This window comes from Callionymus lyra, chromosome 7, assembly GCF_982586985.1.
Source record: "Callionymus lyra chromosome 7, fCalLyr1.hap1.1, whole genome shotgun sequence".
Taxonomy (NCBI): Eukaryota; Metazoa; Chordata; class Actinopteri; order Syngnathiformes; family Callionymidae; genus Callionymus; species Callionymus lyra.
Genome location: NC_141824.1, coordinates 16715570 through 16855330, shown reverse-complemented (window position 1 = coordinate 16855330; position 139761 = coordinate 16715570). Strand labels below are relative to the sequence as shown.

At 41.9% G+C, this 139761-nt stretch overlaps 11 protein-coding genes across 14 annotated transcripts; 2 read left to right on the top strand and 9 right to left on the bottom strand.

The window, feature by feature from the left end:
- Nucleotides 1-29890: 29890 nt before the first annotated feature.
- fam181b (family with sequence similarity 181 member B) lies at nt 29891-31001 on the bottom strand. Its single transcript, XM_087795846.1, has one exon. The coding sequence runs from the start codon at nt 30954-30956 to the stop codon at nt 30042-30044; it is 915 nt and encodes a 304-aa protein (XP_087651972.1). The 5' UTR covers nt 30957-31001; the 3' UTR covers nt 29891-30041.
- A 6186-nt stretch (nt 31002-37187) lies between these two features.
- prcp (prolylcarboxypeptidase (angiotensinase C)) lies at nt 37188-45116 on the bottom strand. The gene is made up of 9 exons (XM_087796232.1): nt 44751-45116; nt 42235-42375; nt 42074-42175; nt 41813-41994; nt 41586-41743; nt 41305-41477; nt 38759-38926; nt 38159-38346; nt 37188-37832 (listed from the first exon to the last, which is right to left on the bottom strand). Exons 1-9 carry the CDS (start codon nt 44913-44915, stop codon nt 37625-37627), a joined length of 1485 nt encoding a protein of 494 aa, XP_087652358.1. The 5' UTR covers nt 44916-45116; the 3' UTR covers nt 37188-37624.
- A 298-nt stretch (nt 45117-45414) lies between these two features.
- Nucleotides 45415-49061, bottom strand: rab30 (RAB30, member RAS oncogene family). The gene is made up of 5 exons (XM_087794870.1): nt 48951-49061; nt 47052-47150; nt 46899-46982; nt 46641-46824; nt 45415-46483 (listed from the first exon to the last, which is right to left on the bottom strand). The coding sequence occupies exons 2-5, from the start codon at nt 47142-47144 to the stop codon at nt 46233-46235; spliced, it is 612 nt and encodes a 203-aa protein (XP_087650996.1). The 5' UTR covers nt 47145-47150; nt 48951-49061; the 3' UTR covers nt 45415-46232.
- A 2086-nt stretch (nt 49062-51147) lies between these two features.
- On the top strand, nt 51148-52355 carry ndufc2 (NADH:ubiquinone oxidoreductase subunit C2). Its single transcript, XM_087795634.1, has 3 exons — nt 51148-51379; nt 51592-51735; nt 52240-52355. The coding sequence occupies exons 1-3, from the start codon at nt 51241-51243 to the stop codon at nt 52287-52289; spliced, it is 333 nt and encodes a 110-aa protein (XP_087651760.1). The 5' UTR covers nt 51148-51240; the 3' UTR covers nt 52290-52355.
- A 58-nt stretch (nt 52356-52413) lies between these two features.
- Nucleotides 52414-52917, bottom strand: thrsp (thyroid hormone responsive). The gene has a single exon (XM_087795908.1). The coding sequence runs from the start codon at nt 52881-52883 to the stop codon at nt 52491-52493; it is 393 nt and encodes a 130-aa protein (XP_087652034.1). The 5' UTR covers nt 52884-52917; the 3' UTR covers nt 52414-52490.
- Nucleotides 52918-55482: 2565 nt separating this feature from the next.
- Nucleotides 55483-57980, bottom strand: guca1c (guanylate cyclase activator 1C). The gene is made up of 4 exons (XM_087794871.1): nt 57689-57980; nt 57474-57623; nt 57133-57220; nt 55483-55616 (listed from the first exon to the last, which is right to left on the bottom strand). The coding sequence occupies exons 1-4, from the start codon at nt 57881-57883 to the stop codon at nt 55483-55485; spliced, it is 567 nt and encodes a 188-aa protein (XP_087650997.1). The 5' UTR covers nt 57884-57980.
- A 319-nt stretch (nt 57981-58299) lies between these two features.
- On the bottom strand, nt 58300-66191 carry c15h3orf52 (chromosome 15 C3orf52 homolog). Its single transcript, XM_087794869.1, has 8 exons — nt 66094-66191; nt 65957-66029; nt 64893-64952; nt 64734-64805; nt 61604-61736; nt 61349-61503; nt 60789-60859; nt 58300-60731 (listed from the first exon to the last, which is right to left on the bottom strand). The coding sequence occupies exons 2-8, from the start codon at nt 66014-66016 to the stop codon at nt 60551-60553; spliced, it is 732 nt and encodes a 243-aa protein (XP_087650995.1). The 5' UTR covers nt 66017-66029; nt 66094-66191; the 3' UTR covers nt 58300-60550.
- Nucleotides 66192-67143: 952 nt separating this feature from the next.
- LOC148075240 (capZ-interacting protein) lies at nt 67144-77776 on the bottom strand. 2 transcript variants are annotated; one of them, XM_087795788.1, is made up of 6 exons: nt 77638-77776; nt 69763-69846; nt 69633-69698; nt 69498-69566; nt 68988-69173; nt 67144-67923 (listed from the first exon to the last, which is right to left on the bottom strand). In XM_087795788.1, the coding sequence occupies exons 1-6, from the start codon at nt 77641-77643 to the stop codon at nt 67510-67512; spliced, it is 825 nt and encodes a 274-aa protein (XP_087651914.1). In that variant the 5' UTR covers nt 77644-77776; the 3' UTR covers nt 67144-67509. The 2 variants fall into 2 exon arrangements, with proteins under 2 accessions (XP_087651914.1, XP_087651913.1); XM_087795787.1 differs by lacking the exon at nt 77638-77776 and adding an exon at nt 73523-73655.
- An 867-nt stretch (nt 77777-78643) lies between these two features.
- Nucleotides 78644-80953, bottom strand: mlnr (motilin receptor). The gene is made up of 2 exons (XM_087795786.1): nt 80176-80953; nt 78644-79067 (listed from the first exon to the last, which is right to left on the bottom strand). The coding sequence occupies exons 1-2, from the start codon at nt 80951-80953 to the stop codon at nt 78778-78780; spliced, it is 1068 nt and encodes a 355-aa protein (XP_087651912.1). The 3' UTR covers nt 78644-78777.
- Nucleotides 80954-85337: 4384 nt separating this feature from the next.
- On the bottom strand, nt 85338-127374 carry fndc3a (fibronectin type III domain containing 3A). Of its 2 annotated transcripts, XM_087795171.1 has the most exons (26): nt 126950-127374; nt 120776-120919; nt 105874-105949; nt 98510-98586; nt 98001-98247; nt 97568-97855; nt 96488-96546; nt 95749-95912; nt 95364-95423; nt 95160-95298; nt 94239-94292; nt 94058-94182; nt 93703-93877; nt 93016-93102; nt 91818-91956; nt 91412-91480; nt 91229-91347; nt 90711-90816; nt 90463-90638; nt 90285-90398; nt 90068-90217; nt 88863-89224; nt 88585-88797; nt 87918-88084; nt 87680-87804; nt 85338-86893 (listed from the first exon to the last, which is right to left on the bottom strand). In XM_087795171.1, exons 2-26 carry the CDS (start codon nt 120884-120886, stop codon nt 86576-86578), a joined length of 3720 nt encoding a protein of 1239 aa, XP_087651297.1. In that variant the 5' UTR covers nt 120887-120919; nt 126950-127374; the 3' UTR covers nt 85338-86575. The 2 variants fall into 2 exon arrangements, with proteins under 2 accessions (XP_087651297.1, XP_087651298.1); XM_087795172.1 differs by lacking the exons at nt 105874-105949; nt 126950-127374 and having other exon boundaries at nt 120776-120914.
- Nucleotides 127375-128572: 1198 nt separating this feature from the next.
- rcbtb2 (regulator of chromosome condensation (RCC1) and BTB (POZ) domain containing protein 2) lies at nt 128573-137671 on the top strand. 2 transcript variants are annotated; one of them, XM_087795728.1, is made up of 12 exons: nt 128573-128873; nt 129508-129637; nt 130081-130231; nt 131913-132079; nt 132145-132303; nt 132371-132478; nt 132533-132675; nt 132734-132924; nt 133975-134101; nt 135226-135365; nt 135421-135551; nt 136310-137671. In XM_087795728.1, exons 2-12 carry the CDS (start codon nt 129512-129514, stop codon nt 136448-136450), a joined length of 1584 nt encoding a protein of 527 aa, XP_087651854.1. In that variant the 5' UTR covers nt 128573-128873; nt 129508-129511; the 3' UTR covers nt 136451-137671. The 2 variants fall into 2 exon arrangements, with proteins under 2 accessions (XP_087651854.1, XP_087651853.1); XM_087795727.1 differs by having other exon boundaries at nt 129470-129637.
- Nucleotides 137672-139761: the final 2090 nt, after the last annotated feature.

Genomic DNA, 139761 nt, shown 5'->3' with positions numbered 1-139761 from the left:
TGAAGATGATGACTGGGACAATGATGATTGTGATGAAGATGATGAGTTTAATGAAGATGGTTGTAATGAAGATGATTGTGAGTGTGATGAAGATTGTTCACCGGAACGCAAAAAACCCACAAGATGATGATGATTGTAATGAAGATGATGATGATGATGATTGTGATAAAGATGATGATTGTGATGAAGATTATTGTAATGAAGCTTGTAATGAAGATGATTGTGATGATGATGATGATGATTGTGATAAAGATGATGATTGTGATGAAGATGATTGTAATGAAGCTTGTAATGAAGATGATTGTGATGATGATGATGATGATTGTGATGATGATGATGATGATTGTGATGATGATGATGATGATTGTGATGAAGATGATGAAGATGATGATTGTAATGAAGATGATTGTGATGAAGATGATTGTGAAGAAGACGATGAAGATGATTGTGAAGAAGACGATGAAGATGATTGTGATGAAGATGATGATTGTGATGAAGATGATTGTGATGAAGATGATGATTGTGATGAAGATGATTGTGATGAAGATGATGATGATGATGATTTTGATGAAGATGATGATTGTAATGAAGATGATGATTGTAATGAAGATGATTGTGATGAAGATGATTGTGATGAAGATGATTGTGATGAAGATGATTATGATGATGATTTTGATGAAGATGATGATGATGATGATTGTAATGAAGATGATTGTGATGAAGACGATGATTGTGATTATGATGATTATGATGATGATTTTGATGAAGATGATGAAGATGATGATTGTGATGAAGATGATTATGATGATGATTTTGATGAAGATGATGAAGATGATGATTGTAATGAAGATGATTGTAATGAAGATGATTGTGATGAAGATGATGATGATGATTGTGATGAAGATGAAGATGACGTGGAGCAGACATGGACTCTCTGGTCAGCGCAGCACCAACAGGAAAGTAGGAATGAAGAACGCTGCTGTGATGCTAGAGTCCGGTCAGGACTGCGAGGAGATCCGAGAGCAGATGTGACAGAAATAAAAAGCTTCTGTGCTGCCGTCGGCTCAGGAGCGTCTGACAAATGATGAAGCCTGTGAACAACAAATCAACATCTCAACACACCTGAAGCTGAATGACAACCAATCACTGCGACAGAATGAAGACACCAGTGGATCTGCATGGATCACCTGCGACACACAAAGTCTCACCGATGCTGTGTCTCAAATCGCATACTACTCTTAGTATGCTAGAAGTTAGTATGCATCAGTTTAGTGTACGTACTAACTAGTACGCAAATTCTCCACAGATAGTATGTCTCAAATTGTATACTAGAAGTTAGTATGCATCAGTTTAGTGTACATACTAACTAGTACGCAAATTCTCCACAGATAGTATGTCTCAAATTGTATACTAGAAGTTAGTATGCATCAGGATAGTGTACATACTAACTAGTACGCAAATTCTCCACAGATAGTATGTCTCAAATTGTATACTAGAAGTTAGTATGCATCAGGATAGTGTACATACTAACTAGTACGCAAATTCTCGACAGATGGTATGTCTCAAATTGTATACTAGAAGTTAGTATGCATCAGGATAGTGTACATACTAACTAGTACGCAAATTCTCGACAGATGGTATGTCTCAAATTGTATACTAGAAGTTAGTATGCATCAGGATAGTGTACATACTAACTAGTACGCAAATTTTCCGCAGATAGTATGTCTCAAATCAAACCCTGAAGCTACACACTAACCGGAAATCACATGACAGCTTCTTCTTCTACTTCTATTTAACGATGTTTCAACCAGCTGTTTGAACGCTATCGCCGACACCTGCTGGCAGCACGTTTTGCAACTTTGGAAAAAGAAATAAAGAAAAAATATGAGAATCTAAATAATCGCGAGATATTTAAGCTGGTATCAGCAGCGAAGACGTGTTTATCCTCCTACTGCTGCGGAAAATGCACCTGTTAGTATATGAATATATATGCATTTACAGTATATATGACGTAACTTCCGTTTAAAACGTCACTAAGATGGCGGCTGTTTAGTGTGGTTAGTGTCCATCGAACCATGCTCAGTTTTGTGGGCGTGTTAGTACGCCAATTTAGTGTGCATGGCGCACTAAATTTCGCATACTAAGAATTGAGACGCACTAACGCACTAAAAATACTAACTTTTAGTACGCAAGTATGCGATTTGAGACACAGCACGACCTACACAACGTCCTGTGATCACAAACTTCCACTCTGTGACCTCTGACCCTCCGTGATGACTCCAAAAAAACAGTGATGGACCTCCTGCCGCGTACAGTCGCCTCCACCACGACAACCCACAACTAATCCTGCGCCGGCGTTAATGCGGGGCCATTACCCGCTGAAACCCGAGCCCGATATCCCGTCCGGCAGGAGGAAGGAGTCCATTAGGCTGCAGCAGATGTATTTCAGCACCTTGAAACCCCGACACACACGTCTTCATCAACACATTTCTGCACCGTGTGCTTTCTAGAAAACGACCTGCGGGGTCCGGCTCTTTACAGTCACATTCCCGAGTCGAAATGTTTTTCCTTTGATGCACTTCAGGGGGAAAAGAGGGAAGCGTCTGATCCCATCTCTGTATGCAGCAGGTGAGGAAGTGGCTGATTGAACTTCCTGTACGACAAGCGTGAAGTCATCTGTCTGAGCTTCACCTCTGTGGTGAAAGATTACCCTGTATGTACACACACACACACACACACACACAGTAAAATAGTCCACTCTCCTGCTGCTGATAAGGCGAGACCCCCACCTTTAACAACATCTCTTGAGGAAACTTGTAGTACATATGCCAGGCCTGTAGGGGGGGGCTCTTTGAGCTCATCACAAACACTGTTGTTTTTTAAGGCAGCTGTCTGTTACCCTTCTGTACTGTGCACATTAAAACTATTTGATATCTACAATTGCTAAAGGCAAAAACAAAAGTCAAATGTTGCGATGGAATTCATCATTTTGTTTGTAGAACAAAAACAGTTCAACAGAATATCAATATCAGTATCAGAGTAAGAATAATTTCAATTTAGAACAAATATGACATTCAAGATAGAGTTCGTAAACTATCATGTCAACAATGTAAACAATATATTTTTTCACTTTGTGTAAAATATCATCAAATCCAATGACCTTTTGTTACTTTGAAATAGAGTTTGCAGCGTCCACAATGAATTTTGTTCATTAAAAATACTATTTATTTGAATAATTTTGAGGTTTACTCACCTTTTTAAACACATTGCTATTATTATGAACATAACTGTATATACCAAAAATAAATATGTGAAGGGAAAAGAATCCCGTACCAATAATAAATAATAATCTTTTAGTACCAAGTCAAACACAAAACTCTGCAGCAAGAATTCTGACCCGTTCTAGTAGAAGAACTCACATTTCTCCGATCCTTAAATCTCTTCACTAGCTTCCAGTTTCTTTCAGGATCAACTTTAAAATTCTGGTTCTTACTTTCAGATCTATTGATGGTCAGGCTCCTCCTTACATCAGTGATCTGATCCAGCCTTACACCCCTTCCGGGCTCTGAGGTCTGTGGATCAGAATCTACTGATGGTTCCTGAACACGGTTCAGGACCAGAAGAGATCTTTCCATACTGTTGCTCCTAAGCTTTGGAACGATCTTCCTCTCTCTCTGTGTTTGATGATCTACTGACTCCTTCAAGAAACATCTTAAGACATTTTTATTTGTGCTTTTTCCCTGATTTTCTTGGACTCCTGTGTTTGTCTTATGTGTCTTGATCTTTTAAAGTATATATTTTAACTCAGTATTGTTTTTGATTGTTCAAGCGCTTTGTGACCCTGGTCTAGAAACATCTTTACAAATAACCGTTACTTTACTTACTGTACATTTCCTGTTGTTGTACATGTATTATTAAGATGACATAATCTGAATATTTCCAGGCTTATTTCAATAAATAAAAGTAATATTAAATTTCAAATGAAAAATAAAGTTTTTCTTATCTTATCAACTATGAAAAAATGTAAGTCTTAAAGTCTTATTTTAAGAATAACAAAATATTTGTCAATTATTAATTATCAAATAGATCAAAAGACAGTTAAATTAACCAAAACTAAAGTTTGATTTATTTCCAATCTACTGGACGAACTACTAGAAAGGACGTATTCAAATACTTCTGTCGGTAACTTTGCCGCAGTGATTTTTCAGCGACATCTAAAGACTTCATATTTCGCCGGCGAAACCAAGAACACACTTGGCTAACGTGACCTTTCATCACAGTTTGTAAAGTCTTGTCGGGCGCGTGTTGCTAACGCGAGCGCGGCGGATGATGGATGGCGGCGGAGGGGGAGGTGCTGGACGGGGCAGACCCTCACACCTGAGCGGCCAGGAGGAGTCGGGCCACATGCTGCTCGCATCATTACGCCGCTCCGGCCCTCGGAACCTCTGGAGCCGCCCTGATTGATGGACTCCGCCGGGCCGAACGGCCCCGATGGAGGCGTCCCGTCCGGGCTGCGGCCAGGACCATCAATCTTTGGTCCCGGGCGGAGTCACGGGTACCCGTCCTCTCTTCTGAAACCTTCTGCCGGAATCGCTGCCCAGTTTCCTGCGGCAAGTGTGAGAACATGAAGCTGCTCCCGTCGTCACGAGCGCTGAACCAGAACCATGACTGGTGAAGAGGTTCTGAGTTGTATTGATCGGACCGAGAGCTTCCTTCTCGATCAATTCTCATTCCTGGTTGACCTTTGGCTGCGTTGGGAGTAATGTTTGTATTGATGTATCGATAATCAACAACTGTGTAGCTGTTGAATATATATATACACAACTGTTTTCGTTTTTTATATTTTGTTTTATTATAGTTATTTTATTGTAAAGTTAGATTTTTTTATTCACAATTAAATGGTAAAGTTTTGTGTTGCAATAAGAAATCTCGCCACTAGATGGCATTACAGTCATTACGTCCCCGGCAACCAAAGTAAGCAAGTAATTTTTATTTATATAGCGCTTTTCCAGACCAGGGTCACAAAGCGCTTAAACAATATTCAATAACGTATATACTTTAAAGGGCAAGTTCAACTGATAACAGAACAGGAAGGAACAATGGAATCCTGTGAGATCCCGGCGATGACTGAGGATGAGAGGATACGGTCAACTCAAAACAGTTACGACTTCTTCAAGAGTCACGTGGTCTGTCAATTCAGCAACACCAGAGTCAAGTATCGCACATTTTTAGGGTGTTTTTTTGTGTCTTACTTCGAAGTAACATTCAGTGGTCCAGGTGGTGGTGGTTGCCATAGCAACCGTATCGTTACTCCCAGTGAGTCCTTGAGCATCGCATGAAGCTGAATCGCTTCCTTCTTCCACCGCTAACAAACGTGTTTCGGCGCAGCCCGGTTCAGGAAAGGCTGTGCCCTCGTATCCAGATGCGGCGACCAGCTGCACACAGCTGGTCTTTTGCCTCGCGCTTCAATAACTCTCATTACCGTAATTGTTGCTTAATGTTTTCATAATCTGCTGCTTACCAGAAAAAAAAAAAAAAAATGTTTTCTCTGCCTCGCCGCCGCCGCATCCCCATGGTCCCGTTTCAAACGACTCTTCTCCGCCGATAAATTCAGATAATGAACCGGGAACTGTCCCAGCTGGCCCCGGTTTTTTTTTTCCTCGAGCGCGAGGGGGAACGTCCGGAAGCGTCGCCCGGGTTTGACTGAGCGACGCGTCGGCGGGAGGACGGCGAGTCTTCCTCCATTAATGACGTGCCACGCTGGCACCGACTCGCGGCAGCTGGCCGGCACACTCGGAGTTTACTTACAGCTCACCGTCACTCTAGATGAGTGATCACCTGATCAACAGTCGGCAGAGAGCGTCGGGGTTTTTTTTGAACGTCAGGAAACAGAGTCGGAAGAAGTTTCAACGAGTAGCGATTAAAGAAGAAGGAAGGAAATGTATTTTTTGTTGTTTGGGGTTTTTCACAAACTAACGTCAAAACGTTGTGATTGCGGCGTTTGGTTGACGTAAGTGGGTCAGTAATGGAAGTTAATGAGTGGCGTCAGGATTTAAGGGCCTCTTTTTCGGAGGAAGATGAAGCTTCGATGAAGATGCAGGCTGAGCATCGAAATGAACAAACATTTTTTGTCTATAACTCTAAAAAAAAAAAGACACTCCGAAAATAATCCCAACTCTTAAATCGACATGAGGCTAGAGTAGAAAACGGGTGAAGTTTGTATTTACTTTAAAATAAGTAAATCACTTTAACCCAAAAACATTTATATTAAAAAATTCAAAGTCAACAAATGCCACATTCAGTATTCTGATCACACTGATATACTTCCATAGTCCAACGCTGGCGCCATTTTGTGACTAAAAAAAGAGTTGTAAAAAAAAACAAAAAAAACAGTCGAGTACATGAGGATAAATTGGGGTTTTGAATCAAGATTCAACCTTTGTGTTGTCTCTGGGTCAAGGCGACCTGAAAAAACAAATGTGTTTGTTGTATCCCTTGTGTCATCTAAGGGTCAAAGTGAACGACCTCGACCACTGCAAATGTATTTCTGGAAGCCAATTGGCCTTCCGGCCCCCTTGACGCTGAGATAACACAAAGGATACCACAAACACATTTGTTTTCGGGCCTTTGGGTCACCTTGACCCAGAGACAACACAAGGGTTAAAACAGTTTTTGAGGAGCCAGTTAAGCATTACATTCAGGAAGCTATGATGACTTACATTAGACAAACAACAAAACGGGAGAATTAAAATAGATAAACTTTTAAGATTAACAAAAGAAAAATCCAGGGTGTCCAGGGTATCTCATGCCCTGAGCAGCTGGGATAGGCTCCTCCCCCACGGAAGTGAGATCACCGATATAAATTAAAACATCCACTTTTAAACAACATTAAATGAGTCCAACTACAACCCCAATGATCACAAACCAGTTACACAATAAGACCCGAATGGCTCAGTGAGCGCCCCCTACTGGAGGCGCAGCATAGCCCCAAGTTTAGACGTCTGCTATAACCGACCCTTCGTGGATCCCACCGTCCTGCTAATTATCCACACGTGCCCGTCCTGACATTTCACAAGGGCTTTTTTCTCGCCGTCGCAGGGAGCCCGGATCCATCAGGTGATAAGGTCGGGTGATTGTAGCGCCCTCATCAGCACATTTCCCGCCTTAAGGCACAGAATAGAATCCACACTGATTAGCATCAGCGCCATATCAGGAGAAACATAATCGCGGCGCTCTGAAGGTGAAGGCTGGAGGTCGCCGCTCGCCACACGCACTTCTATTTCAGGATCTCCGTCGCTTTGTTTCCCCACAGTGTCGCTCGCCGCTCCATGTTCACACGTCGCCGAGAATCTCCGTAATTAGATTGTTGAGCCGCCGCACGTCCTTCATACTTATGGTTTTTACCTTGATTCGACGCCGCTGTCAGGGTTCATTAATTGAACTGAAGACAAATTAGAAGCGAGCCACTGTGTTTCGACGGCTAATTAAAAAAAACGACCCAAGTCCGCGACTCGTCCTTCAGCAGAAACACCTGAAGTTTGTCTGGACCGACACGCTCGCTGCTCCTTGAATAACTCTGTTCCAGAAGCTTCACTGTTGATGTTGGACTGTTCTGAGCTCAGGGATGTTTCTTTGTCCCTCGATTCGTGTCATTTAAAAACCACCTTGTCTTAGGGACTCCTCTGCTCATGATTGGTCGACACGCTGACATCCTGCCGTCTCTCAAGATCACCTTTAAAATGTAGGTCAACCTTCTAGTGGGTCTAAAGTTATAGGAGAGTCTAAATGGTAAACCAGAGAGTCAGAATTCTACCTTTTCTTAACGTCAGTACACACGTGTGTGTGTGTGATAGAAAGAGTTGGTGTATGTGCTTGTCTGTGTGTGCATGTGAGTGAGTATGTTTTTGTGTAGGTGTGAGAGAGCGTGGATGCACACAGTGAGTGTGTTTGCATGTGAGTGAGTGAGTCATTGTGTTTGTGCATGTGAGTGAGTGAGTCACTCCGTTTGTGTGTGTGCATGTCAGTGAGTGTTGTTGTGTGTGTGCATGTCAGTGAGTCAGTGTGTTCGTGTGTGCATGACAATGAGTGTGTTTGTGTGTGTGTGTGTGTGTGCATATCGATGAGTGTGTGCATAAGTGTGTTTGCATGTGAGTGAGTGAGTGAGTCATTGTGTTTGTGCGAGTAAGTGAGTGAGTCACTGTGTGTGTTTGTGCATATAAGTAAATGTGTTTGCGTGTGTACGTGCACATGTGTGTGACCGACTGTTTTTGCATGTGAGTGAGTGAGTCACTCCATTTGTGTGTGTGCATATGAGTGAGTGTGGTTGTGTGTGTGCAGGACAATGAGTGTGTTTGTTTGTGTGCATGTCAGTGTGTTTGTATGTGTAACTGTGTGTGTTTGTGCATATAAGTAAATGTGTGTGTGCACATGCGTGTGTGTTTGTGTGTGACCGACTGTTTGTGCATGTGAGTGAGTGAGTCACTCCATTTGTGTGTGTGTGCATACGAGTGAGTGTGTTTGTGTGTGAGTTTGGTTGTGTGTGTGCATGACAATGAGTGTGTTTGTTTGTGTGCATGTCAGTGAGTCAGTATGTTTGTGTGTGTGCGCATATGAGTGTGTTTGCAAGTGAGTGAGTCAGGTTGTGTGAATGAGTAAGTGTTTGTTTGTTTGCATGTGAGTGAGTGACTCAGTGTTTGTGTGTGTGCATTTGTTTGTGACTGCCTGTGTTTGTGTGTGGATGTGCCTCTAAGTGTGTGAATTAGCGAGTACGTGTGTGCATGCGAGCGCGTGAGTGAGTGTGTTTGTACGTGGGTGAGACTGTGTTATGTGTGTGTGGATGTGAGATACTGGGTGTATTTGTGTGTGGGTGTGCATGTGGTTTTGTGTGCGATTGTGGTTGTGTGGTTGTGTGTTTGGGTGTGTGCGTGATTAGTGTGAATGTGTGCGTTTTGTCTGCATGCGTTTGAGTGAGTTTGTACATGTGTTTGTGTGTGTATAGTTGCCAGTCTTAATGTGTTTTTTACCCCAGGTAGCTGGGACAGGTCAGCCACGGACAGGGATCAGGTGTGTGTGGTCCTGACAGGCCGACGTCAAACCAGTGTTGTTGGAGGCTGGAGCAGCGAGAGCTTATTATCCGGCTGGTCGTGATTCACAGTTTCCTCGATCACGCCTTCTCTCAGCTAAACCCAACCATCCGTGTGCAGACAATCCCGTTTAATTATCGGCACCGATCGTGACACAAATGTCAGCCGCACCAGGCGCCGGAAGAAACAAGATCGTCACGTATGCGGCGGAGATTATTCCGATAATAGAGTTGTAATTACAGCCGTCAGAGTGTTGGGCTTCGACTCGTGTGCGGTTACGCAAGACAGTCTCCTGCTGCAGACCAGATGAAAACTAGCGTGTTGTTGTCACAACCAGACTTAAATAGACGACCTGATTTTTCTGCTGCCGGAGCTTCAGACTCCCATCACAGACGGAGGAGCAAATACACAATTCCAGGACTGTAATTACTGAAGAATCCGCACAGAGACTGATCATACCTCTGCCAAGGAGCTCATGTCGCAATAAAGAGAATATAGTTGTTTAAAATAGTTCTGGAGGCGAGCTATTGTGACACACAAGTGACTGAAGAAACCTTCAAAATCTCCCGGGACCAGATGAAGTAGACAGAGGTTCAGATATAATTCATTTACCAGACACTTTCAGAACCCTGGAGAGCTCCTATAATCCCCGTCTGACATTCAAGCGCCGTGTTTGTGAATAAAGTCAACAATTGCAGAAGTATCTTTTTGCTCCTGCGGGTGATGAAACTTTGCTAGCTCGCGGCGGAAAGCTACAGCAGAGGTCACAAAGTCGAGTCCGAAGATTCGTTGAAATGCAGCAGAACGAGAAGAAGACGCTTTCTCATAAATCTGCTCCGTGACGATTACTCACGTCCGCCCGCAGAAGCAGGATGTTTGACAAGTAATGAGATTCACTTAAGACCAATAAACACGACTCTGCCCTGCCTGAGCTTCATCTGATCTCTCCCGTCCTCGTGTTTCGCTCGACGCCGCTTTTATCATGATGGATAGAAATTATACACTTGTAACGGCCGGAGAACAATCCAGCTGCATATTCGCGGGAAAGGGTAATAACAGGGAAGGTGCTTTTGTCACACGGACTTAAATCAAAGTAACGGACCATTAGTGTTCTCGCCCAGCCTCTGCAGCAGGAGGTGCTGACAGCCTCACTTTAGAAAATTCCCCCAAAAACATATGACATTACTATTTAATGAGGCTCATGTCTCTGGATGTAATTTCCGCGACACTCAAGGCCGCCCCGGATTAGATGGAGAAACACCGCCGCGGCTTTCGGCAGAAGAAGAAGAAGTGTAATATCGTCTCAATGTCACCTCGAGATTTCAGCCGAGCGCCGCCGACGAGACCGACGCGTGGACTAATAATAGCGTGGACAAATAATGCTTCATCAACTCGCCGGATGAGGGAATGATCAAGGGAACGGAGGTTCAAATTGAAGATGAACAAGAATCCGTCCTCAGATGTAGATCTGGTCCCGGCGCAGCATTTATCTTATTATTGGTAATGGAGCTCCGGTCTTATCGCTGCAGCTGGATTCCTCAAAGGGAGCGTTGAAAAGTTGTGAACACTAGTGGAAGTGTCTAACTTCATGAAGGAAGGAGGAACTAACGTAGTCGCCGTCAGACTTTATCAAGGTTCTGGTACAAAATAGATTCAGTTTCACTTTGAAACTCGAAAAAAACGAAAGATATCTTTTTCAGAACAAGTCTTTTTTAAATAGCAATTACCTTAATGACTGGGCGGACAGCTTTGTAGTAGTTTTTGCTGGCTCTCATGTTCCTTTACGTGATTAGGTAGAATCGATTATTAGCATGATTTAAACTTGCTAGCATCTTCCAAAATTGTTTGTATCTAAGATACTCTTGTGAGCAACTTTCTAACTAGCTAGCAACCTTCAGACTTAGTCTAATAGGGTTGCCAACCTTCCCTTGAAAAACGGAATCGTCCTGTATTTGGAAATATAAGTATGTGTTCCGTATCGAGTTTAAAAGGGACGCACTTTGTCCTGTATTACCGTCAGAGTCAAATAGTCGATGGAATTCATGAACAACATTGCCCTTTATATGAAAATGTACGGTAATGTTCATTGGACCTCTCCTGCTCTGTGACCAATGAGCTGACAGCGCATTCATACACAAGTATGACACTACAGTATCCGCTCATCTCATTGGTCGAGGTACTGTTTCTTGCTAAAGTCGATCGCGGCACAACAAAGCAGCATGGACAACAGAGACGCAACTTCGAGCAGCAATGCGACTGACAGCAGTAATAGTCCGAAAAACTTCCACCGGGTTTGTTGAGAGGATTTTCTCGATCATGAAGAGTAAGTGGACAGATGTGCGGAATAAATGTTCCACTGAACTGCTCATCGTGAGCCTAAACTATGACTTGTCTTGCTCAGAGCAGAGGAAATATAAATGGAAAAAAATTGAAATTGCTCCACGTAATGGCATTGAGCTGTTCATAAGTTACAGGATGCATTAAAGCACCGTTTTTTAACTTGTTTTTCATGCGTTTATCATTAAAAAATATGCATCTAATTGAACTCAGGTTTAAATAGTTGAAAAATTGTTTCACCTGCAAAAAAAGAGGTAAAAGAAATCCCGGCCAGAAATCTATCAAACTTTCTAGCATCTTTTAAAAATGTTAGCATACTTCAACCTGCTAGCGTTTAAAAACATTTTTTTGCATCTTTTATCATTATAAGCAGCTTAAAAACTTGTTAGCATGTTTCAAACTTCCTAGCATCTTTTAATCTTGCTAGCATTCTCTTTTTATGTTTGCATCTTTTATAATTATTAGCATCTTAAAAACTTTTAAACTTGCCAGCTTAAAAAAAAAAAGTTGCTGAGCATTTTCAAACTCTAAATTTTTTGCATGTGTTAAATGTGCTAGCATCTCTAATGCCTGGTAGCGCTTTCAAACTGCTAGAATTTTCAAACCTGCCAGCATCTTTTTGGACCTGTTGTCATCATGATACATCAACTTCAGTCGTCAGAAGTTGACCATGAACTGACCTTCATTAGCAGAGCAGCTTCTGTCTTCTCCTGTTAACCAGCTATATTGTCACACATTTGATTCCATGTTCCTGCTGAGGTGTGATGTGTTGCTGCTCGACAAGTGATGACACGTGTGCGTTCATGTGTGAGTGTGTTGAGATGCTCTGGTCCGGTCTGAGGTGCCCTTGTAGGACTCTCACTCTGCTGGGCTGCAGGACTGATGATTGTATCCGCGACTGTAAGGAAACACCTCCCGCTCTAACAAACACTCACAGCTGCCTCCATCACTTATGAAGCGCTGCAGGCGAGGAAGAAGCAATTAAAGCCAGATAACGACGAGGTGTATTATTCTTATCAAACTAATCAATTTAGTGCGGAGGATTAACCTGCTGGCCAAGTCCAAACACAATCTCCTTCTCTTTAATCCTCACGCTGCTGATGACTGTCGTGCTCTGAAGTGAACACACAAATCAGGATGAGTGTTTTGGTCCAAGAGTTTTTTGGTTCACGAGTGTTTCGGTCCATAATTGTTTTGGTCTATGGGCGTTTTGGTCAACGAATGTTTTGGTCTACGGGCATTTTGGTCCACAAGTGTTTTGGTCCACGAGTGTTTTTGGTACCACACGTTTTTTGGCCCACGAATGCTTTGGTCCACTAGTATTTTGGTCTATGGGTGTTTTGGTCCACACATCTTTTGGTCTATGGCCGTTTTGGTCAACGAATGTTTTGGTCTATGGCTGTTTTGGTCCACGAGTATTTTAGTCCATGAATGTTTTGGTACCACAAATGTTTTGGTCTATGGGCGTTTTTGTCCACGAATGTTTTGGTCTATGGGTGTTTTGGTCCACGAGTGTTTTCAGTACCACAAGTTTTTTGGTCCACGAATGCTTTGGTCCACTAGTATTTTGGTCTATGGGTGTTTTGGTCCACAAGTGTTTTGGTCCAAGAATGTTTTGATTCACGTGTGTTTTGGTCCAAGAGAGTTTCCGTCTATAAATGTTTTGGTGTAAGGTGTGTTGGTCGTTATGAGCATCTGTCTAAAAGTGTCTGTATGTTTGTATTGGTCTACGAGTGTCTCTGTCCAAGAGTGTCTTCATATCTATTGGTCTACGAGTGTCTCTGTCCAAGAGTGTCTTCATATCTATTGGTCTACGAGTGTCTCTGTCCAAGAGTGTCTTCATATCTATTGGTCTACGAGTGTCTCTGTCCAAGAGTGTCTTCATATCTATTGGTCTACGAGTGTCTCTGTCCAAGAGTGTCTTCATATCTATTGGTCTACGAGTGTCTCTGTCCAAGAGTGTCTACATATCTATTGGTCTACGAGTGTCTCTGTCCAAGAGGGTCTTCATATCTATTGGTCTACGAGTGTCTCTGTCCAAGAGTGTCTTCATATCTATTGGTCTACGAGTGTCTCTGTCCAAGAGTGTCTACATATATATTGGTCTACGAGTGTCTCTGTCCAAGAGTGTCTTCATATCTATTGGTCTACGAGTGTCTCTGTCCAAGAGTGTCTTCATATCTATTGGTCTACGAGTGTCTCTGTCCAAGAGTGTCTACATATCTATTGGTCTACGAGTGTCTCTGTCCAAGAGTGTCTACATATCTATTGGTCTACGAGTGTCTCTGTCCAAGAGTGTCTACATATCTATTGGTCTACGAGTGTCTCTGTCCAAGAGTGTCTACATATCTATTGGTCTACGAGTGTCTCTGTCCAAGAGTGTCTACATATCTATTGGTCTACGAGTGTCTCTGTCCAAGAGTGTCTACATATCTATTGGTCTACGAGTGTCTCTGTCCAAGAGTGTCTACATATCTATTGGTCTACGAGTGTCTCTGTCCAAGAGTGTCTACATATCTATTGGTCTACAGGTGTCTCTGTCCAAGAGTGTCTTCATATCTATTGGTCTACGAGTGTCTCTGTCCAAGAGTGTCTACATATATATTGGTCTACGAGTGTCTCTGTCCAAGAGTGTCTTCATATCTATTGGTCTACGAGTGTCTCTGTCCAAGAGTGTCTTCATATCTATTGGTCTACGAGTGTCTCTGTCCAAGAGTGTCTACATATCTATTGGTCTACGAGTGTCTCTGTCCAAGAGTGTCTACATATCTATTGGTCTACGAGTGTCTCTGTCCAAGAGTGTCTACATATCTATTGGTCTACGAGTGTCTCTGTCCAAGAGTGTCTACATATCTATTGGTCTACGAGTGTCTCTGTCCAAGAGTGTCTACATATCTATTGGTCTACGAGTGTCTCTGTCCAAGAGTGTCTACATATCTATTGGTCTACGAGTGTCTCTGTCCAAGAGTGTCTACATATCTATTGGTCTACGAGTGTCTCTGTCCAAGAGTGTCTTCATATCTATTGGTCTACGAGTGTCTCTGTCCAAGAGTGTCTACATATCTATTGGTCTACGAGTGTCTCTGTCCAAGAGGGTCTTCATATCTATTGGTCTACGAGTGTCTCTGTCCAAGAGTGTCTTCATATCTATTGGTCTACGAGTGTCTCTGTCCAAGAGTGTCTACATATATATTGGTCTACGAGTGTCTCTGTCCAAGAGTGTCTTCATATCTATTGGTCTACGAGTGTCTCTGTCCAAGAGTGTCTTCATATCTATTGGTCTACGAGTGTCTCTGTCCAAGAGTGTCTACATATCTATTGGTCTACGAGTGTCTCTGTCCAAGAGTGTCTACATATCTATTGGTCTACGAGTGTCTCTGTCCAAGAGTGTCTACATATCTATTGGTCTACGAGTGTCTCTGTCCAAGAGTGTCTACATATCTATTGGTCTACGAGTGTCTCTGTCCAAGAGTGTCTACATATCTATTGGTCTACGAGTGTCTCTGTCCAAGAGTGTCTACATATCTATTGGTCTACGAGTGTCTCTGTCCAAGAGTGTCTACATATCTATTGGTCTACGAGTGTCTCTGTCCAAGAGTGTCTACATATCTATTGGTCTACAGGTGTCTCTGTCCAAGAGTGTCTTCATATCTATTGGTCTACGAGTGTCTCTGTCCAAGAGTGTCTACATATATATTGGTCTACGAGTGTCTCTGTCCAAGAGTGTCTTCATATCTATTGGTCTACGAGTGTCTCTGTCCAAGAGTGTCTTCATATCTATTGGTCTACGAGTGTCTCTGTCCAAGAGTGTCTTCATATCTATTGGTCTACGAGTGTCTCTGTCCAAGAGTGTCTACATATATATTGGTCTACGAGTGTCTCTGTCCAAGAGTGTCTTCATATCTATTGGTCTACGAGTGTCTCTGTCCAAGAGTGTCTTCATATCTATTGGTCTACGAGTGTCTCTGTCCAAGAGTGTCTACATATCTATTGGTCTACGAGTGTCTCTGTCCAAGAGTGTCTACATATCTATTGGTCTACGAGTGTCTCTGTCCAAGAGTGTCTACATATCTATTGGTCTACGAGTGTCTCTGTCCAAGAGTGTCTACATATCTATTGGTCTACGAGTGTCTCTGTCCAAGAGTGTCTACATATCTATTGGTCTACGAGTGTCTCTGTCCAAGAGTGTCTTCATATCTATTGGTCTACGAGTGTCTCTGTCCAAGAGTGTCTACATATCTATTGGTCTACGAGTATCTCTGTCCAAGAGTGTCTACATATCTATTGGTCTACGAGTGTCTCTGTCAAAGAGTGTCTTCATATCTATTGGTCTATGAGTGTCTCTGTCCAAGAGTGTCTACATATCTATTGGTCTACGAGTGTCTCTGTCCAAGAGTGTCTTCATATCTATTGGTCTACGAGTGTCTCTGTCCAAGAGTGTCTACATATCTATTGGTCTACGAGTGTCTCTGTCCAAGAGTGTCTACATATCTATTGGTCTACGAGTGTCTCTGTCCAAGAGTGTCTACATATCTATTGGTCTACGAGTGTCTCTGTCCAAGAGTGTCTTCATATCTATTGGTCTACGAGTGTCTCTGTCCAAGAGTGTCTACATATCTATTGGTCTACGAGTATCTCTGTCCAAGAGTGTCTACATATCTATTGGTCTACGAGTGTCTCTGTCAAAGAGTGTCTTCATATCTATTGGTCTACAGGTGTCTCTGTCCAAGAGTATCTACGAATGTCTCCGTCTACGAGTGTCTACTAGCGTCTTCGTTAACAAATGTCTCTGTACTTCGGAGAATATTTGAATCCATTTATTTCTCAGTCTATTTACATCAGGCTCTCTGCACTGTAAAGAGCCCTCTAGTGGACATCATCATTAACACGATCAGTCAAGAGCTGTGAAACCCAGAGTCGGTGAGACTGACGGATTCACACAAACGTCACATAAACTCTTTTTTCAGACGTTTTGAAGACACGTATTTACCGGCTGACTAAAGTCTCACCACAAACACCTTCTGCACGAGGAATCTAGCCGGCAACCCTTCAGTGTAGAAAAAGACTGTAGTCAAATCTCCCAGGATTTCCTCTGAGCTTGGCCCCTTGATTGACACAAGGAAAGCAGACGTATTGACGTTTGCCTCTCAAATCTGTGTCCGACTCTCCCAAACAAACAACAACAAACGCCCACACACGTCCAGGACTTGTTTACCGATCAATGAACGTCCAGAGAAATTAATTAATCCATTGAAGCAAGTCTGTCTGGACTTCTGAGCAGAATGAAGACCCGCTACGACTATCTCCACAGATGGACGCCGAGTGGATCCTGTGACTAAATACAAAAACAAAAAAACAGAGTCCAAAACAAACTACAAGTGCATATATGTTAGCATCTTTAAAACGCGACAACATCTGCTAACATTTTTTAATTCTTCAATATGATGTTTACTTGTTTTTAACATCCTCAGACTCAAAAGGACACAGAAAATAAAATCACTTTTATTATTATCATTGGGTTTTTGTAACCGCTAGCATGTTTTGAGATGCTAGCATCACGCTAAATTAAGACACGGACAAGGAAGATCTTGTTTTTTTTTACGGATCAATACAAGTCAGTGCAGCTATACTGCTGGTGGATAGTCGTAGCATTTCCCCCTTTTCATAACCACCTCCTCTGACTTTCTGTGGTTCACCTCTGAAGGTCTCGTATCTCCAGCTCTACACGCTCCTCGGCTCCGACGCGCTCCGGTGACCTTCTCACTGGCCGCGCTATCATAACATGATCTGAAAAGGCCACGGAGACTCGATGTTGATGTCTTTGCTGGTTAATGTTTAATCACATGACCAGGGCGACTCCGGGCGCTTCAGCCTGGAGCGACGGAGCAGAGGGAGCTAAGTTTTTTTATCCGTTAATGTACGGAGATGTTCGATTTGTTCCAAGCTTGAGCAGGAGACGGAGGTCGTCATGACCATGTGCTCGTGACAGGCCGAATGACCCTTGATACCACCAGAACACCACCAACTTCACAGAAGTAGCAGCTGATTTTGAGTCAAACTAATGTTCTGTACAATGTCAGGCACTTAATAACTTGAGATTTGTTATGAATAATACTCCAATTTAAATGTAATTAGTTACCTTACATCATTACCATCTTTAAATTGTAATGTCTTACACTACTTTTATATCACAAAATATTATTTTGGGGTCTCAATCCAGCAATATTTGATGCTGTATTTATGGCTCACGGCACAATAGTATTTTGTCATATAAACACATTAAATCAAAAAGAGCTACAGTTTATTAGTAAAGTTTATTGCACGCTTCATTCTGACTCGAATACGAGGAAAGGTGTGGATGTGCACAAGGGGGGATAAACAAGCTTGAAATAATGACCTAATAAGATTCACAATCCTTTTTTGACATCTTCCAGCTTCATAGAGAATTACGAGCGACACGAGAATAAGTCGTTCGAGATTAGACGTTCAGAAGAAAAGTTGGACTACAGACCGAACAAAGATTAGCCGTATGCCAGTAAAGTAATCTTTTAATGAGACAAACACGGACATGAAAGGCTTTCAATTAAACCAAAGTTGTACTGGCAGACTTCAAACACATGTATCTTTGTAAACAACTGATGTAGCGAGCTGCTAACAAGGTCGTTCACCTCGACCCAGAGGCGACACAAGGGTTAAATACTTTTGCCATTTATGTACTAAATATGTTACTATGTAGGCTTTTCTGTAATGTCTTATACGCGTTACAGCAAAAAGTAATGCTTTATTTCAAGTTACCTGCTGTTAGATTAAAATTATTATGTACTATGCGTATACGCCATACTTAAATAAATGCTAAAAGGTAATCAAAATATAAAGTATTAATCACTAGCTTGTTCTAAGAGCGGGAACGTTTGACATTCACAATCAACATTCCACTCCGACTGATTCACACTGGTTCGAGGCAAGCTTGAATCAGAATTAGAGATAAGACACCGGTAATTTAAAACATTTGTTTATCTGCAAATACACCTTAAATTGTAGATCAAAGAACGAAGCAAGACACACCCGGGAAAGGGGGGCTAAAATACGGAAGAGAAGATAACCCCCACCCGAGAACAGTTGAATGATTAGATTACAAGAAAACAAATTAGGATGTCTCTCTGCGGGTGATCGTGAAAGAACCATTTGGCCGGAAAGAGATGACCTCCCGGACGGGAAATTTGCCTTAAATATAGCGAAGGTTCTACAGCTCGGGACCTTTTCTGCCCGGGACTATTGACCTGTACAGTCGCCCGGAGAAAGTGCTCTCGGTCGATCGTAATTGAAAGCTTGTATTTGTTTGACTTGAAGCGGCGAATAAACGACCCGTTACACATTCTGGATTGTTCATCTTTCTCCACGACACAAAGTATAAGACCCAGGACGGAAGCAACTCTGTGTTTTGATCGTTTTACTGCCCAACACGGGTTGTGTAGTTGAGTGTATGGTGTCGTTCTACTTTACAAACATTCTACACTAGGTTTAATGACACACGTATAAAAGGCCACTAGATGGCGCTCTGTGGCTCCACAATATTTGTAAGTAAGTAAGTAAGTAATATTTATTTATATATCGCTTTTCGAGACCAGGGTCACAAAGCGCTTAGACAATCAAAACAATACTCAAAAAAAGTACATACTTCAAAGATCAAGATAATACTGAGAACAACACAGGAGTTCGAGAAATTCAAGGAAAAGCCTGAACAAATAGAAACGTCTTAAGATGTTTCTTAAAGGAGTCAGTAGATCCATCAAGCGCAAAGAGAGAGGAAGATCGTTCCAAAGCTTAGGAGCAACAGCCTGAAAAGATTTGTCCCATTAACATTATTTAACCGAAAGCGCCACCTGTTTAGCTGTAGCAACCATTACACCTCATCCCCACAACACTAGTGTGAATTGTTGTGTAGAGTCTTGAGCGTGAGCTCGTCTGGCGTCTGGTCCTGAAAGACTCATTTGTATGCAGATGGCTGCCATGATGTCGACAGGAGGCATTAATGCAGCCTCATGTCGAGGATCAGCTGAAATTGGTTTGAGATTTGGTTTGATGAACATTTCAAAGATTTACTGGTTTGAATGAAGCTTTATTGATAAGTCAATAACTGTGTCGCCGTGAATGTTAACGAGTCTCTAAAACTCATCTGCATCGTCGCCGACGTTTCTTCCTCCCTCGACAGGAAACTTCTGCTCAAATCGTTCAACCTGGAAGACGTCATGTGGAGGTGGATCGGCTCCGTGTTCGTGTGGTTATTTACATATTTATACGTTTGTGAATACTTTGATATCCACCCATGTAGCTGTGTGTGTGTGTGTGAATTTTAATGAATGTTATTGTATCATCAGTGTCTGTTTGTACAAAACTATCTTTTCATTGAAGTATTTACATTAGAAAGTGATCTTAAGCCCCGCCCACTGGAGATTAAATCTTAACATAACCACGCCCACTCTGCTGTGATTGGTCAAACATCAAGGTTTGTCACCACATGTCATCAATCCTGGAGTCTTTGGCCACTAGACCAGTTTATCTGGAGGACACTCTTCTAGCTACATCAGGTGTGAAGCATGAAATAAACATAAAACGGATACAAGTGTGTGTTTGCATGTGTGTCTATGCAAGTATGTGTGTGTTCGTCTCAGAGTGTGCGTGCATGCATAAGTGTCTGAGAGTGAGTGTGTGTCTGCATGTGTGTCCGACTGAATATTAGTGTGTCTACGCCAGTATGCGTTTGTCCGACTGAATATTAGTGTGTCTACGCCAGTATGTGTGTGTCTGCCTGACCATTTGTGTGTGTCCGTGTGAGTCTATGCAAGCATGTCTGTGTGTGAGTCTATGGGAGTATGTGTGTGGGAGTGTATGCAAGTATATGTGAGTATGCGTTTGCATGTGTGTGAATGCAAGTATGTGCATGTGATCACGAGATACGTGTGTGCGTCTATGTGAGAAAGTGCGTTCAAAGGCGTGTCCATGTGTGCGTGTGGAAGATGGAGATCAGGCGGTGAAGAGGAAGTGTCGGCATGTCAGGAAGTGACTGCTCGGGCAGGTGTGAGTCATTTATCGGAGCTCGATCAATGATCCACGATGACTACAGCTGCTGTTCACATCTGCTCCCGACTCCTCCACCTCCAACATCTCACCTTCCTCACGAGTCTTCTTAAGTGCGTCGACAAGAGATAAAACTAAAAAACAGTAAGTGTTAGTGCAACATGTCGTCATCACAGAAGTATCTGAAGAACAATATCCGTCTCTGGAAAAGCTACAATTACTCTCCCACAGCAAGTTAATAGGACATTAACTACATGAGGTGAAAATCTTCGGCTGCTCTTTTTAAGATTTCCGGCTCCATAAATACTCGGCAGCGTCTCCGCGCTAACAAGTCTTCATCTACATACATTAACATATCACAACAACACAGGACATGAAAAGAAGGAGGGAAGTCTTTATTGATCCTGAGAAATGAAGCTGAGCTCAGCGAGAACTGTGTGAACAGATTTTCAGACCTTTTTTCAGACCCAGACCTGGATTTGTTCGGTCCAGAAGGTCCAACCAACATGACGTGTTTTAAAAAGACTGGAGCAAAATCTAGCTTCACTTAATCAGAACCTACTTCACTGTGAGTGTTTCATTTGTACTCGAACAAAAGTGCAACTTTCTCATATAATAAATATTAAAATCAATCATTGTAAGTGTTTTTAAAACAAGTGGTTTCTATTTTTCACCAAATGCTACCATAAAATGAATTTTCTCTAATTATTGAAGAGTCTGAATTGACATCAATAATCTCTAACTTATTTTAAACATCTTTATAGATCAAAAACGTAAATATGAAGATTATTTTCCTTTAGTTTTGAGCCAACCATTCAACAGAGTTTGACACAATCTAAAGCAGTGTCACCTGTCCAGAATATGGCCAAACATCTGCTTTTGAGGCTGCTGGAGTCAACTGTATCCTCTCGTCCTCAGTGGTCGCTGGGATCTCATCGTCACGAGGACGTGATGACTGATGCTATATAGTTACATTAAGTTTTATTGCTACAAAAATGAACAAATGTCATGAATATTGGCTTTAAATGTAGATACATTTAATTATTTTTCATTTATATACACTTTATTAAAATATAAACCATGTTAAAACTGGTTTAAAAGCTAATTAAAAATTTTAAAAGTAAATACTGCAGATGAATATTGATACTTCGATCTACAAGTGTATCAATATTTTCTCGCACCACTAGTCCAGCTCTTCAAACACTCTGATGGCAGCCGATGAAAACCTCTCATTTCACCGCGACTGGGGGACGAGGACTCTCGAGTCAAACATATTACCAAAGGTCATGTTCCTCCACTGCAGCGCTGACCTTTATCTTCATCATCTTCCTCCTCCAGATCCGTCACCGTGAGAGAGAGACGGCCAGCTTTACAGCCACAAACACAACAGATCCTCGATTCATCACGACTACTATCCACCGTCCTTGTGAGCCTCCCTTCAGCCGCCGGCGGAGATAAGAGAGCGAGCGAGAGGACGCGAGGCGAACACTTGATTAAAGATCCTTCAAGGCGTACAGGAGCTCGGATCAGAAGAATCTTCACACGAACGATATAATCCAGAGACAAACACTGACGGATGATATTAGCGTCGACTACGTCGATAAACATTTTTACTTTCAAGTCTTCAACCTCAGTTTCTCTAACGTTGACTCACTTGTGTAACAACAGGAAGTGGACCAGGATATGTTTAGCGGTGTTATTCATAGTGTCGGTGGCGGTAATGAGCAGAATTACGTGTGAATGAAGTAAATAAGTATAATTATAATGTAATTAAAAAACCTTGGGAAAGTGAACCCCCGCCTTCCCACACACTTGTATCTTTACACAACTTAAGACTTCGCCACTAACACTCAGTGAGTAAGTAAGTAAGTAATTTTTATTTGTATAGCACTTTTCCAGACCAGGGTCACAAAGCGCTTAAACAATCAAAACAATATTCAATAAAGTATATACTTTAAAGATCAAGATAAAACTGATAACACAACAGGAGTTCCAGAAAAATCAAGGAAAAGCCTGAACAATTAAAAACGTCTTAAGATGTTTACCGGTGTTAGTCACAGTGTCGGTGGCGGTAATGAGCAGAATTACAGTGTAAATGAATTAAATAATTATAATTATAATGTAATTAAAAAACCTTGGGAAAGTTAACAGACTTGTATCTTTACACAACTTAAGTCTTTGCCACTAACACTCAGTGAGTAAGTAAGTAAGTAATTTTTATTTGTATAGCGCTTTTCTAGACCAGGGTCACAAAGCACCTAAACAATCAAAACAATATTCAATAAAGTATATACTTTAAAGATCAAGATAAAACTGATAACACAACAGGAGTTCCAGAAAATCAAGGAAAAGCCTGAACAAATAAAAACGTCTTAAGATGTTTACCGGTGTTATTCACAGTGTCGGTGGCGGTAATGAGCAGAATTACAGTGTAAATGAATTAAATAATTATAATTATAATGTAATTAAAAAAACCTTGGGAAAGTTAACAGACTTGTATCTTAACACAACTTAAGTCTCCGCCACTAACCCTCAGTAGACCTTAGTTTCATGACAAGAAACCAATCACTTCAGAAGAACAATTGTGTAGTTCACCACTTAAACTACTCACCTGCGGTTTAATAGCAGTTACAATTAAACTCGCTTCAGAAAAATAAAAAGTGAAACTATATATTTGATCAAATACAGAAGGTTAAACTCTATATAAAAAAGGCTGCTTCATAAATGGTCAGATTTGTAGAATCATTTCCATGATGGTTGTGATATTTAAATGCAGACACCAGCAACACAGGCGGCGGGGGGACGCTCACTCACATGACCTTTCGGTTTAAAAACACTCTTGACTTGTGTAGCTGCTGCTCTCAGCACGGCAGCGACACAACTTTGTGGGTCGGCATCAGCAACTTTTTGTGTCAACAGGCTTTTACGGAGAAAGAAAAAAAACAAAAAAAACAATCGATGCCAGTGAATAAATCTTTTTAATTTAACTGAATTATTCAAACGGAGACGAAACAGAAACACTCCAGTGGTGTGTTGATGTTGAAACCTTTGTGGATCCCTTTTTATTCAAATGAGCGCAGACAGACTCACACTGCTGCAGTGCGACAACAGCAGCAGGTGAAACACCTTTGATGATCAAGTTCGTCCAATGAAAGGAGCATTAGACACATTTTATGCAAGACACGAATGAAGTGAACCAAACCATTAGTTGAAAATTAAACAGGTTAAGCACTTTATTTGCATTTGTTTTGATGAAAATAAAAGGGCAAAACAATGCAACATGTTGGCAAAGCTGTTTGCGCCACAGTATTTACATTTTAAATTGCAGTAAATCCGCTTTTTCTTTTTAAAAAATCGTGTCAGTCATATAGAAATAAAATGCTCGCAGTCACCAACAGGGTTCTTTCCTTCATGCCACAAGTACTTCCTTGATAATAAAAGTAACAAAGTGCTTATCCAATGACCGGACACGGCAGTAACTCATCAATTCACTGTGAGTGAGGCTTATCCAATCAGACGACATGTCAGTTTAGCTACGCTACCGATCACAGACCCAGGAGCTGATTGGCTGACGCACTTGTCTGTCTCCATGATGGACAGCAATCTAGATTCTGCCGGCCTTACACGTCGTGTCCGTGACATCCCTGGCTAGCTGAAACATGTCCATCCTATTTGACGCTGAAAACTAGAGGCACGTATTGGCAACAATGTGGCTGTAAAATATATCTTATTTATATACCAATCAATATACAAAAAAATACAGGGACAACGATACGATATATTGCAAAACTTGAAAAACTCCTGATGTAAATTCTGCCGCCATCTAGTGGCCAGAAGTTTAATTGCTACACCGAAATGAACAAACGCTGTGAATATTTGCATGTGAATTGTAAATTAATTAAAAAAATATACATCAAATTATTTTTATTTTACACTACTACTCGTCTGTGAACACAAATCTGTAGGTTCAACACAATCACACAGACTCGAGGACAACCGTGACCTATTGTTACACTGTATTTAAAGTATTTAAAAATATTTTGATTTTTTTTTTTTACTTCAGGTCTGCGAGCGCTGCAGCAGCTAAGTCAGGATCAGATTACTGGAGCTAATGGCTACACAAAGCTAAGTAAGTAAGTAATTTTTATTTGTATAGCACTTTTCCAGACCAGGGTCACAAAGCGCTTAAACAATCGAAACAATATTCAATAAAGTATATACTTTAAAGATCAAGATAAAACTGATAACACAACAGTAGTTCCAGAAAATAAAGGAAAAGCCTGAACAAATAGAAACGTCTTAAGATGTTTCTTAAAGGAGTCAGTAGATCCATCAAGCCCAAAGAGAGAGAAAGATCGTTCAACAGCCTGGAAGGATTTCTCTCCTCTGGTCCTGAAGCGTGTTCAGGAACCATCAGTAGATTCTGATCCACAGACCTCAGAGCCCGAGCTGGGGTCTAAGGCTGGATCAGATCAGTGATGTAAGGAGGAGCCTGACCATGAATAAGATAATCCAGTTAACGGAATGATCAGTTCAGTCTGATGTAGATGTCATTTATTGACCTTCTAAGATGTATCCAATTCATTCACGTTCACATTGATTGAAACAGACTGAGGCAAACCTGTCATGTGACCAGAGTCCTCGGGAAAAGGTGCGAACGAGTCGCTCGACTCAAATGTCTTTGAAACTCTGGTTAAAAAAAAAAAAGGCCAAACCTTCACAGGGAGCACCAACACCAGAATAGACGTCCTCTAGATTTTTGTGGAAGATAAGTCGGATATCAGCTCGTCTGGCGCCCTTCACCTCGAACCCCTCCCTCCAGGGACCGCTCAGCAATTATGAAGAGGGGTTGTGACAGGAAATGGGATTTTCTGCGCATTCAAAGATGATTCTACGTCTCCGGGGGACGTGCAGGTGCGATGATACGACTTCATCCGGAGCCGGGACATCGCTCGCGTGGTCTGGCCTCGCTGTGATACCGGAGACACACGACACCGCCTCAAATCCTTCACCTGACGCCGGCGTCTCCTCTCGGCTCTCATTAGTCAAGACGAGCGTGAACTCTCGGCTTTTAGAGCTTTATCTATTAAAAGCCCACTCTTGTTATCGCGCCGAGCGCAGTGACAGACTCGCAACATTTCGATTTGCTGCGGACAGACACGCAAAAAAAAGTTTCGATTAAGAAAAAAATAAATAAAAAAAGCTACACAACAAGCTGGTGTTGTGAGTCTGCCGCCTGCAGTCTGACACGGGAACAACACGTGTGAGAGAAGAACCGTTTGCTCACAGATAGGGAACATTTAAGTCAATAAAATCAATATACATGGAAATATAGAGGGAAGAGACCTTGACATGCATATTTACTTTTTGATGGCTTTTGAATTATTTATTTATGTTTTGACATACGTTTTGTATGCATTTTTGAATGTATTTTATTATTATTTATATGATTGTTTTTACATGTATTTATTTATGGGGGGTTATATGTATGGATGTGTTATTGATGTTGGACAAGAGAATTTCTACTCCCGGGATCAATAATAGTATCTGTTATGAGCAAATTCAGAGTGTGGTTTACAAACGACAAAACAGGAAAATTACAAAATAAGCAATAGAAAAACAAGAGGAAAATAAATATATGCGTGATGTATTATTCAATCATTTTATTCAGTACTGACATCACAAAAAAATCCTATTTTGTGTATTGTGATGTTATTTACGTGCTTTGCTAAAAATCTGTATTAGAAAAACTGTGTTTTCCCTTAAAAACATGTTTCAATAAAATATAGAAACGTCATCAAACTTTCCATGTAAATAAAACATATTTGCGTGTATTTACTTATTATTTTTCTTTAATTTTATTCAATTGTTTAAAAAACAAATATCAACCTTTCAATGTGCAAAATATTGAATAAATTTACTTAGTGATGGTCTGATGAAGCATCATGAAGCAGTGTCATTATTTTCCACTAGATGGCAGTCTCTGCACTATTTTCCTTTGTGTTGAACAACTGTTCTAATGAAACATATCATTTTTAAACTCACGGCGCCACCTACTGACCTCTGAACAACATGACACTACTTCATGAAGCTTCAGACCGTCAGTACAAATATTAAATACATTTAAAAAAGGACCTTTAAATACACAAAATATAGAATAATAATAATATAGAATCCTATAAAATAGGATTCTAGTATTCAATAAATACTCATTTAAATGTTAAACTCAACCATTCAATATTCTGTTATATACTTCCACAGAAGACTCGTTCACAGTCTAGCACCACCTGGTGTCTTAAACTTGCCAGAACCTGGGAGAGTTTTGAACACGGGAACTTCGGCCTCACGTGGATAATCGGGGTGATTTCGGGAAACGTTCAAATCCTCCGTGTGAACGCGTGAGGATTTGGACCCGACAGCCGAGCTCCCCGGAGGGACGCGTTTGTTCTGCGGGAGTCGGTCGTGCTGAGATCAATGGCAGTGGAAGCCTCGCGGAGAATCTCTCAGCAGGACGTATCCCGGGAAAATAAACAACGTTTTTGCTTCGAGATTTTCAAACGAGACCCGAGGAGTCTTGGCTCGGATCTGTGGTCTCAGAAGTTTGTTTTAGTGGAAAGAATCGACGAAGATTGTTTACTCCGCTGATGAACAACATGGGGTCCGCGGACACTCGGCTGGACCCGAATGTTCTGGTGTTTATTCAGTTTTGTTTCTGCAGAGGGTGTGACTGAGCAGTAGGTGGCGCCGGCAGCTCGTGTTTTACCTGGATCGTCATGATGTTCCGTCATCGTTTAGTGAGCAGAAAGTCTTAAAAACACATATTTCAATGATCGATCAAAACAACATGCGCGTTAATACACACCCCGTAATTTTTTTTAATAGTTTTTCTTATTTGATTTGAACCAATGATCTTAGATGTGGTCCACTCCTGGTACAGTTCCACCCCCAGAACCAAGAAAACTTATGAAGTCATTCGAGATGAAAACTGTAAACAAACAACGCTTACCAAGTTTATTCAAACCTGGATTCTAACCCATGAACTTTAAAACAAAGTTATAGACTCACAAACCTGTTTGTCATGACTTGAGCGCGACTAAACTGACCACTAGAGGGCGGCAGAGAAACTAAAGTACACAACTATAAAGTTGAGCTGAGCCCGAGGGCTAATACAAATGTCACGTGACTGAGGATCGTAAAAAGTACCTCTGCTCCTCTTGTGACCGAACCGGCGTGACGTCATCAGGTACCGCCGTGATGTCATCATGTTTTCAAAGTGTGGAAACGTCATCCTGCGCTGTGTTTGAGTGGTGGTCCACACGTGAGGTCTCCATTAGAAGACCTCGAGCTCCAAGGTTCGAAGTTCTGTGTTCAAAGATGGCGGCTGATGGGCTTGACTGCAGCAGGTGTGTCACGTGATCTTCACGTAAATACAAACTACACTATATTATAATGAGTGGTAAAAATAGATCTAGTAAAACGAGATTGAAGAGCACAAATGAAACCATATAAATTATTTAAAATAAAAAGTACATAAAGACTCCAAACAAAGTGTATTTTTTTTGTATTTAATACAAATATTACGATTTTTTAAAGGAGGATTGGAGATTATAAAAAGATAGAATCCGTCCAATAAACGAGATACACTTTGGGAAAAAATATCTATGTACGTGATACATCAATAAGAGATTTAGAAACAATAGTGTCTCCAACCCCTCCCCTCTGCTTAACTTTGTTTTTTGTTTATATTATGTTTATTAGTTGATTATTTAAGTTTGTTGATTATTTATTTATTTTTGTTGGTTATTTATTAGTATTTATTATTTAATGACTTAATTAATGCTGTTTAAGTCTTTAATTGTTAAGTCTTTATCGGTGATCTCGTCCAGAGTCTCAGGTGTGACTCTAATCTCACCGTTTCAGGTGAGACTCGCGCGTGCAGGTGAGTTGATGGACAGTCAGGGTCTTCTCTTGGACAGTCAGGTGAACGACAAGAGTTCATGTCTGACCAGAACAATAAGATCTGAATCCTTAATGGGGAGATTGAGAACTCGTGATCAGGATTCAGTTCATCTTGCAGCTCAAATGGTTCCCTTTTTCTGGGAGTGGTCGACAAAGACCATTCCATGGTACTATACTGACATCTGGTGGCAACAAGAGGCAAGCGCAGAGGTGAGGTTTGAGAAGCCCCGGGCTTCAAACAATAAATAAACAGAATAAACCTTTAAATGGTTTATATTTTGTTTCATTTGATATATTCGAGTATAGCTTTTGGAGGAGTAAAAAAAAGGTTATTTTTAATTTTTAAATACAATAATGATGATACAAATAAAGATAATTTATTCTCTTTGAGACAGTGAATTATTATGGTACTTTTGTCTTCTATCAAAACTTTTCCTGCTTTAAAAATCAACGGCACAAAAACACACTTCAACAAAAAAAACATAAGAACACTTAATAAATATTATTCATTTATGACGGATTCATTTTGCTGCTGTATTGTTTTATTTTTTATGTTCTTTCCCGGTAGGACTTTTACTTCCTACACGAGTGAACAGTTGAAACATCTTCCTCCGGCTCGCGGGGGCAGCAGCTCACGTACAGAGGTCAAAACTTTTTCCGCTGTTGACATCGTGGTGTTTGACTGAGAGACACTGGGTCTACCCCGTGGCCTCCTCCCATGCTTTTACGAGCAAAGTTCTGATGTTCAATGACTTGTTTGAGTTGACATCTGACCAAGATGACGAAGGTAAACCTTTTGTCAACGTAACCGGTATCATGAGAGTTCTTGATGCTAGAAATCATCAGGAAAACTGTGACCGGATGAAGCTGAAATAAACACGGTCTGACTTTGTCAGCTGGTTTCACACTACAGACTCTGTCCAGGGTCAGAATCCAGTCGGCTCAAGAATCTGTGATGTGAATACAAAAGATCTAGAAAGTTGGCACAAGACTTGCGTCCGCTGGGTGAGGTTGACCTTGTGATCGTTTTCTCTCCAGACACGAGAGGGTGTGATATTTTGCCAGAGGCAACTTAAGGCGAAGGAAATGATGTCATCAGCATAAAAAAAAGTAAAATAAGTTGTTCGTCAGTAGAACATATACTGGATTAAACACCGAAATATAGATCTTCAGATTTATTTGCAAGTGCTTAATTGGCGTTTTACTGCTTTGCGCCCCCACCTGGCCGGAGTGAGTACTGAAAAATGTTACCACTGGAGCTTGTCAGGTTACAGCTACTTAAGCGGCAGCATCACTTGTTGTTCTGTGGAACATCAACATACCTTCTGGATGTCTGTGAGATTTTATGTCGCATGTGAAGAGAAAACTCGTCATGATAATAAAGACCAGCTTTATTTCTACAACTTTGTAAAGACTCTCTTTCAGAACAAAAACGTTCCATCAGCTGTTCACGTTTGAACAAATGTACATTATTGATCCAGGTCCGGGCTTGAATCGAAACCACGGGACGTATAAATATGGCTTCACGTCGGCGCCACTACACGATACGTTAGGGAAGAGAATAGTTAGATCTACACACAGAGCTCAGACAGACGAGTAGCTGCTTCTGCTGAACCCTCCGCTCGGGTCGTAGGTCACCTGCGGCACCGAGCATTCCGTGAACAGGTTGGAGAAGGTCAAAGTGCACATTGGGTTGTCCTCCGGTGGTCCTGGTCCCGCCTCTGTGGGACAGTAGATCGGCACCGGACCCGAGCGCGAACTCTCCGACAGTTTCTTAGAGGTCCCGGAATAGCCGGTCCAGGGCTCCGGGTACAGGAGGCCGCCGATGACCGGATGACCTTCGTAAGAGGTGTGATCCAGACCCACCATATCGGCCTGGACCCTTTGATAGAGGTCCTGCTCCGTCACCATGTTGCTGTAGTCCGGTCCCAGCAGCTCGAAGAACTCGGCCGCCTCCGGGTTCCCGCGTTCCAGGTCCTTGAGGGTCATCCCTGACGTGGAGCTGACCCTGGAGCAGTGCGCCGGCTCTGTGAAGAAGGAAGGCGGGAGGTTCCGGTGCCTCAGCGGGGGCTTCTTGGTTCCTCTCACTTCGCTCACCGGGCTGAACAGAGCTGCCAGGCTCTTGGTCTGAAGGTTCTGGATCCCATCTCGCTTCAGGGTGGTCTTGCACTGCGAGGGACTCGGCTGGGACACCGGGGACCCGAGTCGTTTGGCCGGAGCGTCGGACTGAGCGATGATCCCCGTGCACCTCTTGATCTGCTTCTGGAGATACTTTCGGTGGTTGACTTTCCTCTTGGACTTGACCGGCTTGTCCAGGGCCAGCTTGATGTTGCTGGAGGCCGAGTCGATGAAGCTCAGCAGGTCTCTGGTGGTCTCTCTGAAGTCCTGGTCGACCAACGGGCCGCCGTCCAGAGCCTTGTCCACCTCGTAGTCCGTCACGGCGGCTGGGAAGCAGAAGCTCATGAACTGGGGGTTCATGACTGCAGCCTGAACAGCCATCACGGTCTCCAGCCCCCCCTCCTCACCCCCCCGGGCTAGAATCACGACTTCAGTCCCGGATCGTCCCCGCGGCGAGTCCACCCTCCTCCTGCACCGGAGCACTTGTTGCTCCGAACATGCCTCAGCAGCAGTGAGGCTGTCACAGCAGTGGCAGATCTTTCAGGGGGCCGGCTCCTGACGTCACAGGGAGGAGGCGGGGGGTGGACTGGGGCCGGACCACCTGCATCCAAGAAGGATTTGTCCGACAATCCCCGTCGACCGGAGCAACAAAGCCTCCGTCTCCTCGTCGTTTAACTCTTTGAGAGTCTGCTGCAGCCATCAGAGGAAACCCTTGAATGTTTGGAACCTTCCTCTGATGTCGTCCCTCAACTCTACCTGTGACAGTGAAGACAACATGTCGACTGTCGGCTTATCAGTCTGTTGTGTTTTCACTTCACACAAATGACTTTTCTCGGTCTGTATGATCCCTCAGAGATTAGGTGAAGCTCAGTCATTCAGGAGAGACTCAAAGTAACTGCTCCTCTAGTTTGGGTGAATTATGGATGCCACCCTTGAACTCTTGGAGGCACACCCGGGTCACGTTAGAGGGACTATGTCTCCCGCTTGACCTGGGAACACCTCATTTTTCTCAGGTTTTTAAGAACTTTTTGGACCCCTTTGCATCGACTGCTGCCTCCACGATCCAACATTCAATTAGTGGAAGTTAATTCGTCTCTGAGCTCAATGTTATTTCTAAAATTCAGTTCAGTTCCACAAGAGAAACGTTGAGGGACGACACAGCTAATGGCTACAGTGTAAATCAAGTATAACTAAGCTGCTGACTCAACTCTTTTTAGAGTTTAAACCCAGAGTTTGGAGCAGTTGCTCTGTGATAGTGCGACTGCCAAGATTCCTCTTTCTGGAAAGTGTTGTCAAAAAGTATGTGAAACAAAACTAATCAAATCAGGTTCGGAACACCAGGATTCTCTCGACACCAACAGATTCTCTTTGGTGGGAAAACACTCGTGTCCCAACAGATGCCACGAAGTTGTGGAATCTTTCCGAACGGCTTTGCCTGCGTCTTAATCTGCTCATGGCATAAGTTGATTTGGGGTGCATTCCCAGGCCAGTGGGAATTTCTGCCCCGGCCTGACAACTATTATGGGCTGGCTTTGACATAAAGCCCTACAGCGTCTAAATAGCCCCCATTCTTCGCCCGGCACTGAAAGGGAGCTTTGTGCCGGGATTCATTAAAGTGCACCTCACAGCCTGCTTCGTAAAAATGGCTCTCAATAACCAACAGTCCATTTAACTGGAAAAGCGTCCGGAGCTGTTAAATTAAAGCGGAATAAAGTGAACGTTTGTTTCAGGGGCGGGGGGTTTGGGGGGGGGTGGTGGTATGGGTTGGCGTGCCAGGAGGGAGCCGGTATGAAAGTTGACGATATTTCCTTGGCCCGCAGGACGAGAGGAACAAAACGAGAGTTCCTCACGCTGTTGAAATGTTTAGATTTGTTAAGAAAAGTGAAGTTAGAGAAGGAGAAGAAAAAAGTCTCGGGCAGTGAACGGGTGACAAGGTCGTTAAAAAGTCTTTCTTATGCTAATAGGACGAGGGGTGGGGGGCGATAGTGCTGATCTAATTAGCTGGAGACCAACAACAGATGCAGAGATGACTGTTCAGTCAAGAAGAAAATCCTGGAGAAACTTTTTTTAAACACATTTTAAGCACAATGTGTCAACATATTATACTTATATAATTTTGTCTTTCAAAGAGAATATAAATTGTGAATAAAAACATTTAAAAAAAAACAAAACAAACAAAATATTATTTTCTTACTTTGAATTAGTTATTGTACTTATTTTATATTCAATCAATATCTGTGTTCAAGAATCATATCACGATGATAAAAATAATAGAATATTATACATAAGAATCAAAATTTTGACTAATTTTTGAATGCCATTATTAGTGGAGGGGATCCAATGATTAGGAAATTGTTTTGGTACAATATCCATCATCAAACATTAAACATAAATACAAGTAAAGTTAATCTATTTACATAGTACAGATTACAATAAAAAAGTATGGATGGTTACAGCAAGTTTGTGTTACTGAGTCTGATGGTCATATGATGGTAACATTGTAAAGTTTAAAACTTTTTCTGTCAAGCGAAAAAACCAATCTAACAACAAATGAATGAATTCAGAAATGTAACGTTCTGTTTGCTAAGTAAGCTAGCAAGGCTAATGGTTAGCGTGTTTCTGTGAGGCCTCTTCCCATAGGTGGCGCTAGCATCTTTTGTCTCATGTGTTAAACAAGTCTCTCCTCAAGTCACTAAACCTGCGTTGCTGTTGTGGCGACGTTCGCTGCCGCTGCTCTGACCTTTGCACAGAACTCGCTTCCTTCCGTTCAGCAGCCGCCATCGCCACAGTCAAGCGCCCCCTCCATGCTGTATTCAGACGAGGGTCTTTTGTGCCGGTCGTCCATTCACGTCAGGCGGACGCAAAGATTCCGGAAACAAGATTCTATTGTTGAGCTGCGGGACCAGAGTTCAGTGCAAAGCGACATTTGGTTTGTGAGGATCCATGAGTCAGAAGAACGTTTTGATCGGTCACTCAAGACTTAGTTACACTTTTAACTTGGTTCACGATGTTAAATATTGTTGGACAGTTGATGTGCAGAACTCAACTGGAGAAAACTGAAGATTAAATATGCAACCTTCTCACTTTAATTTCCTTAATTTACACAAAAGAGTTTGTACAGTCAAACAAATCTGAAGAATTATTCACTCCCAAAACGATATCAACCCTTTATAAGGCAGGGGTCCCCAACCACTGTCGAGTGGTTTGATGTTGACGTTATATTCACGAACTCACCTTCAGATAAAACATTTTTAAAGTATTTAAATACTATAATCAAATGACCGGATCATGATACAAGATGGTTTCATATAGAGTTTGTGTTACTTATTTTAACTAGTCTAAATGGTTATTTTCCCATAAACATTTCTGACGTCAAAAGTGTTATACACTTAAGATATTTTAGAATTAATCTGATCTTTTTTCAAAACAAAAAGAAACTAAATATATATATTTATATAGTGGTATGCAAAAGTTTGGGCAACCCTCTAAGATTTCATGATTTTATAAGAGAAGATCACAGCAACAAGATTTCATTTCCAAAAAGTTTCCAAAAGTTTGGGCACCTTTTATTCACAATAATTTCAAGACCTGTAGTGATTTATAGCCGACAGCTCGCAGCACAAAAGTGCTTCTATTAGCTTTTGAGACCTTCAATTACAAAGGCAGTTGAAAATAATCACGAAAAAAGGCTGTTTAACAGAGGTCATTGCTGGCTGTGCTTGTCCTCGGTTCATTTTTAGAGAGTGGCAACATGAGGGCGTCTAAACAACTCTCCACTGATATAAAAACTATGATAATTCATTATCATGAATTAGTAGAAGGGTACAAGAAATTATCAATAAGGTTTGGACTGTCTCTACTGACTCCTTTAAGAAACATCTTAAGACGTTTTTATTTGTTCAGGCTTTTCCTTGATTTTCTGGAACTCCTGTTGTGTTATCAGTTTTATCTTGATCTTTAAAATATATACTTTATTGAATATTGTTTTTGATTGTTTAAGCGCTTTGTGACCCTGGTCTGGAAAAGCGTTATACAAATAAAAATTACTTACTTACTTACTTACAGTCAGAAATGTATTGCAGGCATGGAAGGCCACAAGAACAATCCTTGAAGGAAAGATGTGGTAGATCAAAAAAAAATACATGAAAGCCACAGGCGAAGGATGGTTAGAATGGTCACAGACAAGCCACAGACCACCTCCAGAGAACTACAAGAACATCTGTCTACTGGTGGTGTAGTTGTTCCACAATCCAGCTCATTGGACTGAGTGATGCACAAAAAGCCTTTCTTGAGTGTTCGTCACAAGAAGAGTCACATGAGGTATGCCAAAGTACATCAGGACAAGCCGGAAGCATTTTGGGAAAAAATACTGTGGTTAGATGAGACTAAGAGTGAGTTATTTGGTCAGGAGAAGAGGAGGTATGCATGGTGAAAAAAACCCCACTGAATTCCATGAGAAGAACGTATTGCTTACTGTGAAATTTGGGGAGGTTATGGGGCTGTGTGGCCAGCACAGGGACTGGATACCTTGTTAAAGTTGAGGGCCACATGAATTCCTCTCAGTATCAGCAGATTCTTGACAAGAATCGGTCACAAAGTTGAAGCTACGCCGGGGTTGGATTTTTCAGCAGGATAATGATCCTAAGCACCGTTCAATATCCACCAAGGAATTCACGCAGAATCACAAGTACAATCGTCTGGAATGGCCATCCCAGTCCCCAGACCTTCACATCATTGAAAATGTAAGAATTCATCTGAGGCAGGCTGTCTGCGCACGGAAGCCAAGAAACCTGACTGAACTGGAGGCGTTTTGTATGGAGGAATGGGCCAAAATACCACCTGCCACACTTCAGGGACTCGTCTGTGGCTATATGAAGCATCTACAGGCTGTTCTTGAAGCAAAAGGAGGCTCTTCTAAATTTCGTTGGGGTGCCAAAATTCATCCACATGCCTATTTTTGCTTAAATGCACATAAAAATGTTTCTGTTGGACCAATACAAATGATTTCACTGCTGAGATGTTTCCGTTTCCATAAGGTATAACATGATTTTGAAATAAATTGCTGCTTTAAAAGCTCACTATGTGACAAACTGGTGCAGTAATTTTCCCAATGGGTGCCCAAACTTTTCCATTTCATTGTATATATATATATATATAAAATTTGACGCAAAAAAAAACCAAAAATATATATACAGTATTTGTGAAAATAAATGTTTCAATATATCGCAGAATCAATATTTTCTGACACCCTTTAAATATATATTCAATATTTTTAATCTCCACTGACGTTAGACCAGTTACCTCTGAGGTACTGTCGACAAATGTAACAGCGTTGGTTCAGCCAACAGTCAGAAAACTCACAACAGACACTTTAGCCCTATTCGCACTGGATTAGTTTTACGGAGAATGTCTGAGATTTTATCCTGTGTTCGAAAAGGCCATGTCTGTGATTTGTAATGTAATAATTCCACCGCAAATGACCTACCCGGTTTTTATTATTGCAATTGGGAACTTTTCCATTTTGCCGCGTACACGCTACCTTTCTCTTTCAGTAATTGCGCGCCTTTTCAGATCTGTATCTCTAGGTAATGTCAGTAATACAGACTATTTTACAGACATCATCCTGTGCGAATGCACTTAAACTATCACAGAGGTGGGGGTAATTTACAAATCACCACAGGTCCACAGGTAAAACTAATTAACCAATAGGGGGCTAAAGTGTCTGCGATTGTTGATAAGAACTTTGACTGGGATTGTTGAAAACAATCGCGTTTTCTTTTTGTGCCGAATGTGAGACATCATGACAGCAGATTGAAAACATAACGAATGATAATGTTAACCTAAGCAATGACGTCGACGTGCTCATTTAACTGTACGAACATTGGACTCTTGAATTTCCTACCCTTTCTAAACGCATCATCTCTGACCTGCCGATACATGCAGAGGAAGCAATCGGTAAAAAGCTTGTTAAAGATTCACCTGACCTTTGACCTCTGTAATTCTGGAGGTGGGAGGGGTGATGGCGCAACCTTCTGTTATCGTGAGGTCTCTATCGGGACATTGAATACTGATAACAGCTTTGATTGATGGCTTATGTCAGAAGGATCAACAACAACATCCCCTCCTCCGACAAAACGTGGGAGGTTTCGTGTCAAGCAGTCGTGTTCGGGGAGGAGGCAACAGATCAGAACTCGTCAGCATTGTTGCTCGTCTGCAACTCATCAGCGGAGATTTAAAAAAACGTCTCGCCGAACGACAAAAGACCGCGTCCTGACTCTTTGACCTTCACCCGGCCCGGAGGAGGTGTGTTAATAACGTGGAGCAGCAGGTGGCGGCGGCCTTGATGCAGCAGCTCAGAGCGTTAACAACGACCTGGGAACGAGTGCGGTGCAGACGGCAGGGGAGAGGTCAGCAGGCGTTGACCTCCCGCCACTCGCTTTATTGGCCTCCTCCGATTTTTTTATTAAAACTCCAGAGACCGGTCCTGCTCGGGCGGACCCCGTGACCGAAGAGCCCCTGAAAGTCCCTCACAGTGAAGCCACGACTGTGTTGTTGTAGTTACCTCGCGCTTTCAACTCTTACTTTATTATTATAACGGGTCAGACGATGACATCGCTGCTGCAAAATATTTATTCAAGGGTTCTTTGGTGTCGCTGCAGAGACCAGATGATTCGCACAAGAACATTCAAGAACAGTCATGGGCCCTTGTGTTGTGTGCCGAGGGCTCGAATTAGAAGAATCATTTTTTAAAATAAGGACAATTAACATGTAGGACGTTAAAAAAGGGTGGAAATGGAACCAGAATGAACCAAATTTAAAAAATGAAAACGAAAAATAAGACAAAAACAAAACAAAAAATCACAATAAAAAGCAGGAAGCTACCTAGAAGTAGAGACACTGGAGTGAATCAAAGATGAAGAAGGAAGTGAGCGCCGGCTTCTAACGAAGCTCAGGAGACTCCCAGCTTTAATTAACAAGACCTTAATTCTTCATCGCAGTTAAGTAAAGTTCTGACCTCACGTCTCCTCCCGGACCTGTACCGGGGGTCTCTACGAGGACGTTCTCCTCGCCTGTTTGATCCACCGCTGGAAGATCTCCAGCTCCTGCGCTCGGGCGGCTCGCACCGACGGAGGGTCCTGCACGTTGGCGAAGCGGAGGTCCAGGTGATGAGCCCCGTCACGGATCAAGATGGAAACCAAAGAGTCGGAGACGTTCAGGGACACGCCCCCGGCTGACCAGGGGTCCAGATCGCCGTTACTGAAACACAAGACCCCGGGGGGATGTGTGAAGGTCAGACCCCAGCGGAGAGTCCAACTGTCCGAGGACGTTAAACCCGGTCAACTGACTGAGGGACTCAGGTCCGCTCACGAGGTTTTCAATTCACATTCAAATGGAAAAGATTCAATAAATCTACTTCCTGTCACAATGATTTGCTCGGACATGTGGGACTCAAGAGATGGACTTGCTGAGAGTGACGTAAAAAGATCGTAAAGGTTTTAACACGACTCACAAACGAGTCGTCGGAGAGGCAGACTTGTGACTCAAGGGTAGACGACAGACGAGGATGCGGCTCATGGACTCACCTGAAGATGATGTTGCTGTGAGCGCCGATGTTCTTCCCTCCGTACACGGTGTTGGCCCACTCGGGTCGGGGTCGGACCCCGAAGATGTTCTTGCACATGTCGGAGAATCCCTGGAAACTCCACTCCTGCGGCTCGAACATGTCCTGGACGCCGTCGGCGCACATGGGCATCACCATCTCTGTGCAGGCCTGTTGACCAGCAGAGGGCGCTGTGAGCTGCACGAGTCTACTGAAGAGCCACAACGAAAAGTCCCACTTTCTCCGCAATTTCTGATTTTTTACAAAACGAGTCACCATTTCGTTATTAAAGTTATGCTCTTGATACTAAACCGTATGTTTTTCAAAATAAAGTTAAATAATAATTAAAACAATTTTAAACGGAATGCTATTTCTGCTAGCTTAGCTTAACCGTATTAGCTAAAGTGAGGTGAAATATTGAATGTTAGAATGTCAAATTGATTAAATCTATAATGAAAAAAACATAATGCAACTTCTAACATCAGGCATTTTTAAGACAAAAATATTGGCTGTGGGGAAATAAAAAGAGAATGTATCGATAAAACGCGAAGCAACAAACAGCCGCCATTCGTTTCGATGATACCTGGTAGAACCAGCCGAGAGTCCCGAGGTTCCCCGTGGCCGTCTCCGAGGTGTTGAGACACGAAGAACTCCCGGTGTAGTTGTAGTAAACCTCGGCCACCTGGGCGACGCCCTGCATCAGTCGTTGGTCGGAGACGTTGGGCTGGAAGGCCAGAAACTTGCACGCCACCTGTGGATAGACGTGTGGTCACGACCGGAACTACACCTTCAGTTGTTCAAACGCTACCACCATCTAGTGGTTTAACATCCCTTCTGAGAGCTATAACACCTTCTGAGCATAAACTCTAAATAGATTATGACCAGGGAGAAGTTATATGCGGTTTCCATCGTTTATTATAAGGTCGATTTTAAATCACGTTGAAATTTCATCAGTTACGGTTAATTTCTTTGGATTTAGGAGAACAAGAAGTTTATCTCCTGGTTTTCTGTTGTCATTAGGCAAAACTTTTAATTCATGGAAGTTATTTAATTGGTTTATCGTTGCCGTTTTTTTCTCATAAATGTCCTTTAGCAGAGGTATGTTCCAGTTTCACTTGAATGATAAAAACATGTGTTGTTCTTTTAATTCACATGTCATCAGTTGAAAACTTGGTCTCACCGAAGACATTTTTTGTTTCCCTCTTGATATTTGCTCAACTCAGCGTCACCTGATTTCTGGTTTCGGGGAGAACATCCAACAAAAGCAGCTAAAAATAAATCAGTGGTCCAGCTACACTTGTACAGAGCTTCACCCTCATCAAGTGTTTCCAGATAAAACGTTCTGGCGCCTGATTTGCATATGAAATTCCTGCGCTGGAAGCAGAATTTACGGCTCCGGGTTTGGCAGCGGCGCCGGCTAAATTATAGAAGCAGCGCAGATTTAAAGCTGCCATCTCCGTTTTTTTGTTCCAGCCGTGTTTTTCCCGATTTTAAATATTTGGTCTTTTGTTTGATCCGAGTGTTGTTATGGTTGCAGGAGCTGGCTCGGCTTGTTGTCGGTGCCTTTTCTGTTTTTGTGGAGTGGAACGGAGGAGGGCGGAGGTATCGGGGTTCAGGGGGTGAGGGGGGGGGCAGTGTGGAGTCTGTTACCAAGGCTTTTGTGTGGGGCCGGGGCGGAGTGGAAGTGGATGGATGAGGAGGACCCACAGACATGTCCAAGCAAAGATTTATACTGAGCAGAAGAAACAAAAACAAAGGCTCTAAAGCATCTTCTGCTACTTTTCAGGAGGGATTAGCTTCAAACATTCATCTCTGCCAGCAGAGCTCCCTCCTCTGAGCCCTGAATGGCCCGTTCTCACACTGGCTGGATAATCACATTAGCTCTGTCATTAAAGAGCCCCCGAACCACCCACAGGGGTCGACCACGTTACACCCTCTGAGGCCGTGAGCAGGGTCACGTGACGCACTGACACGCCAGACGAGTGCTTCTCAACTGTGGGTCACGGCTCAAGAGTGGCTCGTACAGCAGCTTTCAGTGGGTCTCATGTCTTTGTGGGAAATATTTACTTTTATTCTGACAGTTCTTGAAGCAGAGTGCAGTCTAGTTCCATGAAAGTTTGGGGTTTAAAGAAAAAAAAGAGCAAGAACACTAAATATTTAACCATTAGCATGGCTGTGAAAAAAATCTAAATACAAGATACAAGTAAGATACATGATGGGACGTGACTTGTTCCCAAAACGACCAGTTAAATCTTATGAATAGCTGCTTAAATGAGCAAAAAAACAATTAGCTCCAAAGTGTCAGAATAAAAATGTGTAATAATGGTCCAGGACTGAAGGTTTGTTGCTGTAAATATGTCCAATAATTCAAGTTCATCGTCTCAGTTTGATTTTTTGTCTCTGTTTACAGTTCATACCATGTTTTGAAGTAGAAAAATGGGTTTTAAAAATGATTATTAAGTAAGTAAACAAGTTGTCCGAGTCTACTTAGGACCCACAACCAACAATGAAAAGACCCCATTATTAAGTATTTCTTTGTCCAAAATGGTCATCATTTTACTGATACTAACCAACATGTTTTTAGAAATAATAGTTGATTTTATTCAATGGTTCTAAGAAGAACGTTGTTAAGATAAGATAGATAGGAAGTATTAGAGTAAACTAGTTGTCTGAGCTGACAGGTGCCATCGTTGGTGACAACGTTTTCATTATTTAATTGTCAAAATGACGTTCTTGAAACTAACAAACATGTTTTTCCAGAATAAAACTTTATTTGAAAGTTTTATGACCTGCAAGATAAATAGGAAGTATTAGAGTAAAGTTGATTTGTTTTTTTCAACTGTTATATATAGTTAATGTCATCCTCGTTAGCTTAGCTATTGGCTAACTGTACTAGCTGAAGTGGTTGCTCCCAAGTGTCAGAAGGAAATTTAATGATAAAGTTTGTTGTTGTTAATCGGTCAAATTGTTCAAGTCAATCATCTTGATTCCATTATTCATGTCTATTTACAGTTCTTACCATGTTATTTTTAAACTGTTATAACAGTCAAACAGTAGGATTTTGTGAACTGCATATATTAAAAACTTAAGACCTGTAGCGTGGCTTGTGAGGGGGACCCAGAGACGTACCTGGATCGGCCACCCCGGGAGCGGCTGCAAGAAGTTGGACGGGTACGGGTAGTCCACCATGGCCAGGTTGACCCAGGTCTCCTGGAGCCAGCTTTTAAAGAGGACCAGATCCAACTTGTCCTTGAGAGGAGAGCAAAGACTGAACTCTTCCGACAGCCATCGAAGACCCACGTCTGTGGAGGGCAATAGAAGATCGTTACCACCTGCTGTGAACACGTCGTGCCCGTCTGGAGGGTACAATCCAACTTCTGACACCATGTGATTGAGTAGTCTGGACTCACCAGTCGAGGCAAGGTTGTCTATCGCCCCCCACGACCGTCTGATGTTTGCATCACAGTTCACGCCGCTCCTAGAAAAGTCCTGGGTCACCACTTTGTAGAAGTCGCCGCATGGTACCAGACCCGGGAACTGCCATATCGGTGCAGACGAGGCCAGAGCACTGCAGGAGTCCAACAACACAAGAGTTGGTCATCTTCTGCTGTTCGGACCCAACATGCACGAGTCTCACCCGACCACGACACTCGGGTACTTCATCCGGAACCAGGCCGCCAACATCCCTCCGTAGGACCCGCCCACGGCGATGACCGGACTGTCCGCGGCTCCTGGTGTCTTAGCTTTCAGGCTTCGAATTAGCACCGCGAAGTCAGCCAGAGCCTGTTCTGAGGTGAGGTAGTTGAGGTGTTTGCTGTCCTGGATCACAAAAACACCACATGGTTGAGAAAGAAAGTCATGACCCGAACCTAACACGGTTCCACAAGTCTTCACTCACGCTATAGGACTCCGGCCCGAACGGCAGCGACTCTCCGTAGTAACGATGTTCCGCAAAGACCAACATGGCCCCCAGTTCCTTCTGGACGTCCCACATGAAGCCCTGAGCAGGAAGAACGACGTCAGCCGACCACCCGAGGACGAGTCAAATGACCGGTCTACCGTGTTGTTGCAGAACCAGGTGATGTCGCCCTCATTGCCGGTGTAGAACAGAATGGGTCCTCCGGGGTTCTCCCAGTGCTGGTCCGACACCAGGTAACGCTGCTTGAAGGTTCCGTCCTCCAGGAAGCCAAAATGATCGATCTGACGACCACACAAGGACAAACTGAGTAACAGATATTATATTGTTCTTCCTAGACTCATGAGACGTTCTCAAGCCAGAGCACCACACAATCTGGTGATTCCCAGGTGGGACAAGGTCGTTTTGTAAAAGTTAATATATTAAATCACATTTTTACATTTCTTACTTTAATGTTTTATGAATTATTGTGATGTTTCCATGTGCTTTTTTCCCCTCAAACATCCTTCATCATCTTTTCCAACGTCATCATCATCATTAGTGACTAGTCTGGCAGCTGTTTTCTGGCGCCCCCACGTGGTTATAGAAGGAGTTGCACTCGTGGTTAACCAGCTCTGTGGTTCTAGATTCTAGAATCTAGTACTTCAGTTCCTCTTCTCACTAAAACGAACCAGGAAGCAGGTCTGACCGGAGCTCATCACCGGGTGTCGGTTGCGTGTTTCATTGTGGCACTAATCAGGAAGTGTGTTTCTCCAGGTGATTGGAAGAAGATGGAGGCCGAGACAATGGAGAAGACAGGAAGTTGAGCTTATCTTCAAGGCGACTGCTGATGAGGAAGGATACGTAGGTGGAGCAGGTGAGACACTTGGAACCCCGGGAACATTATGACCCCTTGGATCATGCTGTTGTTGTGGGCGTTCAGTGGAAGTCAACAGATCCAACCGTCTCAAATAAACTGATCCTGGTACCCATAAAAAAAGATGGTAATAATAAGAACATAAACAACCTCACAGAGTTGGAAAAGTTGGATGACTGTGAGTGTATCTCGGTTGTCACATGACACAAGTGTTCAACAACAGAGGGTGACATCACTTCCTGTTTCTGTGGTTTACAATTTAACTCAATCCTTAATGGAACTTTTTTTTTGTTACTATAATTTTATTGGACAGTTAGAGACAGTACAACAGCAGGTACATCTCAAATAAAAGTATATTTTTAAGATATACTCAAAATAAAAAATTAAAATCTGCATCCTCACCCATACTTTGAACATAAAATAATTTATATAAACTACATTTAGGAATACATAAATAATAATAATACAAAAACAGGAATTTTATTTTAATTTTATTTTTTAAATAAACATAACATCGTAACAACAACGTGGAAGCATTGTAACTCAGTGAATTTACTCTTTTAATAAACCTTTTAATTCAAGGAACCTATTTTTTTTGATGTTCCTCAAAAACATTTTTTTTAATTTTTTTGTCCAGTTTCAAGATGAGTCTTTTGCCTCGTTTTAACTGGACTTTTCATTGAGAGAAACAATGTGGTTCTGGATTTAAGTCATTTTTGCTGTAGTACCAAAAAGCTTCAGCTGAACTGCCCGGACCCGCACGGCGTCACACTCGGTGAACTCTAATAAGCGTTTCCTCGGCTGAGGGCCAAAAGGATGTGAGAAGACAATGGTGGAGCGTCTTCCCTCCACTACAGGAAGGATAAAGGGGTCTTCTGTAGACAAAACACATAAACTGCACACTCAGCTGTACGGAGTCACAGTTAACATGGTATATAACACACGATGACAATATAAACATCTTTGGTCTTTATGAAAAGTGTATATGTGTGATAATATATAGAAATTTTTAACTTATACGTCTATAATATTAAAACCAAAAACTGCATTTACAAATTTGTTTTTCTAGAAATGTACTTTTTAAAATCAGTATTTGAGACATTTGTATGTGTTTTTTATACAATAACCATCCTATTATGTTTGATTTTGTGATTTCTGTCTTGTCGCCCCACTGGTAAATATTGAATAAGTAATATAGTGTTTATTTTATTATTTGTTTGGTCCATAACAAAATTGATTAAGTTACTTCAGAAGTCTGTAATAAACTGTAATAAATAAGTGTGTTTCCCCTCTGGCGATGAATAAACATTTTCAATTCTATATTCTATTCTAAACTAAAAATTATCTTAAAGGTTGGTGACAACTGATCTAGTAGATGTTTATTTTCCTTAGATCACATACAACAAACGTTCAAAAGCAAAAGAGCTTCCGGGAAGATGGACACAATAAAACCCCCTTAAAACACAACAGATGTTATTTTCTATAAAGAACGAACTAAAAACAATATATTTATTATTTATTTATATATACCTGTATAATAAAAAAGTTAAAAAATAAATAAACAACGCTTAAAATAATGAATGCATTTTTTACGCTCATGTAAAAGAAAAACACATTAATAGTAATAAAATAATCATTATAAATAATGATAAACGCTAATGTAATTTTGAAAAATAAACTACACTAACAAACGCCCCAAAACCAATGCATTTATTTAATAAATGAAAACAAATAGTATAACTTTGTAACACGTTGTTTACAGAACTTTGACAGCCCAGTCGAGTCGAGTCAGCAGATTCTTACCCTCTGGTCGATGAAGAAGGTTCGGTAGGAGACTGGACTCTGGCTGGACGACTCGGTCCGGGCGGGTCTGCTGAGCAGCTGAGGCCTCAGAGCCACGACGTGAAGCCAGCAGAGACACAAGACGAAGGTTCGGTCCAGAAGCGTTCGGAGTCGTGGAGTCTCCATGTCTCTGCTGCTGACTGTCAGAACACGTCACTCACGACTGCTAACTTGAACGCAACATGGTGAGTTCACGTGTCCTGTTTGGACGTGACTTTGGGGAAGTGGATCCTTCCCGTCGGAACCGCTGAATCAGAACCGAACATGTGGACACGTGAGCGCAGGCTTCCGGTGTTTTGACAACTTTGATTTTAGCATTAGCATTGTGAGCTAACGGAGCAGCGCAGGCTCGAAATGGATTCTGGGAATTTGGGTACTTTATGTATCTTTTTTTTTCTTTTTTTAAACAACTTTATCAAAGTGTATGTAACAATTTTAGTTCACCACATTCGCCTTTTTCAATTTATTTAATCAGCTCATAAAAAGATAGAAAATAATTATCACAAATGTATTTATTTATTTTACTAGGCGTTTTTATGGGTGTGTGTTAAGTGTAACAAATATTCACGACATGCCAAAAATCGATTTTTGCTTTTCATGAAATCCACAACAGGAGAAACGAAAGTTTTGTGTTATTATTTAATATTACATGGTTAAAGTCATTTTCCGGACACGACAGAGAAGAGAGCGTCCTGTAGTGTTTCCCGTTGACCATTAGCTGTGACAATAAGTTAATTAAACAATAACATGATTAAAAAGAAAGTGCTGAGATGAACTAGTTTGTACAAAAACAAAAAGGTGAGTGCAGTAACATGGCATTGTAAAGTACAGTACAATAAGTATGAGTTAAGACAATAAATGGCAAAACACGCTGTAGCGGACAAATACATCGAGTCCTTCATTACGTTGAAAGTACCTCAAAAAGAGGCGATACAATTTCCCAGTTAGGCAGCAACAACGGCGGCAGAAAGATTCACGTCTACGGATCCATACATTTGGTAGTCAGACCAAAAAACTAAAACTACTCTTCAATGCGTCATAATTATCAAACACTTCATAAAATAGGTTAAAATATGACAAAAATACTAAAAGGTATGTTTTAGAAAACAAAGTAACAGCAGGTAAAAGTCTATTAGGAGCCAACGGTTCACAGTCACGAGAGGTGCAAATTACGGAAGGACTTGATTGTGCAACTCAACTTGTTTGCAAAACCTTGACGGACATACGTGTATGTAAACATTTTGTTGTTGGAGCCGACGAGCTCGACCATCTTCGGACTCTACCTGGCCGGCGTCTGAGTCACTGCTGGTGGATGAAGATGATGGGTGAAGTCGCAGTCCAGCAGCGTCCTGGAACAAAAAATGCTAGTTCAAGACTCCAAGTGGAGAGAAGGCAGGGACGGGAGTAAAGAGATCTGGACCGGGTCCGCCCTCCTCAGTCCGCTCAGTTGATGCTGCAGCAGCTCAAGTAGTTGATGGCTTTTCCCTCGCCAGGCATCGGGGCAGTGTCACTGTTGTCCAGCTTGTTCTGCTTGGCCCCGCGGATAAGCTCGCAGGCCAGGTGCAGAAAGAGTTTCTCAACGTTGTCGGACTCTTTGGCCGAGGTCTCCAGGTACAGCATGTTCTGAGACTCTGCGAAGTCTTCAGCCCGCTGTCGGAGAACCTCCCGCTTCTCTGCCAGATCGATTTTGTTACCTGGAGAAGGGTTTGTAAGCTGGTCAACAGACAACCACAAACTTGGGCCAATTCGCATATCAATCAAATCATCCTTCCTCCATCAATTTGTAAATAAATACATCAGCAACTGGTTTCCTTTCTTTTCCCAACACACAATGAAATGAACCAAACTTACCGACTAATATAGTCACCACCTGGTTGTTGGCATACTGCTCGATCTCCCTCAGCCACTCAGGAAGGCACCTGAACGAGTCCTCACAGGTGATGTCGTAAGTAAGAATCAGGGCGTTGGCACTGCGGTAGTAACTCTGAGTGATGGAGCGGAACCTCTCCTGGCCGGCCGTGTCCCAGATCTGCAGCTGGAGTAGCACCACAACATTGGTCACGCCGGAAAAACCCACTGTGACCTTTAAAAAAAAAAAGATGCTGCTACCTTGACCTTCTGCCCCTTGATCTCCACGGTCTTGATCATGAAGTCCACGCCGATGGTCGCCCCCTGTCCGGGAGGAAACAGCCCCTGCATCCAGAGAAGACATGGTCAGGGAACTGCTGCTCAACCGGTGGACTTGTCAACACCTCCACTTGCCTGAGTGAAGCGGCGGACGAGACATGTCTTCCCGACTCCGGCGTTCCCGATCAGAACGATCTTGAACAAGTAGTCATAGTCCTCCATACTCATGCTCAACTAGGACACAACGACAACAGGTTAGATTAGATTTTCTGAACCATGGGGAAATTACTTTGGGAAATAAACAGACTTGGGTCATCTTCCCTTGCACCCCCGCTCCCTCATCCTGCCCCACATGCAGCTAGAGTTATACAGCTCAAGCTTCAAGGAATGAAGGAGACCTCCAGTCTATATATTGTATAAATTATTGATGTGTCAACAACATATACACACAGCTCTAAGAGTATTACATCCTGATCCTGTGATTGATGAAGCAGTAAGAAACTTCTACCCTTTGAAAAACTGCTTGATGATTCTTCAATAACAAAACTCTCATAACTTGTTTTTTGTATCAGATTCAACAGATTGACAAACAAGACACATTCTGAGTCCGACCATCATTCGATGAAGACAGTCCTGACTACACAGGAGAAAACCCAGAGATTTAAAGGCCCACAATGCATCATTACAAATAATAATTGAATAGTATGTAAGTAAGTAAGTAATTTTTATTTATATAGCGCTTTTACAGACCAGGGTCACAAATCGCTTAAACAATCAAAACAATACTCAATAAAGTATATACTTTAAGGTCAAGATAAAACTGATAACACAACAGGAGTTCCAGAAAATCAAGGAGAAGCCTGAATAAATAAAATCATCTTAAGATGTTTCTTGAAGGAGTCAGTAGACTCCATCAAGCGCAAAGAGAGAGGAAGATCGGTCCAAAGCTTAGGAGCAACAGCTTGGAAGGATTTCTCTCCTCTGGTCCTGAACCGTGTGCGTGGAACCATAAGTAGATTCTGATCCACAGACCTCAGAGCCCGAGCTGGGGTGTAAGGTTGAATCAGATCAGTGATGTAAGGAGGAGCCTGACCATGAATACATCTGAAAGTAAGAACTAGGATTTTAAAATTGATCCTGAAAGAAACTAGATGCCAGTGAAGAGTTTTAAGGATCGGAGAAATGTGAGTTCTCCTACTTGAGCGGGTCAGAATTCTCGCTGCAGAGTTCTGAATCAACTGCAGGCGAGACAGCTCCTTCTTGTTAAGACATGAAAACAATAGTCCAGGCGAGAAGACACAAACGCATGGATTACAAGCTCCAGATCATGTCGTGACAACATTTTCCTAAATTTAGAGATTTTTCTCAGTTGAAGGAAACAGTTGCTGGTCAGTTTCCTGCAGTGTCAAATACGAAATCAAATACAACACCCAGGTTTCTCAATATATATAGTTTGAATCATTGTTTAGTGTAGGTTGATAGCAAACTACGATATTTACCATTTAGATATAACTTCCATTCTGAAGGCCGATGAAAAAAAAAAAAAATCTGCAGCCCGTTCTTGACTGTGGCAGATGCATCACATTACCACACGGTGATGCCAGAGATAAGAACTGTGTGGGAGCTGCTGGACTCAGCATCATGAGTGTCATAACTGTTCCTTCCTATAAGTGTCTCACCACCTCAGTAATGAACATGTTATTATCATCGTGACGGTACATCTCTGGTACCGTTAGTTACCGAAACACCGTCGGTTTTGTGATGACGTCGTTGTCTTGGTCTCAAATATCTGCCCCCGCCTGGCTTCAATACAACTAACGGTATCGTGTTTACAGAATGATGTTTGACGACGAAAAATGTGAATTTAAAGATCTAGTGATTCCATCTGTCGCCATCTGAGGCGGCTGCAGGGATGCTAACGTTAGCAGCTAGCTGCTGCTGCTGCTGCTGCTGCTGCAGCGCTCTGGCCATCTTGAAACAAACACAACAAGAACCAGCGCAGGAGGATGAAGAAGTCAAAGAGTCTGTACTCACCACAGAACCCGGGGATGTCCCGGGAATCGCCACTACTTAGGACGCATAGGTCTGCGCATCAGACGAGCACCAGGAGCTGCGGGGCTGGGCAGGGCGCGCTGTGTGCGTGTGCGCGAGAGCCAGCCTGCGTGCGTGCGCGAGCGTTGGCCAAACAAGATGCGATTAATCGAATCGAAATTGAGATTTTTTTTTATTTTATTAAATAGTGATCTTCATTTAATGACACACAGGCCAACATGGAAATACCACGTGATACAGGGTTTTTAGTGACGAATAGTATTGATCAGCAGCTGAGATTGGTGTTTATTATGACGTATATATGAGTGATGTTGAGAAAAAAACATGACTTTGTCTGCTTTGCTCGACTGAAGGAAAATATTTTTTTTTACGACGAGATTCCAGTTGTTTAAAATACATCAATTATGAATTATAAAAAACGAACTAACAACAACTAATGTGAAACCCCAACCTTCCTGACTCACTGTTTCAAATGTTAATTTCTTCCTCTCCAAGATAAAGTAAGTCCCCCCAAGATAAATTTCTCCCCCGTCTGAAATCTCGGCGAACTAGACGTTACGAGAGCTTATTTCGATTCAGTTTATTTTAAAAGGACAATGTGCAGTTACATTAAAAAGATGGCTTTTTAATTAATTTAATTTTTTTTAGCACAATGTTACTTTCCATCTGTAGTCCTCAACAAAGATGCAGACAGTTTACATAATACATCACATACAAATAAAGCAAAAACACAATAATATACAAAAACACAGTACAATCTAATAAGGTCATCTGATGGCCAAGTACCTGTCTGGTACTATTAGTGCGAGCAGGACTGGTGGTCTAAAAGCCAGTCTATGACAGCCCGTGAGAAGCGATGAAAATCTGCTTTGTTCCTTAGATTGTCAGGGAGCCTGTTCTGGGAGCAGAGTCCATTATGACGTAATAATGGCTTCACTCCTCCTGCAGACAGCTGTAATCACGCCCCGCTTTGTTTATACAACGAGTCCCTTGGAGGTGGAGACTTAAGGGATTGATTAAGACAAACATTGATGCTTTGACAAATCAAAGCAGAATAGGTGTGGTTATGCTAAACACATTTTTTTCTCTCTATGAACAGTGTTTTCTTTTATTTAGTTGCCCTATAAGGCTGTTCATATGTTGACAATCGTACTGTTGACGTAGAAAACAGGACTTTATGAATAAATAACAATAAACAAAAGAACAGATATTTATATTGCCATAAATGTCCTGCGCTAGAAAGTAAACTTTTAAATTTTCTGTTCTTGCTGTAACTAATTTATAAACATTGATTGTGACAGCAGTGGTCAGTGTCGATTAATGGATAGTTGGGCGTAGACTGAGGGATCAATAAAGTTTTACCTTACCTTACTATCAGGGCTCTGGTGTTTGGTGCTCAAACCCTAGCTTGTTGGGTTGGACGAGAGCGTCAACCCAGATCCAAATTACTGCAGCAATCCAGAGTATTGGACTGAGAAAAACTGAAAATGTGAGCTGTAGTTCTTTTTTCAAACCAATAACGTCATCTGGTCGAGAAAAAAATACATGACAACAAACTTCTGATCATAGACCAAAGCATCAAAACAAATAAACATCTGTTGGATCTTAACTTTTAAGTGCTCAAAGGAATAGACATTCGTGTCTTTCTTTTTTTGAAAGGAATGGAGCTAAATGTGTTACCAAGGCCCACTAGGACAACAAGACACCAACATTGACAAAAACAATTTCAAATATATTGTGTCATCACTGTGAACAAGTTTTATATTTACAGTTCTCTGATCATGAGACAACAATTGAAGAGCAAAGTTAAACCGACCAAATTTTAACTTTTAAATAAATGACTAGTAATCAGTGGAAGAGCAACTGTCCGATTTTCTTTTCTACATTTGATAGGGGAAAATATTTATTGAAGTAAATTACAAACGAATGAATGAATCTCCTTTTATTGTATTTAATTTTAATATAATTTAAATGTCATCAAATTAGAACCCTCACTTTTCACTTTGGCCCACTGTACTTTACCGGTCGAATTGCTTGTTTTTTTTAAATTGTGTTATATTTATTTATCTCGTTTTTTTGTTTTTTTTTCATTCATTTTGTTTAACGAGGTAAATAAACGTTTTATGGCGACGTTGATTTCACCAGCGGAACAGCTGAACCAAGCGTGTTTCACACGGACAGTTACTCGGGTGCACACGGTGTCCTTGACTTCCTCCCCAGGAGCTGCACGGAGAGGTCAGACAGGCGCTTGTTTTTAAAGAAATTGGTGACCATGAATCTGCTGCCGGACGAGGCGAAGAGCCTCAAGCCTCCGGGGATCATCAACCGATACGCCATTAATCTGGGGTTGATGGGTTGGGCCAGCGCGATGCTCCAGAACTGCCTCTTGAACAGGCCGCCGCTCAGATCAGGTTTGTTTGTTAGCCGCCGATGCTAACAGCTGCTAAACCGACAGTTCACCTTGTTTAACAACACTAGTCTTGTCACTCATAGTAAGAAGCACAAGACTAATACTTTCACAATTGTATCGCTAGCTTTACAAAAATAAAACATAATTTCAAAGTAAAATATCTTTTTCCTTCCGGGAAGTTCTATTCAATGTTGTTTTAATGTCCTCCTCCAGGTGTTCACCGACAGGTGCTGCTCGCATCGATTGGCTGGTTCGCCGGTTACCACCTGGTCAGATATGAAAACTACGCTTACGCCAAACGGGACAGAACGGTACTTCAATACATGAAGCACCACCCCGAGGACTTCCAAGCACCAGGTGAGTCGGATGTTGTGTGCTACTCGTGACAGGCTCAGAATCGGATTAGATCAACTTTATTGATCCACTCTGATGATGATGATGATCCAACATATTCTCTTGAATTAAGTCCTGGGTCTGCCCCGTGGTCTCCTCCCACACCTCCGACGAAGAAGCTCTGACATAAAAACCATGGTAGCTGATTGTAGGAATTTCTTTCTATCCTTTTTATGACTATCTTTTAGTCTTTAAACTATTTTTTTTTCTGCCGCTACAAGAGGTTGTCATCCCTCAGCAATCGCAATATTGAACATATTTGCTGTCATCATGCAGAGCTAAGGTTGCTGATGTAACAGAATTTGTGTGGTGACATAATGTGGATTTCAATAAAATACAAGCTCCTTGCTGTGGTTTGAGAATACAAATCATCTCCTGAAAAACTAACTTTCTTGTGTTGTGATGTGTGATGTTTAAGGGGCACGTGGTGACTGAAGTTTTAAGTAAAACTTGTTTTTCTCTCTCCAGAAAAAAAGACTATGGCCGAGATTGTGGAGCCGTTTCATCCCATCCGTTAGAGAGAAGCCGGTTCTGCTCCTACCACAACAATACCTGTGTAAATAATAAACGTATTCTGATAACCAGCGAGTCTGCCCTGTTTTTATTGACCATCTAAGCTCTTAAATAAACCAACAAAGTGGATCTTTTCAAAGTTTTTATTCATTTTGTACAAGAAGAGTTTATTTGCTGGGCTGAAGTTCTGGTTCTTTTTTTGCGCTTTACTTGAAGATGCCGACGATGTCCATGTATCTGTCCGTCACACTCTGTGACTTCTCGGTCAGCTCGGTCATGACCGAGAACAGGCCTCTCAGGTGGAAGCGGAAGACGAGTTCCGGGTCGGAGTCCATCAGAGGCTCCAGCGTCTTGTTGAGAACGCTGCTCTTGGTCAGGTGCTCGTCCAGAGGCACCAGCCCGCTCTCCACCGTGGTCCTGATGGCCTTGAGCATCATGAAGGTCTTGTACAGGTCCTGGCAGGACTCCTCGTCCGACGGCACGTCCCTCAGCAGGCTGGGCAGGAGGATGGTTCGCTCCATGCGGCTGATGGCGGCATCGTACCTCTTCAGGGTCAGCAGGAGGCTCTTCTTGTGGAACCTGGCGTCGGCGGACTGCATGTTTCCAGCTGGTGTTGTCGGTGGCAGGAGCAGTTTGAAGCATCAATACGTGCTGCATATATACGGACGGCGAAGGGTGGCCTGACCCCACCACTTGCATAACGTCCTCACCTGATACGTTTAGCACCAGTCCTTATCTCCATGAACGCCTCCAACTGTCTGAACTACAGTGAACCTCGGGCAGATGATTGACTAGGTCGACAGGTTGATGACACGACCATATAGGAAAAAAAATATCTTCTGTTTAAACGGTCTTGATCATCCTCGGATGATTGAGTGTGGAGGTCATGTTAAGACATCGGCCTGACCGAGAGTAACCTGTTGCCGCTGGTCCAGGATCAGAGAACAACTTGCACATGTGGGAGGACGAGGAGGTCGCAGTGAGCTTTTAGGTGAACCATGTTGAACCTGAGACAATCAAGACTGTTGTAAAAAAAAGCTGACAGAAATTAAGAAAGAGGCCCAAATACTCCTTTACACCAACTTATATATTTTTGCAGAAGGCATATTTATTTTTAAGTTTATATTCCATTAAAGTGTGTTACATACCTTTTTTATGTACAATAAACTTGCAACTATTCACTGCATTTTTGTGTTGCGATTAACTTCTAGCCGCCAAATGGAAGCAGTCCTTACGTTCTCGAAGCTAAAGGAACAACAACAAAAAGGCGATGACTGAGGACGAGAGGATACAGTCGACTCCATCTGCTTTTAAAGCTGATGTTTGGACATATTTTGGTTTCAAAACAAATGAAAGCAGCTACGACTTGGTCAAGAGTCATGTGGTCTGTAAATTCTGCAACACCAGAGTCAAGTACTCAACAACACTACAAATATATTCTACAGTATCACAATATATCGTATTGTTGCCCCTGTATCGTGATACATCGCCAGATTATTACTAATTCACACCCCTAGTATTTGAACACACCACACTGTTCATTCGGAGATTAAGTTCATCGTGCTGGTCTATAAACGTACCTGCAGATTATCTTCCTACTCTGGAGCTTTACCTCTCTTACTCTAAACCCTCTGGACAACCCTTCCCAGAATTACAAGCCAGTTTAAGGTGAGGTCAAGTTTAGCCGCTACGATTGCGTGACTGTTGCTGTCGAAAATAATTTTTAAAATGAGAAAAAAAACAACAAAAAATATATTTTAGAAAAAAAACTTTTTTTTGAATACTTAAGTGAAAAACAATACAGGTAAAAATAAACTTTAATATAATGATTAACTTTAATTTAATGTGTTTGCTGTTTCCATGTTAGTCTATTTAAAATAATTTACTTTAGGGAAAGTATGTTGACAAGCAAAAATAAAATTGTTATATAAGACCACTTTTCAAACTTTGTCTTATAAATATGGTGTTTCACGTCACAAAAATGAATGTTTAACTCTTTATAACTTCTTTATAGAGCTGAAATATAAAACGAAAAAAAAGGAATTTTAAATATACAATTAAAAGTATTGTTAAAACATATTCAATTTAAAATGAAATATTATCCAGACAAATTGTTGTTTTACAGCCAAGTAGAAAGAAAGTGTTTGTTTAGCTGAACAACACAAACAACTCATGAAAACAAGACGGCTTTATTTACAGTGACAAAGTGCGTCGCTCTGATTTAGGCACAATCTACTTCAAACATTCTCAGAGCTCGATCGCCTCAACACATGCACCTGCTGGCGACTGCAACCGGCAGACGTGCAAGTCTGTGACCCCGGGGGGCCCCTCATTCCAGTCTTATGGGCCCCCAAAGTCGGAGAACACGGTCATCCCGCGGGCGGTGGACAGTTCTCACAAAAAAAAGTCCTCGATAATCTACATCTGGAATCAACTACGACTCCCTTCAGGTCGGTGCTGAAGGTTCCCTTCAGGTCCAGTCAGAACTTTTTTGTCCTTCGGTTTATCCTCAGTGTTTTGCTTCAGAACTACTTCAGCAAAATGTTCATGTTTTCCACCATGAAAGTTTTTGTCAAACCCGCGTCGTCCTTGTTAAAAAATCTAAAAGAGTGACTGAACATTTAAACACGTTCTTTCCTTGTGATACTGTACAAGTGCAATTAATCACGATTCTAATCAACATTCTTTACGCATCATTTGTGAGTTTTTCTTCTCGTTTTCATAGATGAAATCTATTTGACTGGATTTGTTTTGGGTTTTTTTTTGTCTTTAAAAAAAGCTTTTTTTCTTCAAAACACCACCATCTACTAAAAAACTAAATTTTTTAACGTTTCCTGTTTAACATCTTGCACGTCAGACGCCCATGATTGTTACTTTACAAGAAACGGTTGGAGGATTAAAGAAAAACAAAAATGGAAGAGGAAATATTTGGCCTCTTGGAGAATAAAAACTGCGCTCAGCAGAATTTAATCTCCCAGAGTGACTCAGAAGTTGTGTCTTCTCTCATCTGACTCACAGCGGATGATGATGATGACGATGATGATGATGAAGACACGCTGTGTCTTTTAAGATCCAGCTGCCGAAGAGCTGAAGTATCTGTGAGTCTTCAATGCGTTGAACCAGAACCCAGAGAGCCCGGTCAGACGGTGACCGCGGCTCTCGTCTCTGTCCCTCACAACTCCGTCCGTCCTCAGGACGTCACTTCGTCTTCTTCTTCTGTCCCAGCAGGATGATTTCCAGCACGTGCGTGAGGTCCATCATCTTGGTGAGCATGTCCATGATGTCTGGGTGCTCCCTCGCCCCGCTGATGAACTCCTCCAGGGTCAGCTCACCTAGGGGGGGGTCACAAACACACATGGTCACTTCTCACACTTCGGTGTCCCTGAATGCACCATTCGACTCTCAACAACATCATGAGCAAGGGTGAGAATCTAAATCTCATTACAACAGCTTACCATTCAAACAGTTTGTTAAAAGAAAATTGGGTTAGTTTCCTTAGTTATATCAAACTATATTGAAACAGTTACAACTAGTGATGGTCTGATGAAGCTTCATGAAACAGTGTCATGTTGTCTAGAGTCAGTAGGTGGCGCTATCAGTTTAAAAATTATGTGATGTTTCATTAGAACAGTTGTTCATAACAAAGAGACGCCATCTAGTGGAAAATAATCACACTGCTTCATGAAGCTTCATCAGACCATCATTAGATGCAATCGGTTACTCTGAGTAAACATTTTTAACTAAGACCTGATTTTATTTTTAGATTCTTTGTTTTAGTTTTCAGTTAACTGATGATCATCTGGTCATTTCTCGACTGATTTTAAAATCTTCACACAAACACTAGTTCATGTGCAAATGTTCATGTCAGAATGTTTAGTCATGGAAGCAACAACAGAGCATTTATCAGCTTTTAATTTGCTCTCCATGTTGTGTTCAGTTCAAACAGGAACTGGCCAAGAGACCAAATGATGGCCGGACTTGTTAAGACCCTTTTAAGAAGCGTCATTAAAGGGAAATTAATTTGTAATCATCCATATACAAATACAATTATACAAAGATTCTACTCATGCTCAGGTCTATTATATGATAAATGCATAATCGCCATTTACGGCCCTTTGTCACAACTTAAAAGTTCAAAAGTTCAACCATTGTGTTTCATCTCAGGGTCAAGATGACCCGAAAGGCCCGAAAACAAACATGTTTGTGGTATCCCTTGTTTGTATTTTTCAAGTTCAAAATCTTGACACTGCGGTTAATAAACTGTAATTAATATTCCAGTCGATATAATCATCATCAACCAGATAAGATAAAACAAACCCCAGAAAAACTTCTTCCGCTACAATCATGTCAAACTAACACTTGGTCTTAGAATGATTGACATCTTTGCCGCTGCTCAGTCATGTGATGTCAGCTTGAAACCCAAAAAAAAGAAAATAATTTAATTTACCCTCTAGTGGAGAAGAAGAGTATTGTTTCTTATACTGTAAGAACTTTAAATCTTCTGTTGTGATTTTTTTGTGTTTTCTTCCGGAGAAAACTTGAACTCATGATCAAATCTGTAGAGTTTGAATCTTGTCAGTTCTCTCTTTTTAGAAATGTTTTAAAAGCCCCTGAAGGCATCATTCACTCATGTTCTACCGCTTTATCCCTTGGGGGTCAAGTTCCCAATCAACCTCTGTATGTTTTTGGACTGTGGGAGGAAACCGGAGTGCCCGGAGAAAACCCACGCAACATAAGGAGAACATACAAACTCCACACAGAAAGGTCAAGTTGGCATCAAAGGCATCGTCCCTGATGTTCTGCTGCTCTCTAAGTTCACCCGCATCTGAACGTAACATCCTTCCTCACCTTCGCCGTTGACGTCGATCTTCTCGTAGATGAGCGTCACGATCTCCTCCGGGGGGATCTCGTAGCTCCGGGTGATGTCCTGGATCGCCTGACGGGGATAAGAAAACAACAATATGTGAAGGGCAACAACATGTCTGGAGTTGAGATGTCCAGGCCAAGATTCAGGTTCAGTCCCAAATTAGTCCAGAGATTAGATAACAACCGGCGGGATTAACAGTCACAGCGAGTTCACGATCACGTCAGTCCCTGGTCTTTCCGAGTAAATCCGCTGCCGTTCACCGTAGAAATGGTCGACCCGGTCAACCCGGTCGACCCGGTCGGGCGACTAATCTGAGACCCACCTTGAAGATGGTCTCCAGCTCCTCCTTGTCGATCTTGCCGTTTCCATCCTGATCGAAGAGCTTGAAGTACCACTTCAGTTTCTGGTTGATCTCTCCCTTCAGCAGCAGGCTGATGGCGGCGATGTACTCCACGAAGTCGATGTAGCCGTCCTGCACCACAGACACGACGTTTTTGACCAGCGCTTCCCTAAAAGAGGCAACTTTCTTCCACTCACCCCGTCCATGTCGAAGGTGTAGAAGACCTGGTCCACGTAGCTGCTGGCCTCCTCCGTCATCCCGTTCATCTCCAGCATGGCCTTGAGCTCGAACAGCGTGATGAGCCCCGACGGAGACTCCCTCATGAACTTGGTGTACCAGTGGTGCATGTCCTCCTCCAGGATGTCATCCAGGTTGGAGTTGTGGGCGCCCATTCTGCCTCGGTTTCCTCGCGGGTCCTGCGGCGGCGAAGCAGCGGGTGCAGGGAGGACGGAGAAGGAACTGAGCTCCCGCTGGAACCTGAGGCTAGAAGACTAATCTCTAAGTCAAGGAGGACCAAAGAGGACATAAGGCCTTAATGAGATAACAAGTCTTCCTAGAAGAGTGGAACATGACACACACACCCACACACACAAGTCCTGCTGCAGGATGAACTCAAACACACATTAAACACACTTTTATGTTTCATCACATTTTGACTTCTTCACTCTTATGATTCTTGATTTATAATCGCTTCTCACCTCACGACTCTCTCGACCACCACAGGTCGGGGGAGCAGATGTGGCGCACCAACACATTTTATGAAGAGTTTCAACAAGTATCTTACAAGTATAAAATCAAACATGACATGTTCAAGGTGTACAAAAATACAATTTTATTCCATACCATTACCGATGGAGTGATTGACAGCCCTCCTCTAACCCAACTAGACCTTAGATTGTCCAACATTACATTTATTCACATTTAAATCACATAAAAAAGATGATTCTGATTGAGGTTTCTTTAACTAAAAGTAAGTAAGTAATTTTGTTTAAGTGCTTTTCTAGACCAGGGTAGGTAGGTAGAACTTTATTGATCCCTCAGGAGGGGATCAAATTTTTTTTTCCAATTAGCCACAGCAATACAGCAATTATTAATAAAAATAACTAAAAATAAAATAAGAACAAAGAGAAATAAAGAGAAAGAACAAGATGATACAATCTTAATCTAAAGATAAAGAACATTGATCAAAGAAAAATAGGGTCACAAAGCTTAAACTTTTAAAACAATACCCGATAAAATATATGCTTAAAAGGTCCAGACACCGCCGAGACAAACACAGGAGTCTCAGAGAATCAAGGAAAAGCCTACACGAATAAAAGGTCAGTCGTACAGAGACGTTTGTCGGATGTTGAAACAATAATTTAAGTTACTCGTCGTTCTGGTTCTTTTCATCCCTCGCGTGACCTGAACTAGGTCAGGAAACCCATCAGGAAGTGCAGCGCGTCAGTTTGCAGACAAAGGGTGTGAGAATTAAATGCGATAACTGGGATCAGTGTTCGGAACCCTGACCTTTGACCTGTCCGCCGACCAAAGTTTGTACCATAACGAGGCTTCCTAGTAGTGGAAGTGGGCTATCAAAGCTCACTGAGCTAAATCTGCTGGATTTGCTGTAAGAAGATTAGCAGCAGGTTAAACAGGACGTCAGAGGTGTAGGACTCTTCCCAGGAAGAGACAGGAAGTGATGTCAATATCAAGCGGGGAATAAATCCCGTCTGGACGCAAGCGATCCTAGAGAGTCGCTCGGCAGTTGCACCTCTTCATGGTCTTGACGGGAACATCAACATTAACTGCCATCGATCGAGTCCCGACACTGTCCATCAAATAATTGCATCACATCTAATTTAACCGCCTCTTACATTGACAAACATGTTAAATAATAACTCCAAAACATGATAAGATCTTTAACTGAATTTAATCTATTGCAGATATTTAAATGCCGATGTAGCTACAGAATGTATTGTAAAATATGTATGGCCTCAGGGCTGCACTACTAGTGACGTCACATATGTAATTTTCGGGATCGCTTTTTTTTTTCTTAAAATTTTCGCACGAAACTTTAAATAGGTGTCTTAAAACGAGGTTAACTACACGTTTAAAAGATAAATAATCAATAACAAAAAATAATAATCTTGCGTCTTTGTCGAGTCCGGGCTGTCGTCAAACCGATGACGTCACGTGGTGCCATTTCGGGATGGGTTTTTTTCTTATTTTTAACGTTTTGGTTGTGAATGTAAACTTCCCATTTACGTTTGTAAAAGCATTTTTTACGTTGCTTTTAAATTCTGAATGTCTGAAAATACGCATTTATTAATTCATTTCACATGCTTTTTAATGTCTCAATCGACAAGTATTTTTTTATTATATAAAATTAATAAAATAATTCACTTATGTCTTAGTTTGCTTCTTTCATTTCTATCTTTGTTTATGCATTAACACATTTTAAGAAGTCAAAACTGAAATGCATGGACTGGTGAAAAAAAGTATTTAAAAAGCACGATATAGCTAATCTAAGTCGAGGTAGTACCGTTTCTCTGTATTTATGTAATTTTATGTTTTTCACAAGGACGCACCTTTAAAGCTGGCGAGGCGGTTTGGCTCCCCCTGCTGACCATTTATTAAAAAAAAAGTGTGTTTTTTGAAGAATGGAGAATAAATTAAAACATGTACGTGGTAACATTGTTTCCCTCTTATTTGAACTAAACCGTATTTTCCTGCCAGCAAAACTCGACCAGTTGAGAACAGATGAAACCTGAAGAACGTGTTAATAATGAGACAAAGAACAAATAACATTTGGATTTTGAAGGACTCGTCACTCTCTTCTCACTTTATTCCTCAAATTCTGACCAATATCAAACAGTAAATAAGTGTCAACCTGAGCGTGTCATTAAACTTGTCTCCAAAACAAAATGGAAATCAAGGAAACAAGGAGCAGCTCTGATAAATTACGAAAACTTGAAACTTTAGAAAATACACACACAGTTCACCAGGTCACAAACATGCACACACACACAAACACACACACACATACATGGGACATAACTGTCTCAGGTCAGAGGTTGTCACACCAGCCTCAGGGACGAAGGTTCGATGTAGACACTGGTGTCTGGGTCCTGGTCGAAGAGCGACTGTCTGAGAACGTTGTAGATCATCTCGCGGCTCAGCGTGAACTTTCTCAGCCGGTCCTTCTGATCCGCCGGCATCAGGAACTTCAGTCGGAACTCCGCCACGGCCGGGTCCTTCCTGTCGGAGAGAGAATGTGTTTGAGCCGGAGCCGACATGTTGACACGAGATGCTCACCTGAGGGGGTCCACCTCCGCCGAGGAGAAGTAACGACCCAGAGCAGGAGACAACGTGTACAAGTCCTTCAGCTGCAGAACAAACACAGTGAGGACTGGATTTTATTTTGCAGAACAAGTGAAGACAAGAAGTTTCATCATCATTAGACTACATGGGAAGATATTGAACTCAACACTGAAACTGAACCTGTTACGACTGCTGAGCTCATGTGTTGCAGGTCTGGACGTGCATCTTCCATCCATGATGTTCTTAACTGCAGTAATGAGGTTTCAATGATGTATTTGGTAAATGTGAAAAAATCTTGTAATGTTTTTTTCAAGTTTCTTATAAGTACAAAAAGTGTATTTACTTCCAGCTGTGTTGAACCAACACTTGATTCTAACGGATGTTGTTCTTGTGATACACTTTTAGATTCTAGTAACTTTCATATGATGATGCCACCAATGGATAAAAAAAAGCTGCAAGAGTCCAAGTTGGTCTGTGCTGCGACAGGCTCCGCCCACACTGAACAAATATCCTGAACATTGTTTAGTGACACAGGAGTGGAGGTCAAAGGTTACCCTCTGCTGCAGCGTGGAGCTCAGCGCTTGGCTCTGGTCGGACGAGGAGACCGTGAGGTTCTCGTCACGACTCTGCAGCCGGAAGCTTCCGTTGAACAGGCGGGACACGTTGAAGGAGGAGGCGTTGAACTCCTCGTCCTTGTCCTTGTACACCACTGAGGAGAAACACAACTGTCTCACACGGTCGTGGCGAGAGCGACACAAAGAATGAGCTCGACAAAGGGGGGAGCAGTCGAGTGAGGAGCAGAGACGTACGTGAGCACAGGGCCAGCGAGATGAGGATGACTATAGCGATGAGGATGAAGATGAGGATGAGGATCATCCACATCTTCAACTTGCAGAAGACGACTTCGTTCAACTCGTCCTTCACTCGACACACGGCGCTCATCTGTAGACACAACAGTCAGTCACAACACCTACATTCAATATCCATGTCAACACAACAGTCAGAATACACCGCAATCACATGTCAACACAACAGTCAGAATACACCACAATTACATTTCAACAAAACAATCAGAATACACCACAATCACATGTCAACACAACAGTCAGAATACAACACAATCACATGTCCACACAACAGTCAGAATACACCACAATCACATGTCGACACAGCAGTCAGAATACACCACAATCACATGTCAACACAACAGTCAGAATACACCACAATCACATGTCAACACAATAGTCAGAATACACCACAATCACATGTCAACACAACAGTCAGAATACAACACAATCAAATGTCAACAAAACAATCAGAATACACCACAATCACATGTCAACAGAACAGTCAGAATACACCACAATCACATGTCGACACAACAGTCAGAATACACCATATTCACATGTCAACACAACAGTCAGAATACACCACACCCACATGTCAACAAAACAATCAGAATTCAACACAATCACAGTCAGAACACAGTACTTGACTGTTAGCACAACACAACATTCAAAACAAAAATCCATTCACCTGTCAAAACAACAGTCACAAACACACCCCACTCACATGTAGACACAACAGCCAGTCACACTGCACTCACCCGTCAACACAACACACTGCACTCACCCGTCAACACAACAGTCACAACACACTGCACTCACTCGTCAACCCAACAGTCACAACACACTGCACTCACTCGTCAACCCCACAGTCACAACACACTGCACTCACCAGTCAACACAAAAGTCACAAAACACTGCACTCACTCGTCAACCCCACAGTCACAACACACTGCACTCACTCGTCAACACAACAGTCACAACACACTGCACTCACTCGTCAACCCAACAGTCACAACACACTGCACTCACTCGTCAACCCCACAGTCACAACACACTGCACTCACCAGTCAACACAAAAGTCACAAAACACTGCACTCACTCGTCAACCCCACAGTCACAACACACTGCACTCACCCGTCAACACAACAGTCACAACACACTGCACTCACTCGTCAACCCCACAGTCACAACACACTGCACTCACTCGTCAACCCAACAGTCACAACACACTGCACTCACTCGTCAACCCAACAGTCACAACACACTGCACTCACTCGTCAACCCAACAGTCACAACACACTGCACTCACTCGTCAACCCAACAGTCACAACACACTGCACTCACCCCTCAACCCAACAGTGACAACACACTGCACTCACTCGTCAACTCAACAGTGACAACACACTGCACTCACTCGTCAACCCAACAGTCACAACACACTGCACTTACCCCTCAACCCAACAGTCACAACACACTGCACTCACCCCTCAACCCAACAGTGACAACACACTGCACTCACTCGTCAACTCAACAGTGACAACACACTGCACTCACTCGTCAACCCAACAGTCACAACACACTGCACTCACCCGTCAACCCAACAGTCACAACACACTGCACTCACCCGTCAACCAAACAGTCACAACACACTGCACTCACTCGTCAACCCAACAGTCACAACACACTGCACTCACTCGTCAACCCAACAGTCACAACACACTGCACTCACCCGTCAACCCAACAGTCACAAACACACTGCACTCACCCGTCACCCCAACAGTCACAAACACACCAAACTCACTCGTCAACCCAACAGTCACAACACACCGCACTCACTCGTCAACCCAACAGTCACAACACACTGCACTCACTCGTCAAACCAACAGTCACAACACACTGCACTCACCCGTCAACCCAACAGTCACAAACACACCACACTCACTCGTCAACCCAACAGTCACAACACACTGCACTCACTCGTCAACACAACAGTCACAACACACTGCACTCACCCGTCAACACAACAGTCACAACACACTGCACTCACCCGTCAACACAACAGTCACAACACACTGCACTCACCAGTCAACACAACAGTCACAACACACTGCACTCACTCGTCAACCCAACAGTCACAACACACTGCACTCACTCGTCAACCCCACAGTCACAACACACTGCACTCACTCGTCAACCCAACAGTAACAACACACTGCACTCACTCGTCAACCCAACAGTCACAACACACTGCACTCACTCGTCAACCCCACAGTCACAACACACTGCACTCACTCGTCAACCCAACAGTAACAACACACTGCACTCACTCGTCAACCCAACAGTAACAACACACTGCACTCACTCGTCAACCCAACAGTCACAACACACTGCACTCACTCGTCAACCCCACAGTCACAACACACTGCACTCACTCGTCAACCCAACAGTAACAACACACTGCACTCACTCGTCAACCCAACAGTAACAACACACTGCACTCACTCGTCAACCCAACAGTCACAACACACTGCACTCACTCGTCAACCCAACAGTCACAACACACTGCAATCACTCACAACACAATCACAACAGTCTCAATACAACAACATTCACAACAAGTCTTCACTTCTGACTTGTCATTCCAGGCCGTAAACATAACATTTGTCAGTGATTGACAGGTGTCAATGACTGAAATTAACACGAGAGTCAGAACTCGGTATCATTTTTGTGTGTGCGGCGCTAACATCACTCATGGGTTTTGTCTGCAGCGATCACAACCTTTTTCAGGTGAGACTCGTTCGCACTGACCCACACTCTCCCGCGGGTCGACAAACCCGACCTACTATCAACAAAATGTCCGTGTTTACATACGTTGAGACTTCCTGATCCACACGCTAATATTTGAGGAGGATCATGTGACTCTCCACTCAAGATTGACAGGCGTCACTGGGAAGAATCTTTTTTTAAAACTCACTGGTATTTATGTCGTCGTTCGTTGCCATTGAGAGAAAACAAAACCACAAAAGCCGTCATCCCTGTGAGTGTCGTCGCTCAAAGCCGCGCTAGTGTCTACAGATATCACTCTTCAAACCTTGTCTTTGCTGAACTTGTGACTCGAGGGTCTCCTCTCCACGGTCATGTGACCTCCACTGCTGATGCTGAACTGCATAAAGAAACACACAATAATACTAACTATTATAATAATAATGATGTTGATGATGAGACGTTAAATTTAAAATTCTGTACTCACCTGCTGACCCAGGTTCTGGTCTCGCTCGGTCTCTGAGTTCAGGAGGTTCTGGGCGCTCATCTGTGAGCAGAAACTTTATCAGCATCACATGGTAACACAAAACCACACCAGGACACGACAACGATTGACACACACAGAACATTGTGAGGAAAAAATACATTTTTGATTCAAACAAACATAATTTTAATCAAGTGAGTGGGAAAATAATACAGAAAATCAAACATACCATAATATGTTTTATATTTCATAAAGATTAATATTTAAAATGGCAAATATTTATTTAAATATATAAATAAACTGAATCCGCAGAGCAAACATTTGTCCAGCAGAAAGTTAACATCAGTTAATATGTGTTGACTCGTTGATAAGTTCACTTCCGGTGCGCGTGCACAAACACTCCAACGGCTCCAACGACACAACACACTTGTTTACGGACAAACACATTAGACTCGTGTTTGTTTGCTTCTCCAAACGAGGAGCGCGTGCGAGACGTCGGTGGTTTTAACCGAAAAACCCACTCGCCAACGTCACGTGACGTCGCCTCGCGCTCCACGACACTGACCACCGCAGCACTCGGGTGGTCATAATGTTATGGCGGACCGACGGTTTTTACGACAGGTGGTAAACAAACCAACGTTGAAGTCGATCATGAACTTGAAATGGAATCGATGACGTCACTTGTTTATTTTTCACCTGCAGAAAAAAAAAGTTTTTTAGCACTAGTTAAAGCTTCTTAAAGATTGATAATTAATTATTAAATAAACAATGTAAGTGTGTGTCGCGGGAGCAGATGTGTGTTTGCGGAAGATGTCAGCAAACAACGATCACAGCTAAATAAACAAAAAGAAGAAAAAAAACAACACAGAGAATAAAGTCTGGCAGGTGATGATAGACTTAATGACGTCACTTGTTTTATGACCAGAACCATGAATGAAAAAAATAATCTATAGATTGTTTAATAAACTATGTTTATGTCTAAAACACAATGGCGTCACGCAGGTAAGGCATTAAAATAGTTTCTGCTTAAGTCAAGGTTTGGTCTCACGAGGTTCAACTGGACTCACCGGGTCGTGTCGAGGGGACTCGTGTCCGTTCCTCTGGATCTTCCTCGGGTCGGGGTCCATGTTCAAGGGCGCTCTAAAAAAAATTGGATTCGCCTCAGTTCCGCGGCAGGACCGTGAACGCCTCACAGTGGAATCACCTGCTGTGAGTCGAGGCCTGACTGGTTCGGTTCCGTGTCTTACGTCTCTTTCTGGTCCCACAGGTGACTCTCTTCCTGACTTGGTATCGGTGGAGTGAAGGGAGAACTTCTGAGGGTGGCGGCTTGTGACGTCAGCAGGTTTCCCAACTACCTGAGGGGGGTGGGGGGGTGTTGAGGAATTTCTAACTCCCTCTCTGCGAAGTCCGTGAACACAACATTACAAAACGCGAATTTTGCGAATATTAATCAACATTATTCAGACACTTGTTCTCACTCAGTCTTACAGATTTATAATATATATCACAAAATAATTACGTTCTTGCAATGCCGAGTTAAGGTGCTACTACATTTTTCCACTAGAGGGAGACAAAGCTGAACAAAACATTTAATATATATATATTTTTCTATTTAATTGCTTTTGGATTTTTTTCAGAGTTTTAGAGATTCAACATTTTCACAAACTAACGATTTATATTTTCCGAAATTATTTTCAATACGTTGCTTTTTTTAATGTTGTATTGATCTTAGTGTCTGATCTAATGATTGTGAATGTAAGTTACATTGAAAACTTGCACAATCTGCGCACACATGCGACATGTTTTAATAACATATCATGTAATAACACGATAAGGTGTAATAAGTAAAACTCATTTAGTTAACTAATTAATAAAATAAAATACACAACAATATAAAATGTTTAGACAACGATTAGAAGGTAATAACTTCGTTTTTACCAGTTTAAATAAATGTTAGTCTTTAAAAGTGTTAGAAAGTCAATGTGTTTTATATACTTTTTTGTTCCATTCAAGTGAAAACAGTTAAATTATAGTGTTTCTTATATCGTTGTAAAATGACGTGTAAATGTGATGCTAACGTTAGCCTAGCCTAGCTTAAACAACAGAAAAAAAAGAAGCTTTAAACTGTAAATCTTCAATCATATTCTTCAGCGAGCCTGTGATAGATAGATAAAGATAAAGAACAACGTCTCTCTTTCAGATGATGTTCGTCGTGAACTCCAGGTACTGGCCACTGCTGAGTCACCACAACACATACAGAAGCAGAAAGAGTTTATTGGAGGACGATAAAAAAAAAAAAAAAACCTGAGCGTCACTACGACTGACGTAGAACATCTAAAACATCTGAAGCAACACAGTGTGAGGAACTAGATTGTGGTGAGGTCGAAGGTTCGAATCCTTCAGCGGACGCAGGAGGACCAGTGTGTCGGAGCATCGGCGGCGACAGTGACACGCGGTGATGGACGCGTCACCCGAGAGTCGACGAGTACATTCTGACGACCATGTCGACCGTTAAGGCACCACAACTGTTGTCGAAGTTGTCGAGTGATTTTAAAAAGTGTGCGAGTGTGTGAGTCTCTCTGACACACTGGTCCTCAACACAAAGAAACATGATCAACTTTCACAGTTCACAACCTGTCGGGTTCTCCTGGACGCATCCCGACACCTCCTCCTGCGGCTCCTCGGGATTCTCCTCCTCCATCACTTCTTCCTTCTCCTCCTCCTCCACCACTTCTTTCTTCTCCTCCTCGTTTCTTCCTGAAGGCTGGTCCTCCATTGATATCTCACTTTTCTCTTCTCCCTGGTTTGTCTCCTCCTTCTCTGTGGCTTCACAGTCTCTCTCCTCCTCGTCTGCTCTCACAGCCACCGGCGGCTCCTCGCACTCCTCCTCCGGGGAGTCGAACCCCGAACCTGGCTCTCCGTTCTCCAGCGGACTGTTGAGGTCACATGACGGGGTGTCTGTCGAGTCTCCCCCCGACGACCTGCGGTGCCTCCTGCTCGGCAGACGCCTCTTGAAGGAGAGTCGTGCTCGGGTCTGAAGAGAGAAGAAGAAGAAGAAGAAGAAGATCAACTAGAAAGTTGAGTCTGACTCAGTTTCTTTACTTTTGATTTAATCATATATAAAAGCAAATAATAACACGTCTTTGAAACTTGAACTATTGTTCAACTTCAACCGTTTAATCTGTACACAAATACAAACAAACACCTGAGTTGCTTTCCAACATATACAACAAGAACATCGCAGGGAACATATTTAATCAATGAGCAACTAAGACTTGTGACTCATGGGTAGATTAGCAACATGCTAACACAAATATTTATTAAATGCATCGAAATATAATATTATAAATTTGAAAAACCTGTTTCAAAAGTTTAATTACCTTTATTTGAGTTTATTTAAAGATTTTCTTTTACCGAAAACACGTTTATACAATCTTGTTTTAGCGCAACTGTAAACCGGGAGTGACCAGCTTGGTAGCTGCTTTTCAAAATAAAAGTCCGACTTTGAATCCATTTGACAGGCAGCGACATAAAAGTATCTTCTTGGCAAACAACACATTTCTGTGAAATCATATCTTGATTTTTTTTTTTAACTCAACAATAACGTGTTTGTTGATCACATCATCAACACCTGATCTGAACAAAGGGTGGCCCGGGGGCCACTAGCAGCCCAGACGAGGTCAGAGTGAGACTCTTTAGTTTTCAAAAATAATAACTTAAACGTACACGCCTCTTTATAATAAAATTATTTAATTTCTTACATACATGTTCTGTCCAATGATGTGTTGATATTTAAGGAGGTTTCCTGTAATTTAACATTTAATTGAAAGGTATTTTTCCTCCTGTTTTATTTATTTTCTGTTGCTCACCGTCGATGAGAACTTTGTTGAACAACAAACAAACCTGTGCGTGCGACTCTAACTGGGCCGAGGAACCAGATTAAAGCCTTCAATCCTCGCGCTGGTTCTCAGATTATCTGCCCTGGAATCTTAGACCCTGCTGAGGTCACCGTGTCAGCGCCGCCGAGCGCCACGTGTCGCCGCCGTGACGTCAGTTTGAGACGAATGATCGAATGTGGACGACAAGAAGTGGACGCACCTTGTTGAAGCTGGCCAGCGGGGCGCCCTCCGGAGGACTGTCGAAGCTGACAGGGTTCTCCTCGTCCTCCTCCTCGCTGGACTGTTCCAGCAGGCGGGGGGCGCTGCAGGGCGAGGTCGGCGACCTCACCTCCGCCGTTCTGGGTGAAGGAGGCAGCAGGGCGGTGGGCGACAGAGCGAGGTTGGCCTGCAGGGGGCGCATGAAGGTTAGAAGACAACTCGACACAGGGGGGCGTTTAGGGGAGCATTCAGAACCGGTTCTGGGATATAGTCCTGAACCGATCCGGTCCTACCTGCACTGGAGAGAAGAAGAAGAGGGAGAAGCGGCAGCCCTTCTGTCCCATGACTGTCCGGCGTGTGAGCCGGCTGAACGCCGCTTCATCCCGTTAGCTCGTTAATCTGAGCCAATCAGAGACGAGCTTCTTCTTCTTCTTCTTCTCACCCAGTGGGGGGACATGGCAGCTCACCAACACCAGGTGGCGCCAGAGATATGCATGTGTGACTCACTGACCTGGAGTTTCTCTATCAGAGGGGAACTTCTGGTCTTGACCTTGAAGCGGTTGGGAGACACCAGAGGTCTCTGGACACAGTAACACACACGCGTCAGTGTGAACACAACGTTGTGTAGTCAAGTGCTTGGACTCACGTCTGGCTCCTCGTCCTCGTTCCTCCTCAGCTTCAGGGAGCTCGGAGCTTTCCTCCGGAACGACGGCTGAAGGGAGAAAACAAGACGATCAGACTGACTGACGGCTCCAGAGACGTCTCCTCTGCTTCACCTCGGCGCTGGTGTCGGGCGTGGGAAGGACTTGACCCCGGAACCTCCCGGTCAGCTCGGCCACGGACGGCCGGGACGGAGAATCCTGCACAGACAGAAGACATGAATCACCGTATATGGACTTGAACCCACAACCTGCTGCAGATGTTTGATTCAATCAAACTTGCCTGGAGAAAATATTTCTTCTTCATCCTGTCACCGACTTAAAAACATGAAGCTGAGATGTTTTTTCTAATTCATCCTCTCATCATTTTAAATTCATCCTCTCATCTTTAAAACTTCATGCTATCATCATCTTTTTTAATTCATTCTCTCATCATCATCTTTAATTCATCCTCTTGTCATCTTTAATAATTCATTCTCTTATCAGCTTTTTTAAATTCACCCTTTCATCATCTTTAATAATTCATCCTCCCATCATCTTTGTAAATTAATCCTCTCATCATCATTTTAACTCATCATCTTTTTTAAATTCCTCCTCTTGTCATTTTTTTTAAATTCACCCTTTCATCATCTAAAATAATTCATCCTCCCATCATTTAAAAAAAAATGAATCCTCTCATCATCTTCTATAATTCATCCTCTTGTCATTTTTTTTAAATTCATGCTTTTATTATATTTTTAAATTTATCCTCATCATCTTTTTAAATTCATCTTCTTATCATTTTTAATAATTCATCCTTTCATCATCATTTCTAAATCATCCTTTCATTATCTTTTATAATTCATTATCTTTTCTAAATCATCCTCTCATCGTCTTTTCTAATTAATCATTTCATCATCTTTTCTAAATCATCCTCTTGTCTTCTCTAATTCAAATTCATCATTTCATCATCTTTAATAATTCATCCTCTCACCATTACTTTACATTCATTCATTTCTAATTAATTCTACCATTAATCATTTCTAACTCACCCTCTCATCAATGTATCCAACTCCTATAAATATCATTTCTATTTCATAACACTCTCATCTTCTTTAGTCACTCATCCTCCCATCATTTGTAACTTATTCCTCCCATCATCATGTCTGTATAATTCATCCTCCAATATTTTCAGATTAATCCTCTCATCATCTTTTTCATTCTCGCATATTGTTGTTCTTTAAAATAAATAAAACATTTATTTTGGTGGCTTCTTTCTTGTCTTGTTGTTTTTATATATACAGTTTATTTTAGTCATAAACATGTGAAACATTCATGGATTCACAATCTCGCTCATCTTTATCACGAGACACTGCTGGACAGTCTGAGCTCGACTGCTCAAGAAGTGAAAACAAGTTTTAAACAAACGCTAATTTCACTTCCTGCTCCTCAAACGACAGAACATGTTGTGAAACAGGAAGTGCAATCACGATCAAAAAGATTAAATGTAAAATAAATGAAATTATTAAAATAAACAACTGAAACAGAAAGAAATAAAACTAATATGAAAGTGAACAGTTATGGGAAAAACATCAAAAATAATGCAAATGTTGACAGACACATGTGAAATAAGGGAATATTAGTCGTGTGCAGTCGTGTGCAACACGTGTGAAGGCAGGAAGCTCACGCTGACTTCCTGAAGTTTGCAGTGGATGATTTTCTCTGAAAAAAGGAGGCAGAACGTGAGCTACAGACTCACATCAGTAAGTAAGTAAGTAAGTAATTTTTATTTGTATAGCGCTTTTCCAGACCAGGGTCACAAAGCGCTTAAACAATCAAAACAATACTCAATAAAGTATATACTTTAAAGGTCAAGATAAAACTGATAACACAACAGGAGTTCCAGAAAATCAAGGAAAAGCCTGAACAAATAAAAACGTTTAAGATGTTTCTTAAAGGAGTCAGTAGACTCCATCAAGCGCAAAGAGAGAGGAAGATCGTTCCAAAGCTTAGGAACAACAGCCTGGAAGGATTTCTCTCCTCTGGTCCTGAGCCGTGTGCGTGGAACCATAAGTAGATTCTGATCCACAGACCTCAGAGCCCGAGCTGGGGTGTAAGTCTGGATCAGATCAGTGATGTAAGGAGGAGTCTGACCATGAATAGATCTGAAAGTAAGAACCAGAATTTTAAAGTTGATCCTGAAAGAAACTGGAAGCCAGTGAAGAGTTTTAAGGATCGGAGAAATGTGAGTTCTTCTACTAGAGCGGGTCAGAATTCTCGCTGCAGAGTTCTGAATCAACTGCAGGCGAGACAGATCCTTCTTGTTAAGACATGAAAACAAACTGTTGCAGTAGTCCAGGCATGAAGAAGCGTCACATAGTGTTAGTTAGTTCGATCGTTAGATTCATCTGCCAGAATGTCGCCTCTACTAAACTGTTCTCTGATGTTAAAACGGCTGAGGGGAGTGTGTCCCCTGCCTCTCTCCCCGTGTAGCTGGGACAGACTCCAGCTGTCTGTCAAGAAGAGAAGCAGCAGTGAATGGTTTCGTACGCCCAGTCGTGACTCACACAGTCCGAGACCGTTATCAGCTCTGATGAAGTCCAGAGGGACGTCCTGCTCCACGCGAGCACGGGAAACTATTTCTGGGGATCCATGTCTGGGAACTAAATCTTTTCCTCTGGACAAACAAGAGTCTGGGTCTCTGGACCTCGGCGCTGCCCCCTCGACTGATTGCACAGGTCCAGATGTTTTCCTGCCACACCAGCGTGGGACTCGCTGCGACCTTCCCACAGACCAGGACCAGCTGTTGTCCCAAGAACCTGCAGCAGCTCCTGACCTCTGATCCCAACCACCAGACTATGACGTCACCGCTGATGATGATGTCATGACTTTAACCCTTAAATCTCACTGCAGGAACATCTGTGGAGTCTCGGCACATGTGCAGCTGGAAACACACACGTGTGTCGACTTGAACAACACACTTGTGTTGATGTTTTTGTCTATACTACACATATATATTTGTTACTACACTATCACAACACAAGAAGCAAGTACTGGACAATACTACACATATATACTTGTTACTACACTATCACAACACAAGAAGCAAGTAATGAATACTACACATATATACTTGTTACTACACTATCACAACAACAGAGTCAAGTACTGGCCAATACTACACATATATACTTGTTACTACACTATCACAACATCAGAGTAAAGTACTGGACAATACTGCACATATATACTTGTTACTACACTATAATAATAATAATAATCTCTATTTATACAACACCAGAGTCAAGTACTGGACAATACTACACATATACAGTTGTTACTACACTATCACAACACCAGAGTCAATTACTGGACTATACTAGTATATACTTGTTACTACACTATCACAACACCAGAGTCAAGTACTGGACAATACTACACATATACAGTTGTTACTACACTATCACAACACCAGAGTCAAGTACTGGACAATACTACACATATATACTTGTTACTACACTATCACAACACCAGAGTCAAGTACTGGACAATACTACATATATATACTTGTTACTACACTATCACAACACCAGAGTCAAGTACTGGACAATACTACACATATATACTTGTAACTACACATTTAACTTTTAAGATTCATATTGTCCAGTTGTGTTTCTGCTTGTTCTTAAAATCGTGTTTGTCGTCACATGTTCTGTGTCTCAAGATAAACATTCTCATTTTCTCTTAGGATTTCCTCTTCGTTTTTGTCGCATTAGACTGTTTTTTTAAAGGTTAAACTATAATATTTGAAAACAGCAGGTCTCAAGTAACACAATGTTGTGCTATTGGTTACATAATCTACTGCTGTAGATCAGAAAAGCACTCGGAGAAGACATACCTCTGCCAAGATATTCATTTATGACGTTGTTTCATTCGAGTAATTTGCTTCCTTTTCATTTGACCTTGATGCCATGAGCTTGATCGGTTGAGAACTCGCTCACACAACACACAAGCGAAGGGAGTTGTTGAGACGTTGATTAAAGTGAAATGTTGTCAACAAGTCGCTGCAATTCATCTGCAGTCTTTGATCCTTTGAGTCTCACGTCAGACTGGACACCAGAGGAATCGGAGTGGGTGTGTGTGGAGGTCACATGGTCGCTGAAGGTTTGTTGACATGGACTCAGCAGGACGAGTCGACACCTCTCGAGTCATCGGCAGCGGAATGTGCCTCAGATTAGGCAACTCGTCCAGAGGAGCCGCAAATAGACGCAACGCTTATCAAGCTTCGGACAATAAATAGACACTGATGCAGGAATGAGCGGCACGGACGCCACTCTGTGTGCGGCTACTCTGGCCTTCCGCGCCTCTTGACCTCTGACCCGGAACAAAGGTCATCAGATAGGTAGGTTAGGTTTGGTAGAACTTTATTGATCCCTCAGGAGGTCTCCTTCGGGAAATTGTTTATATAGATCTGAACAACAAATATTTGTTGGTCCTGATATTTAACATGCTTAATTACTGTGTGTAGCCATTAGCACGAGCGTGGCAAGACAATGGTGCAGCTTCAATGAAGGTTCTACTCCAGGCCTCTCACGGACGACATCTTCGGGTCACATACTCCGGACACGCTCGGGTGGAGAAACATGTTGAGCAATGCAGTTTCGCAATGTTGCGCTACAGAAACTCGATTGTCGTTCTGCTTTCTGAACAGTTGTGTAACCGGTGGACGAGCAGAGAACGGCGACAGAAGAGGAAGACAGGATCGTCCATGTCGAGACACTCGTGATGACTTATGTAAGCGGGGATAAGAAAACGTTTGTTCGCTCAAGTCAAAAGAATACTCAGTGAGAGCAGCAACATGTGACAACAGAGGAGACACACACACTCTTGTGTGTGTGTAAGTGTGTGTAAGTGTGTGTTCCAACAGCTTCTCCGTGTGAGTCCACAGAGGTACGGAGACTCTACACGAGTCTCTACCATCAACTATTTAAAACACAGTGTCACAATCATGTTCTGATTCAGAAGATTCAGATTTAAACTGTTGGAGATCCTCCTGGTGCTGTGGTGTAGAAATCAAGCCCCCCCTCGATCAAAAGAACAATGAAGTTAAATCACAGCCTTGACATGTCTATTGAGACATTGACACACCGATGGTTAGTTTGATGTTGTAAAGATGAACATGATTGACAGATGAACCCCGAGAACAAACTTGGGAGGAGCTGATCCTCATCACATCACTCGCTGCAGCTCAAGTCTCCTCAGGAAACTCCTCCTGAGGTCACTGCCGTGGACACTTCAGCACTTTTTTCCCAGAAAACAACCGTGACGTCGTGTTGTGAAGGAAAAGTCGTTAGCGAACGTCTGGCAGACGCAGTCGCTGTAACCGAGGATGACATCATAAATGTGTGCGCCACATGTTTCAATACACACACAAATGAAGGAAACTCCCCAATCTGCTGCCAGCAACACACACCTACATCTCAACTACACAACACTGAGACCAACGACACGTTTCCCTCAAGAAACTCACGGTAATGATGTCATCACTACAACAGCAAAGTCAACAAGACTTGAAGCTGACAACAGACACACACACACCTGCACACACATGCACACACATACACACACACACACACACACACACACACACACACACACACACACACACACACACACTGAAGTGTGATGCCAAGAACTAGCATCAGGCGTTTCACAGTTGACTGTTGAAGCTCCTTGTTTTGATATTGTGATGTTAGCAACATTAACAATGATACTAACACTAGTGATGTTAGCTAAACTAGCTATCTTACTAACACTTCTGATGTTAGCAACACTTGAAATGTTATTAATACCTATGATGTTAGCAACACTTGAAATGTTATTAATACCTATGATGTTAGCAACACTAGTGAAGTTAACAACACTTGTGATGTTAGCATCACTTGTGATGTAAGCATCACTTGTAATGTTAGCTATACTAGCTATGTTACTAACACTTGTGAAGTTAGCAACATCTGTGATGTTATCAACACTTGTGATGTTAGCATCACTTGTAATGTTAGCTATACTAGCTATGTTACTAACACTTGTGAAGTTAGCAACATCTGTGATGTTAGCAACACTTGAAATGTTATTAATACCTATGATGTCAGCAACACTAGTGAAGTTAACAACACTTGTGATGTTAGCATCACTTGTGATGTAAGCATCACTTGTAATGTTAGCTATACTAGCTATGTTACTAACACTTGTGAAGTTAGCAACATCTGTGATGTTATCAACACTTGAAATGTTATTAATACCTATGATGTTAGCAACACTAGTGAAGTTAACAACACTTGTGATGTTAGCATCACTTGTGATGTAAGCATCACTTGTAATGTTAGCTATACTAGCTATGTTACTAACACTTGTGAAGTTAGCAACATCTGTGATGTTATCAACACTTGTGATGTTAGCATCACTTGTAATGTTAGCTATACTAGCTATGTTACTAACACTTGTGAAGTTAGCAACATCTGTGATGTTAGCAACACTTGAAATGTTATTAATACCTATGATGCTATCAACACTTGTGATGTTAGCGACACTTGAAATGTTATTAATAGCTATGATGTCAGCAACCCTTGTGATGTTAGCAACACTTGTACTGTTAGCATCACTTGTGATGTTAGCTATACTAGAGATATAAGCTATACTAGCTATGTTACTAAAACTTGTGATGTTAGCAACATTTGTGATGTTAGCAACACATGTTATTTTAGCAACACTAGTGATGTTAGCTATACTAGCTATGTTACTAACACTTGTGTTAGCAACATTATCTATGTTTCAGACACTTGTAATGTTAGCAACACTAGCCATGTTATGGACCCTTGTGATGTTAGCAACACTATCTATGTTGTAATGTTAGCTACATTAACTACAATCATTTTAATGTTAACAAACCATCCGTTTTACCGACACTTGTGATATTAACATAAGCTATTATACATACATGTGTGATGTTAGTAACATTAACTTTGTTACAAACATGTGTGATGTTAGTAACATTAACTTTGTTACATACATGTGTGATGTTAGTAACATTAGCTATGTTACAAACATGTGTGATGTTAGTAACATTAACTTTGTTACATACATTTGTGATGTTAGTAACATTAACTATGTTACAAACATTTGTGATGTTAGTAACATTAACTATGTTACAAACATTTGTGATGTTAGTAACATTAGCTATGTTACAGACACTTGTTAGCAACACTAGCAATTTTAACAAGGATGCTTCGTGAGAGTCAAGACAGTTGTCTGGAAATTAAACTTTAGTGTCTTGTGTGAGAAGGTGCCGCCGACACAGTGATTTGACACCAGGTGGGGTGAAAAGTAAAGTAAAACAATGGTGTAGTCGACACAATCCTTCAGTCTGATTCATAGCCTCACACAACATCAATGCTTCAGAAATCGCATCCACGTGATGTGGTGTTCTCAACTGATGAGATGGTTTAAACCTGGTCAAAAGCCTGAGCGACTCCCTCCCACAAACTGGTGGACACCAACATCATTGCATATTTAAAACTCAACAACACGTTACTTCCTGGACATGATTGATCGATTGACATCTTTCTAAGTGAGTCTTTTCTCTGCAGCGACCTGTCACTGAAAGGGTCGACATAGAAACCAAAAGTGTCACCAGAGCGTCGGCTGTGGAGCAACAATGTGGCGCTGAAGTGAAAGTTTTGTGGTCGACATAAGATTCTGTCCTCGATCACCTTGGGCCATCTGAGTGATAGTGACTAGAACACATGACATGCCTCTCACAAACACACACACAAACACACACACAGACACACACACGCACGCACACGTCTAAACCACAGACTTTTAGAGCGACATCTGGTGGGCGGAGATGTTGCTGTTGACAACAACCTCAGCCAATCCAAAAGTAAAGACACCAAAGAATGACACTCGTGATTATTTGAGAAGAAGCAGAAGATAAATATTTTTTAAAGTTACCTCCATCCTGGAGAAGAAAGTGTTGCTCCGTGAGGTGAAGTGACAGTGAGGAGAAACCTCTCCTCCTCCCTCCACTTTATATCTGGACCTCGTGGGTGAGGATGGGAGGAGCCAGGGGGGGGGCGAGGGTATTGGGAGGGAGTGAACAGTGGGTTTGGTCTTTTACTTGTTCCAGTCAAAATACATGAAGGTTAAGGTTTTTTTTTAAGTTTTAAATTTTCAAATAACACTTAAACGCGAGGGTTCCTGTCCATCATTTTTGTAAACAAGTCATATCAGTTTACAAACTCAACGGTAAGAGTAGACACACCATGTGGAAGAAACTGATAAGACGCCCGTGCACGCGCATGTAAACAAAAACTACAACATAAACTAAACTGCGTACATTCCCACATACCCACCTCTGAGGAGCTATTGCGCCCTCTGCTGGATAAAATGACGCTGCATCCAGCATCCAGCTGGAAGGCACATGTGGCTTAAAACACAAAAATACAGAAAGAAAAGTTGCTTTAAGCCGAATTTTTCTTTTACATTCTATTAGTCGGAAGTCATTGAATCAAGAATGAAATAAAAAATATTGAAGGTTTTAATATCAAAAGTAAAAGAAATGTATTGAAAATGACATCTAAAAAAATAAAAAAAATAAATCTAAAAACAATTTCCCGAAGGTGATCTCCTGAGGGATCAATAAAGTTTTACCTTACCTTATCTGGCAGCTTTAATCAAAAATATTTTGATCTATTATTTTACAACTTACTTACTGATCATTTGTTTCATCGATGAAATCGTCGCTCAAATACCTGCTGCGTGTCGACTCCACCTGCCCGTGTGCGGCGGCGGGTGTTTCATCTCTAATACATCTAATAACTGTCACATGACCCGGGCTCAGCTGGCAGAGCAGCATTAACATAATGACCACATGACGGACGAGACAGAGCTCAACGGCTTTAATGTATCACAAAGAAACAAGATTAGCATATAGTGTGGTTTCCTGTGTCGACAACAACAACATAGATCAGAGCGGGTCAAACCCACATGTGTCATATAAGGAAGCTAGCGGTTACCATGACAATCATCACGCGTGTTCCAGGCTGGTCATAATCTTAATGTCCTGATATTGTCATCTGATTGACAGGCTCGCTACACGACAGTCAGGCTCTCGTTGAGCGTGGACCTCCGGTCGGTCAGCTGCCTCTGACCCTGGCAGACCGGGTGACGCCGGAAGAGGCGCCTTGCCGCCGCCCGGTACTTCCTGGACATGAGGTTGTAGACGACCGGGTTGATGGAGGCGCTGACGTAGCACAGGACCATGGACGCCATGTTGAACTTCTGACTCAGCATGGCCGTCTCGTAGTCCTCCACCTGAGCGAACAGGTTCCTGCCGATGTGGTACGGCAGCCAGCAGATGATGAACGCCAGGACCACCACCACTGAGGAAGACCAGTCATGTGACCACCACCAACACACTGGAGGTAAGAACTTCCACTGATGACATATCGATGATGGGGGAAGATAAGTTAGGAGGTGAGGATCTAATAGATTAAGGGAAGAATAGTGAAAGTATGCACGAAGGAAGAAACAAATAAAGATGGGGAAAAGAAGGATGGAAGGATAGTAGTAAGCATGGGAGGAACTTAGGAAGGCATAGCAGAAATTAAAAAGGGAAAGGAAATGAGGAAAGAAGGATGGAAGGACAGGATGAAAGAATTTTAGAGGACGGAAAAGCCAAAGAAAAATGAAGGAAACAGGGAAAGAAGTATGGAAAAGATGAATGGGATTGTAAGGAAGGGGGGAAGGAAGGAGAAGCTGAAAAGAAAAGGAGAAGAAGGATGGAAGAATGGGATGTTGGAAGGATGGGAGGAAGAAAAAGCAGAAAGAAAAGGGAAGAGAAATAAGAATAGAAGGATGGGGTAAGGAGGAAAGAAAAAGGGAAGAGAAATAAGAATATAAGGATGGGGTAAGGAGGGTCTGAAGGAAAAGCAGGAAGAAAAAATGAAAAAAAATTATAAAAGTAGTTAAAGAAGGATAGGATTTGGGAAGGATGGGAGGAAGAAAAGGCAGAAAGAAAAAGGGAAGGGAAATGAGAAAAGAAGGAAGGAAAATAAGGATGGAAAGATGGGGTAAGGAGGATTGGACGAAGGAAAAGCAGGAAGAAAAAAGGGGAAAAAGTGAGTAAAGAAGGATGGGATTTGGGAAGGATGGGAGGAAGAAAAGGTAGAAAGAAAAAGGGAAGGGAAATGAGAACATAAGGATGGAAAGATGGGTTAAGGAGGATCGGACGAAGGAAAAGCAAAGGAAAAAAGTGAGGAAAGAAGGATTTGGGAAGGATGGGAGGAAAGGAAAGAGGGAATGAACAGCGAAAGTAATGAAGGATAAAAGGAATGAAGGACGGGATTTAGGAGGGGGGAAAGTAGAAAGAAAAGAAATGAGAGGGGTAAAAAAAGAAAGGATGATAAGAGGAAAAGAGGTGGGGCAAGAGGAAGAACAGGAGGATTGAGGGAGGAGGAGAAGTGGACTGAGTGATGGGACAAGACTCACCGAGGATCTTGACGGTCTGCCTGTGCGAGCGTTCCCGCGCCAGCGCACACGCCCCCTGCAGGTCGTTCCTGCTCTTCCAGATCCGGCAGCCGATGGAGCCGTAGAGGAAGAGCAGGCAGAGCGTGGGGCAGAAGAAGTAGGTGGTGGACACCCACAGCATGATGTGCAGCTGACCCGAGCTGATGGCCTCGCTGGTGTGTTTGCACTGACCCGTGTCGAAGTCCGGGCGCGTGTCGTTGTCGTACTCCACGCCCACCAGGAAGAGCGTGGGCGCGGCGGAGGAAAGGGCCACGGCCCACAGGGCCAAGATGACGTAGCGGACCCTGCGGCGGGTCATCAGCGCCCTGTTCCGGAGCGGGCAGGTGATGGCCAGGTAGCGCTCGATGCTCAGGGCCGTGATGTGCAGGATGGTGGCCGACGTGCAGCCCTCGAACACGAAGTGGTAGAGACGGCAGACGGCCTCGCCGAAGAGCCACGGCACGTACTTCCACAGCCGGTACAGGTCGAAGGGCAGGCACAGGAAGATGAGCAGGTCGGACACGGCCATGCTGGACAGGTACAGGTTGGTGGTGGTCTTCATGTCCTTGAAGCGCTGGATGATGAGGATGGTCATGGTGTTGCCCGCCACGCCCACCACGAAGACCAGGATGCAGATGACGGTGACCGGGATGAGGGTGGAGGTCGGGAAGAGCGAGCCCTCGAAGTGGTGGTCGTCGGACGGGTCCGCCGCCTCGGACACGCCGGCGTGAACGTCCACGGGGGGTCTGGACCAGGGCATGCTCGGAGACCCTGAGGGAACACAGACAACACTCAAGACCACCTGAAGAGTACATTAGTGACATTAGGATATTGAAGGCTTGAATTTAACATTTTAAATTGTAAATAAATAAATATCTTTATTGAAATATATTACATGTAGTTTTAAAGCAGTGCATATACAGTATATATACATTATATATAATTAAATTAAATAATTTCTATATTGAAGGGTTAAATTTCATTTTATTGAAAACTTCAATATAAAAATGAATGTAATATTTTATTTATTCATTTATTTTTACCCATAGCGTTTTGATATTCTTATTCCAATAATTCATAAAAAAAATGTAATTCGATTTGTAGCCTTTACAGTTAAATATTAACACTATAAACACTTGACACTATAATACCAACATTTTTATAACGAATGTAAAAGGCTACAATAAACTTAAAAATAATAATAATAATAAAAAAAAAGATCAATATATGTGTATGATTTTTAAATGTTTGTTGCCTTTTATATCAACATAATATGGTGGCACTATTAAATTATGATGCAACAAATTAAAGAAAATGCTTTTAAAAACATTTGAGGGTTTTTGTATGTGTAAAAAAAGATAAATAATTCAATAAAAATGCAACATAAAAGGATTTTTCTCAATTCAATGACATAAAAAACAAACAAAAACTAAATCGAACCGTTCAATAAAGAAATTATTGAATCAAAAAATTTAAGAATAATTCAAGCTTATTAAAAAAAACATTTCAAGATAATAAAAATTCAAGATTTCAACATTTGAAATTCAACCATTAAATATTCTGATGAAATACGCTCACAGTTTTAGCAGAAACGATTCACCGGCACAGACGACAGCCAGTATGACTCAACTACATCACATGACTCCGTCAGCAGCTTCACAGAGTCCCTGGCTACCTTAACCAAAAAAATCTTAAAACTGAGAAAGTTTGATTGACAGTTGTCACTCCTCATTAGAAAAAAAAAAAAAAAATTTAAAGACAAATCCAGGAGCACCAATGAAACGGCACTCTAGTTTGAAGTGTAGACATTAGCGCTGCCGTTTCCTCCCACTTCAGTTGGACTTTAACCTGAACATGTTCTTACCTTGCGATGGTGTCGTGAAGGAAGAGCGTGAAGAACCGGTCGCTTGAGTGCAGATGCTGCTGTGGATGGAGACTCGGACGAAGAAGAAGACGCTGCTGCTGCTCCTTCTCACCCCTCGGGGGTCTTTAAGTGTTGAAGGTAATCGAATGATGACGCCGGCGAGGAGGCGACACCGTGGATGACGAGAGACATTTACATCAGAGACAAGACCTAACTTCGTTTGAGGAAACATTCATCTGCTGGGAGTGTGTGTGTGTGTGTGTGTGTGTGTGTGTGTGTGTGTGTGTGTGTGTGTGTGTGTGTGTGTGTGTGTGTGTGTGTGTGTGTGTGTGTGTGTGTGTGTGTGTGTGTGTGTGTGTGTGTGTGTGTGTGTGTGTGTGTTCACCTCATCACTCCTCACCTGGACGTTTCCTCCTCAGCATCAGGTTTCCTGTGGTTCTTGTTAGAGGCGACATATTTGAACACAGACACAATTTAACAATGACTCTCATGTTGCTAACGACACTAACCTTTTAATGCTACATATGTGGAGACTGAACCCAGCATGGCTAACCAAAGGGGGTTCTGGTGCGACTGGATCAGAGCCGGTGACCATGGCTCGCTGGCACGGAACAGCAGGACCTGACAGGACCCCCCGGTCTAGCCGGTCCGGTTGTGTTTGCTCAGAACCAGCAGAGCCATTAAAGCAGGCTCAGCGGAGTCACGCTGACACCAGAGTGGCTCCGTGTTGACTCTGAAGCCGAAACACCACCATCACCCATCATCCCCACTTCCACTGTTTGTTCCTCCTGTTTGACCGCTTTCGTTTCTTTTTAATCAACAGTCTCATCATCATTATTGTTACCATTGCCATTTCGATTTGTAGTATTTTTACTGGCAGTAGACTCAAAATAGTAGTGGCCACAGTGGATTTGAGGTTGGTAGGGTAGTTTTACTAGGAGCGGTTAGTATTATTAGTTTAGTCGTTTTATGTAAAGGTTGGTCAAAGTTGTGCTACTGTAGTTAAAGCATTAGCTTTGTAGTTGCATTGTTAGTTCAATTTTAGCATTGGCAGTTCAATCTGAGCATCGCAAGTTGAAAAGTAGCATCGTAACTTTAGTCATAGCCCTGTAATTACAATCATAGCATCACAAGTTTAATTGTATCATTGCAAGTTGAATCATAGCGTCGTAAGTCAATTATTAGCATCGTAAATTGAATCGTGGCATCGTAAATTGAATCGTAGCACCACAAGTTGAATCTGAGCATCGCTAGTTGAATCGTAGCATCGCAAGTTAAATCGTAGCATCGAAAGTTGAATCCTAGCATCGCAAGTTGAATCGTGGCATCGCAAGTTGAATCGTAGCATCGCAAGTTGAATCCTAGCATCGCAAGTTGAATCGTAGCATCGTAAGTTGAATCATAGCATCGCAAGTTGAATCATAGCATCGTAAGTTGAATCGTGGCATTGCAAGTTGAATCCTAGCATCGCAAGTTGAATCGTAGCATCGTAAGTTGAATCGTAGCATCGCAAGTTGAATCGTAGCATCGTGAGTTGAATCATAGCATCGCAAGTTGAATCGTAGCATCGTAAGTTGAATCGTGGCATTGCAAGTTGAATTGTAGCATCGTAAGTTGAATCGTAGCATCGCAAGTTGAATCGTAGCATCGTAAGTTGAATCGTGGCATTGCAAGTTGAATCGTAGCATCGTAAGTTGAATCGTAGCATTGCAAGTTGAATCGTAGCATCGTAAGTTGAATCGTAGCATCGTAAGTTGAATCGTAGCATCGTAAGTTGAATCGTAGCATTGCAAGTTGAATCGTAGCATCATAAGTTAATTATTGGCACCGTAAGTTGAATTATAGACTAAGTTGTATGATAGCCTGGTATGTTGACTGATAGCTTCATAAGTTGAATAATCATCATCAGTCATTTAAATTATCCTTTTAAATTGAATAGCAGCCTCAAGTAGAGTAATAGAATAGTATCATCATAAGTTGAATAATCGCATCGTGAGTAGAATACTATCATAGTAAGTTGAATCATAGGATCTTAAGCTGAATCGTATTGTTGTTAGTTTAATAGTAGGATCGTAAGTTTAATAGTGTCATCATAAGTAAAATGGTATCATCGTAAGCTGAATTGTATCATTGTAAGTTGAATCATAGGATTGTAAGTTTAATAGTAGGATCGTAAGTAGAATAGTATCATCATAAGTACAATAGTATCATTGTAAGTTAAATGGTATCATTGTAAGTTGAATCATAGGATCGTAAGTTTAATAGTCAGATCGTACGTTGAATCGTATCGTTGTTAGTTTAATAGTAGGATCGTAAGTAGAATAGTATCATCATAAGTACAATAGTATCATCGTAAGTTAAATGTTATCACTGTAAGTTGAATCATAGGATCGTAAGTTTAATAGTAAGATCGTACGTTGAATCGTATCGTTGTTAGTTTAATAGTAGGATCGTAAGTAGAATAGTATCATCATAAGTACAATAGTATCATCGTAAGTTGAATCGTATCATTGTAAGTTGAATCATAGGATCGTAAGTAGAATAGTATCATCATAAGTACAATAGTATCATCGTAAGTAAAATGGTATCATTGTAAGTTGAATCATAGGATCGTAAGTTTAATAGTAAGATCGTACGTTGAATCGTATCGTTGTTAGTTTAATAGTAGGATCGTAAGTAGAATAGTATCATCATAAGTACAATAGTATCATCGTAAGTTAAATGGTATCACTGTAAGTTGAATCATAGGATCGTAAGTTTAATAGTAAGATCGTACGTTGAATCGTATCGTTGTTAGTTTAATAGTAGGATCGTAAGTAGAATAGTATCATCATAAGTACAATAGTATCATCGTAAGTTGAATCGTATCGTCGTAAGTTGAATCATATCATTGTAAGTTGAATCATAGGATCGTAAGTTTAATAGTAGGATCGTAAGTAGAATAGTATCATCATAAGTACAATAGTATCATCATAAGTACAATAGTATCATCATAAGTACAATAGTATCATCGTAAGTTAAATGGTATCATTGTAAGTTGAATCATAGGATCGTAAGTTTAATAGTATCATCGTAAGTTAAATCGTATCATAGTAAGTTGAATAGTATCATCGTAACTTTTAGACAAGATTTTCAAAGCCCAACATCCAAAAACAAAATGATTGACGAGCAGGTGAAGACCAGTCGACCATATAAAAGAGCTTGATGGCTCACGGAGCAGTTTTCCTTGTGTCTGTGTGAAGCACCAACGAGTGGATTGAAGACAAGAGCAACAGCAGAGTAAGAATAATAAATCTTTATTGTGCATGGATCCTTCGTAGATATCATGGCTATACAGATACGCTGTCGTACTTTTCTATGATTACACATCTGAAAGTGATATGTCTGTCGTATGTATAACAAATCTTCTTTTGGAATGTGCGCGTATGAGGTAACATTAAAATTACATAAAAATGGTCTCCGTTATTTGTGCATATTTTTTTCTTCATATCCTCGACCCCCTGGAGGGCGCTTAAATGACGAGCTCGGGTCATTCGTGTCGATCTGAAGTGTCGGAATCGAGAATTTGGATGTGAGGAAGTCGGTGAGCTAAGAACGTCGACGGAACGTCTGAAGAAAAACTGACTCAGAATATAAAAAAATAACTTTGCACGTGGAACACAAACGCACAACTACGTCTCCGGACGACAGCGAAAGTAAATAAAAGACGCTTATTCTGACGCTAAAAAAAAAAGAAGAAAAACAGAAAATTCTCTTGAGTGTTTTAGTTTCCACTGAAGGCCTCGGATGTGGTCTCAGTGACTCGGTTTCTAAAAACGGCGTCTCAAAAGTCTCTAACACACTCGACCAGCAGGGGGGGCAAAAAGAGACAAAAGTACATTTCTGTGCTGAGCAGCTGCGTGACTATGTGTGGAGCTCCCCTCACCTCCGCAGACTCGCCATACAAAAATATCGCACGCTTATCTCCGCCTTGCAACATTCGGAACATCAAAAGTGCTAAATGAACATTTAAAAGGAAAAAAAAAACGGTTACGTCGCTGGACCCCCCTAAAAATCCAGCAGGGGGTTGAAAGAAGTCCCTTCATGTGGCCCTGGAGACGCATCTCTGCGCCCCTGTGGCACGTGCGCACTCACCTCACTGTGCAAACACCTGAACAAACGTGCTACACAACTGAAACATAAACCAAGAGTCTCTACACATGTGTACCGAGGATATAGAAATCTATATATGCAGCGGGCGGGGGAGGGCGGACACTCGGGGACCCCCACCCCCCCGCACTTCCTCTGATGCCTTTTTTTTTTTTTTGTTGCACACGATCACGTTGGAACAGAAAACCTCTGGAAGTGAACTACAGACGCCACGGTTAAAGAGAGGCGGGACCCTCAGGGAGGACTCACAGGAGCGTCGGCCCTCCTCCTCCCTGCAGGCCGCAGAACATGGAGTACACGGAGAAAACAAGAGAGGAGGAGGAGGACGGAGGGACAGGATAAAGCTAGAACCTGCAGCTAGGGGGCGCTTCATTTAATGACAAAGTACTGGATGACGAACGCGATGAGGATGGCGATGACGGCGAACGCCATGAGGAGGAGGAACGCGCACTGCTCGTCCGTCAGGCTTCGCCGGGTGCGTCCGGCGTCGGGCCGGGAACCCGGGGACGCCACCGAGGCGGCCGCCGAGGGGTCGGCGCGCTGCGGCGAGAGCGTCACGGTGGGACTGAAGGGGCCGCTCAGCTCCGGGCCGTCCTGGCACTGCCTGATGGCGCAGACCCGGAATCGGTAGTCGTTGTTGGACTGCAGGTTGTGGACCTGGAAGGACGTGGACGGACCCTTGTAGGCCTGAGGAGACACCAGACGCCCGGGATTAGATGCACAAAAGTGCCGACTTGAGGTTTGTCACTGTAGGTCATCGATCCTGAAAGTCGCCAACTCAAAGGGACTGGATGTATAAACAAAGCGGGGCGTGATTACAGCTGGCTGGAGGGGGAGTGAAGCCATAATTATGTCATGATGGACTCCGCTCTCGTAACCTCTCATTCGCTGAGATTTCAGACGGGGGAGAACTTCAGTAAAGTACTAACTTCGAAACATCATCATGATGAGAGACTAACTGAATCTTGGAGAGGAAGACTATAACATCTGAAACACGTCAGTCAGTGGAGTTCTACATTACTTGACTTTTAAATTGTCATGTCCCTCTAATGTCCTGAAACGATTATGAGTTTGAGAACACTTGCCCGAGTTATTACTTTTTTAGGGGTATTGGTTAGAATCAGGCGATATGATGCATATAAAGATACAGGGACAACATTATTATATATTGCAATACTGTAGTAACAATGATATATTTGTAGTATTGACCGACTACTTGACTCTGGTGTTACACAATTTACAGACCACATGACTCTTGACTTTCATTTGTTTTGAAACCAAACTACTGTATGTCCAAACATATGCTTTAAAAGCTGCTGGAGTCGACTGTATCCTCTCGTTCTCAGTCAGTACTGGGATCTAATAGGATTTAATTGTTCCTTTCCTTTAGTCTCTCTTTTCAAGAGACTCTACTAATTAAAGTTCAGACTCGAGGCGAGATTTAGTTTCGGGAAAAAAGTGGAAGGTTGGTACCTGTTTGAAATCAGAGTTTCCCATCATGCACTGCAGCGTGTAGATGAGTGGGTCGCCCTTCATGGGCAGCAGAGCGTCCCAGCTGACCTCGCAGCAGCCATCGTCCACACGCTCCAGCCTGGGAGCTGAAAAACAGACAAGAGCGTCACCACGGGTCTGGGGTCTGGATCTCCTCATCCTCGTCATGACGAGAGGCTGCCACAGGAGTCGGGGGGGTCAACCAGTTGAAGACAAGCACCTTTCACTGGAGCTGGTGGAGAGCGTGGGGTGGTGAAGGTGTAGACGCTGGAGAACGGCCCCTCACCCGCCTCATTAAAGGCCTGGATACGGAACGTGTAGGAGGTAGACTCATTAAGCCGCTGGACTTTGTGTGTATGGCAGGGTCCTTTGTAAACCGAGGAAAACCTGGAACACATAGAGCCTGTTACTAAGCAGTAACACTATAGTAAGTACTGTCCGAGTACTTGATCCTGATGTTTCTCATGACTTGGAAAAAGTTGTAACTGCTTTAATTTGTTTTAAAACCAAAATATGTCCAAACATCATCTTTAAAAGCTGCTGGATTATACTGTATCCTCTCATCCTCAGTTTGGCCTGGTCCCACTGGACCCTCTTTGTTCCAGTAGCTAAAGTTGATGTAATGACAGCTGCCATCTAGTGGCTAAAGGAATAATATAATAATAATATAAACATGAACAAAAACCTTCATATTGGCAATAAATTCATTTTAAATGCACTTTGTTGAAATGTAAACAATAATAGAACTATAAATAACTCGCTGAGCTGATGAATAAAAATGACACAATGCCGTTACATAACATCTAAACAGTTTCATGAATAGTGAGTCAATATTGTCCTCACACCTCTCAGTAACACATGCAGCAGCTCCTCTAGTGGTTCCTCACCTGCCGCTCTTGTCCCCCATCTGCAGCTGGTACTGGAGGGCGTCTGAGACGGCCGCCTTGGCGGGTCCGTCCCCCCACTTGAGCCTGAGAGTCTGATGGCTGAAGACGGTGCACTCCAGGCGAGGGGGCTGTGGGGGGAGGGGCTTGGTCTTCAGCTTAAAGGTGTGACTGAACGGTCCCGCCCCGAGACTGTTCAGGGCCTGGATCCGAATCCTGACAAGACGGGAGGCGACGTGAGCATAACTCTGACGGAACTGCTCGGATCCAGGTGATCTCACCTGTAGCTGGTGTCGGGCTGCAGGTTTTGGATGATGTGTCTGGTGACGGGGCCCACAGTGATGGGCTGCTTCTCGCCCAGGTCCAGCAGATAGGAAGTGATCTCGGAGCCGTGATCACACGGGGCGTCCCAGCTGATCCCCATGCATGTGGATGGGGAGTAGTACGGAGCGGGCCGAGCTACGCCCTCATCGTCCTCCTCATCCTCCTCCTCCTCCTCGTCTTCCTCCTCCGCTGACGTGTGGAACCTCCTCATCTGAGACTCCTTCAGGACGTAGATGTTGCCCACGGCTGCAGGGACGGAGCAGGGCGACTGACACAACACGGCCTCACTGAAGGAACCCACGCCTGCTGCGTTCACGGCCTGTTAGGACACGGAGAGATCGAGGTTGTGACCCTACTTCACCACAAGGTGGAGCTCTCACACAAACCCACGTATTGAACAGCAGAGATGAACTGTGTTGTCAGTTGTCAGTGTCGGAACCTGAGCTTTTTAAATGTGTGACATTCAAAAACCTGTCAGATTTACTATCATAAAGCTTTTCTTTTCAGACCCCGATTAAAAACTGTCAAAATTACATTGCAAGGGTCAAAAGTATTATGCATTGAGCCAAAAATGAAGGAAAATCAGGTAAAAAATATGATTTAACAACTTGACCTAAAAAGTGCTGAAAAGTTTTCATTATTAACATTGTTTTAATACAAGTAATTTTATTTTTATTTTGTCTTCATAAAATGCAAAAGGAAGCTTAATATATTAATGTTTACAAAACTAAAATCTGTTGTTTTTTTAAACATTAAATTAGTGGATGACATAAGATGATTAATAAAGACTATTAAAATCCAGGAAGTTGTTGGAGCTCCAGAACAAAAATCATCCTGTTTTAGTCTTCAGGAGAGATTATTTTACATAACAGGGACACTTTTTAAAATTGAAAAAGATTAATTTACTCTAAATTAATTAAAAACTAGTGGGCAACTAGCTTTCCTTGTGGTCTGTGGGTGGAAGTAAAATATTTCAGAATGTTGTTGAGACGCATGCCAGTTTTCTTTAGACTGATTTTGGCTGATTTGGCATTTAACGGCATAAAACCCAACATCATTATGACCAGGAAGATCCTGTGCAACTCTTGGTGTTGTGTGAGCAGCATAAACGAGTGATACGAGTCAGAGAATGTCTTGAGAATCAAGAGAATCCTGAACTCACCTGGACCCTGCAAAAGTAGTTGGTGGCCGGCAGCAGTCCTTTGATTTCATGACTTAGGTTTGGTCCGCTGTAACACACCAGCATGCTTCCCTCTGCTGCCCCCCACTCCAGCCGGTACTCTGTCACCGCAGCACCGTTACAGGAGGGAGCCTGAAAAAAAATGTTGTTGAGCAAATGTTACACTAACCGTCTTGGACATGTGGCGTCTTCTACTCACCTCCCAGCTCACCACCACACAGCTCGGAGATTTGCAGGTGCAGGCCGGGGCTCTGCACTGTTCAGGAGCTCCTGGTCCGGTCGTGACCTCCAACCGGTCCGACAGAGGTCCGAACTTTAACATGGAACAGTCATTGAGAAGCTAGAACTGGTGAAGCAGCTCAGTTTTGTGGTCTCACCCCGGCCTTGTTTGCAGCTTTGAGTCGGAAGCTGTAGGTTTTTCCGGGCATCAAACCTCCCACGAGACAGTCGGTCTCTTGACCATGGTGGACCTCCTTGCTGTCATCGGACTGCTGCCCACACATCTCTACACAGTAGCAGGAAACTGGGCTCCCGCCGTCCACCTGAGGAGCTCCTGATTGACATACGGCATTTATCACGTTTACTCTACAACAGACAGACACTAGCTTATCGGAGGATGACTCACCCCAGCGCAGCTGAACCTCTCTGGCTTTAGGCTTGCCCACCAGTCGCGGAGGCTGACAAGACCCTGGGGGCACCGCAGGAGTCTGAACCTGCATCGTCTCTGACAGCTAGCGAAAAAAGAAAACCATTTGTAAGACTTAAAAGTGCTTCAGTGATTACAGTGAGTTTGTTTAACCAACACCTTGACACAAGAATGAACCATGACGTGCATCAAACTGTTGAATGAATGGACCAGAACCTTTTTATTCTTACAGAGGAAAGTGTGCATTTAAGACACATGTTGCAAAGAAATACTATTGTAATACTACTGTGACATGCGGTGTGATGCTACACAGCCCCGCAAAGTAATTCTACCAATCCTCCTAGAGAAATGCTACGATGACAGTGAGTAACACTAGAATGACTCGATTCTACCATGGCTTACGGTGAAACTAAGTCACAAAAATGTTCATCTAATAGATAAAAGAATTAGGAAGTATATCGTTTGTGGGTTTTTATGGTTGGTCATTTTTGACTCACCGGGCTCTGCCCCCCCGTGCTCATGCAGTAAACTCTCATCTGGTAAGAGCACCCGGGCTTCAGGCCGTCACACTGGTGCTCCAGCGCCGGCCCAGAATACACCAGCTCCCACGACACACCTGCGGAGGCAGCGCCATGAGTTCGGCCCACTTTTGACACATCAGAGGAGGTTCTGGAACTCACCGCTCAACCCTTCGGACAGCTCCACAACGTACTTGGTGACCTGTGCCCCGCCGTTATCTTTTGGAGGTTCTAGATGTGAAACACACAAGTTGAGGGTTTAGTAAAATAACATACAGTATCTGTAATAAGTTAAGATGAATTATTGTTATTCATTTATTCTAAAAGAGCATCAACATCATCAAAAGAAGCAGCTAATAGTCCAGTTGGCTATTTCAAGACTAGTTCGTTTCAGAGATCATGTCAAATATATCAGAGATGATAGCAGGTTTGTTTGCCTTTTACAGGAAGACATATTTTGTATACGTCTTATTCTGCTCATTTACTGAGGGATGTTTATCTAGAAAAATCAACCTGACTAGAACATTAATCAAGTGATCTGAAACTTGAAGAAACCGAAGAGACTCACCCCAGCCCATGGTGAAGCTGTGCGGCTGGACTTTTCCTCTGACTACGAGCCGACAGGGGCAGCTGGGTTTGTCTGGGTTGGTCATGAACTCCACCACCTGGCTCGGGTTGCTCTTCCCTTCCGAGTTGTACGCTGCCACCTGTGGGTTTGGGGGGATGGAGGGGGCAAGAACGTTCACCGTGAGGACAAGCATGTGGTTGTTAGTACGACTCCACAGGTCACCAAGACGACAACTGATTGGCGGACGCCCAATTGATTTGGCAGGTTGATATTGTTTGTTACAGAGTCCCACGAATGCGGATTAACACGACATTTGTTTAAATGCGAGAGGTTTGGTCACTGATGGCTCATTAACTCTTCTTCTGTCCTCACTTGTCCTCACAAATTAAATTCATACTCAACCACTATAGAGGAGTCTAACAAACTATCAATGAGTCCCCACCACCTACCAATGAGTCTTACAAACTACCAACGAGCCTCAAAAACTTCCAACGAGTCTCACAAACTAGCAATGAGTCTCACAAACTACCAATGAGTCTCACAAACTTCCAATGAGTCTTACAAACTACCAATGAGTCTCACAAACTTCCAATGAGTCTCACAAACTTCCAATGAGTCTCACAAACTTCCAATGAGTCTTACAAACTACCAACGAGCCTCAAAAACTTCCAATGAGTCTCACAAACTTCCAATGAGTCTCACAGACTACCAATGAGTCTTAAAAACTACCAACGAGCCTCACAAACTACCAATGAGTCTCACAAACTACAAATGACACTCGCCAACTACCAATGAGTCACACAAACTTCCAACGAGCCTAACAAACTACCAACAAGCCTAACAAACTACCACCGAGTCTCACAAACTACCAATGAGCATCACAAATTAGCAATGAATCTCACAAACTACCCACTGATGAACTTCACATTGTTAACACTATTTTTTGGTGTTTTCCTTCAGTCAACGTCACCATCTAACAGTGATCATTTGATCAACATTCATATCACTGAGAGCTGAAGAGAGTCATCGCACATCTGGAGTCGTCCAGCTCTTCCCTACACGTCTGTCTCCACCGCTCTCAGCTGCAGAGCCAGAATCCTGCATCGCGATGACTCATATGTCCACCCTGGGCCTTGAAGGCACCACTCCGCACGCACCTGCAGATAAACAACCAGGGAAAAATCACAGCAATTCTTACCCGGAACTTGTACTTGGTGCTCCTGTGGAGGTCTCGGGCTGTGCAGGAAAGCTCGTCGCCGTCGTAGCTCGGCTGGAAGCCGTAACCCTGGTGGACGGAGGGAGAAGAGTTGAGCAACATCTCATAAGAAAAACACCTGCTGACCAATAAGTGGCCACAAGGTCAGCAGTAAAAAGAGTACAGACGGACAGTACATGTTTCTACAATTTCTGTGGTTGCGCTTGTATCAATGATCAAGAGATGAAGAAAAGAGTTACACAATTATTACATTCCATGTAAGGCAAAATGTTCTATTCATTTATAAAGAGTGTACTTTGTTGCAACCGTCCTTCTAATTCTGCACCTTTCCCTCACTTGTGAACAATACCTCAAGATTCTGTAACTTGTCCAACCAGTGGAATCAAGGTCATCCAACCTGGACATTCTATTATTTTAGAACCATGTTCTCAGTTGATTCTTATTTGGGGCCCTTTAAATTGGTGAGAATGGTTAGGACTTAAGGAGCCAATAGTTCTGCATCACTAACAAAAAGCAGTGATGAGACCCTGTCCAACATTTACAAACCCTAACTCAATAACAATGACTCAAGTGAAATCGAGGGCGTTTGATAAAACACAAAGAAAATATTGAAAAATAATATAAACAATAAAAAAATTAAGGTTAAATTAAACTTCACTCGGCACTCACCGAACCTTCCTCCTCCATCTCCAGGATGTAGTAAATGTCATCTTCTTTGGGGGAGCTGCTGGGCCTCTGCCACTTCAGACAAAGCCAGGTCACACCTGCCTTCTCCAGCTCTGGAGGGAAGGGTGGCAATGGCACACTGCATGAGGTGAACAGGTCCACCACTTCACTGAACTCGCTGGGGAGGCGGAGAGAGAGACAGAGAGGATGGGAAGGAATGAGAGACAGGAGAGACGCAGTGAGAAAGGGAGATAGAGAGAGACACACAGATGGAGACGGTGAACGAAGGAAACATAAACATGGACAACAGGGGGCGCCGTCCAGAATAGATTGCGCAAGCATGAGAAGGTTTGTCTACCTGACGCCTATGTCGTTTTTGGCTGCGAGGCGGAATGAATATCTGGAGGCTGGTGTCAGTTTGGTGACCCTGTACTGCTTCTGTGGGCCGTGGTAGCACTGCTCGTACAGTCCGGTACCTTTCCCCTGAGCACAGAAGATCATTAACAACCAGAAGGAGACGTAACAGCGTTGACACTCACCTCGTCCCACTGAAGGATGTAGTTCTGCACCTTAGAACCGTTGTCACATGGAGCCTATAGGAGAGACGGAGGAACAAAGTCTTCAGTGCTGCTGCCAGACATGAGTCTGATGGGACTCTGAAAGTTTCTTCTTACACCTGGTCCCTCATTTATTGTGGGGATCACGTTCTGAACTATCTATACATTCAACCAAATCTTTGAGGAAATGACCATTTCATTTTTCTCTTGTCTAAATCGACAACAAATTTTAAATTGCAAACTCAGCACTGTATATAAGATATACACTTTGACGCCCATCCAACCCATCAAATCTTTCGATCACTTTTGACATAGCAACATAGACGTTTAATTTAATTATAGTATTGTAGAGACCTAACAGCTGTCACTGAAAAGAGAAGTGTGTAGGCCATCAAGGGAGCTCACGGTTTTTGTTGGCACGATGAGTAAGATGTGTGCGGTAATAATGCCTCTCACAAAGATCTGGGGTTTAAAGGGCAACTAATGTGTTGATTAAAGTGAGCCTTAAATAGATCTTAGACCTCTATTATACTCATCAGTATGTGTCTTTTTGTACAAAACTCTATTTTAATTGGAATATTTACATAAAAGTCAGGAGAGTTTTACATTAGTTGCCTTTCCGGTTAATTTTTTGGTCCAATATTACAAATGCGATTCTTGTGATCGAGAAAATGTTCAAAGGGGAGATAAAATAATCAAGATTGATCATTTAAATGTCCCAGAATAAAGTTTATCTTGTTAAACACTCTGCAGGTGTGTAGAGTCTGAAGTGGAGATGTGAGTGTTAGAGAGATCAGGGAATATAGATTAAAAAAAACAGGAGAGTGTGGGAATGGGGTCCTTATTTATTCACACTGACCAATAGCCAAGGGAAGCACCGGTATGCAAGGCAGGGTTGCTCACCTTCCACTGCAGCACCAGCGTGTTCTTGGTCCCGCTGGACTTCCTGGGTGGGTTGGGAGGATCCGGCTCAGAGCTCAGAGTGGTGAAGCTCACGTCTTCTGATGGACTCCCCTTCAGACAGTTGCTCATGGCCTGGACCCTGAAAACCCAACCATCGGTCAGGACGGGCATGAAAACACACAAATCCCGTACTCTTGTGCTCACCTGACGTGGTAATCTGTTGCTGGTCGAAGGTTTTCTAAGGTTGCACTAAGTTCTTCACTGCTGAGGAGAGACACGTACAACCAGAGTTACAAAACAGTCAAATGAAGCAGAGTGGCAAGAAGGGTGAAGTCAAGTCCCTCAGCGTTCTGCGGGTCCTAGTACAACCTTGATTGAATTAATGGGTCTTCAATTAGAGTCCTGGAGCCACATTTTACCTACTTTCTGCAGTAATCCTGAACTAACACACCTGCTCCATAAGAAGGATCAAACTATGACTTATTCAATTCTAACCTACAACTTTCCCTCTCCTTGAAGAGCCTGTTTAAGGATCCTGTTCTCTAGTGAATGATTGGGATTCTTCATCAGTGTTAGAGGGAACACTTACCAGCACATGATATTGTACTTTCCATCTTTGCCATTCAAAGAGAGGGAGACGTCGTAGCTGAAGGTTCCTGCTGAGCAGGTCTTCTCCTCTGGACTGCTGTCACCGGCTGGTCTGGTGGGTTCGCTCCAGCTCACCACTACTGACCTTGCCTGGATATCGGACACCTGTCGTAGAAACACATCTTAGAGATCAATTACAACAGACGAGGATCAATAAAAAAAAAAAAGACCAGTCAAGGGAAGGAGAGGATGTGAAGTGTAATCCAGGTATGAGATATTCTTCAAGTGGAGGACTTTAAGTAACTTGGGGTCTTGTTCAATGGTAGTCAGTATTCGTCCCTTGCTAGTTAACATTTAAGACAATTCATTACTCAAGTCTTAATTTATGCATTATTATGCACATTTAGTATTTTGACTTCTAGAAAATTAGGATCAAATCCAAAAGAAAATCTGTGTCGGTCTGCAGCGGTGAAGAAAGAGCTGAGCTAGAAGACAAAATTATCCAGGAGAGACTGAGATGTATGGAGAACTCTCAGATGGTGGGCGGCACAGGTGGGAGCAGAAAAGCCCACGAGGACGCGCGTCACCAGGTTCACATCTATTAGTGGAATGCCGGTAAGAATTCATCCTGGATGTTAGTAGCAGTTTTAATGACGCGACACATTAGCATTATTACATGGAACCACCGGGGCTGATAAAAAATTAACCTTGATCATGAGGAGAAGACGGTGAATACTAACCGCTGGTTTGGTGAGGGTGCTCAGGAGAGCTTGGAGAGCCAGAGCCTCCTCGTCTAGCTCTGTAAGGAAAAAGAGAGAGTGTAACAAAACCCCAGACTGGAAACAAATCAGTGCAAACTCTTTGACACATCTGCCATGTCGTGATTGAATCACCCTCAACTGACCAGACTGGTCTTTTTAAAAGGTCAACCCAGGACATCCTAGAGGTGTCATCAAGACGTGAGAGAGGAATATAGCGAAAAAACATTTGAGTGAGCGGTGCTGTGATGCTTTTATTGCTTGTAACGAGTAGAATTGGACTGGGTGACAACCATTTTTATCCCCTATACTGAACTTACAATCCACATTTCATTTCATCGTTTTTTAACAGTTTTAAAGCATCTTTAACGAAAACTAAAGAAACAAGAGTCATTTAAACAGTTATTATTGTGGATGCATTGAAACGAAATTTGAAATGACAGCAAAATTTCACATAAAATGGATCAAGGAAGTGATACAAACATATAAGGTATATACTGTAAATATACTGTATATATATATATATATATATATATATATATATATCAATTATTATAACTATCGTTATTATTACTTCAACAATGAAGAATACAAAATAAAATATGATAAATCACGGCAAACTGTTAAATTCCACCGCATTCTCAGGTCAGCATTAAAGTTTATATTTACGTCATCATTAATTATTGTTTTGGTGTTAAAAGTGGTTCGACCAAAAATGCACTTATGGCCAATAAGTGCATATTATCCTTACCAACAAAGATTTGACATGAAACTTAAACAATCAGTCAAAGCTCACTTAGCTTGAGGGCTAATGCTAGAAACAGACCGGGCGATGCAAAGCAAAAGTTACCCAAATATCTAACTTCTACCCAAATGGAGAAAAAGTTTTATCATCATTCTACTGATGATTTGATGTCATATTCCTCTCATCACCACTGACGGTGATCCGGTCATCAGGGTGTGAATAAGCAGAATTCATTGAATCAGTGTTGGTGACCAATAGGAGCTTCTGCAGCTCATCTTACAATGTTATTGATGACACTGTCTCACGACCACACTCACCTTCCGATTCTCCGTTTCTTCCCCGGCCAGACTGCTTGTCAGGGCTGGCTGAAGCATGGCTGGGCTGAGCAGACTCCAGACCTTTTCCTCCCACACCGTTGTGAACGTCCTGCCCGGAGGGACTGGTGCAGGATTTGTGCGGTGATGGGGGTGGACTGTCCTTCACCGGTCCTCCTCCACCTCCCTGACGTTCTTTCAGCTTCTTCTGAAGGCGCTCGTATGTTTTGCTCGTCCTGTCGTCTCTGTGTACCGCCGGGCGTCCGTGTTGGGGGTGTGAGTCTGCAGAGACTGAAGAGGGAAACTTGTCGGTTTGTTTTCACACTCAAGGTGACTGAGGCGAGCAGCAGCAGATGAGAATCTACGGTTAAGATGGGCACCCGAGGACTTTTGGGATCCAAGAAGTAGCAAACAGAGAAACCACTGGAAAACTCACCCTGCTCTGAGTAGATGTGAGCTGGATGGTACTGAGAGATGTACTGTGAGTTAATGTCGCCCACGCCGCCTGCCATCCCAGGGTACAGGTGGGGTGGAGGGGGCATCATGGTGGGGTGTGGGATGAAGGCAGGCAGGTGGGCGTGGGGCGGAGGAGGAGGGTGGTGAAGAGGGGAGTGTCCGCCCGGGTGGAACTCCGGCTGCTGAGGTAAAACCAGAACCCGCCGCACTCCATTCTCTTCGATGATCTGAAAAGAAGAACGATTCCTTTACATCAGCCATGCTGCACAACACCCACATCTTTACATCAGACAACAAAAGTCTCGTCGCGCTCAACTGGCTTCTATCTGTGTTGATTCTAGTCATAGTCTCCTGAACGCACTTCTTTTTAGAGCCGTAACCTGAACACTTTCTGTAGAAGTTGATTTTGACTTTCTCCTAAAACTAACCCTCACATACTTTTGTGTTAATTGGAACTTAAATGAATGACTTGCCAGGCACACAACATACCTGTGAAATGTATCCAGGAGGCACATAGATTGGAGGCACTGAACCATTTGGAGACATCATGGGAACCTGAGCAGGACCTGAAACGCAAACACATTTCTTTATCAACAGAAGTCTAGCTGAGAGTTTCTGGTTTAAGGACCAATATTTTTTGGAAAAAAGCTTTATCACACTGAATCATCAATAAAAAGAATATTGTTTTCCAACTGTATCAGGACTGAATCTTTTCTCCCTCTACTGTGCACTTAAACCCATTCTGCCCGAGGAGTCCTTAGCGACACAAGAACCAGATATATGTTTTACCATTTCTAAAAGATCCATTATAAATATGGGAAGCTAGTTTTGACAGAAAAACACTCAAATGGGGATTACTGCCAACAGCAAACATTACAATCGTTTCCTCAGGTATGCAATGTATGAAATATTATTTTGTCAAAACAATAAAGAATCAAAAATAAGATTACATGAAAATATACACTTAAAAAATGTAATATTAGTATCCGTTTAACTGGACAGACTTAAATGATGAAGTTTCAAGTTATGTAACCTGAATCGTAACCTGAATACTTCCCCCGATCCACGAAAAGCTCTCAGAGACAATCTAACTTGTACACGGGTCTGCCCTGTGGCCTCCTCTTGTCCAGAGGAAACACCTGAAAAGTTCAATTCCCCTTTCTCTCGTAATCAATGTTGGTAATAGAAAGTTTAATCAATTGAAATGTTTTATTTATTTTCAAGTTGTATTATTATTCAAGAGCAGTACTACTTTACGAGACAATAGAAGCTCCCACTCAGCACTGCGACGATTGCCCAGAAGAGCAGCAGAAAGGTTTGTCAAGAAAAGCCTGTCGCAGGAAGTGACTTATTCTTCCGCAGGGCAGAGTTTGAGCTGAGCTCGGCTCAGAGGAGCAACAGAGTCAGGCGTCTTGCTTTGCAAAATCAGGAGAACTCTTCTGACTCGCAAACTGACCCGTCGCTGAAACGCTGAGAGAGTCTTTAGTCGCTTCAGTATTCACGAAAACATTTGACATCATCCGGCATTTATGAGTCGTCAATGCTGCAGGTGGTTTAAGTATTAACCAGGTAAACATCTCAGCTGAGTTTCCTGAAATAGCCTGACCACACGTCATTCAGTTGGAGGATGTTGTCGCACTAATGGCTACATTAAATAAACAGAAGGTTATAACTCATGTATAAAGTTCAACAAATAAAAATGAATGGATAAAAAAGTGACAGAGTGGAATGATAGTTCCTGGAGAAGTCATGTTTGCTCACCGGCACAGACATTAGACGGAACCATCCTGTCACCATGTTTGCCTGCTTGCTACATAAAACCATCAAGCAGCATGTAGGAGGATTTATTTGCAGGGTTGTTAGATGAAACAAAAGTGTGTGGGTGCTGTGTGTGTAAATATCGCACACTGACAGAGGTCCAGAGTTCATAGTGGTGGCGGCAGGTTTAATAGCAGGTTTAATACGATTTTTGCTTTTATAGTTTACGTCACTGCAGCATAAATAAATGAAGCGTTCAATCATTTGAACCTGACACTGATCCAGGACAAATAAAAGAATGGACACAACATGAATAATTGTAAAATTAAGTTGACAGGACACAGGTTTGGTTTCCATATACTTTCCACATTCTTGTTTATTTGAGACACCTAAAGGCTCAGTATGGTTATCAGAGTGACTCAGAGTCGGGTTATTATTCTCTTTTAAAAGTGATTTCACAAGCGTTGACATGTGAAGACACTAAAAGAAGAGTCACCATCCAGGTGGCCCCGCTGCATTATGGGGTCAACAGCAGTATTGGGTGGAGAACTAAGCCTCTTTTACAGAGTAGTAATAAAGTGCCGCCAAAGAAAGGCAGACGAGCACGTTCGAGCGGACTTTATAAGACCAGCAGTGACACCGGCCCAATGGTCTGGCCGGCCAGTAATTACTGCTGGAACAAGTTTGTTGAAAAGGGCAGAGAGCTCGGAAGCCCCTCCGAATCTCAGTGTGAGCCGGCAGACATGGAAAAATGATTTAACGCCCGAGACGATGGAGGGAAGGAGAACAGAAATCTTAAGATTGTCAGTCTGAATGAAGCGGGTCTCTCCGGCTCTCCCCTCATCGATTTCAGATTAAAGTTTTGTTTGTGCCCTTAGCCGCACTGATTCCAGGACTAATAGAGAGAATAAAGATTATGACCAGTTAGCAGAGAAGTCTGACGTCTGATTTAACAACAGATTTCCTCGAAACATCAACTCGGGGAATAAATGAGGAGAAAAGAAGCATGTATGTGAGGAGGAGAGACGAATCAGGGTGGAGAACGAGGGGCGGGAGAGGAGGTGGGGGCAACCTCTCTTACATCAGACTGACGCACGAGTGCTGACAGAAATCAGATAGAAAAGGCCACATCGCCCCTCCCCCCCTGGAGTCCACTTGGGCTTTGGTTGTGCTGACGTGGACTTCTAGTCTTCCAAAAGATGCGTCCACAGGAAACAACATCAGTGCTCTAAGCTGAAAATAAGAAGCACATCCTTCTGTGTCAACAACCCGGCTGCACCTGCGATAGAAGCGCTGGTGTGTGACTCACAACCGCTGGAAAACCAGACTTCGCTTCCTGACTGATGGACGCTTTCACATGATTCGTCGATGAAAATGGTTCAACTACGCTGTGGAGCTAAAATATAGGAGCGGGAGGATGTGAAGCATTTGCAGACGCCTAATTGCATCTTCAACATAGGAAATAAAACTTCAGAAATATCTGAACTGAAGTCAGGTTAACCTATCACAGCCTTGATTTTAAGGTGATTTGTGCAGAATGTGAAAATTCAGCAAAAAGAAGACCAGAGAAATTAAACCAAGAGTTTAAAAGCTTGTCCAAAGCATCTGACCACTGTCAAAATTAAACACCTGATCAATTTACACTTGAAAAAACATCAAAAGGATTCAGATCGTCTGCTTCATATTCTCGACAAAGATGAAAAATCATCATCAGCTTTAAAAACAGGTGCTTCACCTGCCAGATATGGCAGCGGCGGCGAGTGAAAAGGTGTCGGGCGTTGATCGAATGCACGAATTAGCCCCCATTTGATTTGGGGCGGAAAAAAAACAAAAAACATGCAGAGCCACGCTGAGCAAATGAAAGGGTGTGAAAAATCAAAGAGCGAAGAGGCAGACAGAGAGCTTTCGTACAGGCTCTCACAGGCACCATGATTAACTTCAGAGACGAGGCAGGATGTACTATTAATCACAGCTAATAAATAGTCTCCAACTACTTATAAAGAGGGCGAGCTGACGGGGGTTAATAATCACCAACAGGGCCTGGGAAAGAAGAGAAGCACAGACATCATCAATATAAAACAAATTGTTGGTCAAGATGTGATCGTCAACATCTCACTACAGGACATGAGAAATGAGGGAAGGTTGCCCTTCTGACCGGGGGGAACACAAGTCATTACATGGTTGTTATTACACACATTATCACGAGCAATTTGTTGCCGGTTCATTTGACGCAAATCAGAGGAAGAGGGGAACACCACCATAGTCAGCCCAGTGGCGGGATTGGTCATCTGGACTCTGGTATTTATATCACTTTGTGGTGTTTATAGGACGAAAGGAAATCGGTCAACTTTCTCCGAACCTGCCGTTTCTCAACCCGGCCGAGGCTTCAGAGAGAAGTTCCTCTGCAAGATATGACGAACCGCCCCAAGACGTGAAGTGGGGACGACGTTCCACTGAACATCCCGTCCCCAGTCTAAACATAGAATGAAAACATAATCATTTGTGCCCTCCTGCGTGGTATCAATGCGGTGACAGGGAATGACTCATAAGTTCAGTCATCCCGAGAGCCGCTTGAGTAGAAGCTGTGAATGAAAGCTGACAGTGTGAGGAGTCCTATATTTGTGTTGGCGACCTCGGTGTCAGCGCCGCCGCTGTGTTCAAAAATAAGGTGCTAATGTATGTGATGTTGGCGGCAGCTAGGTGGACCATATGTGATGGAGAAACATAGACACGTTCTACTTTCACAGGTTGCATCATCCTGGATGTAGACGGGAAAGATTATCTCTGAAGGCACATGGACCTCATGTAATAAAAAAAAAGAAGATTATTTATATTGAGAAAATCTTGGTTACATGATAAAGGTAAATTCAGTTTGTTTTCGAGAGACAAAACATTAAATCTAAACGTCAACACTATATATATAATGTACACTTTCTTGTTGTTCTATTGTCTATTGAACTGGAAACCCAATTTCCCAAAGGAGATCTCCAGAGGGATTAATAATGTCTAAAGTCTATCTATCCATCTCTCTTAACTATGAAAGGAATATAAATGTTTTTTTCCCCAAATGTGCCGATTGAGCCCTTTTGTCCCGATGTATTCAATATCTAGTTGCGTCTCCTTTTAGTTGCCAAGATGAAAATGAAAAGCATTCAAGACTATTTTGGCCACTACAGCACCATTTGTAAGAAAGCCAATGCCTTGAACAGACCCACTTGAGCGGCACAGCTAATACACACCGTATTCGGCAGTATTTAAAAAGAATTAACAGACATTATAAACAAAAACAACCAACTCTCCTTCCCCTAGAACTCAGAAACCAACACTCAGCAGGGTGTCTCATGACACCTTCCCTGATCTACGTAAAAGCCTTAAGTTAACCGCAGAATCAATCTTTAACTCGGCATATAAAGAAGGAAGAAAACAACGCTACAGACGAGGCGCAATAAGATGATCTGTTATATATTTTACGGGGTGAGTAATCACTAGGACGTTCATACTGTGTAAAACGATGTAAAGCATTTATTTGAATAGTGAAAACAGTCAAACCCATTTGGCTACATTTTTATGTTGCAGGGGGGTTTTCAGAATACAACCCCCACAATAAACGAGGGACCACTTTAATTCTGGTTGTGCTTACTGACCTCGAACAGATTTTATGAGGTACAGAGAGCACAAAAATCTATCATAATGTTTTATTGCGACTTTGGCTGCACCGTTTGATGAATCGAGTGTGAACATTCTGAGAGTTATTGTGAATGAGATTTGTATCCGTGGTGGAGTGGCGCCCCAAAGACGTAAACAGATTGTAGCTATCGGACAGAAAACTCTGCATTAGTCTCTATTGTGATCCAAGCATAGATGAAGTGGTGCTTGAGAGGTTTATGTGTTTTAAGAAGGAGCTGTGTTTGTTTTGTGTTGTTTTTGATGGTTTACAATAAAGAAAGAACACTTGAAACTATCGAAACAAAGAGGTGTCTTGACAAGTCACACATCATCTTAACACATTCCGTCACTGGAGCTTCTGCATCTCTGACACGCCATCACATTCACAGGACCATCAGGAAGCAGCCGAGGTGTTTCACAGACACAGCGGTGGGCAGATAGAGTAACAAGTGTGACAAGGAGAGAGTGATTAGGACATGGTGGCAGACATACACACTTCAACTCCATACGGCTGCTGGCCTCTGGATTATACATCACAAGAGATTCATAATCTGACAAATCTGCCGGGCTACCGTGGTCAAGTGGAACAAGACGTAGTCGGACACATGCTTCCGGAGTGATGCGAGAGAAGATCGGGTCAGGTGGCCGTTATCAACACAGAGCTTATCTGCTGCACTCTTGTTTGCCTGGCCCCTTGGAGAGGCTGTAAACATGGCCGGATTCAGGACAGAAATATAATCCCAGCAGTTTTAGTATGAGCGCAGAGAATAAAGCGAAGGATTACGACAAGAGGGAAAAACGGAGATGAAAGATATTGTGCAGGAGAGGAGCAACGTCAACACAGGCTCACCCTATGCCCAGCTCTACAGATCATTTCCTCAAAACAGCAGAAACGGTTTCGTGTCTGACTCGTTCAAGCCACCGCTGGTTATTTTGCCATCATCACACGTCGACTGAATAGTCGTTGATATTTTGAACACTCAAATGCTTTGTACGCTGTGGACACTTCTGGATGATAAAAGTGAGATGGGGAGTGAACATGATGTGATGACAGGTCTGTATGAAGATTTGAATTTACTCTGGACCCACACAGCATTAAGACCTGGATCCACTCTCGGCCAGCCCTGCCCGCGTCACCAGAATAAATGCATGGCAAAAGCGAGTTAGTCATGGAACAGGAAAATGTTAAAAAGGCTAATTAGCGACCATGGCTCGCCCTCCCGCCATTGGTTCGACGTGCACTCGGCGAACTGCAGCCAGTCCAGCTCTTTTAAAGAACAACTTCACATTCCAGCTGCTAAAAATACACAACTAGACTCGCGATGAAGACGAGAGCTTTGTGAAACTGATCATCCGGGCTTTCGGAAGCATTTCTGGACAAACATTAGTTATAAATAAAACCAACAGAGCAGGAGAGGAGAGCTGGAGTAGTGAAGAACAAACTAGATGAAGCAAAAACATGAGCGCACACACACACACGGACACACATGCCTTTCTCCATCCTTGCAACGCAAGCGGTGAGTCATCTCTCTATTCACGTCACAGAGATGAGTGCACCCTGTGACAGCCAGTTAGTAGCAGTCACACTGATCTATGTGGCACCACTTGGATCTTTGTTTCCCCTCTGATGGAGACTCTATGCAAGTGCTCCTGTTAGGAGGCTTACTCGGCTGGTAATGGGGGATCTGAGACGGTGAAGGAGTTAACACCCCAAAGAGCCTCTGGGTGAAGGCGACAGTCTGGAGGCTTGTATGTCACACACAGCTCAGTCAAGAAACAAGTGTCCTCCTGCTGTGACACATCACTGAGAACAAAAAAAAAACCCTGGTGTCTACACTGGGTGCTCTGGCTACTGGGGCATGTGAGGACGAGCTGTCACTCACCACTGTCTGACCTGTTAAACAACCCTCTATAGAGTTTTTCAATATCCTTCCAATACATTTATTTTAAATTAAAACAAACTTTGATTTTTTTACTTCATCCCTTCATGTTTGTAACACAAGCCTCCAGTAGCAGGTCTTAACTGAGGAAAAGCCTGGCTCACGGGAGCAAATGTGTGTACTCAATGAATTAACTACATCAATCGGTCGGCGCTCTGTAGTGTTACCAGCTGTCGGCAGCACGTTGGAGTCAGAGTTCATTTATGCCGTCACAAAGCCAGAGCAATTACCGGCGGCTACAGAAAGCAAATCCCCTGCATCATCGCTGTGACAAATCTCACAAAAACAACACAGCCTTAAGTGTTGACAGTTCATGACGGTCGGGATCTTCACCTGAACACAGCGACGTTTGTGTTTCAAGCACAGATGTCTCTTGATTTCTGAAGTAACAACAGTGCTCAGATCCGATCAGGGCTTGATGCACAAAACCTTAAAGTGCTACATTAATGGGATCGGAATAACTATAAAATATAAAAAATGACTTCTCACCTGTGATACACTGAAACTGACCATCGTCTCGTCGAATAGTGAAGGCCTCGCCTGGGTTTACCTGCACCAGGATTACCTGTGGGCAGAGAGAAAGAGGGAACATTTAACAAAAACAGTTTTATTCATGAGGAGAAAAGACAACAGCTGTCCCCGACCACACCAGACCAGCGTCTGCATCTTCAATTCTGGATTCAAAGTAAATAAAATGTCATCTTCCACAACTATAGTTTACGACAAGTCAATAATGAAAGACAATAAAAGTCTCGGCAGTAAAGTTTTCTGATCAGATTTATACTTCATCTACAAATATCCTCCAAACATTAATCTTTCAAAGGAAGATCTGTGACGGTAGCAGAGAACAGATTTGAACCATGACTCACATTAAATTGGAGGAATTCACTAAACCTAATGAAATGATCGACCACCGTGACACATCTGATCTCAAGACAGTTCCCGGACAGACTTCTACAAACTGTTTCGAGATTTGTTTTCATAACATGACGTCTTATTTTTTCCTACGAGTTAGAAGTCAACTTTAGTAGTTTCAAATAAACATCTTATATATATTAACCTTTGTGTTCTGGCCTCTGTTGTTGCCGTCACTGTCCCAATTACATGACATCACACACAGAAAAAAAAAAAAAAAATCACTAGATGACATCTACGCACCGTTGCCGAAGCAACCGGTCAGATTGGCAAATAATGTGGCCCTGTCTGAGCAGAACCAAATCCAACATGGACACAAGTCTAAAACTCTGACTCCCAAAACAAAACTGTGAAGAAACAAATTAATGTCACAAGAAACCGAGATAAAACAAGTGGCAAAAGCATTATTAAACATGTAAAGACGATCACAACAGCATGAAACCACACAGTTACTCCAACAGCTCATAACTGCTCCAGTCATTACAGAGTAAAAATACTCCAGCATATACAGCCTGACAAACCTGAATGCCGAACACAACAACCTGACCGCGGGTGTTACCTCACTCTTGTGGAAGACATTGTCATAGACCCCACAGCCTCCCGGCAGCGGGCTGTGGCTCCGGTTCCCTTCGAGTACAGAAATCATAAGCACCTCCATCTCTGACTCTGCTCACATTCAAATGATCGTCACAGGAAACGGCACGTTGACTGCCACACGCGGACTCTCATACGTTTATACACACCCACACAAGCAGCGTCAGCTCCAGTGTATAGTGGGGAGGGGCACGGGGGTGCGAGGGAGGTCTAATTGAATCAAAGTCGTCACTTCACAGTCGGGTTCTGTATGGAACTCTGCGCCTAAATCATCCACAGAAAGATACTTACTGTCGCCCGCATCGCTTTTTTCTCACTCTCCGCCGCTGCTCTCCACGCAGTGGAGGAGAAAGGAAAAGATGCTCCGAGGTCTCAGCCGAGCCTCCGCCGCGCTACCATCAGCCCTGAGAAATCACATGACCAGCGGGGCGAACACATCTGGCTGGGCTGATCCTTCTATACCATTCTCCTCCAGCAACTTCTGCATGAAATCTGGCGGCGATGAGGAGCGGCGTGGGCGTGCGGGGCTTAGTCTCGCTGGATGAAGCCTTCAGAGGAGACTGGTGCGAATCTCATCTTTGCTCAGCCCGGTAAAGCCCCATCTCCTCCAGAGAGAGCGGTGCTTTTCTGCAGCAGCCGGCTCCTACACTAACTGACTCCAGAGCAGCCGTCCTCAACGTCAGTATCCACAGCAACCCTTTCAACAAATAAGCCACGACGATGTCCGCGCCAAAGCCCCCCCTGACGAGGAACCTTATCAATAGTGGCCAGTACCGGGAAAACGAGCGGTTATTACGGTCGTCTAACGTGCCTCTGTCCTGATACTCATTCCGTGAGACTGAATCTGAGTCAGGAGAGTCCAACAGCAGGGAGGGTCCTTTGTTCCGTCCTTTATAACAACAACAACATGGTGAGAGCAGCTCCAGAGGCTGACATGTACCACTACATCCCCGGAGTCTCCCTCCTCCTCCTCCACTCTCACTCGTCCACCTCCCATTCATACAGCAGCATGTCGTACACCCTCTCCCACCACGATCGATGCAAGGCGGCGTGGGTGCTGGCAGCACAAGTGCAGAACAAGCACCCTGGCGGTGGGACAGATGAAATAAGAGTCTGGGTTTGCACAGAGGTACATCAACCAAGATTAACCGCTAGAAGAGCATCCGTTCGTCGTCACACTCGAGAAATCATCCCTCACAGTGAGTACACAGATCTCACTTTTGCTTCTTAGATGGGATTATTTACAGAGAACAAAACAAGTACTTCTACTTCAGGATCATTTCCACAACTATACTACATCAAGTGGCAGAAAGAGTTTTCGTTTCATTTAGCATTAGCTCTCCAATGGGTGTAGAACAAATTAAAGGTAGAATCTAAGATTATTTTAGAGAAGATCTTTTTACCTTATTGTTCGTAAAAACTACTTCACGTTCTGATGGGAACTTATAAATGAAAAGGGAAGAAATTAAAAGTAATCAAAAATGCAAATGCTAGTTCAAAGAACCCACTTCTTCTTAACAAGTAAGAGAACAATGTGTCTTTGTTACTTCATTATACTATCTGATGGTATTCAGTAGGGCTGTGTATTGGCAAGAATCTGACGATACATGCGATGCGAGATATTGTAATACTGTACAACGATATATATTGTTTCTTTTACAGTAATAACCCCTTTTTTGAAAAAGAGAAATGAGCAAATACTTTCTCTAATCAAATGTGAAAGGGCTTCTTAAAATATGAACAAAATATGTGAACTTATATAAACAATGAAGTGCATTAACAGTCTCAAACAACCTGGAGTAACAGTAATCTGCCTCTATTCAACCAGTATTAAACAAAACTCTGTTGACTTTCATGCATCGACTAAGATTCTCTCGTTTGCACAGAACAGCGAAGTAAACGATTTTTGTTTTGTTTTCCTTGTTTCTTCGATTTCTCATTTCATTTGTCGCGATGCGTCTTTCGATGTTTAATGAAGTTAGTGGTGTTGAATCTTCTAACATGATTTCTCCTCCTCCACTGCAGCAGAGCCGCTGCTTCAACATCGGTGGATGACCGAATAAACCGGGAATAAAAATATTCATTATATAGATATTTTCTTACACTCCTAGTATTCAGTATTACGTTTTGTCAAGTATTTTCTTGTCAACTGTATCAGCTGTTCTCTGGGTCATCAAAACGTTACTGAACAGCAGAACTGCTGTGTATCCACAGCAACTGGTGACAATTGTCTTACATCACACAATAAAAAAATGGGACAGTTACTTATAATTTTTTCATAGCAAGTCTACCCAAAAAACATGCTCGTTGTACTTTTAAAATTGAAAATGTTGATTGATCAATGTCTCTTTTAAAATCAAAGAGCAAGATGTTGATCATCATCATTACTACTAGCTGCACTTCTGTTAATTTTCAATGGATATCTTGTGCAGAATTTTCCATTTTCTAGTGTTGTTCTATTCTACTTTGACAAACCGATTGCAACCCATTCGTCCCAGACAAGGGTGTAGAGGCAAAGGCTTTATTTGGGGATGAGGCACGGATTACTGTAGAAAGGTTGGGGGTTACTGAGCGAACCAAGATGTTGTTTAAAGCCAATAGTGAGAGAACAGCTTTAAGCAAGAAATTGTAATTTTTAGTCAATGAAACCTTCATATTGTTCATGAAGCCGTTAGTCATTTGAAACTGTGGCAGAAGAAAAACTCCAGTGTCAGCGAAAATGCCGTTGGAAGAGCAGAAGAAAGGAACGAAGAGCAAATGTTCAGGAAGAAATATGAGAAGAGACGAATAGGTGAAAAGAAAGAAGAAAATAAGGAGCAAAAAAAGATCGGATTTAAAAACTCCTGAGAAAGAAAAGCACAAGCAGATGAAAGGGGCCACGGATTTGTGGAGAAGATAAAAAGAACATCGAGTAACCAAATATCTCTCTGTACCCCATTGTTGAGGAGCAGGAGCTCGATAAGCTTTTATGTGAGGAAATGATAAATGGAGCTGAGTGAGCGGGAGATCAGAAAGCATCATGAAAACATATATTAACAAACTCAGATGAATCCCCGAAGCTAAACTTCCTGCGGCGACAAAGAAATCTACAAAGAAATCACAATAGGAGTTTAATTTTCAAAAGAAATATTTCTGCGACTCGTGCTGTTGCAAGAATAATTCCTCCGATAAGTCCTTCTGAATTAAGTAGGTGTACAGCAGCAAGGACGAGGTTCAGCGGCTTGAAGTTGGAGGCCAAGGTTCTCTACGTTAAAATGAGAATAATAAAGCAGGACCTTATATTTATAGTTGTGTTTCATGTCCGTGACACCAGGAAGTGATTGATGAGAGCATCCTTGATGGATGCTGACATCCTTTGCTATGAAGTTAAACTAAAATACTGTTGACTAGTCAGTTTTGTGACCATCATTCATGAATGATTTGACAAATCAAAAAGAACAAGCCAAGATCCCTCTGATCTTACAGACACAATGATGATGAACACTTTTTAAATATAAGGATAGATCTTCCGATAACATTAATTAAAGGAAATCTAAATTTTGAAATCTTTTTGAAATCATTATGGCACAATTATTACATTAAACCTATGAATAAAGAAATTATATAATTAAATTAGTTTAAAAAAAATTAAATGCAAAAAAAACAAACATTACAAGTTAAATATTTAAAATGTTGTATACAACCATTCAATATTCTGACGGCATTGATATACTTTTATTCAATTTGCCTCACCAAGCCATGTCACTTTTGCTTCCATAAATATCACGACCCCTAATAATAACAACTTATTTGACCGTAATTGAGATGGAAAAAAGACTCTGGCGTCAGTGATAATGGCGGTTGTAAGTGGCGAGACTATGAATGAGTGCTCGGATGCTGCAAAGGTTATTTCTCTCACAGATGACTAGACAAAGGCATCCGCAACTGGTTTCCCAGCAAATGTAATTATATCAACAGTCAGGCCAACTGAGAAACAGATCAACCACCTTCTGTAAAGTACAAGAGTGTAGTTGTTCCCAGAGCTGTAAAGTTGCCGACGTAGGAGCACTATGCAAACACGGTGTGGAAGGGGTGAACGCACACACGCTCACACAGGTGGCTGTGGTTTTATGAGCCGAGAACATTCATGGCTGTTAGCTCTGACGTGCACTCCTGGTGACTCACAGTTCAGGTTTCTTCCTATTTGTTCCTCTTAATTGTTTACTGTGAGTCGACATCGCAGCCGTGTGACCACCAAGACAGATGACACCAGGGAAAATCCAACCTGTGCCGAGCCATTGAGCTACTAAAGCGCTAGGTGGCCGATGTATCTGCCGGCGTGTGAAATGGTAATACGAGACAATTTGAAGATACATGTTCCGTGATCCTCGGGAAATATCACAAGATGGAATGCTGGTTAGAGGGATCAGGGAGCTTCTCTGGTCAGCATCTGTATCAAAAGAAGTCGTGTGATCCTCCACATGTACCAGCACCAGAAAACTAAAAGTGGACACACTTGGAGCATCATTAAGTTTCCTTTACAACAAGCATAACAAGAGAAAGGTTCTATGACGAGTCGTTTCCCTTCTATATATTTAATACGATTTGTGGTGACCTGGCCGCATGAGGACCTTTTACATTTTATTAATAACAAACATTCAAACCATTCACATGAATGACTACGATTGATCCCATGGCCGATTTATCGGCGTGGATATGAGCATTTTTGACATCATCCTGCGTGGCCAATACATTTTTTTAATAAGATACTATATAGAATTATAGATAATGGATGATAGATAGAATGCAAACTAGAATAATCACAATTCTTTTAACAAATCTGTTAAAGTGATTAAAAAAAAAAAATCTGATTTCACTCATTTTCTACTAACCCTTATGTCGACTAAGGGTTAGGATTATTTTCAGAGTAATCTGTTCCTTTTTGGAGTTATAGACAAGAATGTTTGTCCATTTTAATGCAGGACTGGAGCTCAGTTGTCTTCATCTTTATCTTCATCCAAAAAGACGCTCAAATGCCTCCATACTGCTCGTCTGTAATGTCCATCTATTGTATTGAAGCCTCCACGAGAGGAATTTTTCCGGAAAATTATACAAGTCTATATTTTAAGCTTGACTTTAGCAGACGTTTAACAAATAAAAATATAAACCCAAAGTTCTTTGGGTAACTATTGCGAGCGGTTCCTGAGCGCATACTCTCTAGTGTAGACACTGGAAGTGCTTGCGATTACTCAAAGACAACTGGGCTAGAGTCGCTACATTAAAATGAAACTCTTTTTACTCTGAAAAATAATCCCAACCCCTAGTCGACATAAGGGTGAGTGGAAAATGAATGAAGTTTGAATTTTGTGTGAACTATCACTTTAATTTTCTCTGCACCGCTCTACAAATATAATTTAATTACTTCCTTACCTTTGTCACAAATTATGCATTTAATGTCATTAAAGCTATGGTGTGTTCAAGAGCGTAGGGTATTTAATAAAAAAAAAGTGCGAAACACTATCACTGAACGGTAATCACTTAAAAAAAAAACATTTGCACACGAAACAAAAGAGCTTTTGCAAATTAAAATTCAAACAATCATGAGGATTAGTCCATCGGGAAATAAGGAAAAAAAACTTAATTTTGTGAAGAAAAATATGCTGCAATTATTATTGATACGTGAAGTTAACCTTATGGGTTTGATTAGTTAACCGTTGTCTGAACTACATTGTCTAGTTTTCTTTAATTCATTGATTTAAAACATTGAGCTTTGTTATGTTTGACATCTATTTTCCTATAAAGGTTTGTTGTGTTTTTATAAATTGTTCTGTTTTATTGCTGACATTCAATACATTTGTGTCATCAATAATAAAAAATGCAACATTTGTGTTGCTTTTTTGTTGTACATAATACACAACTTGTGGTTCTTCAGGTTTTTTCATATGGTCTTTTCTTGATTATTATTATTATTATTTTTTGTATAATTTTTCAGCAGCAAAAGCCAGACACCATGCTGTGTCAACACATGAAAACTTGTTAGCTGGTATAACACTACAGAACTGCATAGAAAGTTAACAAAACACTAAGAGAAAATAATTTAAATAAATCCATTAAATCAAGGATTATACATAATTTAGGTTTCAGACCATCGATTAGTTTCTATTTTGATCACATTTTCGATGGAAAAACAGGCACAAAATTGTTGGCTGCGATTCCAAAAAGAAAAAAAAACGCCGACGCAACACTAGGCAGCGGTATGTACCTTCCAAATTTCTGTTGCAGCCCACCAACGAAAAAAGAAGATGCTAGATTGACACGTGACAGAGGAGTGAGAGGAAGCAGCGGGAAAAACTTTAGCTGCAGCAGGTTTTGTTTTGCAGTTTGATGCTGTTGGAAAAGGGCCTCTGTACCAAAAGAAGACACAGACGAAGCGACGGTGGTGCCACCTCTTTTCGGATTTAGAAAAAGAAGATTCAGCCGAGCGCTGGATTGTGCAGATGCTTCCAGGTTAACGCAGCAACATCAACCACCTGTATGTCAACTGAGCCGAGCACCAGCAGACCACAGATCCCTGACATCCGTGTTAAGGGAATATAGCGTCATACGAACAGGATTTCAAACTACACTGCAAAATTACCCTGTGATCCACATGTTAACATATTTAAGTGTTATAGCCAGATATTTGTTCCAATTAATATTTTTGCACTCTAGGCTGAATGATTCCCACAAAAAAAATGTGTATATATTTTTTTTATATTATTGTTAATGACAGGCCTGTTGTGAAGTGTTTTGTAACATTAAGTTTTACTAGATGTTTACAAGGCTAAATATTATACCGCTATTGAAGATTTTCCTTTATACAATTCAATAGCTTAATAAAGTTTTTTTTATTTAGATCAATGTACAAATTAATTCGTCAATTTTCATATCATATGGTCTAATTTGCAAAATGGAGTGCTTACACTAAATCGCGATATAAGGACAAAAAAATAATTATTTTATTATTATTTATTATTTTTCCCCCCGCCCAGGTTCATTCAGCCCTATTCACTTGCATTGACGGACTCATCACTTCATGAAGACGCTTTGCTGCAGCGTGTTGAATTAGAGAAGGCTTTCATGAGTAATCCACGAACGTATCACATTGCTGGCAAAGTCACTAGTCCAGCACGTCTCTGTGCCTCTACATGAAGCTCCCAAACACTGCCCACCTCCTTCCAGCAGTTGATAAACAGTGGGCACACATTTCGTCAGATTCATTTGCTGACCAGTAGACCAGCGGAGTGGGTTGTAGCATCTGTCAAAACATCTCTGGGGATTTTTCAACGCGTACAGGAAAGGATGGCTGAGCTCCGTCTGGCAGCGGCACAAAAGGAACCAAAGAAACAACCGGTTCTGCAAGCGTCACTCCAGCCCAAGCAATGGCACTATGTTAGACCTCACTCATCCCGCTCCATGCGACGGACTTTAATGGCGGAACAAACGCTGCTAACTGAGCTCATCACATAACAGCAAGAGCAGTTTGTACCATTTATGCTGATCTGCACTCACATCCAAGGAAACCAGAAATCAGCATTGACGTAGCCCCCGCCACTCTTCTGCCCACACCACTCGTACTCTGTCACCTGCCGCAGTTTCAACTAATACAATACAAACTCATCCAGTCACTGGCCTGGTCCCCTGGATCTCTGACTATCTCACTGATCGACAGGAGCACCTCAGGGGACAGTACTGGCCCCGCTCCTCTTCACCATATATTCTTCAGACTTCTTCTAAAACTCCGAACTGAATCTTGTCCAGAAATATGCTGACGACACTGCCATTGTTGGATGCAGCGAGGACGAGTACAGGACTCCGATAGACGACTTTGTGGACTGGAGTGAGAGGAACCAATTGCAGCTGAACACCTCAAAGACCAAGGCGCTGGTCTTGTACTTTGGAAGGTCCAGGACAAAGCCACATCCAGTGTCTATCAGAGGCGACGAGGTGGAGATGGTTGACAATGATACTGAAGATCTCAGTGTGTGGCTGGACAGTAAGTTTTCTTTGATCCATATATTCTATGTTCTTCATCTTTAGATTTAGATTGTGTCATCTTTCATTTTTTTGTATTTTTTAATGAATCTATCGTCTGTGTTACTGTGTGCTGGAAAAACAATTTCCCCGAAGGAGATCTTCAAAAGGATCATTAAAGTCCATCCATCTATCCATCCAACCCCCACAACCCCTGCAAATATTCCTCCACAAGAGCCATATAAGATCAGGAGTGAGTTTACAGCAGATCTTCTCGCTCTCATCATCTTTCAAATCCTGGAAGGTCTTACTTTCCACCTCCTCCAGAGACCAACAAAGGAGCTGTTGATGACCCACAAGTGTAAAACAGTCAAGACAAGTCAGTCAGAGAAGTTGATTGTCTGAGGCATCAAACCCGCAACCAGCTATGTTTAAACCGTAATGTTTAAAAACTCGACTTTCTCTGCATGTCCCAATTGACCAGGTGAGGTGACACAGCGTTTGATGTTAAAACTGATACCCACAAAGTCGAACTCTAATGCTTTCGTTGGGCCATTTACCATGATAAGTGATGTAATCAAATACTTCAAAGATGTGACACGTTTATTATTACTGCCAATTAAACAGGCTCTTTTAACTTCAGTGCAGAACTCAGGACATTATCCTTATGTTCATCCGTCCTCATGTTATGTTCCCCTGCTATCCACCCAGTCTTACATTCAACTCAATATACTCACTTCGTAAAGCGACATATTCCCTTTATTATTGTGGTTTATTATTTGTTATTACACACACTTTATTATGGGTAATTGTACTTTTTTTTTGATTACATGACTCCTTGGCCCTGATATTGTTCTCTAAAACACTGTCCTTGTTTAAGACTTATTTTAGATGTATTCGTTTATTGATTTGTTCTTATCTTCACTGAGCAGTATAGGTCCAAATACACACTTTGGTCCATCTGCAACACCCGCCCCCCATCATGACCTTGGATAAGCAGGAGAAGATGGAGAAATGGATGGACTAAAGCTCTACTCCCTCAATTATACGACGCTTCTTGTTGACACTTAACCTTCGAGAACCCCGTGAGGGGGGGGGGTTTAAACAGATGGAAGCTTTGAATCACGCCGTGGACACAGTTGTCACCATAAAGGAATCATCTCCGGAAATGAACCCGGGGACAACAACCTTCTCCGTGACTCATCATAATTGGTCCAACAGAGCGTTAATACCACAGTCGGGTGCAGTGAGGAGACCGAAAAACAAAAACAAAGCATGAGGCGTTCATGCTGAGAAAAGGTCAGGGATGGAGGGTCAGCCATCACAGCCAATCTTTTTCACAATCACCCAAGTCCTCTCCGTGTCAGGGCCAGACTTTCAAGCCCCTCACTCCACAGCTGTCAGGATCTTTACACACCTTCTCTGACACGCAGGTGTACGCATGCCTGCAAACCAACCCTGGAATTCTGCGGCTACTAACAGCAAGCTGCTGCACATCAACGTGTGATGACACATTAGGCAGGGGAACCAGGTGATAAACCAGGTGATTGCAGTTATACATTTGCTATTCCCACATTTGGGGAATAGCAAGTGTATAATAGCAAGTGTATAACTGCAACAACATCAACCACCTTCTTGACCATGGCGTGGATCCAACCTGGCTGTAAGGTTAGGGGACAGCCCTATGTGTTTGTGTGTACAGGAATATCTACACGTAATAATAATAATAAATTATAAGAATGTCATGTTTTTTGTAATTACTCTTTAAAATGGTTCTCCACCCCCGCAGCAGGAGGGAGCATTTGTTTTTAGTTTTCTGCAATTTCTGCCCAAACTGCAAAATAAATAACAAAAAAACTTGTGCAAAATAAAGAGACTCGGAGTAAAGCCGCTGCTTCTCCGCGTGAAAAGGAGTCAAATCAGGTGGTTCGGGCATCCCCTTCGGATGGTTCCAGGAGCGTCCATCTGGGAGGAGACCTCGGGGTCTAACCCAGGACCAGGTGGAGAGATTACATCTCTTCACTGGCATGGGAGCGTCTTGGGATCCCTCAGTCAGAGCTGGCAGATGGTGCTCGGGAGAAGGGCGTTAGTAAGTAATTCTTATTTGTATAGCGCTTTTCTAGACCAGGGTCACAAAGCGCTTAAACAATCAAAACAATATTCAATAAAGTATATATTTTAAAGGTCAAGATAACACTGAGAACACAACAGGAGTCCAAGACAAGGAAAAGCCTGAACAAATAGAAACGTCTTAAGATGTTTCTTAAAGGAGTCAGTAGATCCATCAAGCGCAAAGAGAGAGGAAGATCGTTCCAAAGCTTAGGATTTAGGCGCTCCCTGTTGAAGCTGCTGCCCCCGCGACCCGGCGACGGATAAGCGGATGACAATGGATGGATTGTGAAAAATAAAGAATATTTGGCAGCAAACATGGAAACATTACACAAATAGGTAACTGTGACTGGAGTCACCAAATATAATTCATTCCACTTGCAGAGAAAGTTTTAATTCTAATCTCATCATCACTCATTTGTTTCAACAGCATGTGAGAGCAACAGACGCAATTTTCTCCCTCAATTGTTCACTTTGTTTTCATGGCCCAGTTGTACGTCGCTGTGTTGGAACACGAATCTCTGTTGCCATAAGACAACAAAAAAAAAAACCTCAAAGCAGCTTCAGTGGATCAACAGGTGGTGATGTGTCTCGGAGCGATTGGTGATTCCTGGCATCATCGACAGCTCGGTTATTTCGGAAGCATTTTTCCTCCACATGAAAACACATTTTTGCGCTTCGGTGAATGTCAACATGCAGAGCAACAAATTGGTCTGAGCAGTAGGGAGATAATGAGGTAAACCAGGCAGCGGCCATTTTACTTGACGCACAAACATCAGCGCCGACACAGGAGGTGTGCAGGTAATCCAGTAACCTCTGTGGGAGTCGATCAGTGAATTCCACGATTGTGGAGTGCGGACGAACAAAGCCGGTGATCAGGTTTTTTTCCACAGTGGAAAGTGACAGGACGGCTGGACTGGCATGCGTGTAGGGCAGAGCTAATATTAGCAATCTTATCTCCACAAATTGCATAAGACGGAGGAAACGACGGAAAAAAAGATATCAGCGAGGACTCTGTTCTCCCTGGAAGTCATGGAAACCCAGCCAATCACAGGGACTATTGTCAACAACAGGGAACTCACCCGGCCACGTCACCGTCAATCAATCTCACGGTGACCAGGGACGATCATCCGACACAACAGCTGGAGGTCAACACTGGTTTGTGTACGTGACACTCCTGCTGCAGACGACACACCTCTGGAGCAGAATAACTAGTTGCTGCTTACTGGACTTACAGATGTAAACATTAAGTTGCTAGTTAGTGTTTGCTATTGATGGATCTACTGACTCTTTCAAGAAACATCTTAAGACGTTTTTATTTGTTCAGGCTTTTCCTTGATTTTCTGGAACTCCTGTTGTGTTATCAGTTTTATCTTGATCTTTAAAGTATATACTTTATTGAATATTGTTTTGATTGTTTAAGCGCTTTGTGACCCTGGTCTGGAAAAGCACTATATAAATAAAAATGACTTACTTACTTACTTACTATCTTGAGTTTATACCTGTAAGGTAAGCTGTACACTATGGGTTCATGGCTGAATCACATCATTATGACGTCAGCAGGATCCGCCGATTTTAAATGACTAAACTTTATTCAATCCAATCATTCTTGTTTAAAATTAAGGATAAAACCATTTGAAGAAATTGAAGAAAAGTAATTGTGAATCAATAGAACCACTTCCCGCTGATGCAACAGGTCCATGACTCATTGTTAAGTAACACAAATATATTCAACTCAGTGTACAGACTCAATAGTCACACAATATTATTTCACAGACTCAATCGTTTCGGTAGTACAGCGGTCCCTCGCTATAATGAGGTTAACCTATTGCGGCCTCGCTGTTTGGAAGATTATTTTAGTGTAATTTTGCATGATTTTTGTTTGTTTAGGCGGGAAAATCGGAGTGTATTTTACAAATTCGATGGTGGGAGATTCCGACAGGTGTGGTGAGATTGACAGGAAGACACGAGCAAGAATGAATGAGGAAGTGGCCGAGCGAGATGAAAAGTCGTATTATTGTTTTCCCGGACTGATTGCTTAAGAAGAGCCAGTGAAGTAGACTTTTGTCATTCATTCTTCTGTGCGCTGGAAGACGCAACTTCTCAGCAGGTACTAAACACAAATAGGGGACCAGATATATGAATCTATACTCGTTCAAAAGCCGATTTCTCTAATAAGATGGATCGACTCCAAGCTTCATCATGCAACACACAGTCACCAAGTATTTATAACTACACATAGAGTCACCAACAAGTGTGAATGCTTCAAGACAGCAGGAGAGGTTAAAAAAAACAGAAATACAGTATGACAACATTGCACACCACACAACATTATTGCCAACTTTATTTAATGGAAGTTTCTAATCACTGACTGAAAAGGGGTGTGTATTGGCATAAATCTGGTGATATGCATGAACGAGTAGGACTGGAAAATCATGGTCAGTTTCCTATACAGATTAGATTTCGGTAACAAGTGCTGTACGGATTTTCAATTAAAATGGATTAACTGTATTACAATGTACTTTCATTTTTCCCCTCACTTTGAACACCAGTTCTACTTCATGTGTGCTCTGCCCTCTATAGACTGTCACTTTGTTTTACCTCTCGAGGGAACAGCTGGTAGACACACATTCTTAGAACGAGGAATACAACTATAACTGGTTTAAGGTGCAAAACATCTCAAGTAACAAAACCACACTTTACTTGAAAGGCAAAAACAATCTAATTGTAATAATATCAAACTTTAGTCAAGTCCTGTGACTAGATTCTTGTTTAATAAAAAGGATATCCATGTATAACAAGGACTGGCTCTCTCCTCGACATTGTGGGTTTTCTTTAGAAAAACGTAATTTATTACAATTTGTTGATGGAAGTTAATGTGGTAAATGGTTTTCAGTGAGTTTAATACTTCCTGTTCTTGGTGCGTGTATGTTGTGCAGTCTAGTGAGATTCAACCCGACATAAGGTTTGGCGCTGTGTGATGACGTGCATTAATAAATATCCCTCTAATATTGATGTTAATGAATCGATAAAAAAAAGATTACCCAGTATAATCAGCATAAACAGGATATAGGGGGAACAATAATCAGTTTTTCCTTTCTCCCCTATAGTCTTAATTAAACTGTCAAGTGTCTTGAGATAACTTTGTCATTATAAGACACTTTAAATAAAGTTGAATTGAATTGAATAAAATATACCGTTGTATATTGTAGGATACTTTACAAGGGTATATTTGTAGTATTTCCCCAGCTTGATAAAGTAGTTTTTAAACTAAAATATGGCCTAACATCAGCTTTAAAACATTGCTCAAACATAGTATGTATCCTCTTGCCCTCAGTCAACACCAGGATTTCATTGTTCATTTAGCTGCAGAGGACATAAGGACTGCTGCCATCTTGCAGCCGGAAGTTTAATTGCTACACTTAACTGAATATTGTGTAGATTTGTTCTTGTAAAGAAATCAAATTAAATCATTACATTACAATATTTTTTTTAGCACACTGTATTGAAATATAAAACAATCCAGTGATGTTGAATATCGATATAGCATCTTTGGAAAAAATAAACTCACAAAATGTTATCGATATTTTCCTCACACCCCTACTGGTTTTGGGTTCACAAGAAGTAAAAACGTTTAATTAAAAATCAAAGACAAACATTTGTGAAGTGAAAAAAGAAACAATAATGTTTAAGATGTGTCATAATAACGTTCAGGGAGTGAACTGCCTCTAAAGCAGAGAGGAAAACAGGACCAGCTGCAGGGTTTGAGCGGAGACTGTACCTGCTGGGAGCCCTCGCCGTTGACCATGGCTGAGGGAGGCGGGGACGCCAGGATGGGGAGTTCAGGGCTGAGCAGCTGGCCGGACTCCAGAGGCGGGGTGTGGTCTGCCATGTCTCCTTCATTCACACCACGAAAGAGGAGCTCCTGCAACAAATAAACAATCAATCAACCAATAAATTAAAGACACACTGTGGTGAAAACTCTGTTTCAGTTTTCAAAATACCCGTCTGCAAATTGCATATCGATTTTCAAGATTGCAGAAGAAAAAATTAAACAATGTGGAATTTTGGAAAATGAAAAAAAAAGAAAAATCAGGCTCGAAATTAGGGCTGAATGATAAATTGCATTTTCGATATAATCACGATTTAAATAATGCGATTATCATATTGCAAAGGTTGCGATTTTATTTAATGTTATGTCGGGCCGTCATGTAGACTTGACTTCCGAGCGGCGCCGAGCAGAACAAGCGAGAGACATAAACAAAAACACTGCTTTAACCTGTTGATCAATGGCGTCGACAGAAGCTAAAGAGCGGCAGTTTGTGACAACTGTGAGGATAAAATGCTACCAGTGTCTCAACAACATAAACCAACATGTAGTATCAGACGTCACAACCAAACCCTTTAAACCTCTTTAAACAACACAAACAACTAATATGTTCATGTCAGCACAGCAGAATGAAAGAACATCCAGTTTTTTCAACCCGTTTACATCTTGACATTGGTTTGTACATTTGAATTGAGACGCGCTGCTGGTGTGTTTGTATGTGCGAGCGTGTGCTTGTCTGTGTGTGTGTGCCAAGTTTACTACCTTGTACAGTCACACAGTTTAAATTGTATACATTACAATATATAGATGAATGAATAGAGTTATTTGTATGACAGGAGAAGCATGATGTGTGGCTGTGATGACTAGTACATTGATAAATTGGTGGATATATATAGTTTAAGTAACACAAGGGAGAGGGGATGACGGACTAGTGAAGGTATCAGGGAATGATAATTTTGCTGTTTGTTAAACTGTTTGTTACAGTGATGGTATGGGTTACAAAGCTATATATTATGTAAATGTTAGCATAATTAGGTTGAAAAGGCTGTAGTATGGAGACTTGTGTATTTGCAGAAATCATTTTCAAATTGCATTACAAATTTTTGACATTCTGCAATATTGCAGAAGACTGAAAAATAAAAGTTCTATCACTGTGTTGGTTGTAGTTTCTATATTGTGACGACAAATTAAAAGAGTGACAAATTACCTGGAAATGCATAAATGTTAAGTTTTTTTGTTTTTACTAATCATGGTATAATCTCATTTCGATTGGCCGATGCCAGTGGTCACATTGTTATCTAATGGTACCCTTGGAAAAAACATTAAAAGTTACTTTTAAAGTCACACTTGCCATTTATTTTAATTTAAAAGTTACAATATATTATATAAATATACCGTTGATCAGTGTGATATGTTATTATTTGTTCAATTTTATCATTTCTTATACTACAGTTTTTAAGTCAAGTCAAGTCAAGTTATTTTATTGTCAAATATGCATGTATTTAGACATACAGCATAAATTAAATTGTGGTCCTCTCTGACCATAATTTTTTATAATTTTGTATTAATTTCATCCGGCACAGAAGAATCTGAAAAAAATCTAAATGTAACAAATATTGCACCTACTCTTGATGGTATTAACCAAAAACAAAAGCAACAAAGACTTATGGGCTTTATTTCTGTCAGTTATTTGATGAAAATATTTATTTTTACAATTACTTTCATCCCAACAACGGCACAGGGGATATTTATATCGTGTAATTCTACGTCAACATCACACATATGAACTGAACATTCACTGAGTCCCTTATTTCAAAGAGATAAAAGATGTCAACAGCCGGTTGAATATAAAGGGCGAGTTAGGGTACAAATGTCTTCCATTGGTTGATATTGAAAGTGCTGAAATCTACTTGGTACTCTGGTCTGAATGCAGCCCTGACCGCTGAGTCATCATCGATCTGTATTCCAACATGCCGACCGGCGATGCAGCTGGCACGACCCTTGAAAAGCTGCCTCTTTACTGGATCACCCACCAGCACAAGTCAACGAGCCAGAACATGCTCTCAGCCCAGTCTGTGCTTCACCCACAGATTAGTCACTTCCTGTAGTCAAGATTTTTCAAACAACTTTCACCTTGTTTTTTTTGTTTTTTTTACTCACGTTTGAGTGTGAACGACACTTGAGACACGAGCAAAGACAAACAAGGAAGCTCATACGTTGATGAAAAGCTGCTGCTAACTAAAAAACTAAAACTACAGTTGGATGACGGGGTCGTTGAGGGGACACCTGCAAATAATTTGTGGCCATGGACAGAGTTGTTGCCAGTGTGGGCGACACTGCAACATTATTACCATTAAACAGTCTGGGACCAACCAAGAGTCTTTTAGGTTTAACAGGACCAATAAGGAAAATGACCCCCATCTTTCCCAAACTTTGTATCATGTTTTTGAGAGAGTCGCTGGTCATGACTTTCACATTTGAGGACCATAAGAGGTCATAGTTAACTAGTAACAAAAACCACGCAAATGTGTGCAACACAAAAAAAACTAACACTTAGATCTGATGTGGACTGCAGAGCAGCTGAGGTGCAACATCTCGTAACTCCGAAACCGCCAACACCTCGTGAGCCTTTCTGACTTGAACTCGAAAACACAACCGACAGAATTGCAACATGTGTCCTTGGAGCTAATCACAATCTGGCGCATGCGCCTTTAAACCCGCAGTGATCTGGCTTATCTGCTCAAGAAGCACCTCCCACCGCCAGCTTAGACAGCAATCTGAGTTTAGAGTGTGTTGGTCAATGAAGCAGCTTTCGTAGGAGAACCCACGTTAAATGAGTGTTAAAGACCGCGTCACGGTGTGCCAACTGTTGTGGTTGCAAAGGGTTGCATAATCCTCGGACTCTGAAGGGGTCAATGGCCGGCAGTGAATGGAGTTCGAGGGCAGCGGTTTATAAAGATAATTAACTCTTGATGGGAGTTAATTAAAACAGAAGGGACGGTTCAATGAGTTGTGGGTTAAAGTGTTTATCATATTGAGTTCATTATTGTGGAGGCTCTTTGATAAATTGACGTGGACTCCAGCAACAAAATGTCCTTTCTCATGTTTCCACACTCCTGATGAATGGTGTCCGGGATCATGCGATTCAGATTTAGATGCAGATGATTGACACTTTTCCTCTCATCAGGCAGCGTTAAATTTCAATTACGAGGCTTTGAGGTTTATCTGATGAGTTCTGTGATAAGTTCGCTTATGGGGTTTCAGTACCGTGACTGAATGACACAGTCAACCTTAGAGAGCTCGGCTACAGTTCTCGCATACATTGGGACCTTTGCTGGCAGAAGAAAAATTCCTGCCTAGACTTCCTCGTAGTTCCCATTAGAAGTCTTGAAATCATGAAGTATCTGCATCAAAACACTGCACAACCACTTCACAGAAACACTCAGACCATCGTTTTTTCACACTTGAAAACAAGATGGTTGGATGCCCAGAAGTTCACTTTGTAGAGGTTGTGGGAACAACTTGAGGTACAATTATATTTCCCCAGAGGCTCTTTTACAGGTTTTTTAAAAGTCTAGTTTCTTTTTCAGTTCCATACGATCCGTGGGATTAGTACCCATCTTGAACTGTACATTATTTCACACGTAATGAATTCTGACTGTAAAATCGTCTCCACTTTGTTATTTGAACTTTGTTAACCGTCATTGACTTGAAGTTCACCCTTTTCCATTATTAGTACAATTAATCACTTCTACACAAACCTGCTGAAACACACTTGGCATGTCTGCACTGTACTGTGGTGACATCTGTCCACTCACACTCCACTGAAACTTACTAAACCTCAGCAGCTGTTTCTCACTTGTATTTTTAGTGGGAAAACACCAGAAATTTGAAACAAGTTGCCCCTCAAATGAGTCATTTCTCACTCCTGAGCACAAGTGAAACAAACTAAATCTACCAGTCGTTCTATTTCTCAGCTCTCTAAGGGACAAGGCACAGGATTGTAACCTCAAATGCGGAAGCGCTCTTCCCACAACCCACCTCCCCCCCCAAAAAATAAAAAATTGTTTTGAAAAGTTAGGACTGAACAGTGTTTAAGTGGACTATACATATCAACATCTATCCTCTTTGCTGATTAAATGTTTTACATTACCTGAGGTAAGTAAACAGACTTGAGCCAAACTGAAGTGTACAAATAATGCAGAATTCTACACACCTGCAAATCAAACATACTTAAAATCTCAAGTTTCCACAGTCCAAGTTTGACAAGTTATGACTCGCCATGGGCTATATTTAAAAGTATGAGTTTAAAATAATTAAAATAATTTATATACTAAAAGCTGTTATAATAATAAAATGACGACTTAAAATTGTACATTAGAAATAAGAATCAACGCAAAAAAAACAAAACCCAATTCATTATTGTGGTAAACATTGAACTAGACAAGACATTCACAATAATTGGTTAAAATAATTGGGGTAAAAGTAAAGTACACCAGAAGTACCACAAACTTGCTCAGCCATTTGCACCATCTCCCATACATTGACTTGAGAAGGGAGAGGGCAGCTATTTGGGCAGCAACTGTTTTAGTTCACAACACAAATAAATTTAAAAATTGCCTTTAAATTAAATGGTTTATTATCGTGTCACAGCAGTTGATCACTTTGTACAGGGGATGTGAAGCAACATAGTAATTAAGTAAGTAAGGGTTATTTGTAAAGCGCCTTTCTAGACTAGGGTCACAAAGCGCTTTAACAATCAAAAACAATACACAGTTAAAATATAAAGTATACTTTAAAAGGCCAAGACACAGGAGTGCCAGAAAATCGGGGGAAACGCCTGCACGCGTTTCAGGTAAAATAATTCCTACCCTTTTTGCTTTAATGAGCCAACATTGATGAACATAATTTTAATTAATCTATTTATTTTTTTTACATAAGTAAATAACAAGAGTAACCGTTTCAACCCTTGCCTCGAGAAGAAATTATATATTATCACCAGAAAGACACACAGATACTATATGTCACGTAACATTATCATCTCTAAGAGAAACACACCCAAAGCCCTTTAATGATCTCAATATTATTTCAACAAAACAACGAATGGAGTGTCAAATAGTATTAAATGTATTTTTATGTAATTAAAATATAGAAGGTTTGACGATATGGGAAGATTTTTTTAAATGCACCTTTTTTTTTTTAAATACTGAATACATGTTTTAACTATACTAAAATCTTTAACTGGCAGTAATATAATCGTTATAGTTAAGAGTTATAATTACATGACAAGCAACACACTTATATATTGTGTACATTTGCTGAAACTAAATATATTGTTGTGGCAATAAAAAAAACATTTTAATTCTGATGATAATGGACTGGAAGTATTATTAGGTTAGACAACCACTGTGAAACATTCCTTAACTGAATATTTATCATCAAAACAGTCTTACAAATCTGATCCAGCCTTACACCCCAGCTCGGGCTCTGAGGTCTGTGGATCAGAATCTACTGATGGTTCCTCGCACATGGTTCAGGACCAGAGGAGAGAAATCCTTCCAGGCTGTTGCTCCTAAGCTTTGGAACGATCTTCCTCTCTCTTTGCGCTTGATGGATCTACTGACTCCTTTAAGAAACATGTTAAGACATTTTTATTTGTTCAGGCTTTTCCTTGATTTTCTGGAACGCCTGTTGTGTTATCAGTTTTATCTTGACCTTTAAAGTATATACTTTATTGAATATTGTTTTGATTGTTTAAGCGCTTTGTGACCCTGGTCTGGAAAAGCACTATATAAATAAAAATGACTTACAAACATCATCAAGGTGAGATAAAAACGGATTAAACTACTGTCAGTCTGCAATATTTCTACGTGTCCCTAAAAAAAAAAAGCTCACAATGTCAACATGTCCATCACACAGCTGTTAGAGTTATTGGTCCACATATGATTCTACGAGCTCCTGTCATCCTCAAATTATTGGTCGAGATGGATTCATATCTTAGTGTAGGTGGGCTCGTAAATGACGTGGATGTTTAAACGGCGACTATAACGACGTAGAAGGTCGTTTTTCTTCCTAGAGTTTTGATGACGCAAACATGCAACACTAGATGTTGTCAACGTTACTCACTCAGTTCTGACGGTGCAGCAGCACTTGACGGTGGTTCGTCGGTCGTGTCCCCCCCACCCCTGGACAAAAATATTCGACGTCAAATGTCCCGAGTTTTCTTCCTTCCTGGGGGATTAAAAACAAACTCGCTATCTTCCTTGACAAGCGCAGGACACGTCGAGATGTGACATGCTAACGTTAGCTTCCTGGAACTAGCTATAGCTTCTTATTAGCAAGATGGGCTTTTTTCTCCAGATATGACGACAATAGTCCACGTTGACAGGGTCTGCAGGAGGCCCGGGGAGGTACCGCGGGGCGGCGAGGTGTCGGTACCGAGGTGCCGAGCGTGTTCTCTGGTTCGAGCTAACTTTCCATCCAGATCTGGTGCTCACAGAAAAGCAGGAATTTCGCCATCGTTTACTCGACTCTCTGCGCATGCGCGACTCAGCAACGATGACGAATCGTCAGTTTTCGGCTATTTTATCTTTTTTTTTTCTTTTTTTTTCTGTCTAACTAAATGCCAGGGAATGACACGTCACTCTTCTCGCATTTTCATCTGGTTCTACTGCAGCGGACCTGTCGAGGGACGTTTATAATAAATGTCAATCTTACTCACTGCAGGAAACAAAATGCACTTTTATTGTGTGTGTGTGTGTGTGTGTGAAACACGCATTACAAAAAATTGGTTGCATGTACTTTCAGTTAATGGCAGAGTAAAGAATTGAAGACGACGGTGACGTCACAGCAGCACCCGGCGTGAAGCTTCACTGTCAGCTGATGATGATTTAGGTAGGAAGTCAGAAGTTCATAGTTAAAAGAGGTTCTGTCACTGGAAAGATAGAAAGTGAGTTTCTCAGAGGGAAATGTGAAGAAGTCTAAAGATTAGTCTCAAATGACATGTGTTTTAGAGACACATAGTGACCCACGTCACAACAGTTATGTGGGTGAGGATGAAGGTGAGGCAGAAGAATGATGAAGGACCTGCTACTGTTAAACAATAAATCTTCAGCAAAACCCTTTCTTAACAGTAACAGGTAATTCTGGTTATATATGTCGACTAGTTTAAACATACAATTCGTTTTATAACCATGTAAACCAGTTTGTGCGGCAGAAAAATGAGCTGACGTTAAACTTCTTCTACTGTGGCGCATCCTCGCGGACATTAGAAAAACTACATCAACTTTAAAGATTAATTCTGATATGAAGTTAGGCTTTTTTAATCACCTCTAACATTGCCGAGCATTGTACATTTTTAGTCAGTTAGAAAATTCTTAAGACCATATATTAGTTTGATATTGGAAATAAGGATTTTAAAATAAAACAGAAACTTATCAGTGGTTTGCTGTAAAATCAAGTTGTGTCTGGACAATAAACTAATGTTTTATTAGTAATCAGAATACAAAAACAATATCATCCGTGAACAATACATGTATTTATTCTCTACTGATCGTAGAGCTACACGTAATATTATATGTGGCTTGAAAAGGTAAACGTCGTGAAAATGTGACTAACTTCAAGATTACTTTGATCCTTTATATGAAAATACACCTGTGTTGTGTAGGATGACGAAACAAACGTGTCTGAGACCTGCAGCCATTGTTACTGACAATATACCTTTAATGACTATATGACAAAATGACTATATCATAAAAAAGTAATTAGTATAAAACATGATATTAAAACGTCCCAGAGAAGCGTCGTCACTATTACAGTGACAAGCTCGAAGCTCTAAACTCCGAGGGTCTGTGAACTCACCACGAGCGGACGCGGCGTGTTTACATTTCTGGGATGAGCAAAGCTAACAAGCTAACCCGGCTAACCCTGCGACAACAACGCTGATGTGACGACAAACTCCACCGACATGGACCCCACAGTTTCCTCTTGAGCCCCCCCGTTACTCTCCAGGAAACCGAAACGGTGACACAAACCAGAAGAACAAAAAAAGGTAACAGTTTACCAACATCTGTGCTGCGCGATCGTCTGCAATATGAGCTTTAAAGTTGACAAATGTGTAAAGTTAGCCTTTCATTTAGGATTATTGCAACATGATGTATTTCCAACATGATTCAAATGGAGTTGCCCGTCAATGTAAACATAAAAACGCAACTCTTTTATAACGGTTAATATAATAATAATACTGCTATCTATTCAAACTGGACTGACAGCTGGAAAGCCTGGTTGTCAGAGTTACTAAAGGTGTTTTGAATTCAGTCATTCAGGTTAAAGTTGGCCCACTTGGGTATAAACCAGTATAAACAGTCTGAGTGAGAAGATGGATTAGAACATGGATGAGTTTCCATCCTCCATCATCGTCTAGTCAGGACTGAAACACCACCAAAAGGTTTTCTTTATTATACTTCAGATGTGTCCATCCCATGAAGACTCCTTGCTGGGTCTGAAACATGATGGTTTAAGTCTAATAATGATTCAAAATCTCAGTTTTGGTTCAAGCTAACAGTGGGAGGATGAGTTGCTTTCTCTGCTATTAAAGTTTCTCTACCCTCTGTTGTCGTCAGTGTCACTGTTTTTTGTGGTTCACAGTGGAGTCGTTGTTGACTTCCTCTTCTCTCGGCCTCGAGGACGATGCTGGACGCAGAGAAGTGGCCAGTGTTCGCCCTACTTCCTCCCACGGACATCAGACTGATACGTCAAGCTTGTGTGTTCGGCAGCGCTGCCAATGAAGCCCTTTATGTCACAGTTAACGACGAGGTAATGGTCCTCATCGTTTGTTTTTTTTCTCCCTCAGGATTCATTCTGTAAGCTTCTTTCTCTCCCAGCACATTACTGTTCCAGGCGCAGAGATAAGCAGATAAGAGGCTATCTTTAGCCAAGAAAGGCTAATACCAGCATGTAGGCCATTTTTATCCCCAGTAGTAGCGGTGGTGGCGTTTGTTGTTCTGACCTCAAGATGCCTCATTGTCACATTTAAGAATTAGACATTTAAATACTTACTTTTTATTTGAGCAAGTTAGTTTAAGGAATATTAACACTAGAAAAGCACTTAGAGAGAACATACCTCTATGAAGGAGCACACTCCTTTTTAATGTATATATATATTGTACCAAAATTATAAACTGAATATATTTAGGACATCTGTGCGGACCCTCACAGGTTCTCGTCTGTGGTGTGAGTCAGTCTTGTCTGTGCTGCAGGTCTTCGCTCTGGGCACGAACTGCAGTGGGTGTCTTGGCCTCGGTGACCTCCAGAGCACCATCGAGCCACGCAGGATTGACGTGCTATGCGGGAAAAAGATTGTGTCCTTGAGCTACGGCACCGGGCCTCATGTGGTCGTCGCTACTTCAGGTAAAGCTAGGCTGGACCCAGAGCTTAGATCCAGTCAGTTATTTACTGGCTGACATCTTGTCACGTTATGGATCAATTGAAGATGACACATTTTCGTCATCAATTTGGATGTTTGGAGAATATTTTTATCAAGTGTTTTTACAAACAAAGGAATGTGGACCTGATATCGAGAGATTAATTTTATCTAGCCAAGTCATTTTTTGTTGTCCACAGGCTTTAATCAAAGCAAATACATTTTCATGTTGATATCATTACCTGTAAAGTTGCCAATCTCAAAGATAATAAAGTAAAAAAGACATTATGTAAGGTAAGGTAAGGTAAAACTTTATTGATCCCTCAGGAGGTCTCTTTCGGGAAATTGTTTTTTTCCAATAGCCAATACATACAGCAATTTTTTATAAAAAATATAAAATAAATCAAAATAAAATAAGAACAAGAACATAAAGAGAAAGAACAAGATGACACAATCTAAGTCTAAAGATAAAGACAAATAACATAGATCAAAGAAAAACAACAAAGACAAAGGATACAAATACTAACATAGAACAGAACACTATACAGAGACTTTCAATTAGAGTAAAGCTAAAATCTACATTTTTAAAGAGATGATGCCCCATCTTGAATAAATATAGAAAATTACGCAGTCCAACTGCCACTGACATCCTATCTATATTCAGCACAAACCAACTTAGCTATTTAAAGTGAATTAAATCCATTCCTTAGAAAAACTATTTCAGTATAGCATCAGTTCTGTGCTTTCTTAAATAAGGCATTTGAGATTTCACGTTACACACTTATAATTACATACATAGACAGACAGACAGACAGACTTCATGAATCCCTGGAGATCTCCATGAAATTCGGTTTCAGTTCACAGAAAGTTGTATAAAAAACAACAAGAACAAAGTTCAAACAAAATAACTAAGCACAAGTATAAAGAACGTAGATCAAAATAAAGAACATTGATCAACTATATTCGAATATAACATATATATATATATATATATATATTATATATATATGAGAACATGGATCAAAAGGAAATAACTCGAATGAAATAATTGATCACTTCCACGCCCAAACATGTAGTTGAATTGAACTGGAAAAAATGTGTCTGATATTTGAATACCTTTTGCTCTTATCAAGGACACACCTGTTAAATAGACAAAATGGAAATGTTATCTTATTTGTTTTGTATATTTTTTTTACATCGAGCATAAGTAAATACAGTAATAGGGAGTGGTTGGGTAAGAGAAACTCGTATGGGGTTTTATATTATTTTGCCATTTATTTATATGAATGAAAATTAATAATTGTATGTATAACTTGTGTTGAAGAAAAGACATTTGATAAAAGAACAAACACAGAGATAATCAAGATAGCATCACATTCTGTCACGTTCATTACAGTTCTTTAGGCCTGACTAAACTATTGAACATGTTTATCCCTTTGCATGACACAACTGCACTAGATGATAGATACAGTTACATTTGTTGGTAAAACTATGAAAAGGGAAAACTGTCGTTGTGTATTTAATAGTGAGTATAACTTCTGCGTTAACCATGTTCCGATGAGTCGGACCAGGAAGCATGTAAAATCATTAGTTTGGAGTCTTTTGAACTTTGACCAGAGCAGAGGATGAATGGTTGATATAAAAGTAGAGTTACCTGTTACCGTGCAGATGGCGAGGTGTTCGCCTGGGGCCACAATGGCTACAGCCAACTGGGCAACGGCACCACCAACCACGGCCTGACTCCCGCCGTCGTTTCCACCAACCTGCTGAGCAAGAGGGTGACGGAGGTGGCCTGCGGCTCACACCACTCCATCGCTCTCACCACGGACGGAGAGGTTCGCCTTCCGCTCTCGTACTGTCCGACACCTGCTCATGCTTTTTTTTCTTTCTTTACCTCTAGGTGTTTGCTTGGGGCTACAATAACTCGGGCCAGGTCGGGTCGGGGTCCACGGCCAACCAGCCGACGCCACGGCGCGTCAGCAGCTGCCTGCAGAACAAAGTGGTGGTCAACATAGCTTGCGGTCAGCTCTGCTCTATGGCTGTGCTGGACAATGGCGAGGTAACCCTGAACTGGACTTGTTGTTCCTTGCGTAGAGAAAAAACCTTGTACTTATGTTGCGGCACAGGTCTATGGTTGGGGGTACAACTGTAACGGTCAGTTGGGTCTGGGCAACAACGGGAACCAGCAGACTCCGTGCAGGATCGCAGCTCTTCAGGGCGTCACCGTCATCCAGGTGAACTTCTCTGAATTCGTTGTCGAGCTCTGCTTCATCACACGGGTCCCTCAGGTCGCCTGCGGATACGCCCACACACTCGCACTTACGGACGAGGGCCTCGTCTACGCCTGGGGGGCCAACTCTTACGGACAGCTGGGCACCGGAAACAAAAGCAACCAGGCTGTGCCCACGCTGATCAACACAGACAAGGAGCGGTGAGTCAATCTCACCCGCCGCCTGCGTTGTCAGTGTTTGACGCATTGTCCTCCTCAGGATCGTCGAGGTGGCCGCTTGTCACACGAGTCACACTTCGGCAGCGAAGACCCAGAGCGGACAGGTTCTGATGTGGGGTCAGTGCAGGGGTCAGGCCGTGGCCAGCCCTCACCTCACACACTTCAGCACCACAGACGACGTGTTCGCCTGCTTCGCCACGCCCGCCGTCACCTGGCACCTGCTGTCAGTCGGTACGTCTGCCGTCATTCAACCGCGATCTTCTGTGAGGGGCGCCAACACTCCACTGTGCTTTGACTTTGACATTAGTTTCGGTTGGTGACCCCTGGTCTAGAGAGTGAGTTTAAGAGTGGTTCAGGGACCAATGATGTGACCAATGAGAACGTGGAGCTAGGATGCTCCTGGTCTCCATCTTCATGTGATCTAAGAAGTCTGTTTAGTTTTTTACTTTAGATTTATTGGATTCAAATAAATGACACAATTTAATAAAGGGTTCAATGTAAAGGGAAACGTGTTGATTTGAGTGTCTCTTAAATTTTGGACCTCTATGGAACTCAGAAGTAATAACTTTATTGTTGAAGTTACAATAAGATTGTCATGATGAGGGACTTACTTTATCTTAGAGAGGAAGAATTCAACATTTGAAACATGTGAGTGAGTCAGGAGAGTTGATGTTTGACGTTAGTTGCCCTTTAAAAAAGAAAAAACTATTACCCTCATTCTGCACTAGGTGGCGGAAAAAACAAAAGCGGGAAAGAGGTAAAGCACACTTGTGTTTTTTCCCGTTTTTCTTCTATTGCAAAAAACATGTTCACATATTCTATAACTGTATCTAATTTTATTTAGATATTTATAGTAAGGTGTTGTATTGAATTGTGTTTTTTTAACGTTATTATTTTTTGTTAATTTTAATTTAAATAAATATATATTGTTCATATACATTTTTGTAACAATCTATTCATCTCATTCCATCATAATATCCAAGGCGTGTTGTATGTTGATCTATCAAATTTTGTGTTGATCATATCATACAATGACTACAATAACTTTACAATACCGTTATGAATCGCAATTTCAATACTGGTTAAAAAAAAAGGCCATAACTCTGTCCACGTCTGAGTCCCGAGTCGTGCCAGCCTCATCCCCTCACGACATTCCTGGAAGTCGGAGAAATAAACAGGAAGCTTTTGCATCCTGCCGGTATCACAGACGAGTCGTTGTTCTGACTCGGATGTCAAAGGTCACACGATGATAATGGAACAACACAAACTTTCTTTCCGCAGACGGAGACGACTACCTGACGGTGGCTCAGTCTTTGAAGAAGGAGTTTGACAGTCCGGAGATCTCGGACCTCAGGTTTGTGGTCGATGGGAAGAACATCCACGTCCACAAAGCTCTGCTGAAAATCAGGTGTCCTGAGTTAATCATTTTTCTCATACGTGTCTTGTTTAACTTCTTCAAGTCCTGCGTCAGTGTTTCAACTCCTGTCAGAGTTGTCAAGCTGCTAAATTGATGCTAATGATGTCAGGTTTAGTCAATGCTAACGCTGTAAAGTAACTGAATTTAGCTTATCCGGACAAAATACTTCAGCCGGAGTACTCCGACAACTGATAAACGCCTGTTTCCTGTTGAAATTGGGGGGGAAGTGACTTTTTATAGCAACACCTGAAGGGTTGGGTCTGCACACCAGACTTGTGCGGTGTCAGTCAACGTGCTGACGCAGAGATAGGTCAAGGAAACTCAAGAGTTCGTTAAACGAGCAATCATGGACACGCATGTCGTGACTCCCACTCTAGGATCTGGTCAACGACCCGAGTCCCGGGACAAGAACATGAAAATCCACAGCTGTATGAGTTTGAGGTTCCACTTTAACGTCACACCAGCTCAACATCTTTACATTCCTGCAGACATTGCCTCGATATTTCACCCAACAAAAGACTTAATATTAGAAAATATTAATGCACTTAAATATTTGTTATTCTTTTTCATGCAACCATATTGATATACAAGAGCACTTTATTGATATTTCATTTTATTTTATATAGACACAAAATACACTTTTATATATATTATAAAAGTGTTTATAAAGAGTGTATAAAATAAAATGATTTTTATATACAATTAAAATGCTAATATTTAAGGTGTATTCGTAGTTGTAGCAAGAGGAACAATGAAATCCTGAGAGATCCCGGCGATGACTGAGGACAGGAGGATACAGTCGACTCTGGCAGCTTTTTAAAGCTGATGTTTTTGTCTCAAAACAAATGAAAGGGAGTTACGAGTTTGTCAAGAGTCATGAGGTCAAGTTATCAGGCAATACTACTACTATATCCTTGTTACTACAGTATCGCAATATATTGTATTTTCCCTGTATCGTGATATGCATCATATGGCCAGATTCTTGCTAATAAACACACCCCTACTAGAAACGTATTCATTGGTGTCACTGTGGTGCTGCTAACAAGATGAGCCACCTGTTTACAGTTGGTTCACTACTGTTACTAATAATAATAAATGTGACCCTTCCTCCTCAGATGTGAACATTTCCGAACGCTGCTCAATGAAAATGACCAAGAATCCATAGAGATCAATCAGTTCTCCTTCCTGGTGTACCGAGCGTTCCTGGAGTACCTCTACACGGACACCATAAACCTGCCACCAGAGGACGCTATTGGTAAGATGACCACCGTCTCAGATGCGAGGTGATATGAACGGGTCCTCCCGCGCAGGCCTGCTGGACCTGGCCACCTTCTACAGAGAGACCAGACTGAAGCGACTCTGTCAGGAGACCATCAAGCGTGGCATCTCGGAGGAGAACGCCATCACGCTGCTGTCGGCTGCCGTCAAGTACGAGGCGCGGGTAAGACGTATTTCTATATGTTGTCGTACAATAGTATTAATATCATAAGAGGCGACCAGATTTCATAAATTCTTAGAAGATGCCAGAAGATAAGGATCTGTTCGTGTTGATTGTAAAGCTTCGTTGACACAGTACATTGTAAGGGTGTGTATTGGCAATATCTACACTTATCGTGATACTAGATAATATATTGGGATAATTTGTGATACTGCAGGAACGAGGATATATTTGTAGTATTGTCTAGTACTTTACTCTAGTTTTGTAGAATGTACAGACCACATGACTATTGACAAAAGTCATAACTTCTTCAATTTGTTTTGGAACCAAAATATGTCCAAACATCAGCTTTAAAGCTGCTGGAGTCGACTGTATCCTCTCGTCCTCAGTCATTGCAGCAGGATTTCATTTCATTCTTCCTTTAGCTGCGAAGGAGGTCATGACCGCTTCCATTTTGTGAATATTTGCAGGTGAATTTTAATGTAATTATTTTATTGTAAACACACTTTATGAAACTATAAACCATAAAATAACTACAATTTTTAAAATATGCTTCGAAAACTCATAGAAAATAAATACTTCTTTTTTTTTTATGGAAATAGTGCTGTTGAATACCAATACAGTATCAAAAATGAAAGTAATTGCGATGTTATAGTGTATCTATACTTTCTTTCATCGCTTCTAGAGTTTGTCGTGAGAACCTTGTGCGTCACCTGACCCTGTCGTTTCCTCCTCAACCTCAAGACCACCTTCTTTTTCAGGACCTGGAGGAGTTCTGCTTCAAGTTCTGCGTCAACCACCTTACGGCCGTCACACAGACGCAGGCCTTCGCCGACATGGACCACGACCTTCTGAAGAACTTCATCAGCAAAGCTAGCCGCTACGGTGCCTTCAAGAATTGACTAGCCCACCTCTGACAGGGATGCAGAGAAGAATACCAGACGGCCGGCCCCTCCGCTTGTAGCCGGACCCCGCCGTCAGAAGCAGGCTCTCAAGACGAGCCGAGAGCTCCAACTGTGATGAACACACTTAGAAGATAAGGAAGATACAAAAATCAATGTAGCCACTGAATAAACACCCTCCCGAACACCAACTGATGAGTGAGTACACCGCTGGCGTCACAAAGGTGAATGTTCACACGGGTGAAGAACACGAATCAGCAGCTTCATTTTGTCACCGCATGTTTGTCGATATCTTTTTAGGCAGGTCAAAGAGGTCAAGAAGCACGTCTGCCACTTAGGTCAACGTTGAGTTCTGCCATTTTCTATGTGTTGCTGTTCATACTTGCCACACTTGTGTGTAGATGGTTGAGAATCCAGAGTCAGTTCAGGTACTGTCACTCTGTACCACATATGTCTCCATGTCAAAGTTTATCAGCTGATTCAATGACGAATATTTTGTTCTTAAGTACCGTCGTTATCCTTTTTGTACGTTTTTTTTTATCTTTAGATTAAAACTGCCTATTGTGTCGTCCAGCCTGGTCATCTTTATTAAACACTCCCCTTTTCGTTCAACTCGTCTGGATGGAGAAGCGGTCTCCAGTTATTATCATCACTGCAACATTTACATGTCTCATATTTTACATGTTTTTGACCACCAAGATCGGGACAGAATGTTTATCTTCTTCTCACTGACATGGTGTAATGGTATGGTGTGACCACAAGGCGGGGCAGTGTTCTAAGTGTGTTTAAAAATGCTGACTTGTTCTCATCACTGTCCATTATTAAAACGCACTTTTACTCATTGGCTTTTTATCCAAGCATGCAGCCGATCACGTTTCTTCTTTGCCATTTTATATCCTTCATTTTAGAGTCTTATCTCATGGTTTTATATGTCTTTAGTTGTCTTGTGTTTTGTTATTACTCCGCTGTTTGTTTTCACTTTTGTACAGCACTTAATGGCCAACCTTTTTAAGTGCTTTAAAATGATATGATAAATGTCCACATGCATGTCTGAAGAGTTGAGGCAACCACTGCACAAAAGAAACATGACAAAACATTTTGTAATTCTTAAGTTCCGAAACGTTTCATTTTGTCCATGTGGCGAGGAACACCACGTGTTAATTCAGAAAGTCCTACATAAAAGACATTAATGCATTTAATAAATACGTCTTTCGGAAAAAAGCTGCTTCCGTATTATTTATTCCAATCTTGACAGTTGACATCGGCTTACAAACATCTGTGGTTATGTATGTTTGTACATAACTTCCTGTTGGTTATTTAAAATGAAAGGAGCAGAGTTAAGTAGTTGTTTTTGACATTGTTCCTCTTCACCAGGTGTAAGTCTAAACAACCTATAAAGAGTTGAAGTAACGGTCGATTACTGCTCTGTACTGCCGGCTTTAAACTGTGATCTCTGACTTTTACACCTTACAACAAGTGTTTAAATGTCAATAACGATAAATGAGTGTTAAATATTAACATCAACCGATCACAGCTGCGACATGGAAAGGCTGTAAAAGCAGCGGTTGACACCGATGCCAAGTACCAGCCTGCCTGCTCAAGTGTACTTGGCTACACTGTAATCTGTCAGAAATCAGGAAGTGGGACCAACTACCAACATAACAGTTTCACTGCAGTACAGGAGAAGCAGAAGTCTGCAATTTCACTTTGAAAATAATACTCCAGCGTCTGGAAAAGTCGACCTGAATTGACCTTGTGAGATTGTAGGTACTTGATCACATGAATATATGAGAAAATATCATTGCACTTAAATATCGCCATTATTTTTTCAACAATCCTCTTCTCAATTTTCTTTTTGGCTTTCAACTTACACTTTATTGTTATTATTGTTCTTTTACGTTCTATAAAAACTGTGTAAAGCAAAATAATTCAATATTTTATTTACAATTAACATACATATATTTACCGCGTGTGATCATTTTTGTGTTTCAGAAGGTTAGATCGCAGCAGTCATTGAGTTCTCCACAGCTAAAGGAACAGTGAAATCTCATGAGATGGTAATGACTGAGGACAAGAGGATACAGTTGACACCAGCAGATTTTAAAGCTGTATTTGGGCATATTTTTTCTTTCAAAACAGATTAAAGCAGTGACTACTTGGTCAAGTGGTCAGTAAATTCTGCCACGCCAGTCATATAATACCACAGATATATTTTTGTTCCTACAGTATCACAATATTATTATTATTATTATATTTATCTTATTGCCAGGTTCCTAACAACACACATTACACACCTCTTCTCACAAACATAGATTACAATTATTTTGGGAATTATTATTCCAGTCCTACAAACACCATCAGACAAGAGGTAAAGACTTTTAAACCAGGCCATGTCTAGGGCTGAGAAAAAAAGAAATATGAATGAACAATGCTAATTTAACCTTAAGGAAAATAAGTCACTGAATAGTTCAGATCAATGTTGACGTTCATGAGAAAGTCTGCTTTTCACGAGTCATGAGGTCGACCCGGGGAGAAGGTTTACTTAAATAAGTGCTGAGTTAACTGGTTCTGACGCATTAGAGTTACATAAACTGTGTTGCTACCATCTCTCAACTTGAGGTCGTTTGACATGTGATTCTGTAAAAGTTGTGGTAAAAAACTTGTACCATGTTACAACCACAGTGTTGTGTGTCTTCAAAAAAGGCACCACTCCCTGCTAGTGCTAACAAAGCTCATCTTCAATGGAGTTACTAGAACCTGCCAAACTACACAACATGCTGCATGTGGGTGAGTGATTTGGAGCAGACCAGGAGCAGGACCCAGGACTAGTTTGAGAGGCTATACAGTGACCTATTTTCCTTTATTTTATTACTCTCTGGTTAAATGTTTAATATATGTATGTTTTCTTGTGGATGCTTAAAAATATAAACGCCCATTCCTTAACACCTGAAGCTGTTCTGAACTGCCAATGTTAATATTTATAATTCGATTTGAAAAAACACTTTGCTGCTCTTCGCACGTTAATATCACACGTTTAAGTTTAGTTTTCTACACACGACATGCAACAATATGCTAAATAGCCCAAAATAAAGATAGAGGAACTACATTTAAAATACATCCCTTTACAGTAAACTCGTCGGAACCCACCTAAAGAAAAAATAAAACACCAGTTAGAGACATAATAATACATTTTAAAAAATCAGTAACGTTTGTAATGGTTAAACTTGCCGCATGACGTCATACGCATGTCACGCACAATGACGTGCGAGAACCGTGTGAACGTCTGTTATAAATAAATATTCCTCCTTTTC

Excerpts from the sequence above, each read along its gene's own strand:
- fam181b (XM_087795846.1), bottom strand. The coding sequence starts at position 30,956 with ATGGCTGTTCAGGCTGCAGTCATGAACCCCCAGTTCATGAGCTTCTGC.
- prcp (XM_087796232.1), bottom strand. The coding sequence starts at position 44,915 with ATGGAGACTCCACGACTCCGAACGCTTCTGGACCGAACCTTCGTCTTG. Across the intron at positions 41,744-41,812 it reads TACCCGAGTGTCGTGGTCGG|TGCTCTGGCCTCGTCTGCAC; the intron begins GTGAGACTCGTG and ends GGACTCCTGCAG. Across the intron at positions 41,478-41,585 it reads AGACAACCTTGCCTCGACTG|ACGTGGGTCTTCGATGGCTG; the intron begins GTGAGTCCAGAC and ends TGCCCTCCACAG.
- rab30 (XM_087794870.1), bottom strand. The coding sequence starts at position 47,144 with ATGAGTATGGAGGACTATGACTACTTGTTCAAGATCGTTCTGATCGGG. Across the intron at positions 46,983-47,051 it reads TCGTCCGCCGCTTCACTCAG|GGGCTGTTTCCTCCCGGACA; the intron begins GCAAGTGGAGGT and ends CTCTGGATGCAG. Across the intron at positions 46,825-46,898 it reads TCAAGGGGCAGAAGGTCAAG|CTGCAGATCTGGGACACGGC; the intron begins GTAGCAGCATCT and ends GTGCTACTCCAG.
- ndufc2 (XM_087795634.1), top strand. The coding sequence starts at position 51,241 with ATGAATCTGCTGCCGGACGAGGCGAAGAGCCTCAAGCCTCCGGGGATC. Across the intron at positions 51,380-51,591 it reads CAGGCCGCCGCTCAGATCAG|GTGTTCACCGACAGGTGCTG; the intron begins GTTTGTTTGTTA and ends GTCCTCCTCCAG. Across the intron at positions 51,736-52,239 it reads CGAGGACTTCCAAGCACCAG|AAAAAAAGACTATGGCCGAG; the intron begins GTGAGTCGGATG and ends TTCTCTCTCCAG.
- thrsp (XM_087795908.1), bottom strand. The coding sequence starts at position 52,883 with ATGCAGTCCGCCGACGCCAGGTTCCACAAGAAGAGCCTCCTGCTGACC.
- guca1c (XM_087794871.1), bottom strand. The coding sequence starts at position 57,883 with ATGGGCGCCCACAACTCCAACCTGGATGACATCCTGGAGGAGGACATG. Across the intron at positions 57,624-57,688 it reads ACACCTTCGACATGGACGGG|GACGGCTACATCGACTTCGT; the intron begins GTGAGTGGAAGA and ends TCTGTGGTGCAG. Across the intron at positions 57,221-57,473 it reads AGCTGGAGACCATCTTCAAG|GCGATCCAGGACATCACCCG; the intron begins GTGGGTCTCAGA and ends TATCCCCGTCAG.
- c15h3orf52 (XM_087794869.1), bottom strand. The coding sequence starts at position 66,016 with ATGGACCCCGACCCGAGGAAGATCCAGAGGAACGGACACGAGTCCCCT. Across the intron at positions 64,953-65,956 it reads AGTCCCCTCGACACGACCCG|ATGAGCGCCCAGAACCTCCT; the intron begins GTGAGTCCAGTT and ends TTCTGCTCACAG. Across the intron at positions 60,860-61,348 it reads GCTCCACGCTGCAGCAGAGG|CTGAAGGACTTGTACACGTT; the intron begins GTAACCTTTGAC and ends TTTGTTCTGCAG.
- LOC148075240 (XM_087795787.1), bottom strand. Across the intron at positions 69,567-69,632 it reads ACGAGGACGAGGAGCCAGAC|AGACCTCTGGTGTCTCCCAA; the intron begins GTGAGTCCAAGC and ends TACTGTGTCCAG. Across the intron at positions 69,174-69,497 it reads CTCTGATAGAGAAACTCCAG|GCCAACCTCGCTCTGTCGCC; the intron begins GTCAGTGAGTCA and ends CGCCCCCTGCAG.
- mlnr (XM_087795786.1), bottom strand. The coding sequence starts at position 80,953 with ATGCCCTGGTCCAGACCCCCCGTGGACGTTCACGCCGGCGTGTCCGAG. Across the intron at positions 79,068-80,175 it reads GCAGACCGTCAAGATCCTCG|TGGTGGTGGTCCTGGCGTTC; the intron begins GTGAGTCTTGTC and ends GGTCTTCCTCAG.
- fndc3a (XM_087795171.1), bottom strand. The coding sequence starts at position 120,886 with ATGGCAGACCACACCCCGCCTCTGGAGTCCGGCCAGCTGCTCAGCCCT. Across the intron at positions 95,913-96,487 it reads GCACCCTCACCAAACCAGCG|GTGTCCGATATCCAGGCAAG; the intron begins GTTAGTATTCAC and ends TTTCTACGACAG. Across the intron at positions 90,639-90,710 it reads AGAGGTTCAGCTGCGCTGGG|GAGCTCCTCAGGTGGACGGC; the intron begins GTGAGTCATCCT and ends TATGTCAATCAG.
- rcbtb2 (XM_087795728.1), top strand. The coding sequence starts at position 129,512 with ATGCTGGACGCAGAGAAGTGGCCAGTGTTCGCCCTACTTCCTCCCACG. Across the intron at positions 130,232-131,912 it reads TGTGGTCGTCGCTACTTCAG|ATGGCGAGGTGTTCGCCTGG; the intron begins GTAAAGCTAGGC and ends GTTACCGTGCAG. Across the intron at positions 132,080-132,144 it reads CTCTCACCACGGACGGAGAG|GTGTTTGCTTGGGGCTACAA; the intron begins GTTCGCCTTCCG and ends CTTTACCTCTAG.